General features: G+C 39.6%; 2 protein-coding genes across 17 annotated transcripts in view; one reads left to right on the top strand and one right to left on the bottom strand.

Moving 5' to 3' along the window:
- The first annotated feature begins 14,838 nt into the window (after positions 1-14,838).
- LOC123855587 (zinc finger protein 573) lies at positions 14,839-82,186 on the top strand. 16 transcript variants are annotated; one of them, XM_054511566.2, is made up of 7 exons: positions 14,839-15,047; positions 23,981-24,062; positions 32,975-33,063; positions 34,344-34,476; positions 35,581-35,679; positions 53,917-55,587; positions 80,587-82,186. In XM_054511566.2, the coding sequence occupies exons 1-7, from the start codon at positions 14,916-14,918 to the stop codon at positions 82,047-82,049; spliced, it is 3,669 nt and encodes a 1,222-aa protein (XP_054367541.2). In that variant the 5' UTR covers positions 14,839-14,915; the 3' UTR covers positions 82,050-82,186. The 16 variants fall into 16 exon arrangements, with proteins under 16 accessions (XP_054367541.2, XP_064437378.1, XP_064437383.1 ...); XM_064581313.1 differs by lacking the exon at positions 80,587-82,186 and adding an exon at positions 28,530-28,602 and having other exon boundaries at positions 14,996-15,047; positions 53,917-55,934; XM_064581314.1 differs by lacking the exon at positions 80,587-82,186 and adding an exon at positions 28,530-28,602 and having other exon boundaries at positions 15,044-15,070; positions 53,917-55,934.
- Positions 82,187-106,922: 24,736 nt separating this feature from the next.
- The window catches only part of LOC123856049 (WD repeat-containing protein 87-like), a 16,497-nt gene continuing 2,247 nt past the window's right edge, over positions 106,923-121,172 (bottom strand). Inside the window, exons 2-8 of the mRNA XM_064581612.1 lie at positions 117,615-117,782; positions 114,344-117,204; positions 113,581-113,840; positions 111,359-113,221; positions 109,178-111,307; positions 107,980-108,658; positions 106,923-107,694 (exon numbers count right to left, since the gene is read on the bottom strand). Coding sequence (XP_064437682.1) covers positions 106,923-107,694; positions 107,980-108,658; positions 109,178-111,307; positions 111,359-113,221; positions 113,581-113,840; positions 114,344-117,204; positions 117,615-117,782 — 8,733 coding nt within the window. The remainder of the gene's footprint in view (positions 107,695-107,979; positions 108,659-109,177; positions 111,308-111,358; positions 113,222-113,580; positions 113,841-114,343; positions 117,205-117,614; positions 117,783-121,172) is intronic.

Raw genomic sequence — 121,172 nt, forward strand, 5'->3', positions numbered from 1 at the left:
TGCTCCCAACATGCTCACCTGGACACCATCCTGCTTTTCACCCATCCGAGGTTCTCTCCCTTGTTCCAAAAGGGAAATCACTGCTGGCTTTGAAATAGCAAGTCCTGCTCAAAGATATGGGATATTAAAAATGAATATAGTAGGGGCATCTGGGTGGCTCAGTCATTAAGCGTCTGCCTTCAGCTCAGGTCATGATCCCAGGGTCCTGGGATCGATCCCCGCATCCGGCTCTGCTCTGCGGGAAGCCTGCTTCTCCTTCTCCCCCTGCTTGTGTTCCCTCTCTCGCTGTGTCTCTCTCTGTCAAATAAATAAATAAAATCTTTAAAAAAAAATGAATATAGTGTCAACTATACTTAAACTACAATGAATGAATGAATGAATGAATGAATTTTTATTTAGAGTTGGTTTAACCTAAGCAAATTCAGATCTAATTGTTCATCAGAAGAATGATGGAAACAGCAATTCACCATTTGGCAAATACCAGAGTAATAATTGCTGCATGCAGCAATCGTTGATGGAAGCTAAAATATAGGGGAAGGTATCATGAGAAAGAGGACAGATAGAGAGTCTTCACAACAAGCTTAATGACTGCAGTGGTAAACTAGTGGCTTTATAGTGCAGAAGCCTGGAGAACACTACTATAACCAACAGATCAAATTAGCATTAGTGGTAATAAGGGACGCCTGGGTGGCACAGTCAGTTGAGTAAATGACTCTTGGTTTCGGCACAGGTTGTGATCTCAGGGTCATGAGATCGAGCCCATGCCAGGCTCCACACTGAGTGCAGGGTGTGCTTGAGACTCTCCCTCTCCCTCTGCTCCTCCCCTCTGTGCTCTCTCTGTCTCAAATAAATAAGTAAATCTTTAAAAAAAATAGCATTAATAAGTATACAAACATCAACCAAATGGGACTAAAAAAAATAAATAGATGGTAGATCTATCAAGATGGTAGGCTTAAAGCCAACCATATCAATAATTCCATTGAACAATGACTTAAACATTCCAAGTGGAGGTGGCTGAATAATTACCCCAAAGATGTCAAGTCCTAATCCCTGGAATCTTTAACTATTACCTTATATGGTAACAGAGACTTTGCAATATGATTAAAGATGGTGAGATGGTGAGAATATATTGGATCATCTGGTAGGCTATAAATACAATCACAAGTATCCTTGGGTCTGTGATGGGAGAAAAGGGGTAGTGCAGAGAGAGATATGAGCTAGATCTACAGAAGAGAAGGCCATTTGAAGACTGAGCAGAGAGAGTTTTAAGATGCTAGCCTTGAAGATGGGAATGATGCAGCCACAAGCCAAGGAATTTGCAGCCATCAGAAGTTGGAAGAGGCATGGAATGGATTCTTCCTTACAGTCTGCAGAGGGAGTGCAGCCCTGCAAATATCTTGCTTTTGAGATTCTGGCCTAGAATTGTGAGAATAAAATCCCACTGTTTTAAGCCATTTTGTGGTAATTTGTTACAGCAGTCATAGGAAACTAACAGACCAAGAAAAAGGCAGAGATTGTCAGATTGGATTTTAAAAAGGCAAGATCCAACGATGTTCTGCCTACAGAAACAAATCTAAACATAAAGACACAAATAGGATAAAAGTACAAGTATGGAAAAGAACATATGTTGCTAAAACTAATCAAAAGATTGTTTCAGGGCGCCTGGGTGGCTCAGTCGGTTAAGCGACTGCCTTCGGCTCAGGTCATGATCCTGGAGTCCCGGGATCGAGTCCCGCATCGGGCTCCCTGCTCAGCGGAGAGTCTGCTTCTCCCTCTGACCCTCCTCCCTCTCATGCTCTCTGTCTCTCATTCTCTCTCGCGCAAAAAAAAAAAAAAAAAAAAAGATTGTTTCAAAACTCATAAAACCAAAGTTGGTAACAGTGCAACACCAAATCCAGTTAAGAGTTAGGGATTTCAACACTCCTTTCTCAAGGATTGATAGAACAAGTAGATAGAAAATAAGTAAAGATATCAAATGCCTGAATAGCATTATCAGTCAACTTGTCCTTGATGTTTGTAGCCCAGTCCACCCAAGAAGAAAATACAGTCTTTTCAAGTGTACACAAAACAATTACCAAGATAGATTACAATATGGGTCATAAACAAGGTTCACTAAATTTAAAAGGATTCAAGTCATATAAATTATATTCTCTGGCCACAAAAGGATTAAATTATAAATAAAAAATATAGAGATATCTAGAACACCCCCAAATATTTGGAAAAAAATAATACAATTCTAAATAGCTCATAGGTTAAAAAATTAAAATAAAGATATTAGGGGGCGCCTAGCTGGCACAATCGGTTAAGTGTCCGACTCTTGGTTTTGGCTCAGGTCATGATCTCAGGGTCGTGAGATCAAGCCCTGCATCAGGCCCTGCGCTCAGTGGGGAGTCTGCTTCAGACTCTCTCTCTCCGTCTCCTTCTGCCCCTTCTCCCCACACGTGCTCTCTCTCTAAAATAAATAATAAAACAAAAATCTTTAAAATAAGGATGTTAGAATTAGTAATTGAAAGAAAATGAATACAAAAATATTGAAATCTGTAGCTAAAGTTTTTAGAGGAAAATATGTAATTTCTTATAGATAGATATGTAATTCTAAATGTTTATATTAGAAAATGAGTAAGGCTCAGATAAGTGAACTCAGCTTTTACAGCAAGATACTAGATTTTAAAAAAGGACAAATAAAAAAATAATTTTAAAAAGGGGCATAGTAGGGGTACCTGACTGGCTCAGTTGCAAGCATGCAACTCTTTACCTCAGGGTTGTGGGTTCGAGCCCCACATTGGGTATAGAGACTACTTAAAAATAAAGTCTTAAAAAAAGGCACAGTAAGAAGAAGAAAAGAAATAATAATGATCAAAGCAGAAATCAATGACAGAGAAAAAATTAGAGAAAAAAACCCAAAGTTCATCTTTTGAAAAATTGATAAAGCTCTAACCCACTGGGGAAAAAGAGAAGACACAATAACCATCAGAAAGAAGAAAGATGGCATTACTGCTAATTCTACAGGTATTGAAAGGAGAAAAAAAGTATTTAGAACATACCTATGTTAATAAATTAAAAACTTAGATAAAATGGACAGATTCCTTGAAAAACACAAATTACTAAGGCTCACATACAAAGAAAATGAGGTGATGTCAGTAAGATATTGGAATAGGAGGTTCTAGCTCTTGACCCTCAACAGAAACACTAATTTAACAACTATCCATTCATGAAAATACCTTCATAAGAGCTCCTGAGTCCAGGTGAGAGGTCATAGCACACCAGTGGGACAAAGAAATAAGACAAGACATACTGAAAAGGGTAAGGAGTACAATTTAATTTTATCTACATCACTTCTTCCCGAAATTGGCACAGCACAGAACCAAGAGAAATACTCTTGGTCTACAAGTTCTGCATGGAGTAAACAAAAAATTAAATGAATGCCCAAATTGTCCCAGCCTTTCAGGGTGCTACTTGAGAGGTCTGTTTCTGTCTGTCACACCTCACACAAAACAGAAGAAACTGGCATGGCTAGATCACCTAGCGGGTAACTAGGAACACAGGGCCAGGGGCTCTCAACAACCAGCAGGCAGCCCTCAACAGATGGCCCATGGATGAGCCTGAAGGACATTATGCTCAGTGAATAAGGTAGACACAGGACAAATATTTCATGATACCACTTATGTGAGGAATCTAAAATAGACTTATAGCATAGAGTAGAATGGTGGTCGCCAGGGGCTTAGGGGATAGGGAAATGGGAAGTAATTAGTCAAAGAGTACAAAATTTCAATTATACAAGATAAGTCCTAGAGATCTACTGTACAGCATCATGCCTGTAGTGAAAAATACTATATTGTATATTTAAAAAGTTGCCAAGAGGGTAGATCTTAGGTTAAGTGCTTTTATCTCTCACACACACACATCATCATCATCATCATCGTCATCATCAAGAGGGCAGATCAAGGTGGCCAAGCGGATCGGTGGCAGTGGCCTTGCAGAGATGCAGATTTTTGTGAAGATCCTGACGGGCAAGACCATCACCCTTGGGCGCCTGGGTGGCTCAGTTGGTTAAGCAACTGCCTTCAGCTCAGGTCATGATCCTGGAGTCCCTGGATTGAGTCCCGCATCGGGCTCCCTGCTCTGCAGGGAGTCTGCTTCTCCCGCTGACCCTGCTCTCTCTCATTCTCTCTCTCAAATAAATAAATAAAATCTTAAAAAAAAAAAAAAAAAAGACCATCACCCTTGAGGTCAAGCCCAGTGACACCAGTAAGAATGTCAAAGCCAAAAGCAAGAGAAGGAGGGCATCCCACCTAACTGGCAGTATCTGATTTTTGCCAGCAAACAGCTGAGGATAGCTACACTCTCAGATTACAATATCCAGAAAGAGTCCACTCTGCACTTGGTGCTATACCTGCAGGCTGGCATCATTGAGCCTTCCCTCCACCAGCTTGCCCAGAAATACAACTGCAACAAAATGATCTGCCACAGATGTGTTACGCTTGCATGCACCCCGGCACTGTCATCTGCTGCAAGAAGTGCAGCCACACCAACCACCTACGCCCCCAAGAAGAAAGCTCAAATGAGGCCCCTCTGCTAGCTCCTCCTTTGCCTGCAGGGTGGCCTCCTGTCTGAGCCCCAAGGCCTTTGGGCCTCAATAAAATTTCTCTTTCATTGACTGGAGCAGTAAAAAAAATAAAGAGGGCAAGAGAAAACTTTTGGAAGTGATGGACATGTTCATGGCATAGACTGGTGTGATGGTTTCACAGGTATAAACTTATATACAAACTTATCAAGTTGCATACATTAAATATGCACAGCTTTGAGCCCTACGTGGGGCTTGAACTCAAGACCTGAGATCAGGACCTGAGCTGAGATCAAGAGTTGGATGCTCAACCAACTGAGCCACCCACGTGCCTCAAATATGCACAGCTTTTTGTATGTCACTCATACTTTAATAAAATGAGTATTAAAAAGGAAGAAAATGATCATCTGAGTAGCTTCATATCTATCAAATTGAATTTGCAATTAAAAAATCTTTCCTTTATTGAAAATCCAAGGACAAATGGCTGGGAAATTTTACTAAACATTTATAGAAGAAATAATACTAATTCTAAAACTAACTCTTCCAGAATGGGAATACATCACAGGTCATTCTTTGAGTCAGCATTATCACGATACTAAAATCAGATAAGGACATTATAGGAAAAGACTAGTATCTCTTACGAACATAGTTTCAAAAATTCTAAACAAAATTTTAGCAAATCAAATCCAACAATATATAAAAAGTATAAGAAATCATGATCAAGTGGGTTTTTATTCCAGAAATGTAATGTTAGTTTATAATTCAAAAATTAATAAAATTGTTCCTGGTAACAGAAAAATCAAATTCAATATATTAATTAAAAACGAAGTGCTGATTTCAAAAGATGTAGAAAAAGCACTTGAAAAAATCTAACATACTTCCCTCATATAACTCTAAATAATGAGATGAGGGCGCCTGGGTGGCTCAGTTGGTTAAGCGACTGCCTTCGGCTCAGGTCATGATCCTGGAGTCCCGGGATCGAGTCCCGCATCGGGCTCCCTGCTCAGCAGGGGGTCTGCTTCTCCCTCTGCCCTCTTCCCTCTCGTGCTCTCTGTCTCTCATTCTCTCTCTCTCAAATAAATAAATAAAATCTTTAAAAAAAATAATAATGAGATGAGGAATACAATGGGATATCCTCAATCTACAAAAAACCTGCAGCTAACATTGTTCATAATGGTGAGTAACTGAATGCTTTCTCCCTAAAATCAGGAACTAGACAAAGATGTCCATTCTCACCACTTCTAATCAATACTGTAAATACTAACCCATCCAACAGGGCAAAATTAAAAGAAAAAAAAAAAAAGCAACCAGAACAAAAAGGAAGAATCAGTCTCTCTTCAAAATGGCAAAATCTTCTACAGAGAAAATCCTATTGAATATACAAAAAACTTACTAGTAAGTGAGTTCAGCAAAGTCAATTTTATTTCCTTCCAAATCAATTGTATTCCTAAAACATAACAACAAACAACTGGAAATTAAAACTAAAAAAAAAAAAAATTTACAGTAGCATCAAATATATAAATTACTAGGTGTAAAAATCTGACCAAAAATGTATAAAATTTGTACAAGAAAACTACAGAACACTGGTTGAAAGAAATTAAATAACACCTAATGGAGATATATACATCATATTCATGGTTAGATGACATAAATGTTAAGATGTCAATTCTGCCCAAACTGATCTATAGCCAACACAATCCCAATCAAAATTCCAGCAGTCTTCTTGTAGAAATTGGTAAACTCACTCCAAAATTCATGGAAACAAAAAGACTTAGAACACTGAAAACAACTTTGAAAATGAACAAAGTTGGAAGGCTTATATTTCCTGACTTCAAAGTCTAAGTCACAGCAATCTAGACTGTGTTATTGCCTTTGAGACAAATTAATGGAACAAAATACAGAGTCCAGAAATAGGCCCACACATGTATGGTCAAGTCAATTTCTGCAAAGGTAATTCATTTGAGAAAGGGTAGTTGGGTCAACAAATAGTATTGGAACAACTGGATATCAATAATTAAAAACATTACTTTGAATCCATACCATTGAGTCATTTGAAGTTTATCCTAGAATGAATATGGATCCAACTTCCTTCCCCCATCCTTCTCTTCTTCCTCTCCCCCTCCTTCCTTTATTTCAAGAATGGATACCAGTTATCCCATAATTATCAATGAAACTGCTAATATCCTTAAGATGCCACATTCAAAGTATACCAAATTTTCTTATTTTTTGGATCTATTTCTAGATTATATATCTGGTTCATTCTGTTCCATTGGTCTGATTACGTATCAGTATGCTATTCTTTTAATTAGGGCTAGTACTCACTCATTGATCCTTCTTTTCCCCCAGACTTCACTTCTATTATTTTTTAAATTTTTAAAAAAGATTTTATTTATTTGAGAGGGAGAGAGAGCACAAGCAGGGGGAGTGGCAGAGGGAGAGGGAGAAGCAGACTCCTCGCTGAGCAAGGAGCCCGATGTGGGGCACAATCCCAGGACCCTGGGATCATGACCTGAGCTGAAGGCAGATGCTTAACCGACTGAGCCACCCACGTGTGCCTCACTTTCTATTCTTATATGTTTATTTTACTGTACAAATTTTAAGATAATCTAAACTAATTTTTAAAAGTTGCTGGTATTTTTTTTTAAAGATTTTATTTATTTATTTGAGAGAGACAGAGCACAAGAGGGGGGAGCGGGAGAGGGAGAAGCAGACTCCCTGCTGAGCAGGGAGCCCGATGCGGGACTCGATCCCGGGACTCCAGGATCATGACCTGAGCTGAAGGTAGTTGCTTAACCAGCTGAGCCACCCAGGCGCCCGCTGGTATTTTTTTTTTAAGATTTTACTTATTTATTTGACAGAGACACAGAGAGAGAGGGAATACAAGCAGGGGGAGTGGGAGAAGGAGAAGCACACTTCCCGCTGAGCAGGGAGCCCAATGTGGGGCTCGATCCCAGGACCCCAGGATGATGACCTGAGCCGAAGGCAGACGCTTAATGACTGAGCCACCCAGGTGCCCTAAAAATGTTGCTGGTATTTTTATGTGAATTTCACATAATTGATAAAATGACTTAGGGAGAATCGGTACCTTTATGAAAGATATTTTCCTTTCCAAGATTATGGCATGTCTTTCCATTTGCTGAAATCTTCTTTTATGACCTTCGGTGGTAATATCCCATGACTGTTTTGCATATTTCTTACATTGTTTTAAGATATTTTATCTTATTGGTTGCGTACTTAAATGATATTTCCTTTCATTAAATGTTTTAATTTAAATGTACGTATTTGTTTCTTAATTTTGCACGCAATTTGTTCCTTTTTAAGATTTTATTTTTAAATAATTTCTACCCAATGTGGGGCTCGAACTTACAATCCTGAGATCAAGAGTTGCATGCTCTACCAACTGAGCCAGCGAGGCACCCTTCACCCAATTTCTTAATAGCTTTATCATTTAAATTTAAATGCAAAGAAACTGTGGTGAAATAGTCACAGGAAGGATCTTTGAGAGATGCAGTATGCTTTATTACATCCCAAAGACACTGTGGCCTAGGGAAAACTGGAACAAATTAGCAGACTGAATCTGGTCTAGACTCACTGAGGAATGGCTTAATCCTCCTTAAACAGGATTTCTCTGGGGCACCTGGGTGGCTCAGTTGTTAAGCGTCTGCCTTCAGCTCAGGTCCTGAGCTCAGGTCCTGATCTCAGGGTTCTGGGATCAAGCCCCACATCGGGCTCCCTGCTCAGCAGGAAGCCTGCTTCTCCCTCTCCCTCTCCCACTCCCCCTGCTTGTGTTCCCTCTCTCTCTCTCTCTCTGTTAAATAAATAAATAAAATCTAAAAAAAAAAAAACAAACAGGATTTCTCTGAGCCAATGTTTTCTCTTCAGGAACTGCAGTTACAGTGCCTCACCTAGCATCTTGAACCCCAAATTCTAATCTATGGTAGTCAGTGTTGCCTCTTAATTATTCCTTAATCCAGGGCTTCTCAAATCAGCTACAAGAACATTCCCTAAACAACAGAGTAAATGCCTACTTTGAGAGTCTGATACAAAAATAGGAGTCCCATAAAAACAAGTTCCTTTAAAATATTTCTTCCTATCTACACTTAAAATCCACATGAATTTGGTATTCTATGCAATAATAAATTTATTTTTTATACTGTTTTACAGTATTTAATATATAATTATATAAAATTACTTCTATAATTACATAAAATTATATTAAAATCCTGTTTAATATTATTTATTATATTAATTAGATCAATTATTTAGCTTTATGTCTTCCAAATTTTCAAGTAAAATGGCATCCAAGAAGAAATGCCCTTATTGGGGCGCCTGGGTGTCTCAGTCAGTTAAGCCTCAGACTCTTGGTTTCCACTCAGGTCATGATCTCAGGATCCTGAGATCAAGCCCCAATGTGGGGCTCCCTACTCAGCACGTGGAGTCTGCTTGAGATTCTCTGCTTCTCACTCTCCCTCTGCCCCTCCGCACACTCCCACATGCTTGTGCTCTCTCTCTCTCAAATAAGTAAAAAAAATCTTAAAAAAAAAAAGACATCCTTATTTTCACCATTTTACAGTCGAAGAAATGAGGATCAGGGGTCACAAATCCCTCTCACCCACATTCAGAAAATGATCACGCATGTTCTCTCTGCACTCTCATACAATCACACCCTCCATGGAGCTTTTCACTCAAAATATGTCACACTTGCACTCTCATACAATCACACCCTCCATGGAGCTTTTCACTCAAAATATGTCACACTTGCAATCACACTTAAGGTCATACATAGCCAGAATCCCCTCTGGACAAACCTATGCACATCCCCAGCTATGACCTAGAATGCCAGTTCATCTCCTACATATACCAGGCCAGGCCTGCTTCTAATACACCCAGGCCTCTCCTTCTGCACTCCAAACTGTTTGAAACCAGACTCACCCCCACACAAAAGCATAAATCATGCATCTGTGCACTCCTAGGATGAGCAAGTGCTCTCCAAAGTCTCTGGCACAAGCTGGGTGACCCCCATTTAGGTCAGGCTGGGCACTGAGATGTTTCACAACAACCTCCCCCTCTCCAAGTAAGTTCGCTGTTTTTTTTTTTTCTCCCCCAAATAAATACAGCTTTTATTGTATCTTTAAAATATCACAAATACATCTGAAAAATCATCTGACATCTTGCTGTTTTTGTAGCTGGACAACTTAGATCTTATTCATCAGCCTGCTGAACTGTTCCTTTTTCAGAAACAGATACCATCCAAAAATATTTTGATATCCTTGTTTTTAACTGTTGTAGCTTGCTGAATCAAAGCAACAGTGCATCCCTTCAGAGTGATGTTGACTTTTCTGCAATGGCGACAGTGTGATTGCTGAGAATGGTCTTCATTCCCACAGTAGATGTGGCAGAAAGCATCTCAGTTCCACTGTTTTGGGACTCATAGCCTGGACATTTTCCAGAAGGCTATGCTGCTGCAACTAAACATTTCATGGAATATGTTCTTCTGAGCTTGAATAGGCAAGTTGCTGAAACCTATGAAGCATTTCACTTCAGGCTGGGTGGGAGTTCTTTGCTTCAGGCTCAGTCTTGTGGCAGAGAGGGACTGACGACCCAGCTCTGGTTGTCCCCTTATTCTTGGAGCACTGGACTACACTTCACGGAGGCCTTAGAGGTTCCATGCTTTCCACTGGAACTCAGCCATCTGCCGACCTGAGGAGCCTTTAGTGGAGCTCTGGAGGCATGATGTTCTGCTAGGCAAGGCCCAGGGCTGCCCAAAATGTGGGATCTCAGTGCCGGAGCAGACAGGGCTTAGGCCTGTGTGGGTAGAGGCGGCAGAACAAGGCAGTGGAAAGATCCTGTATGCAAGACTTTTATTTTTTTTTTAAAGATTTATTTATTTGACAGAGAGAGCGAGACAGCGAGAGAGGGAACACAAGCAGGGAGAGTAGGAGAAGAAGCAGGCTTCCCGCAGAGCAGGGAGCCGGATGCGGGGCTCAATCCCAGGACCCTGTGACCATGACCTGAGCCGAAGGCAGACACTTAACGACTGAGCCATCCAGGCGCCCCTATGCAAGACTTTTAAATCCACCTGTAACATCTGTCTCTTAAAAGCAGCATTTATACCATTTACACTTAATGTAGCTACTGAAATATTTTGATTTAAATATGCCATTTTATATTTCACTCTGTGTTGCATGTTTCCTTTTTCTCTCCTTTATGTTGGATTTTTAAAATTATTATTATTCCAATTTTTCCCTTTACTAGTTGGTAAGTTCTTTTAGTCACTGCTCCAGGAATTGTCATACTTACCAAAATACAAGGTTTTCAATACTCTTATTCTCCTCTCAAGTAACGCATTTAATTACATTTGTCCCCTTAGACTTAAAATACAAGATCAATAACCGCATATCTCTGTACGTATATAATTACTGAATTTAAATGACACCCTTACCCAAATTACAACAGTACAATTTTGTTTGGTTAGTGTTCATTTACATTTACTCATAACCCTGATACAAGTGGTGCTCAGAAAAAAGTTAGGTCTTGTCAAAGAAAAGCAAAGCAGGATGCTACTTACAGGTGGTAAAGAAAGATTTTATTCATTAATAACTACCATAGTAGGGAAGAAAGTCCAGTGTAAGTAGCTCAAATTTCCTGAAACAAAAGGCAGGAGACCTTTTTTTTCCCCAAGATTTTATTTAAATTCCAGTTAGTTAACATACAGTGTAATATGTTTCAGATGTAGAATTTAGTGATTCATCACTGACAACACCCAGTGCTCATCACAAGTGCCCTTCTTAATACACATCACCTATTTAACTCATCCCAACACCCACCTTCCCTTCAGTAACCTTCAGTTTGTTCTCTATAGTTAAGAGTCTGTTTCCTGATTTGCGTCTCCTTTTCCCCCCATGTTCATCTGTTTTGTTTCTTAAATTCCACATGAGTGAAATGATATGGTATTTGTCTTTCTCTGACTGACTTACTTCCCTTAGCATAATACTCTAGCTCCATCCGCGTCATTGCAAACAGCAAGACTTCATTCGTTATGGCTGAATAATATTCCATTATATACACACACACATATGTAAACCACATTTTCTTCTTTGAAAGATTTTATTTATTTGAGAGAGAGAGAGAGCATGAGCAGGGGGAGGGGCAGAGGGAGAGGCAGAAGCAGACTCTCCACTAAGCAGGGAGCCCGGGGCGGGGCTCGATCCCAGGTCCCCAGGATCACAACCCAAGCCGAAGGCAGACACCCAACTGACTGAGCCACCCAGGTGCCCCTATATATATAAGCCACATCTTCTTTATCCATTCATCAGTCGATGGACACGTGGGCTATTTCTATAATTTGGCTATTGTTGATAATGCTGTTACAAACATCAGGTGCATGTATTTCTTCAAATCAGCATTTTTGTATCCCTTGGGTAAATACCTAATAGTGCAATTGCTGGATCATAGGGTAATTCTATTTTTAACTTTCTGAGGAATCTCCATACTGTTTTCCAGAGCGGCTGCACCAGTTTGCATTCCCACCAACAGTGTAAGAGGGTTCCCCTTTCTCCACATTTTGCCAACACCTGTTGTTGATTTTAGCCATTCTGACTGGTGTCAGGTGATACCTCATTGTAGTTTTGATTTGTATTTCCTTGATGATGAATGATGTTGAGCCTCTTTTCATGTGTCTGTTAAGGGCAAGAGACTTTTTAAATGTTGCTAAAAAAGACACTGTGGGTTTTAAGTTGGTCCCTGTGACTAGGCCACCTGGGTTTGCTAATTTGCAACCTTATCCAGAGGAGAAACAAGTTTTTTTTTTTTTTACTGCCACTGACAAGACCTTGAAACAGGTAGAGTGATCTACCTCTAGGTGCTCAGCTGCCTCAATGTTGACACTTTGCTAAGGGCAAAAGGCAATCTTAGTCCAGTGCCTCAGGATCCAGTAAATCTTATTTAACATATAAAAATTCCTTTGGAAACTTCCTTTATCTCTACCCCCAAGATATATGTTGGCAATCATCTCTCAAGCATATGGCTCACTGACATACATCTGAAGGGTCTCATGACTAAGGTTTTATTAGACAATAATAAATGACCTTTTCCTAACAATAGCCAGCCTCCTCAAGGTTCTGGAAACCTTGCTTCCAAAATTCCTTAGAGACTTATGCTATCCCTGACCCCCTCCCAACTTGAAAGTATATAATCAGTCACTCCTCATAACCCCAGTGCAGCTCTTTCTGCCCATGGGTGCCTATGCTTTAATAAAACCACCTTTTTACACCAAAGATATCTCAAGAATTCTTTCTTGGCCATCAGCTCCAAACCCCAACATTTCCTACATCAATAAATAACCTAGAACTACATGTAACAACATGCAACTGGTGAATCACACAAACAATGTTGGGCAAGAGAAGTCAGATACAAGAATATATACTGTGTAATTCCATTGATATAAATTAAAAGATTGCCAGGGCACCTGGGTGGCTCAGTCTGTTAAGCGTCTGCCTTCGGCTCAGGTCATGATCCCAGGGTCCTGGGATCGAGCCCCACATCGGGCTCCTTGCTTCGCGGGAAGCCTGCTTCTCCCTCTCCCACTCACCCTGTTTGTGTTCCTGCTCTCGCTATCTCTGTCAAATAAATAAATAAAATAAAATAAAATAATAAAAAGATTGCCAAATCAATCTTTGCTCTTAGAAATTTGGATAGTGATCATTCTTGGAGAATGAGAAAGAAAACAGAAGAGAGCATGAAGACATACTTTGGGATGCTGGTAATGTCCTGTTTCTTGATCTGGATACTAGTTAAATAAATGGATGTGTTCAGTTTCTGAAAATCCATCCAGCAGTACTTAGGCTATATGTGCTCTTAGGTATGTATATTACACATCAAAGAAGTTACTATTACAAAATCAGAAGGGCTTCTGCTTTTTTGCTCCAAAATGGAAAAAGTTTGTAAGTGATCACTACTGTCCTCAAAGCAAGAAAAAAAGCTAATAAGCAAACTGAAAATTAATAATTCTTTTTATTGCCCTCAGAGAATTGAGGTCACAGGGCAAACAAATGGTCTGAGAACTGGAGAGAGAATCACAGATAACCTGAAGGAGAAGCTGCTAGAGTCAGGGACTGGTAGGAATTGATGAACTGCTGGAAACTGAGTGGGGACCAGCTTGAGAGTTAAAAACTCCTACAGGCCCCCACTTTCTTGAGTTTGACCTCTAAGAACATCACCACTTTCTCAGAATAAAGATAAGAAGAAATTCTCCTCATGCTTCTAGCAGGGGGAGGGGAAAATAACCATTTTGAAATATTTTAGATAGTCTGTTGTCCACCTGCCCTCAAGGGAAACTAATTTACCAGAGAATAACCAATGTGGAGGAAGGGAAATACCCAGCCCCCTCTAGCCCTCCTGTGTCACCTACCTGGTTGAGGGAGGAAAGGACCTGAGAAGAACTTGTGCAGGTCACAGCTCAGGGTCTCAGGCAAACTGAGAGACTAGGACCTAAAATTCTTCCCCACCCCTACACTTCCTCTATATCAACAGGATTCTTGTATAAAAACAGGGTTAGAGCTGAAAAAAGAAAAGCCCGCGATCATATCAATTGATCAGAAAATTATTTAACAAAACTCAACAGCCTTTCATCATAAAAACATTAAACAACAAAATCCTTGCTAGTTATTTTGTGGATATCGACAGAATGATACTAAAGTTTGTATGGAGAGGCAAAAGACGAGAATACCCAACACAATATTGAAGGAGAACTAAATCGGGGGTCTGACAAATAATTATCCAGTCAAATCTTAATATTTATATAACATTTCTCTCTTCGATTATGCTTGGAAAAGCTATTCCTATACCAATATTACCAAACATATACAAGAGTATCACCAGATCACTTTTACATTTAATTACTCAGTCAGCGTTGAATATATCCTAATGTAAAATATTAAATTAATATTACTTTCCTCCTACTCACCATTATTAAATGTAGCTAACACGGTGTCTTGAGAAAACCAGCCCATTCTTGGCAGTACCAAAAGTTACTTTCCTGTATGGTATCACCAGGCTGCAGCTACCTCAGGGAACACTGCACCAGAGTCCCCGCCATGGTCCAGGGGCCGCACCAGTGACCCTACCTTGCGGCTCTGCACCCACAGGCCTGAGGTTTCGGCTGCCGCCCTTCCGGACTGCCCTTCCCTGCCTTCTAGCCTGATCTGGACCACCAGGACGCGCGCACCGCGCCCTCTGTTTCCCCTCCAGCGTTACCAGTCCTCGCGTGCCGCACTCCTCAGAGCGACAACTCTCGGGGTGCCCGTGCAGGGACGTCCCGGCGACCAACTCGTGCTCTAGCGAGGCTTCTGGAATGCGGGCTCCTTTTCCCACAAGCCACCGCGGCCACGGACATTCAGGTTCGAACTACATTTCCCAGAGGGCAGCGGTCACAGCGGATGTTTGGCTTCCCTTCCATTTTCGCGCGGTTCTCGCGCTGCGCACGGTCAGTTGAACCCATCTCAGGATGTAAGCGGCGGGGGGTGCGGACAGGCTGGACTCCGAGGGACAACCAAGTTAATCCGGGGTGGGGGAGGAAGTCTTTAAAGCGTGGAAGCCGGTAGTAGGGGCGGCCGGTTGTTACCGTGATCTCAGGCCTGCGGTTCAAGCACCATAGAGGAGGGTGGTGTGTGTCTATAGGGACAGGTGGGGGGGGGGCGGTGGCGCGCGCGCGGCGAGATGTGCCCCCGTTACAGTGGGTACGCTTGTGGAGTGAGGGTGAGACAGGTGCGTAGCTGTGCGCGTGTGATGTGCATTTGGTTGCGTGTCTTTTACCTGTGCGGCGATTGTTGTGGCTCTGTTGTGTCATGGTCCCATGGCTCTAGGTTCCCTGCTGCTTCCTTCATCTTCTCTCCTCACAGCTACTTGAGGCTGCCACCGGGGAACGGTCGTAAGAACGAAGTTCGAGCTTGGGAACGCCTTGGAAATTCTTTACTTGGGAGCTCTGAGGGGCAGCCACGTGTCTCAGAACCATGGCGTTCCCAGAGATCTGACCGCAGGAATTTGCTGTAAACCTTGCACAGATTACACGCTGTCCCACTTCCGTCTGTTTGTGTGTGTGTGAGCAGGGCAGGGGTGGACCTAGAGAATGTTGTACAACGAAATCATTCTGTACTCCAAGGAAAACCTGGCGTCCTATGTATGACTCCCTACCTGGTCCTGCCATTCCCCCAAAGAAGGACCCTGATGAGGAGGAAAGAATTGTTATATCCAAAAAAATCAGTGTTTGGGCTAGTTTTTCTTTCATAAAATTACTGGTTTTAGGGCATGCTTTCCTTTGTCAGAAATGTCCTAATTGTGATCTGGTTTCTTCCCCGTGGATGTTGGGTACTACTGAGGTAAACCTCGTTAACATTCTCATGTTCATTTGGTTATCAATACATCCTCCTGTGTATTCTGTTATTGTAGACCAAAAAGATTCAGAGTTTTTGGTCTAGAATCTAGGACAATTTTCCTGTTTTTTTTTTTTTTTTTTAAAGATTTTATTTATTTACTTGAGACAGAGAGAATGAGAGAGAGAGAGCACATGAGAGGGAGGAGGGTCAGAGGGAGAAGCAGACTCCCTGCCGAGCAGGGAGCCCGATGCGGGACTCGATCCCGGGACTCCAGGATCATGACCTGAGCCGAAGGCAGTCGCTTAACCGACTGAGCCACCCAGGCGCCCAATTTTCCTGTTTTTGATGATGTGAAAAATTAATGTTCAGGGTTATGGAAATGTTTAATGATGAACCCATATGGTTGACTATTATGCAGCTGATAAGATTATGTTTATACAGGGGTATCTGGGTGGCTCAGTCGGTTAAGCGTCCCACTCTTGGTTTTGGCTCATTATCTGGGGGTGGTAAGATGGAGCCCCTAGTACAGCTCCCGACTCAGGGGGGAGTCAGTTTGGGATTCTTTTCTTCTCCCTCTGGCCCTCCCCCATTCATGCACATGCTCTTTCTCTCTAAAATAAATCTTTAAAAAAAAAAGATTATGTTTATAGAGTTAGACTTAAGAAGAAAATGTACACTCTATAATGTTAAGCAATATTCATATTTATCAACAGTAATACCCTGGAAAATTTTAAATTAAATATGAATCCCACTTAAGAAGGTATTACTGTGAGAAGTTTTCCAAGGAGTGCATCATAAATATTTTAACTGTTTATTGAGGAAGGGTAGTGGTGTAGCTACATTTATCAAGCATCTATTGTCTATCAAACACTCTTCTACCTTTATTACATTCTATGATGCAATCTGCAAGTGCCACTTACCTGTATTGTGTTCATTTTCAGTAGAATCTTAGTAATGAAAGTGTTGGGGAGATATAACCAAAGGATATCCAAGGACTAGGTGTAATTTGTTTCCCTTGTAATAATTGCCCATGTCATGCGTAGAGTTCAGGTTTCATAAATACAAGAATGAACAACCTGTTCCTGTTTTTTCTCTATGATTTTTTAAAAAGATTTTATTTATTTATTGAGAGAGTGCGTGCACGAGCATGAGTGAGGTAGGGGATGGGCAGAGGGCAAGGGAGAGAGAATCTCAAGCAGACTCCGAACTGAGGGCAGAGCCCTACCCAGGGCTTGATCTCACGACTTGAGATCACGACCTGAGCTGAAATCAAGACTCGGTTGCTCAACTGACTGAGCTGCTCTCTGTGACATTTTAACATTAGTCATATGTTGAAATGTCTTTGAAATATTTTGAAATACCTTATATTCTGGTGATGGCATTAATGAAGGCTTGTTGTAAAACATGCAGTATCCTAAGGAACTTCTGATAAAGAAATATAAACTACTCTCATTCCCATCACCCAGAGTTATGCTATTAATATTTTTTCCATTTAGTATATATGTATTGTTTTGTTTTGAAGAGTATGATCACATTAAGTGTAAGAGTCAAACCATAAAGAAATAAGAATCTGAGTTTACAAAAAGAGTCCATGAGTTTTATTATTTTTTTAAAAAAAGATTTTATTTATTTATTTGACAGAGAGAGAGAGCACAAGCAGGAGGAGTGGCAGGCAGAGGCAGAGGGAGAAGCAGGCTCCCGGCAGAGCAGGGAGCCCAACGTGGGACTCGATCCCAGGACCCTGGGATCATGACCTGAGCCAAAGGCAGTGGCTTAACCAACTGAGCCAACCAGGCGCCCAGTCCATGAGTTTTATTATATGTGCATGTGAGTGGAAGAGAGAAGTGACAATTTCTGGTTTGAAAAACTTTCCAGATACTTACATCTTTTAGATAATAGAAATAACCATTAAATTAATTACCAGGGCAGCGAGTATCAAACAGACGGTATTTCAGAGTTAGATTTTCTTTAGAGATTTTTTTTTATTTTTAAGAAATCCCCAACATGGGGCTCAAACTCACAACCCTGAGATCAAGAATTACATGCTTGGGGTCCCTGGGTGGCTCAGTTAAGCATCGGACTATTGATTTCAGCTCAGGTCATGATCTCAGGGTCGTGAGATTGAGCTCTCTGTAGGGCTCTGCGTTGAGCATGGAGTCTGCTTGGGATTCGCTCTCTCTCTCTCTTCGCCCCTCCCCCTGTTCCTGCTCTCTCTTCTCTCTCCTCTGTCTCTCTAAAAAAAAAAAAAAAAGTCCCATTCTCTACCAACTGAGCCAGCCAGGCACCCCCAGGGTTAAATTTTTAAAAAGAGATTTAAGATTGGTTTTACAAAATTTTGCAATAATAACTGATTTTTTAGGTGTCTTCCAAAAAACATTTCCAAGTATGGATTGTACTAAGAGAAAAGAACTAATAATTTTACTTATTCACATTTCTTTCTTTCACAGATTAAAGGTATTGAGCCTCTCATTAATGTTCTCGCTTTATGAGACACCTGATCAGATCAGATTCATTGAGCAAATTATGATTCAAAAAAGTGTCTTTTTTTGCTGCTGCAGTTAGGGGAAAGGCAAATTTCTTTCCTAGATACTCTTAATATTTTATTCAGAAGAAATGCATTCTTGGGGTGCCTGGGTGGCTCAGTTGGTTGGGCGACTGCCTTTGGCTCAGGTCATGATCCCAGAGTCCTGGGATCGAGTCCCGTGTCAGGCTCCCAGCTCAGCGGGGAGTCTGCTTCCCTCTCTGACACTCTCGCCTCTCATGCTCTCTCTCACTCTCTCTCTCTCAAATAAATAAATAAAATCTTTAAAAAAAAAATGCATTCTCAAGCCAAGGTCCTCAATTTTTTTGTGCGTGTTATAAGAGTAGAGCTGAGAAGCACAACTTTACTCTAGAAAGGAGATTTTAGAATTGCTTCTTTTGTAATCAATTAGAGAACATGAAATGTTCTTCAGTAAAATAGCTAACATTAATATAGTATTATAGCATACTCTTAAGTTTTTATAGATTATCTTTCTCTAAAATATTAATATTTAGTAGGTGAACTTCATACTCTGGATTTTACTGATGAAAAACCAAGGTAATCAAATCTCAGGGCCTCTAAGAACATTTCCACATTTAGAAAATCTGAATACAGATTTCGTCTTAAATTCAACAGAATGCCTGGGCGCCTGGGTAGCTCAGCCATTAAGGTCTGCCTTCGACCCAGGTCATGATCCCAGGGCCCTGGGATCGAGCCCCACATCGGGCTCCCTGCTCAGTGGGATTCCTGCTTCTCCCTCTCCCACTCCCCCTGCTTGTGTTCCCTCTCTCGCTGTCTCTCTTTCTGTCAAATAAATAAATAAAATCTTAAAAAAAAAATTCAACAGGATGCCATTCCTACGTTATGTATACTTATTAGCCCGGACCAGTATCATGATTAATAATGGTCTATATGCCATCATATAGTAGAACTGAATTAATTAACCTGTTACCTACTGGTAGATTTTTGTGTAGATATTTAATTAATATAAATTCCTAGGTGTAGAATTTGGGATAAAACAATCAGACTCTTACTAAGTGCTTATGATATGCCTAATCATGCAATCTTAGTATTTGGGTTGATAAAAAAGACTCAAATGACATGGTTGTTACTTTTATGTTTCTTTTAGTAAGTAAGGTAAACACTGAATGGGAATAAATGCATCAGAGGCCACTAGGGAGATTCAGATAATGCGACTTGTGATTTTATAAGGGAGTGATGTTATTCTTTTTTTTTTTTTTTAAAGATTTTATTTATTTATTTGAGACAGAGAGAATGAGAGACAGAGAGCGTGAGAGGGAGGAGGGTCAGAGGGAGAAGCAGACTCCCCGCCGAGCAGGGAGCCCGATGCGGGACTCGATCCCGGGACTCCAGGATCATGACCTGAGCCGAAGGCAGTCGCCTAACCAACTGAGCCACCCAGGCGCCCAGGAGTGATGTTATTCTGACAGTAGCTACCACTGTCACCTTACTGTCAAATTATGCTGACCTAAAAAAGCACTGTGATGGTAAGGAATTTAGGTATAAATTTTTACCTTTTTTTTTTTTTTTTAAGATTTTATTTATTTATTTGAGACAGAGAGAATGAGAGACAGAGAGCATGAGAGGAAGGAGGGTCAGAGGGAGAAGCAGACTCCCTGCCGAGCAGGGAGCCCGATGCGGGACTCGATCCCGGGACCCTGGGATCATGACCTGAGCTGAAGGCAGTCGCTTAACCAACTGAGCCACCCAGGCGCCCCAAATTTTTACCTTTTTTATTAATATAATTCTTTACTATAAAATATATCTTTTTAAAGTATATAATTTAGTAGTTTTTAATATAGTCACAGGGTTGTATAACCAGTACCACTATTAATGCACCACTATTAATTATGTGTAAGTACTGCATTTGTTTTTTTACGTGGTAAATTATACATAACAAAATTTCACAGTTTAACCTTTTTTTAGAGGGGGGAATGGGGAGAGAGAATCTTAAGCAGGCTCCACGCCCAGTGGAGCCTGATGTGGGGCTTCATCTCACAACCCTGAGATTGTGACCTGAGCTGAAATCAAGAGTCAGACACTTAGCCAACTGAGCCACCCAGGTGCCCCAACATTTAATCATTTTTAAGTGTACAGTTAACTAGCATTAAGTATATTCACATTGTTCTGCAACCATCACCACCAGTCATCTTCAGAACTTCTTCATCTTCCCCAACTGAAACTCTACCCATTAAACACTTGTCATCCCCCTTCTACCCTCCACCCCAGTCCCTGGCATCCACTTTCTGTCTCTATGAATTTGATTATTCTAAGAATCTCATATAAGAGGAATCATACAATATTTGTCCTTTTGTGACTAGCTTATTTCACTTAGCATGATGTCTTCAAGATTCATCCACGTTGTTGGGGCGCCTGGGTGGCTCAGATGGTTAAGCGTCTGCCTTCAGCTCAGGTCATGATCCCAGGGTCCTGGGATCGAGCCCCACATCGGGCTCCTGGCTTAGCAGGGAGTCTGCTTCTCCCTCTCCCTCTGCCTCTCCCACTGCTCATGCTCTCTCTCTCTCTCTATCTCTGTGTCTCAAATGAATAAATAAAATCTTTAGGAAAAAAAAAAGATTCATCCACGTTGTAACTTGTATAAAATAACCCTGATTTTTGTGGCTGCATAATATTCCCTTGCGTGCATATACCACATTTTATTTATCCGTTTATGGACATTTGGGTTTCTTCCCATTTTTTGTCTGTTATAAATACAAACACTTGTATACAAGTTGTTTTGGATTTTTTTTTTTTTTGAGTGAAGGTGTATTTTCTTTTCTTTTTTTTTTTTTTTAAAGATTTTATTTATTCATTTGAAACAGAGAGATACAGAGAGAGAGCGAGAGCATGAGCAGGGGAGAGGCAGAGGGCAAGGGAGAAGCAGGCTCCCCGCCGAGTCAGGAGCCAGACGTGGGGCTCGATCCCGGGACCCCGGGATCATGACCTGAGCCGAAGGCAGATGCTTAACAATCTGAGCCACCCAGGTGCCCCTGAAGGTGTATTTTCTATTCTTGGGTATATATGTAGGGGTGGAGTTGCTGGATCACATGGTAACTCCTACATTACCTGTTTTATTCTCATGATGTTGATGTAAGGTTAACTAATAGAATAATTCAGCAGCTTTCTGGAGGATGTGACTAACAGGGTGGGAAATAGATCTGTGAAGAAAACTCAACATCAATATATGTAAGACTGTTCTCAGAGACTTTACCCATCTTTTAGGCAGTAATCCAGTGGTGAGCATACATAAAAATCAGAGAGTGTTGTATTACTGGTAGCTGAAGAAAACAAGAACAATTTAGCAAAACAATCCAAATTTAATGTACTTCTCCAAGACCAAGTAAATACTTTTTAAAAGAATGAACTTTGCGCATTTTGGAAAACAACTTCCACTTAAAACATAACAAAGGTTCATATGCATATACATTTTAATTTAAGATATGGCCATTGAATCAGTAACTTCATATACTGAAATTCTCATCAAGATCAAAAGAAAAATATGTGCCATACATACAGAGGAATATTATACAGCCATTCAAAAGAAGATTTTGCCATTTGCAACAACATGGGTGGATGTTACCCTAAATGAAATAAGTTAGAGAAAGACAAGTAGCAATACTGTATGATCACACTTATATGAGGAATCTAATCCTCCACCCCCTCAAAAAAAAAAACAAAACCTGAACTCAGATACAGAGAAAAGTTTGGTGGTTGCCAGAGGTGGAGGGTGGGTAAAATGCATGAAGGTGGGCAAAAAGTTGAAGCTTTTAGTTTTAAATGAGTCATGGGTATGTAATGCCCAGCATGGTGACTATAGTTAATAATACTGTTATAATAATAATACTGTATTGTATATTTGAAAGTTGCTAAGAAAGTAGATCTTCAGAGTTCTCATCACAAGAAAAAAATGTAACTATATATGATGATGGATATTAACTAAACTGTGGTGATCATTTTGCAATATATACAAATACCGAATCATGCTATACCTGAAACTAATATAATGTTGTATGTCAATTATATCTCAAAGAAATATGTAAGTTTTGGGCGCCTGGGTGGCTCAGTTGGTTAAGCGACTGCCTTCGGCTCAGGTCATGATCCTGGAGTCCCGGGATCGAGTCCCGCATCGGGCTCCCTGCTCAGCAGGGGGTCTGCTTCTCCCTCTGCCCTCTTCCCTCTCGTGCTCTCTGTCTCTCATTCTCTCTCTCTCAAATAAATAAATAAATAAAATCTTTAAAAAAAAAAAGAAAAGAAATATGTAAGTTTTAGGGTCAAGTCTAATGCAACAGGATATTATCTCTAAAAACTGGTTATTGAGGCATGACCTTGAGGTTGCTTTAGGTATTTTCCATCAGCTTTGTTTTCTAAGTATCTAGTTACTTGATCCCTGGTGAAATTTTGAGATTTTATGACTCAGATTGCATAACAATATTCTGGAACACACACACACACAAATACACTTTGGCTAAGATTAGCCATGTGAGCTTCACCTTTCTTCATTCATCAGTACAATGAAATGCCTATGTCAAAGGAAATCTTCTCTTCAAATGTCTATGTAAAGAAACCTGTCTCTTGTGTGTAGGCAATTATTATTACTTTCCAAGAAAAAAAAAATGAAGAGAAAAAGAAAAGCACTGTATGAATGTATAGCTTTCTGGACTTTTTCTGTCTACTGGAGCCTGATGATTTGTCAGCCTTTCAATATTGAGATATGCATATATTTTACAAATAGTATGGTGTAGCTATGGTTTCATAATCTGATTTTTCTGACAGTATTTCTGGAGTATTTTCCATGTCTTCATTATTTTCCCTTCACATTTTGTATGTAATGTATTCAGCAGTCAGTTTTTCTGGAATCAGAATGTTGAACCCTGCCTGACCAATTCTATGGCTTTTCTAACCTGTACACCCTTTCTTTTCTTTTCTTTTTTAAACGACTTATCATTTGAGAGAGAGAGAGTAGGGGGAGGGGCAGGGGGAGAAGGAGACAAGCAAGACTCCCCACTGAGCAGGGAGCCCGCCGCGAGGCTCCATCCCAGGACCCTGAGATCATGACCTGAGCTGAAATCAAGAGCCTGACACTCAACTGACTGAGCCACGCAGGTGCCCCTAATCTGTACACCCTTTCTAACCTGTTCATCCTCACTGATCCCAAAGCCAGGAAGTAAGGTGTGGTTTGGCTGGTGTAGGTCCTTTTCAATCCTGAAAGCTGTGAATGAAGGGAGGAGAATGGGTTCAGGGCAGGACTGAGCAGCCCAGTCTCAGGTGCTGAACAGCTTCCCCAAAATGGAGGACTGGTCAGAAAGCTGTCTGCTGAAGTATCTGCATTTCTGGGGATTAGGGGAAGAGTTTCAATTTATCTAAAATCCTTCTTTTGTAATTGGGTGTGTTTGTATGGTGGGAGGTATTAAGTAAAATGGAATGGAGAAGCAAAACATTTAATTTCTTATATAGTAACACTAAAGCATGCTTGCTCTCACAGGGTCTCTTTTTCCTTCCCAGTTCTGGATTCTCTTGTTTTTCTCCAGTAGAGAAACCCCAAGGAAGACTGATCAGTTTTTGCAGATAGCAAACCATGACATATGTAAGTTGGTGTTCCCTTCTTGTTGAAATAAATGTTTTCATTACATTTCATTTTATTCTTGTGATATAAATGTTTTCATTAATTATCCTGGAAACTTACTACCAGGAAACACCCCAATCAATTATTGGTTCCCTATACCAGTGAACAATCGTTGCAGATAACCTCGTGTTCTCCTTCTGTGACCTAGGCTCTTCCAATCTGTGTTTATGTATATACTGGCTAGAATATGCATTATCTCTTATGTGCCCAACTTACTTTAAGAGCAGTGATGAAAGAATGAAAAAATAAAGTCTTGTAAAGAAATCATTTGAGCTTCCCATGTCAGGGTTATAGCTGATGAATTAGAGATGAGGATCCCATTTGGCCAAACATGGAAAGATTCTGACATTGTCATAGACAGGAGTTTTCTAGGTACAGGTGACAAAGCCTGGTAATAAATGGTCTCTGTCTTAGTGTGGATTGAGATTAATGCTTTGTGAGGCTTTTAAAATTGAATAGACATGTGATTTAGAACTTGCAAATATATGGATCATGGGTTTTAGTAAGGAATTTCTTTTTTAAAATATAATACTGTTTGGTTTTTTTTTACTTTTAAGATTTTATTTATTTGAGAGAAAGAGAGAGCTCAAGCGGGTGGGGGGTAGGGAGGGGTAGAGGGAAAGAGAGAGGGAGAAGCGACTCCCTGCTGAGCAGAGAGCCTGACTTGGGACTCCATCCCAGGACCCTGAGATCATGACCTGAGCCGAAATCCAGAGTCAGATGCTTAACACACTGAGCCACCCAGGCACCCTATATTTGATTTTTTTTTTTTTAAGATTTTTTATTTATTTATTTGAGACAGAGAGAATGAGAGAGAGAGAGCACATGAGAGGGGGGAGGGTCAGAGGGAGAAGCAGGCTCCTTGCTGAGCAGGGAGCCCGATGCGGGACTCGATCCAGGGACTCCAGGATCATGACCTGAGCCAAAGGCAGTCGCTTAACCAACTGAGCCACCCAGGCGCCCCCTATATTTGATTTTTTAAATTGAGATATAATTGACGTATAACATTACAAATGGTTCCCCACTTAATTTTTCAACTTTATGATGGCATGAAAGCAATCATTCTGTTTTTCAATTTCAGCATAGTATTCAATAAATTACATGAGATATTCAACACTTTATTATAATGTAGGCTTTGTGTTAGATAATTTTGCCCAAATGTAGGCTAATGTAAGTGTCCAGAGTATGATTAAGTTAGGCTAAGCTAACAGCGATGTTCAGTAGGTTAGGTGTATTAAATGCATTTTTGATTTATGAGATTTTCAGCTTATGATGGGTTTATTAGGATATAACGCCATCATAAGTCAAGGAACATCTGTATATTAGTTTCAGGTATACAGCATAATGATTTATTTGTATACATTGTGAAATGATCACTACAGTAAGTCTGGTTAACATCCACCACTGTACATAGGTACAAGTGGATTCATTGTGAAATGTGTATTTATCCATGAAACCATCACTACAACCCAAATAATGAACAGATCCATCACCCCCAAAAGCTTCGGTAATCCTTCCCTCCCAACCCCCCCCGTCCCCTCCCACTGTGCTTCCAGGCAGTTACTGATCTGCTGTCTGTTAACATAAATTAGTTTACCCTTTCTAGATTTGCATACAGATAGAATCAAACAGTATATGGTCTGTCTTGTTTCTTGTATTCAGCATAATTATTTTGAGATTCATCCATGTTGTTGCATATATCAATTCAATCCAAAATATAGTTGAATAGTATTCCATTATATGGATATATCATAATGTAGTCATCCTTTCTCCTGTTGACATTTTGGTTGTTCCAGTTTGCATTATTATAATTAAAGCTGCTAAGAACATTCCTGTGAAAGTCTTTGGGTGGGTCTAAGTTTTTATTTCTCTTAGGTAAATGCCAGAAAATCAAACTTCAGGTGAGTTTCCGTGTTCACAAAACTTTTATTTGGACATGAGAACATTTGATTTTCTTTGCCTGAAGTGTATACTAGGTAGAGACCGTCTTTACACCTTCCATCCCCAGTTAATGGATAGAAGTCATTGAGATAAATCCTTCACGTGGCTCTGATTTTCTCTGTCTTCTCCAGGTAATGGTCATATATTCAATTGGCAAATCATTTGAATTATACAGTTGGTCTTTATTTATTTTATTTTTATTTTTTATTTATGAGAGAGAGAGAGAGAGCACAAGAGTGGGGTGAGGGGCAGAGGGAGAAGCAGACTCCCCACTGAGCAGGGAGTCCGATGCAGAGCTCGATCCCAGAACTCCGGGATCATGACCTGAGCCGAAGGCAGACACTTCACTGGCTGAGCCAACCAGGTACCCCAGTTGGTCTTTATTTTAGATGGTGATTAAGCAAAGCAGCGTGGGTTTATGTGGAATTACATACCACATATTTCTGATATTCTGCAGAGGCCTAACAGTCAACAAATGACAAAGGCATCTGCTTTGTGAAGCTTTTGGAAGTGGGACTGTAACTGGGTATTTGAGGATAGAGATCTGTGTCAACAAGGGGAGGAATATGTTCAGGTGATCTCTAAGTTATGACCAGTAGTACTAGTCAGGTGTTATTTTTGGCCTGGCAGCCTGAGTTTTTTTCAGGTATATCATTGGGTGAATTGTGAGAGGCAGTGTGGTGTGATATTGAAGAGGATGGGCCCGGATATCCGATATTTGGTTTGAATCTTGGCTCTGCCACTTCCTAGCTGTATGAGCTTGGTGTATTCACACAGCCTCTGTGTTCCACAGTGCTCAGATGTACATTATAATAGTACATATTTCATAGGGATATAACAAGGATAAAAATGTAAAGCTCATGACAACAGAGCCTGGAACATAGGATTGTTCAATAAATATTAACTGTTGTGATTCTAGGTGATTCCCCTTCAGGGTCCAATAGTAATAATGGAAATAACGAAGGTAATTGATGGTTATTTGCAAGGTAAGAAAATTATCCACAGGCTCAACTGGTTAAAAACAGGGGTTCTTAATCTTCCGTTCTTTGATTGCTCTTGTGAGCTTCCAGGGGCCCATAGATCATTTGAAACAGTATTCAGAAGTGTGTATTTACTGATTATCAAAGGTGACTATGACCAAAAATACTCAGAAATGTTGGTTTGGAAACAAAATGGTAATAATGGATACAATCTTGTATAAAGTGTTCAAGATTACAGAAATAGTTGAGTAAATCCCACCACAAACTACATACATACATGAGATAAAATAACATGCAGCTAGTGAAATTATGCTTACAAAGATTCTTCATGGGGCGCCTGGGTGGCTCTTGGTTAAGCATCCGACTCTTGGTTTCAGCTCAGATCATGATCTCAGGGTCGTGGGATGGAGCTCCATGTCAGGCTCCGCACTCACTGGGGAGTCTGCTTGAGATTCTTTCTCTCTCCCCCTCCTTCTGCTCTTCCTCCCAACACACTCACATGTGCTCTCTCTCTCAAATAAATAAATCTTTAAAAGATTCTTCATAAGAAGGAAAAATACATAATGTAATGTGAAGCAATATTCACAAATATGAGAAGTATTATTCAAAAGCACTTTAAAATTAGATATGAATCTCATTTAATACTATAGGGTTATGTAAAATATTTTACAAGGTTTGTATCCAAAATGGTATTTTAATTACATATGTGTAAAGGAGACATCTATATCTACATTTATTGAGAATCTACTGTATAAAAACTGTTTTCTGTCTGCTTTTTACACATGTATTCAATCTGCTAATTCCACTTACCTGAATTATGTTCATTCACAGAAAAATCTTGATAATGAAACTTTTTTTTTATTATATTCAGTTAGCCACTGTATAGTACATCATTAGTTTTTGATGTAGTGTTCAGTGACTCATTATTTATGTATAACATCCAGTGCTGATCACAACACGTGCCCTCCTTAATACCCATCACCCTGTTACCCTCTCCCCCCACCCTCTCCTCTGAAACCCTCAGTTTGTTTCTTGGGGTCCATAGTCTCTCATGGTTCATCTCCCTCCCTGATTTCTACCCCTTCAGATTTCCCTCACTTCCCCTTTGGTCCTCCGTGCTATTGCTTATGTCCCACATATGAGTGAAACCATAGGATAATTGTCTTTCTCTGCTTGACTTACTTCACTTAGCATAATCCCCTCCAGTTCCATCCATGTTGATGCAGATGGTGGGTATTCATCCTTTCTGATGGCTGAATAATATTCCATTGTTTATATGGACCATTATATATATATAATCTTCTTTATCCATTCGTCTGTTGAAGGGCATGTTGGCTCCTTCCACAGTTTGGCTATTGTGGACATTGCTGCTATGAACATTGGGGTGGATGTGGCCCTTCTTTACACTACATCTGTATCTTTAGGGTAAATACCTACTAGTGCAATTGCTGGGTCGTAGGGTAGCTCTATTTTTAACATCTTGAGGAACCTCCATACTGTTTTCCAGAGTGACTGTGCCAGCTTGCATACCCACTTTTGAATTATACTGATGATATTACTCAAGGATTGTCCAAGAAATGGTAGGTGAAATTTATTTCAACAACATTGTCCTTTCAATTCAGAGTTAGAGTTTACAGTTTATGAGTGGAAAGATCTCCCTATAATTTTACTTTAAAAAATATTTTGTGTAATATTGGTGCCATATTTCCAGGTAGGAATTATATCTGACCATTGCAGGAAAATCTAGTAACCTAAAGAATTAATGAACAAGAAAGATAAAATTATCCATAGTCTCTTCCTCCCTGCCCCCCCCACTGCCATTAATCACCAATTATATTTTGATATAGATTTTTCCAGTTTTTATCTGTAAGCATATATTTTTGGTCTTGATTCTGTAATATAAAATAACCGTATTTGATCACATAAGGTGACAAAAGAATTTCCAACTCTTAATTTGTAAAAGAAATCCCGCGTTTCATTATTGTCTCTATGCATGTAAAGAGAAGGCCCTTAATCCCCTTACTCGAAAAACCTTTCTGAGTATTTTCACCTCTTAGGAACATAGATTTGTCAGTTAAAATCAATTACCAGAAAATGATAACATTTCTGCTAACATAGCATTTTTTCTAAAGATTTTATTTATTTATAAGAGAGAGAGAGAGAGCACAAGCAAGGGGAGCTGCAGGCAGAGGGAGAGGGAGAAGTGGGGAGAATAGACTCCCCACTGAATGTGGGATTAGATCCCAGGACCCTGGGATCATGACCTGAGCCAAAGGCAGGCACTTAACTGACTGAGGAACCTAGGCACCCCAACATAGCATTTTAAAATCAATTTTTTAGGGGCACCTGGGTGGCTCTTAGTTTTGGCTCAGTTCTTGATATCAGGGTCATGAGATTGAGCCCTGCATCAGGCTCTGCGCTCAGCTTAGAGTCGGCTTGAGATTTCCTCTTCCTCTCCGTCTGACCCTCCTGCTCGTGCTCTCTCTCTCTCTCTTTCAAATAAATAAATCTTTGAAAAAAAATAAAATCGATTTTTAAAAATTAGATTAAATGTCATTTCAGAGAATATAGAAAAGATCTGATGTCTGGGTTATTCCAAGTATCTGTTGTATAAACATTTCCAATGATAGATTTATGTAAACAGAAACATGGAATAGGTAGTAAAAGTTACGAATAATCAGATAAATCTCCACCTTGTTCCAAAAAACAGTATTTAGACACTCACTAAATTCTTAATTTGGTACCTGATCATCAGATTCTCTGAACTCCTCTAGGATGTTGAAATGATTTTTCTGAACTGCCTGGGGCAGGGGATGGGCATATTTTCTCCTAAAGTGTTGGAGAATCTTTTTTGTTAATATTTGTTTATTGAGGAGAATTACATGCTTAAAGCCAGGCTTTGACATTTTTAAATTAGCATTATAAGAATGTAGGCCTAAGGAACTTAAATTTTATTGTAAGAAAAATGGAATTAGCAGAATTGTGTTTCTTTTAAAACAGTAAATTAAGGAACTTGGAAGGTTCTCCACTTTATTTTTTTTAAGGTTTTATTTATTTATTTTAGAGAAAGAGAGAGAAGACAAGAAGGGGGAGGGTCAGAGGGAGAAGCAGACTCCCTGCTGAGCAGGGCTTGATCCTGGGACTCCAGGATCATGATCTGAGCCAAAAGCAGACAGATGCTTAACTCACTGAGCCACCTAGGTGCCACGAAGTTTCTCCACTTTAAATAATAATAAATAACTTAAGCAATTATTTTATTAAGTATTTTATATAGATTACTTAATCTTCAGACTATTTTATATGCTATTTGATATTCTTTCCCAGTTTACCAATGAGACTTCAAGGGACTGGCATGTTCGTAAACATCAGAGTTTCAATCTGAAATTCATGTCCTAAAGGTCTGACAACAGTCTGTATTCATTATAGCAAGAGACCACCTCCCAAATATTATTTTTAAAAGCTACCTGCCTCACTCAGTAATTCATCACAAGTATCTTTTCTTCACTTGTTTGTGTGAACCAATATCATAATTATTAATAATAGCATAGTATGCCAGAATGTATTACAACATAATTCTGTTTTTTTAAAGATTGATTGATTGATTTGAGAGAGAGAGCACCGGTGGTGGGGGGGAATGCAGAGGGAGAGGGAGAGAAATCTCAAAGAAACTCCCCACTGAATGCAGAGCCCATCTCTGGGGCTCAAGGCAGGGCTCGATCTCACGACCCTGAGATCATGACCTGAGTGGAAATCAAGAGTCTGCTGCTTAACAGACTGAGCCACCCAGGTGCCCCCAACATAATTCTTTTAACATGTTGCCTACTGTTAACATGTTTTCAGTTTTTTGTTATAGAAAAATTCTCTGAAAAATATTATGCATATAACTTTTATACCTCTTTTTATTTCCTTAATTTTTAATAGTGGACTTTCATATAAGAAATTAGACATTTTGGGGCGCCTGAGTGGCTCAGTCAGTTAAGCGTCTGCTTTCAGTTCAGGTCATGATCCCCAGAGTCCTGGGATCGAGCCCCGCATCAGGCTCCCTGCTCAGCGGGGAGTCTGCTTCTCCCTCTCCCTCTGCCTGCCGCTCTGCCTACTTGTGCTCTCTATCTCTCTGTCAAATAAATAAATAAAATCTTAAAAAAAAAAAAAGAAATTAGACATTTTAAGGGCCTACAATATTGTCTGACCCTGTGATACTAGCATTTGAGTTGATTAAATGACTATACATATGTAGCCCTTCCTTCCCCCCCTCCCTTTTTCTTTTAAAGAGAGCAAATGTACTGAATGGAGTGGGGGGAGGTGTGCGTAGGAAGAATCTTAAGCAGGCTCCACACTCAGCACAGAGCCTGTGACACAGGGCTCAATCTCACGACCTGGAGATCATGACCTGAGCTGAAGTCTAGAGTCAGACGCTTAACCTAATAAGCCACCTGGGTGCCCCTTTAGATGTTACATTTAAATGCCAATAATCCAGCGGCATATAAACTACGATTAAGAATAAGTATAGATCAGTGTATAGTAAAGACCACTAAAGAGAGTTAGATGACCTACCTTGGGAATTCATGGGAAAGTGACATTGGTTGGATTCTGGCCATTACTGTAAAGTATGAACAAGTTATACTGAGCCCATGGAATCTCTCTGGAGATAAGTGGGATTAATTGTGTAAACTTTTGCCTTCTAATTTCTTCCCTCAACTGATGTTTAGATGCAAAATGAGACTAATAGGATAAGTTGATCGGGCAGTTGTCTGGAAGACATTGTGGCTAAATGTCAAGAAAAAAACCTCCTTGGGGTCAAGAAGACTTTAGAGTACTCAGCTTTTTTCCAAGCTCAAGAAGAAGGTGTTTTAAAATTAAATGAAATCTCGGGTCGCCTGGGTGGCTCAGTTGGTTAAGCGTCTGCCTTTGGCTCAGGTCATAATCCCAGGGTCCTGGGATTGAGCCCCACATTGGGCTCTCTGCTCAGCGGAGAGCCTGCTTCTTCCTCCCACTCTGTCTACTGCTCTGCCTATTGCGCTCTTTCTCTGTCAAATAAATAAATAAAATCTTTAAAAATTTTAATTTAATTTAAATTAAATGAAGTCTGTACTTTTTGGAGAATAGCTTCTTCTAACACATACATTTGTGTATATATATATATTTTAAGTTAATGTATGGCCACTGTTAAAATAATGATGAAGTATATTTAAAACAAAAAGAAAACCAAGATTACGCCTATAAAAAAAGGGATGGTAACATAGGATTGTGTAATGTAATAAAATGGATAAATTACCAAACCTTTCCATCAGTTGATATCCTATTCCCTGTCCCCCAATGTCTGTCTCTTTTTTAATGATCTAATCATGTTGTACTCCTATTTTTTATCTTATTTTTCTATTGGTGTAATATCGTCCATGTCCTTAAATATATTTTCCTTTTTAGCATTTAATGGCTGCTTTATATTCTGTTGCCTGAATATTTAGTATGTAAGTAGTCAGCTTGGCTGGACTCAAAACACAGAATGTAGGCCTAAGCAATTCCTTCTTTGTGTTCATTTCCCATATATTGACCAACTTCAATGGACCATGAGGCCATAAAAGCACCTCTGGTTTGGATGGTGAGGCCTCTTTCAGCCTTGGAAGGTGGGAGTGAAGGCAGGTGGATCCACTCATGGAAAGACTGAGCAGCCCAATCTCAGGACTAGATCAGGCTTCCCAACATGGGAGCTTGTCCAGGAGATCTCCTGCTCCTGTGTTTGGATCTGGCTTCACTGCGAGAAGTGACTTATTCTACAACGACCTTTGTGTAGTCTGGTGTCCTGGGACTTGGGAGAGACCTTAGATCATTCTTCTATTTTTCCCTAAATTGTGTGTGCAGTAGTGGGGGCTAATTTTAGAAGAATGGAGGAACAAAAAGATTTTGTTAAATTAAGTCATATTGGGAACACTAAAACTTTTTTTCTTCTCTCAGCTCTGGATTCTCTGGAATTTGAATTGTTTTCAATGGAGGAACACCAAGGAGCACTGATCAGGTCTTATATTTCTAAAACCATGACCTGTGTAAGTTGGTTATTCCTGTCTTCTTGCAAATTATGATTTTAGTCTATGTGGGTTTTTTGATTAATTAACCCAAAGCTTCCTACTTAAGAGGGCCTCTTTCAGTTATCTGCTCTACAGTTTGTTCTAAAATAAAAAAAAGTGATAGAAAATAGCTCAGTTTCCTCCTAATGAGTGTTTGTTATCCAGTTTTTTATTTATCATCCAATTTACTCAATCCACTTCTATGCTTAGTCTTCAGTCAAAGGCTCTGATAGAGCAGTAAAGGAGTGAAGTCCCGTGAAGGAAATATTTGAGTTTCCTTTATAGGTCTCTGGTTTGATGAGTTAGAGGTGTTGGTCCCATTTAATTACCACAGGTAGACTTTCAAATTCTCCACAGACCTGAATTTTCTAGGCAGATGAGATGGATATTGGTATCAGTTGGTCTTAGTCTTAGTATATGATGGTATCTCATGTTCTTGAGCATTGTAGAATGATTGGAAACATTTGGGTCATGCATCTTTCTAAGGAATTATTGAGAGACAAATATATCTATTTTGTGGTTGAATGTGATCTGATGAATTTGGGTGACATCTATTTGATTATGGCTCCCATCCTTCATCAGTATACAGTTAGAAACAAAAATTTGAGTAACTGATGAAAGATGACAATGAATGAGAATTTGTCCTAAGGAGTGTAAATGTGTTAATTTCTAGAATTGATGAAGACCTTTGAAATTTTGTCCAACCAGGTATATAAATGTCAGGAATGGATTAAGTCTGAGATATCTATAATAAAATGGATTGTGACATCCAGAATTTATTTGTCAAAACAAAGAAAAATGTTTATGATGTGTTCTGACAAAGGATGAACTGAATGCCTATAGAAATGTCAACTTTTTTCAAAAGCTTTTACTTAATACAGAAATTTTTATATTCAATATGGGAGGCAAATCCCATCTTCGTTTAACTCTGAAGGAAAAATAATTTAGAACCTGGCGTTTTTTTTGAGAATTTATACATCATGCAGCTAGCTGACTACATGTCTGTGCATTATACTTTATTGAATAGGAAAAAAACTTTAATCTTATCCGTTCCCCAGTAGGTCTGAGTTTTTGTGATGGCCCACAACCTACAAAGACTTGTCTGTAGCAATAGGATTCTTCAGGAATATGTAGACATTTAGCTTTGATTTTCTAGTCCATTTGTACTATATCACTCCCTTTCTTTAATTCATTCCTGTAATCTCCTGTCTTTACCATCTTGAAAATGTTTTCCAATTTCATACTACATGGGTTTGCAGTTTCAGGAATTAGTGACATTCAGGGATGTGGCCATAGACTTCTCTCGGCAGGAGTGGGAATACCTGGACCCTATTCAGAGGGACTTGTACAGGGATGTGATGTTGGAGAACTATAGAAACTTGGTCTCATTGGGTAAGTTCATTTGCCACGAGAAATTTAGAATGTGCTCTGTGGTATGTTGACTTTCAACACAGGGAATTTCAAAGCTGTCTTTCAAGATGTAAGCTGAATTTCTTTTTCTTGTTCCCAGAGGGAGGTTTGAGGTCTGTCAGTTTGTGAGTGCCTCTGCCACCAACCATGGTCATTTCCTCTTTTGGCGATGTTCACATCTGCCTCTCACCCTTCCTGTCATTGCCTCCCTTCCTTACTTCCCATGGGGCTGGACAAAAATTCCTTATATTTATTCCATATATAGCTGTTGTCCAAGAAGCCTTGTTTCCCATTGTGTTCAGGCTGAATATTGCTGTGGATTTGCTGGGTCATCCTCTGATCCACCTGCAGGGCAATATTTAGATGAAGATTTGTGATTGGCTGTAGCTGTGAGAAGAGCTCTAGAACTTCTGTAGTGGTGGACTGGATAAACAATATTCATTTAAAACTGAAGGGTACACATTTCATTTCCTGCAACCAATTTTATATGATTTATGGTCAAAAGTTACAATTCATGAGCATGACATTTATAACTGAATGAATATTTTATAAGTGAATGAGGATGCTTCTTGTTTTCCTCTTAAGGAAATAAAATAATTTTAATTGGCATTCTGTCCCAATTATGATACTCTTCCTGGGAAGCAGGGGGGAGAGGAATATATATACATGCATACAAATTTAATCATCAAATAACCACGCAATAATAGTATTATCATACCGATTTTACTTGCCAACATTGGGGAGCAGTGTGTTGAAATGGTTTCCTCAAAGTCACAAGGTTGGTAAACATTAGAGGAGAAAGAATTTGTGCACACGCCCTTAGCTCCAATGAGTGTCCTCAAACATTGTTAACCTTTTCAGTCACTTTGTTCAATTTTCTCTTAAGAGGAAGAGTCTATATGAGTTTAAATTAGAATAAAATTTCATCATACCTGCCTGGTTCCTTAAATCATCTCATCCTTCTATTATCTGAAGTCTGTATCATTAACATTTAACCTTGATTTCATGACAAATTTAAGCAAAACTAAAGATTTTGTGAGTTCTGTTTTTATTTCTGTACCATGTGGCATTTTTTTTTCTTTTAAGCAGGACATTCCATTTCTAAGCCAGATGTGGTTGACTTATTGGAGCAAGGAAAAGAGCCCTGGATGATTTTGAGGGAAGAAACACAAAGACAGTACACAGGTAAGGAGGGCAAGGAAGGCAAAGAGAAGCCATCAGGGCTGGTAGCAGCCTATGTGGTAAGGGGAAGGAGTACATCTCTGTGGTATTTGTAAAGCCCTCCAAGGTACCAAGACTTGGTGATGCCAAGAGCATGGGCTTGTGACGTGGGGAGGAAATCAAGGTCTCAACATGAGCTGTAGAAGAAACTTCAACTTTACACCATTTGCCATTCATCTTCTTTCCTGATATTTCAAACCCATTTTCAGTGACCGGGAATCTCATTTTTCATTCGTGCAATATGTTATCTGTACATTGGATTCAACTGTTCTCTATCTCCCCTTTTGCACACACACACATATATCAATGCAGTGATAGTGAACAAGACTTATAAGGTCCCTGCTCTCGTGGAATTTACATTGTACTAGAGTGAGGATAACAGTAAACAGCTAAGGGCGCCTGGGTGGCTCAGTTGGTTAGGCGACTGCCTTCGGCTCGGGTCATGATCCTGGAGTCCCGGGATCAAGTCCCGCGTCGGGCTCCCTGCTCAGCGGGGGGTCTGCTCCCTCTGCCCTCTTCCCTCTCGTGCTCTCTGTCTCTCATTCTCTCTCTCTCAAATAAATAAATAAAATCTTTTTAAAAAAAAAACAGTAAACAGCTAAATAGATAAATAATATTGGGCAATGGAATGATGGAAAGTAAGCAGAAATGGGGCCATTTTAGATAAGGTAGTTGCGGATGACTTTTCTGAGGTGGTAACATTTGAGAGGGGACCTGACATAAGGGCCCAGGACATGTGTTTGTCTGGGAAGAATGTTCCAACCTAAATGAACAGCTTGGAAGGCTCAGGAGTGGCTGGGGCAGGGAGAAAGGGATGAGGAGACTGGAGGGAAGGGGGCCAGAGAGAGCTTTGTGAGTTTGAGGAGCACCATCGTAGACCAGAATAGAAGGCCTCAGGAGAGAGTAATAAGTAACGCAGCCACAACTGTTAGGAGGAATCAGCTCATATGAGGTTTTATTAGATTTGAATCATTAGGAATAATAAGTATTGGGGTGCCTGGGTGGCTCAGTCGTTAAGCATCTGCCTTTGGCTCAGGTCATGATCCCAAGGTCCTAGGATCGAGCCCTGTGTCGTGCTCCCTGCTCTGCGGGAAGCCTGCTTCTCCCTCTCCCACTCCCCCTGCTTGTGTTCCCTCTCTCGCTGTGTCTCTCTCTGTCAAATAAATAAAATCTTTAAAAAAAAAAAAAAGGAATAATAAGTATTAGAATCAATTATGTTATCTGTTTTTAAATTTTTAATTTTAAATCATTTTTAAAAAAATGTTAGTCAAATACAGAGAGCCGCATTAAGCACATGTCTAGCTCAATGAGTTAAATGCGTTAAACACCCACGTTAGGAATTAAACCTTTTTTTCTTAACTTCTTATTCTGAAATAATTTCAAGTCACAGAAAGGTTTTAATAATAATGCAAAAACTTATTTTATACGTTTCAGCCAGTCTTTCCAAATGAGGAAAGCTTTCTAGTCCACCCTGAAGCCCTTCACATGTCCACACCCAATCACAATCTTCTCCCCCTGCTAAGTGTAACCACTCTTCTGATTTTAATGAAAATCAGTTCCTTCCCTTTTTTCTCCCTCCAATGTCTTTATATGCTTTTTAAAAAATTTTTTATTGTTATGTTAATCACCATACATTACATCATTAGTTTTTGATGTAGTGTTCCATGATTCGTTGTTTATGTATAACACCCAGTGCTCCATGCAGAACGTGCCCTCTTTAATACCCATCACCAGGCTAACCCATCCTCCCACCCCCCTCCCCTCTAGAACCCTGTTTGTTTTTCAGAGTCCATCGTCTCTCATGGTTCGTCTCCCCCTCTGATTTCCCCCCCTTCATTCTTCCCCTCCTGCTACCTTCTTCTTCTTTTTTTTTTTAACATATAACGTATTATTTGTTTCAGAGGTACAGGTCTGTGATTCAACAGTCTTGCACAATTCACAGCACTCACCGTAGCACATTCCCTCCCCAATGTCTATCACCCAGCCGCCCCATCCCTCCACCCCCCCACCACTCCAGCAACCCTCAGTTTGTTTCCTGAGATTAGGAATTCCTCATATCAGTGAGGTCATATGATACATGTCTTTCTCTGATTGACGTATTTCTCTTTATATGCTTTTAAAATCTTCTTTAATCTCTAAGTTTCCTCTTCATCTCTTTTGTTCTTAACCATTTATTTGCTGAAGGAACATCCTCCATTCTGTTTTGCTGATGCCATTTTGAGATTTACTTAAACTTGTTTTCTGACTTCTCTGTATGCTCTAAAGATTTTATTTATTTATTTGACAGAGAGAGAGACAGCAAGAGAGGGAACACAAGCAGGGGGGAGTGGGAGAGGGAGAAGCAGGCATCCCGCGGAGCAGGGAGCCCGATTCGGGGCTCAATCCCAGGACCCTGGAATCATGACCTGAGCAGAAGGCAGTCGCTTAACGACTGAGCCACCCTGGCGCCCCTCTCTGTATCCTCTAAATAAGTAGTGGGATCAAGAAGCATAATGAGATTTAGATTATCTATATATAATGATATTATATCATATAATATATAAATATATACATAAATATTTACATATAATTTAAATATATTTACTATATAAAGTTTAAATATATAAATATATTTTAAGATTTAAACATATATTAAAATATATATTATATAATATATATTTTGGCAAGACAGCTTTCTGGACAGTCTTGTATACATAATCTGTTTTCAGTATCGAATGCTGGCTCCCTAAATATCAGACAGAACTGAGCTTATTGCTTACTGTGGTAAAGGAAAACACCACCTATAAAGAGCATTGGTAGTATTTCAAAGGAGGAAATGCAAGGATGGATGTTATTGACAATTGGAAGTTTGGTTTAAGGCCAGTCTTTCAATGTGATTAGGATTGGGTGAAGATCAAGATACAACAGTGGAAAATTCATGGAAATTAGGTAAGAATTTTGAGGCTTGGGGGCCACCTGGGTGGCTCAGTCGATTAAACATTTGCCTTCGGTTCAGGGTCCTGGAGTCAAGTCCCGCATTGGGTTCCTTGCTCAGTGGGGAGCCTGCTTCTCCCGCTGCCTGCCACTCCCCCTGCTTATGCTATCTCTTTCTCTGTCAAATAAATAAATATTTTTTTAAAAAGAGAAATACTCTTCAATAAAAACAACAGAATGTACTGTTATACTTTTAATTTTTTACAAACCTGATAGGTGAGAAATGGTATCTCGTTGTTTCAATTTGCATTTTCTCTGTGAGTGAAAATTTTTTTCATATGTTTAAGAGCCAATTCTCTCTATTTCATGAGTATTGGGGTTGTGTGTCTCCCCCATTTTTCTATCTGGCTTTTTGTCATTTGTCCCTCAATTTTTTTTTAAAGATTTTATTTATTTATTTGAGAGACAGTGAGCAAGTGAGAGAGAGCACAAGCAGGGTGAAGGGCAGAGGGAGAAGCAGACTCCCCACTGAGCAGGGAGCCTGATGGGGGGCTCGATCCCAGAACACTGGGATCATGACCTGAGCCGAAGGCAGCCGCTTAACCAACTGTGCCACCGAGGCGCCCCATCCCTCAATTTTTAAGTGTTTTTATATATTAGGAGTATTAGCCTTTTGTCTGAAGTGTATGTTGTAAATATTTTCTCCCAGTTTCTCAATTTTTTTTTGTTATTTTGATAGGGGGCAGTTTATTATTTTTTTTATTTTTTATTTTTTTTAAGATTTTATTTATTTGTCAGAGAGAAAGAGACAGCACAAGCAGGGAGAGCGACAGAGGCAGAGGGAGAAGCAGGCTTCCCGCTGAGCAGGGAGCCCAATGCGGGACTCGATCCCAGGACCCTGGGATCATGACCTGAGCTGAAGGCAGATGCTTAGCCGACTGAGCCACCCAGGCGTCCCATGGCAGTTTATTTTTTAATATAGTCAAATTCATCATTCTTATTATCTCTGAATTTTGTGTCTTGGTTAGAAGCTATCTCAAGGTTAAAGATAAATATACATCTTTTCTTCTATCACATGTATGATTTTATATTTTACATTTAAATCCCTAATCCATTTGGAGTTTATTCTTATGTATAAAGTAAGGTATGGATCTAATGAAATCTTTTCCCACATGGCTACCCCAGTTGTCCCAACACCATTCATTTAAACATCCATCTTTGCTCCCTTCATTTGAAATGCCACCTTTGGGACACCTGGGTGGCTCAATTGTTAGGTGTCTGCCTTCGGCTCAGGTCATGATCCCAGGGTCCTGGGATCAAGCCCCGCATTGGGCTCCCTGCTCAGCAGGAAGCCTGCTTCTCCCTCTCCCACTCCCCCTGCTTGTGTTTCTTCTCTCACTGTGTCTCTCTGTCAAATAAATAAAATCTTTAAAAGAATGAAATGTCACCTTCATCATATAATAAATTTCCATATATTCTTGGGTCTATTTCTGGGCTTTCTCTTCTATTTGTGGATCCATGCACCACTACCACATTGCTTTTATTACAGTTATATTGTAGCGCATTTTAGTGTTTGTTAAGGCTAGTCACCCCTTTTAGATTTTCAATGTTTTTCTGCCTATTTTTGAATGTTTTTCCATGTAAACTCTATTATTAACTTTTCTAACTCCATGGAAAGCTTATTGGTATTTTATTTGAATTGCACTAAATTTACAGATTAATTTAGGAAGAACTGAGATCTTTATACTGTTTATTAATTTTCCCTAAATACTTCATCATGTTCTTTACTGTTATAAATTACCTTTTTTCTACCGTTTTGTCCTTTACCTAGTTATGGTTTTCCAATAGGAAGACTTAATTTTTTCAACAGGTTTATTGATACATAATTTACATAACATAAAATCATTCTTTTTTTTTTAAAAGATTTTATTCATTTATTTGACACACACAGAGAGAGATGAGAGGCAGAACGCAAGTACAAGCAGGGGAAACAGCAGACAGAGGGAGAGGGAGAAGCCAGGCTCCCCACCAAGCAAGGAGCCCGACGTGGGGCTCGATCCCAGGACCCCAGGACCATGACCCTAGCTGAAGGCAGACACCCAACCGACTGAGCTACCCAGGCACCCCTAAAATCATTCTTTTAAATTGAACAAGTCAAGGGGGCACCTGGGTGGCTCAGTTGGTTGAGCATCCATCCAACTCTTGATATTGGCTCAAGTCATCACTTCTCAGCCTTTTGGCTAAGATCAAGTGATATTAGTTCAAGTCATGATTTCAGCATAGTGATATGGAGCCCTATATAGTGTAGGGCTCCACACTCAGCAGGGAGTCAGCTCGAGATTCTTTCCCTCTGCCCCTCTCCTGCTCGTGCACGCTCTCTCTCTCTCAAATAAATGAATGAATAAATCTGAAAAAATAAAGGGAACAAGTCAGTGTTTTTTAATATAATCACAATTTTGTGCAACCATCACCAGTATGTAATTCTATCACCCCAAAAAGAAATCTGAAAACTATTAGTAGTCACTCTCTATACCCTACTCTCAGCCTCTGGTAACCACTAGTCTACTTTCTATAGATTTGACTATCAGGAGTATTTTATATACATAGAATCATACAACATGTAGCCTTTTGTGAATGGCTTCTTTCATAGTGTTTTTGAGATTCATCAATATAATATCAACTTCATTCTTTTATTCTGGCTGAATAATATTCTATTACACTTTATGATTTCTTTTGTTGTTTTGATTTTGGTATCATACTTAGGAAATCATTGTGTAATCCAAGGTCTCAAGAATTTACTGTTATGTATTTTTCTAAGAAGTTACTAGTTTTAGCTCTGACATTTAGGCCTTTGATCACTTTGAGTTAATTTTCATGTGTGTTATAAAGTGTAAGGTTCCAACTTCATTCTTTTGTACATGAATATCCACTTATTCCTTCACTGCTGCTAAAAAGACTCCATTGAATTTTGTTGGCTCCCTTTCCAGGAATGAATTGATCATAAATGGAGATTTTATTTCTGGACTCTGAATTATATTCCATTGATGTATGTATCTGTCTTTATGCCAGCACCATACTGTCTTGATTTATTGTAGCATTGTAGTAAGTTCTGAAATCAGGAAGTGTGAGTACTGTACTTTGTTCTTCTCTTTTTTTTCCTTCAAGATTATTTTGGCTGTTTGGAGTCTCCTATATTTCCATATGATCATTTTCAGCAACAAAAGCAGTTGACATTTTGATATGGATCGCATTGCATCTGTTGATCAGTTTCCGGAACATCACAATCTTAAAAGCATTGTCTTTCATGAACCTGAGAGGTCTCTCCTTTTATTTAGGTATTTAATGTCTTTCCACAATATTTTGAAATTGTCAGTGTATAGATCTTAGCTTCTTTTTTCTTTTTTTTTTAAAGATTTTATTTATTTGAGACAGAGAGAATGAGAGAGCGAGAGAGAGAGAGCACATGAGGGGGGGGGTCAGAGGGAGAAGCAGACTCCCTGCCGAGCAGGGAGCCCGATGCGGGACTCGATCCTGGGACTCCAGGATCATGACCTGAGCCGAAGGCAGTCGCTTAACCAACTGAGCCACCCAGGCGCCCCGCTTCTTTTTTCAATTTATTCCTACATATTTTATTCTTTTTGGTATGATTGTAAATGGCATTTCTTTCTTAATTTTGGTTTTAGATTGGTACCCTTGATTTTAGTAAGTTGATTTTATATCCTGATATACTATTACACCATCTATGATATAGTGATAATCTTATTTTTTTTGATAATTTTATTTCTTCTTTACCTCCTTTTCTACCTCTGATTTATCTTGTCTAATTGAATGGCTAATATCTTTAGTACAGTCTTGAATAGTTGCAGAGACAGTCAGCTTCCTTGATTTGTTCTTGATCTTGGCAGAAATGCCTGTAGCGTTTCCCCACCTAACAAACCGGCTTTAGAACTAAGGATGTGTGTGTGTGTTTTATGTTGTGGAAGTATCCCTGAGCTCCTGTTTGCTTGGATTCTTCTTTGTTAATATTTTATATGTTTTCTCTTGATATTCGTAAGTTATTTTGGCCCATATTTTCTTTTAATGTCGTTTATCAGGTTTAGATATTAATATTTTTTTCATAAAAATTACAAGAGAATTAGAAAGTTTTCCTTCATTTTTAATGATCTGGAACAAGTTATGGAGCATTAGCTCTATGGGTAAAAGCAGTTATGGCCTTCTGTGACTTCTCTCCTAATATTTCCTTCAAAAAGGACAAAGGAATGAAAAAGTAGTAAATCTAGATAAAATCCACATCCTAGTTTATCTTAAAGTCAAGATACCAAAAGTTCCCAATATCTGTAAGAAAACCCCCACACTTGCCCAGGAAAGGCGGTTGGTTCTTCTTGCTCTTTAATAGTAAAATTAAGGTAGGGACGCCTGGGTGGCTCAGTCGGTTAAGTGTCTGCCTTCAGCCCAGGTCATGATCCCAGGGTTCTGGGATCGAGTCCCGCATTGGGCTCCTTGCTCAGCAGGGAGCCTGCTTCTCCCTCTGTCTGCAGCTTCCCCTGCTTGTGCTCTCTCTCTCTGACAAATAAATAAAATCTTTTAAAAAAATAGTAAAATTAGGGGTGCCTAGCTGGCTCAATTGGTAGAGCACACAACTCTTGATCTCAGGGTCATGAGTTCAAGCCCCATGTTGGGCATGGAGCCTGCTTAAAAAAAAAAAAAAAGTAAAATTCAACACTATTGAAAGAGCCTCACAATGAAAATGACATTTACATAGATCACCAACTGATAAGATTTTGCCATATCTTCTTTATTTCTCTCTATACCACATTTATTGAGGTATTTGAAGGCATGTCTTAGGTATCATGACTTGACCCATGAATCATTCACCAAACATCTCCTAAGAATGAGGGTGTGTTTTCTTATTTTTTTAAAAGTTTATGTATGGGGGCGCCTGGGTGGCTCAGTTGGTTAAGCAACTGCCTTCGGCTCAGGTCATGATCCTGGAGTCCCGGGATCGAGTCCCGCATCAGGCTCCCTGCTCAGCGGGGAGCCTGCTTCTCCCTCTGACCCTCCCCCCTCTCATGTGCTCTCTCATTCTCTCTCTCAAATAAATAAATAAAATCTTTAAAAAAAATAAAATAAAAAAATAAAAAATAAAAGTTTATGTATGTATGTATGTATGTATGTGTGTATGTAATCTCTACACCCAATGGGGCTCAAACTCACAACCCAGAATCAAGAGTTGCATGCTCTTTTGACTGAGCCAGCCAGGCTCCCCAAGGGTGCGTTTTTGGGGCACCTGGGTGGCGCAGTCCATTGAGTGTCAGACTCTTGATTTCAGCTCAGGTCATGGTCTCAGGGTCCTGAGATCAAGCTCCAAGTTGGGCTCTGCGCTCAGTGCAGAGTTTGATTATCCCACTCCCTCTCCCTGCTTGCTCTTGCTCTCTCTCAAATAAATAAAATCTTTTTTTTTTAAAGTGTGTTTTTAAAGGTTTATATAATATTTTTCACAGAGAAGAGGTTCTGCTTTACATAATTGCTAAGATTTTTCTCAGGAGTTATTCTTTCTACATTTATTGACATAATCATATGATTCTTTTTCTCCATTGTTCTCTTTCTATGTTGAATTCTATTTATTGACTGACTGAATTCTGAAGTCTAGTTCTGGTCATGGTGTGTTGATATATTATCCCTTTTCAATATTGTTAGATTGGAATTTTTAATATTTTATTTAGGTTTCGTGAATGAGATTAGCCTGTAACCTTCCTTTTTTATTATCCTTTTTAAGGTTGGATATAACAGTTACATTGGCTTTATGAATATGTTGAGGAGAATGTATGCTTTCTCCCCGCTTTCAGAGTTTTGAAGAAATATGCCAGAAAAACCATCTGGGCCTTCAGTTACCATTGTAGTTTTGGTTTTTTGGGGTTTTTTTTGAGACAGAGGTGGGGAAGGGAGGGGCAGAGGGAGAGGGAGAAAGAGAATCTCAAGCAGGCTCCATACCTAGCGTGTGAGCCCCACACAGAGCTCAGTCTCACAACCCTGAGGTCATGACCTGAGCCGAAATAAGAGTCACTTTTTTTTTTTTTTTTAAGATTTTATTTATTTGACAGAGAAAGACACAGCGAGAGAGGGAACACAAACGGAGAGTGGAAGAGGGAGAAGCAGACTCCCTGCAGAGCAGGGAGCCCGATGCGGGACTCGATCCAGGGACTCCAGGATCATGATCTGAGCCGAAGGCAGTCGCTTAACCAACTGAGCCACCCAGGCGCCCTCACTTTTTTTTTTTTTTTTAAGATTTTATTTATTTATTTGACAGAGACACAGCGAGAGAGGGAACACAAGCAGGGGGAGTGGGAGAGGGAGAAGCAGGCTTCCCGCGGAGCAGGGAGCCCGATGCGGGGCTTGATCCCAGGACCCTGGGATCATGACCTGAGCCGAAGGCAGACGCTTAATGACTAAGCCACCCAGTCACCCAGTCACTTTTTTTTTAAAGATTTTATTGATTTATTTCAGGGAGAGAAAGAGAGAGAACACGAGCAGGGGGAGGGGTGGAGGGACAACCGGACTCCCCACTGAGTGGGCAGCCCAAGTGGGGCTCAATCCCAGACCCCAAGATCGTGACCTGAGCTGAAGTCAGACACTTAACTGACTGAGCCACCCAGGCACCCCTGTAGTGTTTTTTTTAAACTTACTTGGTTTGGGCGCCTGGGTGGCTCAGTTGGTTAAGCAACTGCCTTCGGCTCAGGTCATGATCCTGGAGTCCCGGGATCGAGTCCCGCATCGGGCTCCCTGCTCGGCAGGGAGTCTGCTTCTCCCTCTGACCCTCCCCCCTCTCATGTGCTCTCTCTCTCATTCTCTCTGTCAAATAAATAAATAAAATCTTTAAAAAAAAAAAAAACAACTTACTTGGTTTGGGGCGCCTGGCTGGCTCAGTCAGTAGAGCATGTGACTCTTGACCTCAGGGTCATGGATTTGAGTCCCACGTTGGGGATAGAGATTACTTAAAAAACAAAATTTTTAAAATATTAAAACTCACTCAGATTATGTAATGCTAGATTTTGAAGTTTTCTGTCTGTTGATTTTGTAGAGGCTGTTTTGTAGAGATGTATGTGTTTCATCCAGGTTATTAACAAATGGCATTTTCTCATGCTGTCATTTTACTCCATTTGTGAGATGTAGATGGCCCAAAACTGAGGTCCCTGTTAGCTGGAATTCCTGCATTGAATATTGTTGCTGTCTCCTTTTACTTTTATTAGTTTTGAGAGAATCACATTAGGAACATTGCTTTAAAATACAATATTTGGCATTGTGGATCTTCTGTGTAATTTGTGGGCACTATCTTTTAAAAGTACTTTTATCTTTCTAATCTGTTTTCATTTTGTTGCTCTCTTTCTAGCTTCTTGCAATAAATGTTTAGATCGTCAATTTTCAGGTTTTCTTTTCTCATATGTATTTAAATCTGTTACATAAATTTTTTCTACTTTAACTATATTAGATATAAATGGATGCAGATGTTATAATTTGGTTCAAAATAATTTCTCTATGGAAATTTAGAAAATACTGTTAGATTCACTATTTTCTTTCTTTCTCCCAGCTTTTTGTCTTTAAAAATTACCAAGCCAAATGATAATATTAAAAATACATATGTAGTTAATTACCCTTCACATAGATTTAACTTTGGTTATTAACATTTTGCCTTTTTCTCTCTATATATGCACCTTCCTTCTTGGCTCACTTGATGGTAAGTAGCAGTTAATCATTAAATTTCACCTCTCAAACACTTCTGTGTGCCTCTCCTAAGAATAAAGGCTTTTTTCTATATAGTCACACTATTTTTTTTTTTTTAAGATTTTATTTATTTGACAGAGAGAGCACAAGCAGAGGGAGAGGGAGAAGCAGGCTCCCCACAGAGCAGGGAGCCTGATGCGGGACTCGATCCCAAGACCCTGAGATCATGACCTGAGCCGAAGGCAGCCGCTTAACCGACTGAGCCACCCAGGCGTCCCTATAGTCACACTATTATTATCATAGCAATTCAGCCTTACCATCTAATATAGAGTCCATATTTAAATTTTTGAACTTTTTCCAAAAAACACCATTTGTAAGATTTATTTCCAGGATTCATTCCAGATTCATACACTGCACTGCATTTGGGTGTTAGGATTTTTATCTTACTGTTATCCTGCCTTTTTTTTCACTTTGAGTTTGGTTATTTTGTAGTGTCCAGTTTCGTTTTTTTATGGAATGTCTGCGTTCTAGGTTTGAAGTTTTCTTCTTATAATTAGAATAAGGTTAAACATTTTTGCCCAGAATACTACAGAGGTTGTGTGTGGTTATTTTTTTTAGTAAACTTTATTTTAGATTGATTCTAGATTTATGGAAAATTACTAAGATAATAGACTTCCTGTCTATACCTCTCCTGATTTCTACCATTGTTAACATCTTACATCATTAAGATGCATTTGTCAAAACTAAGAAAATAACATTGGTATTAACTAAACTCTTGGCTTCATTTGTATATTTCACAGGTTTTTCCATTAATGTCATTTTTCTCTTCCAGGATCCTTCCAGTTAGGGTAGCACATTGCATTAATTTGTCATGTCTCCCAGTGTCTCCTGGTTTGTGACAGTTTTTCATTTTTCCTTGTCTTTCTGGAATTTCCCTGCCAGGTATCCTTCAGAATACCCCCTAATCTGGGTCTGTTGTTTTTCTCATGATTAGACTGGAGATAGGGGTTTTTTAGAAAGACTGCAACAGAAGTGAAATGTCCTTTTCATCACATCATATGAGGGGTACATGATATCCATGTGACGTCACTGGTGATGTTAACTTTTCTCCACTCCGAAGTTACTATTTTCCTTTTCCATACTCCACTCTCTATTTTTACTTTTTTAAGATTTTACTTATTTATTTGACAGAGAGAGACACAGTGAGAGAAGGAACACAAGCAGGGGGAGTGGGAGAGGGAGAAGCAGGCTTCCCGCTGAGCAGGGAGCCCAATGTGGGGCTTGATCCCAGGACCTTGGGATCATGACCTGAGCCGAAGGCAGACGCTTAATGACTGGGCTACCCAGGCGCCCCTCATACTCCATTCTTTAGAAGCAGCTCACTAAGTGTAGCTCATCCTGTGGGTAGGGGTGCAGGATTGGGGATTAAGCTTCTGTAGGGTAGAAAATCTATATATTTTATCTGGAATTCTGTATAAAAGATTTGTCTCCTCCCCCTTTATTTCAGTGTGGACTCATTCATATTTATTTTATACTTGGAGTTCTAATTACATGTTATGTTCTTTATTTTGCTTTGGACACTGATAGCTCTTTTGGATTGGTTTCTGTGTCCATTAATATCCCTATCCTTTTGGTTTTTGAGGATTTCTTTCCTGATACGATTTTCAGATTCATTTTGTTCTTTCCCCTTCCCTGGTCCTAGAATCAGCCATTTCTCCTAAGAGCCCTGGTTCCTTTTATTGGAAAATAGTATTTAGAAACCAACATCGGGGTGCTAGGTATACTCATTGCTGTTGGTATGCCCGTGCCTCTGGGCCCTCTACACCACCTAACCTAATAAATGCGTGTATACATGTATATGGACATGTAACTGTAATTGTTTTAGTATCTATCTGTCTATATCTACATGAAGCTAAACATGAGCTCATACTGACGTCTCCAACTCCCATCCCATATTTCAGGGTGCATTCTAGCCTTCTTGTCCTGTTTATCTGTTACTTTTTTTCTCAGACAGTGAGAAAACTGGCTTCCACCATCCATCATCCATCCCCACGAGAAACAAATTTACTAACTTGGTAGTGCTTACGTGCAGTTCCTTTTGTCTTTAACTTTCAGTCAAAACATTGTTTTTTAAGGTTTGTAATTATATCATAGGGTACAGTTTGTGTAGTGTATTGATCAACTACAAGCACTTTTTAATTTCCCAATATATGTTGATAATCTAGTTGGTTTTGTCATATTGATTTCTAGCATAACCTGTGATCGGGCAACATAATCTGTATGATTTTGATCCTTTGAAATTTGTTGAGACTTGCTTTGTAGCCCAGTTTCTGGTCTATTTTTTTTTTTTTAAGATTTTGTTTATTTATTTGAGAGAGAGAGAATGAGAGAGAGAGACCACATGAGAGGGGGGAGGGTCAGAGGGAGAAGCAGACTCTCTGCTGAGCAGGGAGCCCGATGCGGGACTCGATCCAGGGACTCCGGGATCATGACCTGAGCCGAAGGCAGTCACTTAACCAACTGAGCCACCCAGGCGCCCTATGGTCTATTTCTATAAGTAATTTGTCTGTGACTGAAAAGGAACTGAATTCTGCAATATTTGGCTTATAGCCACAAAGTTCTAGATCCTTTATTAAATGTTTATTATTAAACATTTAATTTTTTTATTAAATGTTCCACTCAGACTTTGGATTGTGTCGATATTTGGTTTATTTCATGCTGTGTTAATAGATTAACACAAAATTAATAACCCTTATTAAACAATCTTCCATGTGCTTTGTAGAAAATTAGAAAATAGAGACAGGTAAGATTTTTTTTAAATATTAAAATATCTTGGGGCGCCTGGGTGGCTCAGTTGTTAAGTGTCTGCCTTCGGTTCAGGTCATGATCCCAGGGTCCTGGGATCGGGTCCCACATCGGGCTCCCTCCTCGGCAAGAAGCCTGCTTCTCCCTCTCCCATTCCCCCTGCTTGTGTTCCCTCTCTTGCTGTCTCTCTCTCTCTCTGTCAAATAAATAAATAAATATTAAAATATCTTATTCCTACCACTATAACACCTTAGTGGATATAGTACACACACGCCTCTACATGTTTTTCTTTTTACCAAAGGGACACCATAGTCTTACTGTTTTATAACCTGATTTCTTTATCAGTGATTTTTCTACTTACTGTTTCTTTTCTTTTTTTTTTTTTTTTATTTATTTGAGACAGAGAGCATGAGAGACAGAGAGCATGAGAGGGAGGAGGGTCAGAGGGAGAAGCAGACTCCCTGCCGAGCAGGAAGCCCGATGCGGGACTCGATCCCGGGACTCCAGGATCATGACCTGAGCTGAAGGCAGTCGCTTAACCAACTGAGCCACCCAGGCGCCCCTACTTACTGTTTCTATGACATTTTTATTTTATTGCATCTTCAAAACCCAAATTCTATTCCTATTACTCCATTTGGCCCAATTTGATTTGTTCAAATCAGTATCCCAATGCAAGACTGTGCATTCCATCTGGTTATTATACACTGAAATCCCTCTTAATTTAACACATTCCCTTTATTTATGATACTAACACTTTGAAGAGACAAGGCCACTTAAATTGCAAAATTTGCCATCTTTTGAACTTATCTCAATACTGTCCATGATACAATTTGTTTATTCTCTACTCTTTGTATTTTTGTAGATTGGGAATTATTTTCTGCCCTGAGAGATTCACATTAAATATTTTTGGCTGAAGTACATCACATAGGTGATTATGTGTATTCTATCAAGAGACACATGTATTGAATTGCACTGTTAGTTTTGGAATGTTAAAACTCGATTAAGCTAACAGTTTGATTCCTCCATTATCTATCTTTCATTTACTTAATATGTTTAATCAACATAATCATTTTTTCTTTTTTTTCACAATATTGGCCAAACACAAGTTAATACTCAGAAGCATGTGTTTTTTAACTAAAACGTAAATCTTTTAAATTTTCCTTACGTGTTTGGCCCAAGATTTGTGAGAATTATCTTGTATCTTCCCTGTCCCGTTCTTGGAATTAAACATTTCTTTAAGGGTTCCCTGATCATAATAGTAGGTATTTAGAGATGACAATGTAAATGATCAGGGTGCTTATTGCTACTAGCCTTTTTGACATTTTTTCTTTTTCTTTTTCTTTTTTTTTTTTAAAGATTTTATTTATTTATCTGAGAGAGAGAATGGGAGACAGAGAGCATGAGCGGGGGAGGATCAGAGGGAGAAGCAGACCCCCCGCTGAGCAGGGAGCCCGATGCGGGACTCGATCCCGGGACTCCAGAATCATGACCTGAGCTGAAGGCAGTCGCTTAACCAACTGAGCCACCCAGGCGCCCTTGACATTTTTTCTATTTCCTGAAAATTAACCTGTTTCAGATTTTTGTCCTTTGTAGGATTGATTTTGATCAATATTTTCTTATGTTTGTCTTTCACTTTTATAATATCTTAATTTTTTGTTTGTTCTCCCCTCTTTTCTTGATTAGTTTAGCTAGTGTACATTCATTCATATGTTGATTTTTTTTTTTTCCCAAGAGATACCTTTTTGTTTTTCTGTTTTGTTTTTTGGGTTTTTTTGTTTTCTTAGAGAGTGGGGGTGGGGGGAAAGGGAGCGGGAGGGAGAATTTTAAGCAGGCTTCACGCCCAGCTCCGAGCCCAACACAGGGCTTGATCTTACAACCCTGAGATCATGACCTGAGCCAAAATCCAGAGTTGGACGCTAACCAGCTGAGCCACCCAGGCCACCCTCAAGAGATATCTTTTTTAATTTATGTGTTGATTTTCTTTTTCTAAACTCATTACATTCTGGGTTTTTTTGTGTTTTTTTAAGATTTTATTTATTTATTTGACAGAGAGACAGCGAGAGAGGGAACACAAGCAGGGGGAGTGGAGGAGGGAGAAGCAGGCCTCCCACCGAGCAGGGAGCCCAATGCGGGGCTCGATCCCAGGACCCCGGGATCATGACCTGAGCCGAAGGCAGACGCTTAACGACTGAGCCACCCAGGTGCCCCTACATTCTGGGTTTTTTATCTTTATACTTTCTGCTTTCCTTTGGCTTACTTTGATGTTTTTTCTAAACATTTTCATAAATTGTTTATTTAATTTGTGTTGAGGTGACAACTTTTCTCTGGGCACTATGGTTAAATATTGTACCTTCTGAAATGTAGTATTTTCATTTTTTGCCTGGTTATATTTCTCTAGTTTCACTGTTTATTTCCTCAGTATAATAAAGATACCGACTCTATTTTTGATTTTTGACTGCTGACAGCTTTCAAGCCCCATGTCTCTACCCGACTTTTGGGTAAGCAGATAAAAAGCCTGAGAGCTGCCTACTTTGGTGCCTGTGGAAAGTTTAAACCATGCAAACCTCATGCCCAGGAAACCTTAGCCCTGCCCCACACCCTAACTACCAAAAAAAAACCCCAAGTCATTCTCTTCCAAATCTCTAAAGTCCTCTTCAGACCTATTTGGGAACCACTCTGCTCTTTCTAGGAAGCCTTGTTATATAAGTAATAAATCTTTTCACATCTTCCTGATGTATATGGGTCATCATTAGTCTTGACGTCCAAGTCAAAGTTTGTGTGGGTATCCAATCTGCCTCTGCTGGTGCATTTAATTAGCAGAGAGCCTTTAATTTTTTAGATGAAGTGCTTTTTGTTTTCTAATGTTGCTGTTATTTTCAGTGTTATTTTTTGAGGTCAGAGAATGTATCATGTCACCTCTTACACACATCCCCCAATTGAGTCATATACTCTTTGCCCTTGACTCATACCTCCCCTCATTCTGCAGTGATACTCCTGAGTCTTTTCCTGAATCTGGATTGCCATCTTCCAGCTTATATCTGATATTTCCTTTTAACAGTCCCAGGCACTCTGGTATCCCAGGACTTTACCCCACATTTTAATTTCTTGATTCTCTCCAGCATCTCCAAATGGAAGGAATTTCTTATTTCATTCAAGTACATATCTGTGATTGTCTGAAAAGGCATCACAATACTGGGAAGTACAAGGATGGCTGGCCTTGAAAATAAAGAAAAGGAAGAAAGGATATGAAAAGGATATGAACCAACACAGAGTTAGCATATTTAGAATGGAGAAGGAATAATAAAACTCAACTGAAGATAAGTAAGAACAATTATTTAGCACCTTGATATATCAGAACCTTATAATTCAGTGATGAAAAAAAAGAGGGACTGGGTGCCTGGGTGACTCAGTCAGTTAAGCATCTGCCTTTGGCTTAGGTCATGATCCCAGGGTCCTGGGATTGAGTCCTGCGTCAGGCTCCCCGCTCAGCGGGGAGTCTGCTTCTCCCCCTGCCTCTGCCTGCCACTCTGCCTACTTGTGCTCTCTCTATCTCTCTGTCAAAGAAATAAATAAATTCTTAAAAAAAAAAAAAAGTAAAAAAGAAGGATTGTAGAGTCTGCTCTTGGGGAAGTTTAGGGAAATGTAAGTAGAATATCAAATAAGGAAACTAATGATACCATAATTGGAAACAAAGGGATGGTGGAAGTAATGAAGTGCTAGAACATAAAAAGAGAGACATGGATATGCTTAGAGTTAGCAGGTGCAGCCTTTCTAAGGGATAGGACATTTATCCTGAGACTAAAGGATGAGAAGGATCAGCTTACAAAGTGCCCAGGTCCAAGGAGTCTTGTCATATGAAACAGTCTTTGGAAAGCATCAAGTGAAAGAGAAGATTGTACCATATCCTAAGTGCTGAAAAGAGAGAATGTGAAAGGGGGCACCTCAGTGGCTCAGATGGTTAAGGGTCTGCCTTCGGCTCAGGTCGTGATCCGGGGTTCTGGGATGGAATCCCACATCAAGCTCCCTGCTCAGCGGGGAGCCTGCTTCTCCCTCTCCCTCTACTGTTCCCCCTGCTTGTGCTCTCGCTCTCTCTGTCAAATAAAATCTTTTTAAAAAAAAGACTGTGAAAGGAGATGGGGCAAAGGAGTCGGTGTTTGGACATTCCAAGAGTAAAGAGAAACACTAGAGAAACTTAGGATAAATTCTTAACCTTTGATCTGCATTTAAATCAGTGGTAGAAAGATTCAAAATAAAGATGCCAAGGTTTTTTCCCTCTTAATTCTAACTTAGTTGGTCTCTGACAGAACCAGGATATCAGATTTATAACAAGCTTGCCAAAGATTCTGGCCCACACCTAAATTTCAGTAACTTCACTATCTCACATAATTTCACATACATCTCTGAACTCTTGGCCTTTCAAAAATTTCATAACCGGGCGCCTGGGTGGCTCAGTTGGTTAAGCGACTGCCTTCGGCTCAGGTCATGATCCTGGAGTCCTTGGATCGAGTCCCGCATCGGGCTCCCTGCTCGGCGGGGAGTCTGGTTCTCCCTTTGACCCTCCCCTCTCTCATGTGCTCTCTCTCATTCTCTCTCTCTCAAATAAATAAATAAAATCTTTAAAAAAAAAAAATTTCATAACCATATTTTACAATTCAATAAGCCCTTCATTTATTATGATTATTGGTTCATATTTCTGTCGTAGAAGTTCCATGTTCTCTAGTATAAGAAATACAAATATTTTTTTGTTTTCTTCTTTTGTTTCAGATTTGGATTTACATTGTGAGGTAATCAGCTATGTAGAAATGCCCACTTATGAGAAAGATATATCTTCTACACAACATCAGAGCACATACAACAGCGAGAAACTCTATGAATGTAAGAAATGTCAGAAGAAATTTAGTAGTGGCTATCAATTTATTCTACATCACAGGTTTCATATTGGTGGAAGACCCTATGAATGCAAGGACTGTGGGAAGAACTTTCGTAGTGGCTATCAACTTACCCTACATCAGAGATTTCATACTGGTGAGAAACCCTATGAATGTACAGAATGCGGGAAGAACTTTAAAAGTGGTTATCAACTTACTGTACATCAGAGATTTCACACTGGTGAGAAAACCTATGAATGTAGGGAATGTGGGAAGGCCTTTATTTATGCCTCACACATTGTTCAGCATGAGAGAATCCACACTGGAGGGAGGCCTTATGAATGTCAGGAATGTGGGAAGGCCTTTAGTCAAGGTGGACACCTTAGAATTCATCAAAGAATTCATACCGGTGAGAAACCCTATAAATGTCAAGAATGTGGGAAGGCTTTTAGTAGGCGCTCAAACCTTGTTGAACATGGGCAAATCCATACCGATGAGAAACCTTATGTATGTGAGAAATGTGGGAAGGCCTTTAAAAGAGGTCATCAGCTTACTGTACATCAGAGTGTTCATACTGGTAAAAAACCATATGAATGTAAAGAATGTGGGAAGGGCTATACCACTGCCTCATACCTTATTCTACATCAGAGAATTCATAAAGGCGGGAAACCATATGAATGTAAGGAATGTAAGAAAACCTTTACCTTGTATAGAAATCTTACTCGACATCAGCGTATTCACACTGGTGAGAAACTTTTTGAATGTAGGCAGTGTGGGAAGGCCTATAGTACTGCCTCAAAACTTTTTCAACATCAGAAAACTCACACTGGTGAGAAGCCCCATGAATGTAAGGAATGTGGAAAGGCTTTTAGCTTATATGGATACCTTCATCAACATCAGAAAATTCATACTGGTGTGAAACACTTTGAATGTAAGGAGTGTAAAAAAACCTTTACTTTATATAGAAATCTTACTCGACATCAGAGTATTCATACTGGTAAGAAACTTTTTGAATGTCAAGAATGTGGGAAGGCCTATAGTACCGCCTCAAATCTTGTTCAACATCAGAAAACTCATAGTGGTGAGAAACCCTATGAATGTAAAGAGTGTGGAAAGACCTTTAGCTTGCATGGATATCTTAGTCAACATCAGAAAATCCATACTGGTGTGAAACCCTATGAGTGTAAGATATGTAGGAAAACCTTTACTTTCTATAGAAACCTTACCCTACACCAGAGTATTCATACTGACGAGAAACCTTTTAAATGTAAGGAATGTGGGAAGACCTTTAGACGTAGTTCACACCTTACCGCACATCAGAGTATTCATGCTGATAAGAAACCCTATGAATGTAAGAAATGTGGGAAGTCCTTTAAAATGTATGGATATCTTACACAACATCAGAAAATTCATACTGGTGGGAAACCCTATGACTGTAAGGAATGTGGGAAGGCCTTTAGTCGTGCTTCAAACCTTGTTCAACATGAGAGAATTCATACTGGTGAAAAACCCTATGTGTGTAAAAAGTGTGGGAAAGCCTTCAGATATGGTTCAGCCCTTAAAGTACATCAGGGAATGCATTCTAAGAACATAGGAATGTGACAATGCCTTTAGGCATGGCCCAGACTTTTTTAACATCAGGCAGTTCACACTGGTGAGAAATTGAATATTAGTCTTTATACGTATGTCTTCACCAGGTGAGAGAATTCATAATGTAGTTCTTATCACTTTATGAAGATGTCAGTGTCACTCCCCTTTTAATGGAATGTTTGACTTTAAACAATAGCAAATTAAACCCTGAATAGCCAAAGCAATCTTGAAAAAGAAGAATAAAACTGGAAGTATCATGATCCCAGACTTCAAGATATACTACAAAGCTGTAGTAATCAAAACAGTGTGGTACTGGCATAAAAATAGGCACACGGACCAATGTTACAGAATATAGAGCCCAGAAATAAACCCACAGCTATATGGTCAATTAATCTTCAACAGAGGAGCCAAAAACATGCAATGGGAAAAAGTCTCTTCAACAAATGATGCTGGGAAAACAGGACCACTTTCTTACACTAGACACTAAAAATAAACTCAAAATGGATTAAAGACTTAAATGTGAGACCCAAAACCGTAAAAATCCTAGAAGAAAGCACAGGCAGTAATTTCTCTGACATCGGCCATAGCAACATTTTTCTAGATAGGTCCCCTGAGGGAAGGGAAACAAAAGCAAAAATAAACTACTGGGACTACATCAAAATAAAAAGCTTCTGCACAGCAAAGGAAACAACCTACAGAATTGGAGAATATATTTGCAAATGACAAATCCAATAAAGGGTTAGCATCCAAAAAATACAAAAAACTTACACAACTCAACACCAAAAAAACAATCCAATTTAAAAATGGGCAGAAGACATGAACAAACATTTCTCCAAAGAAGACATAAGATGGCCAAAGATGCTCAACATCACTCATCATCAGGAAAATGCAAATCAAAACCACAGTGAGATATCACCTCACACCTGTCAGAATGGCTAAAATTAACAACACAAGAAACAGTGTTGGCAAGGATGTGGAGAAAAAGGAACCCTCTTGCACTGTTGGTGGGAATGCAAACTGGTGCAGCCACTGGAAAAACAAAACAAAACAGTATGGAGGTTCCTGAAAAAATTAAAAATAGAATTATCACAGGATCCAGTAATTCCACTACTGGATATTTACCAAAAGGATACAACAACACTAATTTGAAAAGGTGTATGCACCCTATATTTATTGTAGCATTATTTACAATAGCCGAATTATGGAAGCAGCCCAAGTGCCCATCAATAAATGAATGGATAAAGATGTGAAATATATATATATATATTTGCCATAAAAAAGAATGAAATCTTGCTGTTTGCAATGATGTGGATTGAGCTAGAGGGTATAATGCTAAGTGAAATAAGTCAGGCAGAGAAAGACAAATACCATATGATTTCACTCATACATGGAATTTAGGAAACAAAACAAATGAACAAAGAAAAAATAGACAAACCAAAAAAAAAAGACTCTTAACTATAGAAAACGAACTGATGGTTACCACTCTGGGGGCTGGGGGGATGAGGGAAATAGGTGAAGGGGATTAAGAGAACACTTATCATGATGAGCACTGAGTAATGTATAGAATTGTTGAATCACTATATTGTACACCTGAAGCTAATATAACACTGTATGTTGACTGTACTGGAATTAAACTTTTTAAAAAAATAATGACAAATTAAGACAAAAAAATGGGAACCTCAATTTTTTCATGCCAAAACATGCATGGAATTTTCAATTAAGTTTGTTAGTTTAGGGGTGCCTGGGTGGCTCAGTCAGTTAAGCATCTGCCTTCAGCTCCGGTCATGATCCCAGGGTCCTGGGATTGAGCCCCACGTCAGCCTCTCTGCTCAGCCGGAAGTCTCGAGACTTCCGGCTGAGCAGAGAGGACTTCTCCCTCTCCCTCTGTCGCTCTCCCTGCTTGTGCACTCTCACTCACTCTCTCTGTCAAATAAATAAAATAAAATCTTTTTAAAAATTTTGTTAATTTAATGAATGGCTAAAGCCTTCCATAATAATCAGTGGCTGTGTTACAAATTACCCCAAATCTTGATGGCTCATCACAACAGCTCTCACAGTTTCTGTGGGTCAGAAATTCAGGAGTGACTTGGCTGAGTACTTCTGGATTGGGTTTTTCATGAGATTTCAGTCATCTGAAGGATCGGGTCCAGGTGGCTCACTCACATTGGCTTCTGGCACAGAGAAAGAGTGTCAGGAGAAAGCCATCCTCATCCACAGTGGACCTGATTTACATGAGGAAATCCTGGTCTGCCTTCAGCTCAGGTCATGATCCCAGGGCCTTGGGATCGAGCTCCGCATCGGGCTCCCTGCTCCTCAGGAAGCCTGCTTCTCCCTCTCCCACTCCCCTGCTTGTGTTCCCTCTCTCTCTGTCAAATAAATAAATAAAATCTTTAAAAACAAAACAACCGACAAAAAAAAACCCCAATTTATACTCAGAGGACCAGTGGTTGTGTTTTAAGAAATATATCCACAAATTCTTTGAAACTGCACCCTTCAAAACTGAAGCCTCTCTCTTGCTGCATTCCAGGCCACCTGAAAATCTGAGTAAGTATGTCTGCTTCTCACAGTTTCTGTGGATCAGGAATTTAGGAGCAGATATGCGAAGGAGTTCTGGCACCAGGTATCTCATGGATTGAAGATCTCAAAGAGATAGATGGGGGTTGGAGGATCTGCTTTCGAAGATGGCTTCATTTTGTGGCTGATAAGTTCATCCCGGCAAGTTATTTCCTCTCCAGGGGGACCTCTCCATGTGCTGCTTGAGTGTCCTTGTGACAGGATAATTGGCTTTTTTCAGAAGTGATCCTATAATCTAGCCTTGGCAATCACTTCTGCCTCATCCTCCTGATTAGCAGTAAGTAGGTCAAGTCCAGCCCACATTCACCAGTCGTCCTTCCATATTAATCTTGTCTGCTCCAAAATTATGTTAACTTTCTTTTATAAGTATTTAACTGGTATATAATTTTTATCATCTTTTTCATTGCCACTCTCTCCTTAAGCTTTAGATGTGACCCTTTTTTTTTTTTAAAGCTTTTATTTATTTATTTGACAGAGAGACAACGAGAGAGAGAATACAAGCAGGGGGAGTGGGAGAGGGAGAAGCAGGCTTCCTGCAGAGCAGGGAGCCCGATGCGGGACTCGATCCCAGGACCGTGGGATCATGACCTGAGCCGAAGGCAGACGCTTAATGACTGAGCCACCCAGGCGCCCCTAGATGTGACCCTTTTAACACCTACACCCAGATTTTTATTTTTATTTATTTTTTTAAAGATTATATTTTTTAAGTAATCTCCACACCCAAAGTGGGGCTTAAACTCACAACCCCAAGATCAAGAGTAGCACGCTCCACCTACTGAGCCAGCGAGGTGCCCCTATTTTAATTTTTTTTAATTAATTTTTTTTTGATGCAGTGTTCCATGATTCACTGTTTGCGTATAACACCCAGTGCTCCATTCAATAGGTGCCCTCTTTAATACCCATCACCAGGCTAACCCATTCCCCAACCCTTAATTTTTTTTAACAGGAGGAAAAAAACCCAAAGTTTTATTTTGTGCAGTGGAGGCTCAATAATGAAATTGAGACCTTAATTTTTAAATTGATGTTTAATGGAATTAATCCATTTAATTTACCAATGATTATTGACAAACATGAATCATTTTTAGTTGCCTAATGTTCTTTCTGTTTTTCTCTTAATTTCTTGTTTTCTTTCACATTTACCTATTCTTTCTTGATCCATTTTTTTTCTTTTATCACTTCAAAAAATTTTTACTCTTGTTTGATTCTGCAGGCTGTTAATATAGAAATATAACAAGCATTTTAACTTAAGAAAGTCCAAATTTAATTAATACTTACAGTTTTCCACACACCTGACATTTGTTAGAATTCTTCAATTTCAGGGACACCTGGGTGGCCCAGGTGGTTAAGCTGGACTCTTGATTTTGGCTCAGGTCATGATCTCAGTGTCCTGAGATGAGCCCCAAGTGGGGCTCCTCACTGGGTGTGGAGCCTACTTAAGATTCTCTCTCCCTTACCCCCTGCCCCTCTTATCCTGTACCCGCGTGTGTATTCTCTCTCTCTAAAAAAAAAAAGCTTCAAATTCAACCTGGCACCTCCACCTACTGCCAGGTGGTGGCTGTCGGTGTAAAAGGCACCCTATCAATGGTTGTAAGGCCCTTTCGGCTCCCCAACCAGATGTCACCCCAACCCGGATCTGGGCAAGCCTGTGCAGGGGAGAGGAAAAGGCAAGGATGATGGCTTCAGGTAAGCAGTAGATGCTGCCATCAGCTTGGTGTTGGACCAGATCAGCTTGTGTCTGGACCTCCTGGAAGAGAACCTCTACCTCCATGTCTGTCTCCAGGAGCTGCCTGAGTCCAACTGGCAGACATGCCTTGAGTTCCAGCCCAGCTCGGGGAGGCCCCTAGGCTCTGCTAGCCCCCAGCCAGGCCCCAACCCTTCCTCTCTGGGCTAGGCTTTGGCCCTGGGCACTCAGCACCTGACTTAGATACCTTTTCAGGGTCAAACCTACAGGTCCTCTGGTAGGTCTGCCTGCCTGGGCCACCCTTCTGGTACTCCCCTTGGCATGCCTGGGCCAGCCCCCACCACATGGCGCCCCCTCCTGGGGCCAGGTGTGAGCCTGCAACCCACCCACCTTGCCTGCCTGTCTAATTCCTGGGCACTCCCCACTCTGCACAGGCCTTGAGTGTCTACATTAAGCAGATCTCAAACACCAGTGAATTAAAAAATAAAAAAAAGTTTCCACTTCAATCCTCCCTTAAAAGTTGCTATTATGTAGTTCCTTGATACTTTTTCCTTTAATTTTTTTTCAGGTTTTTTTTTTTTTAAGATTTTTATTTATTCATTTGAGAGAAAGAAAACATGAGTGGAGGGGAGAGGCAGAGGGAGAAGGAGAAACAGACTCCCCACTGAGCAGGGAGCCTGACTCAGGGCTCCATCCTAGATCTCCACCCTGAGATCATGACCTGAGCTGAAGGCAGACGCTTAACCGACTGAGCCACCCAGGTGCCCCCCTTTTATTTTTAATTGAACAAATTAGACATTATATTAGCAGTTCACACAGTAAATGGTAAGATATATACAGGTTATACAGTAGGAACAGTTTGCACATTTTATAAATATTTTATTTTTTATTTTCTGTTGAATTATTTTCTGCCTTCATCTTTATTTCCTTCTTTCTGCCTTTTTTTTTTTTTTAAATTAATCTCTATACCCAGCATGTGGCTCCAACTCACCACCCTCAGATCGAGTCACACACTCTACCTACCCAGCCAGTCAGGCACCTCTGCTTTATTTTTAGTTTGGCCTTCTTTTATTGAAATCTTTCTTTTTTCCCCTTTGTCCCCCCATTTTCAGAAGCAAGTCAATCTGTGTAGCCCATCCTTAAGAAAGAGTTACACATTCTGGAATTTTTAAGGTCAGTTATAACATTTTTTTAAAAATTGTGATTAAAGGGGTTGCATTGGGCTCCCTGCTCAGTAGGTAATGATATTTTTCTGATATATAAAGAGGAGTCCAATGATGCTAATGAAGAGAATGTGGTAGCCTATGAAAAAATATAAAGAAAATGAAGAGAAAGAGGCTGCTGAGAACGGTTTTAGAAATGGTAGATGTTTAGGATTACTCAGGAGATTCATGAGCAATAAATCTAAGAACTGATTTAACGGAGGAGAGAAGTGATTGAAGGAAACCAGAATATGTCACCTCCAAATAGGCCTCTTTGACATAAAAGTTACTTTGAGCTGAAGGCAATTAAGAAGCTACAAACCCAGAAAGAACCCCTTTTCTGCCTAAGGGCAAAAAAATTATTTTGCAGGAGACTTTTCTCACCCCAGAGAGGGCATCAGAGGAATCTGCAAACAAACCCTACTCCATTTGTTTCCTCTTGTATATTTACCTTCCCACAGTTTGCTGCTCTTGGAAGCCTAAAACTGCTTTCTTTGTCCTGTCATTTCTCTATAAACTTACTGTTCTTTGTTGAAGATGCTATATAATCTGGAATTCTAAGCCACCAATTTGAGTTATTTTTGTTTTAGGTTTCTCGCAGGTGATACCTGCTGCCCACCATGATAAGCTGTTTTTCTTTCTTTCTTTCTTTCTTTTTCTTTCTTTCTTTCTTTTAAAGATTTTATTTATTTATTTGACAGAGAGAGACACAGCGAGAGAGGGAACACAAGCAGGGGGAGTGGGAGAGGGAGAAGCAGGCTCCCCGCAGAGCAGGGAGCCCGATGCGGGACTCGATCCCAGGACCGTGGGATCATGACCTGAGCTGAAGGCAGTCGCTTAACCAACTGAGCCACCCAGGCGCCCGATAAGCTGTTTTTCTGCTGTTAATCTTGTCTTTTATTACGGGGGGTCTCAGCCAGCTGCTCAGAAAGGTAGAAGGAAAATTATTTTTCCTCCCCTACATGATCAAGAAGTTCTTAGGTTGTGGCTTCACTATCTTTTTTGACTACTTTATTGGTATTTGTGAATGATTAATTTTTTTTAAAGCGCTAATACTTTTTTTTTTTAATGTTTTATTTATTTATTCATGAGAGTCAGAGAGAGAGAGAGAGGTAGAGGCAGAGGAAGAAGCAGGCTCCCCGCCTAGCAGGGAGCCTGATGTGGGACTCGATCCCAGGACTCTGGGATCATGACCTGAGCCAAAGGCAGACGCTTAACCATCTGAGCCACCCAGGCGCCCCTGTGAATGATTAATCTTTTAGTCTTCCTTTTTCTTTTAGGGTATTGACCAATATTTTAAGTGAGAGAGACATTAAATTAATACCTGTTTGTCCATTTAATCTGTTATAAATATTTCCCCCAAATTCATAGATGTTGTTTTTATTTTTGCTTTATTTACTTATACTATTCAAATATTTTTGATATTTATACATAACCATTAAGATTTACAAATAACGATTATGTGAAGGTTCTCTCTCTCTGTCTCTTTGATTTCTCCCCTTGCTTATGTTTAGAAAACCTGTAGCCTAAACCAAAATAATAAAAATATTTACAAGATATTTCTTCAGATCGTTTTTTTTTTTTTGCCACTTCTAATTATTCAGTCCATCTTTAATGTTTCTAAGGATGAAGACCGCAATGGCAGGCGAGAATTCTACCACTGAACCACCCATGAACCCATTGAAGAACGCAATGGAATGAAGAATGTAACGTTAGTTAGTCATTTACTTAACACTTCGTTGGACACGCTAGACCTTTTCCTGTAGTATAAAAGTTAACATTTGCATACATTACTGAACAGGTTGTCTTTATTTCAGGGGACACAACAGACTCAGCATCCCACGTTCAGGGGCTCCACCCAAGCAGGCACACCATGGTCTTCGGGGCCACATCGCTGATTCTACAGGGCGGGCCCTCACACACACGCCTGAGGCCTCCGAAGAGAAGAGCTCCGCAGTCCCCTTCTCAGAACTCCCCGGTCCGGGACCAGCCGGACTCGCCTTCACGCGGCAAGGACAGCCGCCGCACGCGCCCTTCGCCTCAGGTCCCGGCCTGCAGCAGGTCGGTGATTTGCGCTTGCGCACGCCCAGGCCGCGCGGCCACTCCCAGAAGTCTCCGGGGCTCGGGAGCGGGGCTGGCCGCTTTACTTCGGGACTTTTACGACCCTGCGCTCCGGGTCCCACGGTGCGCGTGGTGACTGGGACCTCGGGCTCTTTTTGTGTGTCTCCTGTTGGGCGCCGCGCGTGAGTGGCCCCAGTGTGAGGAAGACGTCCTTGTGGGTCGCCGCGGAAAAGGCTGTGCGGACGTAGCGTGGAGCCCGCGTGGACGGCGAGTGGCGGTGAGAGTGGGAGCCGGGGGCGCGGGTGCCGGTCCCCTCAGGCCTGTGGGCGCTCGAGCCGCAGAGGAGGGTGCTTGCGTCCCTGTGAGAAAGACGGGAAGCGTGTGTGTTTGTGGGAGGCGGAGCTGGGGTGCAGAGGTAAGACTAGGAGGGGTGCGTGGTTGCCCTCGTATGACGGAGACGTAAGGTGCGTGTGCTTCGTCTGAGCTTCGGTTGTGGTGGCTCTGTGGTGAGTGGCTCTGGGACCGGTGGCTCTGGGTTCGCTGCCGCTTTCTCCACCTTCCTGTCAGCCACGTATGATTACCACCTGGCGGGAAACCATATACTGAGCCCTCCATGGAGGATTTTGGTAAGAAGGTATAGACCAGCTGTTAGGATGGGAGTTTTAGATCATGAATTACCCCTGAGACAGGCTTCTAGGAACGTGTGGATAGGGAGACTCCAAGAATGGTATTCCTTCCCGGGACTGTCCTTCTTGGGAGTTTTCTGGGATTCATTTACATACTTGAGAATGTCAGCATTCTCTTAGCCCCAAAGGAAGGAACCACATGTGAACAGTCTTTCTTCATTATGGTTAATATGTATGAGGTCACAGCGGATGTAGCCATGGAGGGTAGAACATAAATGCTCAGCACTGTAGTGACTGATTATTCCCCTTCAGGTTTCTGTAGTTAAGAAGAAATGAAAATATGAGGTTGTGACGTGTGTTTACAATTTAAGGGACTGAGCCAGAATTCAAGTGTTCAAGACCAGAATTTCTTAACAAGGGTCCTTTGTATTTATGGGTGTAGATAATTGCTGCATATATTTGGAAACTTTCATTTTCCAAGGGTGTATGTAATTCAAAAAATTTACACCTGGTTTTATCTAGCATCAAAAATTGTTATGCGTTGGTACAGTTTTGCACAAAATTAGTGATCAAGATAATGGGAATGGTTGACAAAGCCCATGACATCAATGAGAGATTATTATGCAGATGATACAATTTCTGTTTATAAAAATTAGTCATTAATGGGAAAGAGACTGTTATCTAATGAAACCATTAATATTTGTGGAGATAGTATTCAAGAAAATTTTAGGGGTGCCTGGGTGGCTCAGTTGGTTAAGTGGCAGCCCAGGTCATGATCTCAGGGTCCTGGGATTGAGTCCCATGTCAGGCTCCCTGCTCAGCAGAGGGTCAGCTTCTTCCTCTCCCTCTGCCCCACCCCCTGCTGTTATGCGTGCGTGCTCTCTCTCTCAAATAAATAAATAAAACCTAGAAAAAAGAAAAATTTAAATTATATATGAAGTTCATTTTTAAAAATAAAATTTTGTAAAACCCTTTTGGGAGGATTGTATCCAAAATGATATTTTAATTGGTTATTCAGAGAAGAATGGAAGGTATGTAGTCATATTTATTGGACAGCTTCTGTGTACTCAAAAAACTTTTCTGCCTATTTTACATACATATTCTCATTAACCTGCAAAGGCCATTTCCCTTCTGTTAATGGAAAAATCTTTATAGTAAAATGTATCTGATTATTTCTGTGTAGTACAACTAAAGGCTATTAAAGAACAGGTAAGTGGTAGTTGTTTCAATCACTGATTTCTCATGGTAGGCCTAGTATGTACAGATTTTTTAAATTTTTATTTTTTTTAAGATTTTATTTATTTGTCAGAGAGAGCACAAGCAGGGGGAGGGGCAGGCAGAGGGAGAAGCAGGCTTCCCACTGAGCAAGGAGCCCGGTGCAGGACTCAATCCCAGGACCCTGGAATCATGACCTGAGCCAAAGGCAGACGCTTAGCCAACTGAGCCATCCAGGCATCCCAGTACAGATTTTTTAAAATGATGAAAATATAGCCTCTGCCATAACAGTGACTTAAAACATTTTAAATACTTTTGAATATCTTTTTGTTGTATTTATTATAATGGAATTAATGCAGACTTATTGCAAAAGAAATTAATGTCCTAAGAAATTTAAGAACAATATCTCACTGCCTAAAAATAATCACTTTTAATGTTTGGTGTATGTGTTTCCAATTTATGTGTGAACATTTCTGTGTGGCTTTGTTTTGGCAAAACATAATTGGTGAAATAAAAGAGTCAGAGTTCTACTCTTAGTTTGAAAAAGAAATCTAACCCATTCATGGGTTTTCTTGTACCTCTGTTCGTTAGGGAGGAGGAAATGCCAGGGATCTCCTTCTTTGAAGAACATTCAATTTTCACCTTTTAGATATTAGGAATGTTGCTCAAAATCTTATTGTGGCACCAAATTACTAAATAATACATCCTTTCATAATTAATAATTTAGGCAGTGGCATGTGCCTGTAGTTCCTGCTACTTGGGAGGCTAAGGCAGGAGGATCACTTGAGCCCAGGAGTTCTGTGCTGTAGTGCACTGTGCCCATCGGGTGTCTGCAGTAAGCTTGGCATTGATACAGGAGACTACTGTGTTGCCTGTGAACTGGTCCAGGTCAGAATCAGAGCAAGTCAAAACTCCTGTGCTGATTATAATTAATAATTTACAGATTTAAGGTTACTTTCTGAGAAAATAGCACTAAATTCTAATTCTAGGTGTCTGCAAAGTACAAATAATATTCCCAAAGATAGTTTTTATAACAGAAAATAAAGAGTGTAATATAAATCCCCCTATTACGCAGAATAAGATTTACTCATTTGTTAAGATTGCATTTTATCACATCCTGATTATAGGTGTAGATATAGATAATATATATATATTTAATATATACCCTTTATCAGTCCTCAGCAGCCATAGAGAGCAAGAAGAACTCCATTCAGCATCATAAATACGCTTGTGTGTGTTTATATAGCTGCTGGGGAGTGAGGAAAGGGACATACTGTCTTTTCCTGTCTGGTAATCTCTCTGTCTCTCTCTCTCTCATTACTAATGATTTTATCAAGAAGAATTATATTTTTTCAAAGATAGGAACTGAAATTTTTAAAAGTAAAGAGAAAGCCCAAGTAGCACAAATTTTCTATGAGAAAAACATAATGCAGCAGAATTAATTTCCATGTATAATAATAGATTAAGGGTCATGTAATGACTTTCACTTTCAGTAGTGATAAATAATTTATATCAGCCATCTTATACTTTTTAGTGTTTATATAGATTGTCTTGTTTATTCTTCAAAACAGTCACATGTGGTAGGTAATACTCTTAACCTTTCTTTGCTGAGTTTGTAATAAACAGAGGCACTGAGGTAATATTAACCCTCACAGCTTAAAACTCATTTTCAATTCCTATAAGTCTGACAATAGAGCCTGTGTTCTTAATGTCAACAGAATATCACCTCCTACATTATGCATATCATTTAAAACCTGTCTTCTTCACTGAGTTAATATTGTTTTCCATCATTTCATATGGATTATTAATGAAGCCACAATACCATATTGCAGACCGTAATATGTTTAACCTGTTGGCTTCTGTGAGAAAGTTATGTTTTTAATTTTTGGTTATCAAAAATTATTGTCCGATGAACATCCTTGTGCACATGCCCTACAGATTTCTAGTTATTTCCTTTAAAAATTTCCCAGAAGTGGAATTTTGTGGTTAAAAAATATCAGACTTTTTTAAGTGCCTACAATATGCTAAACCTAGAAATTTTTGGCTTTGGAGTATTACAATCCTGGATAGCCATAGTTGGCTTCCTGGAAAACGCTTATTATCTAAAATGAGGTAAAATCTGAATAGAAATAATTGTAAGGCAGTGTGTGGTGAAGACCACTGGAGAGATTTAGGTGACCTATTTTGTGAATACAGGAAAGACACACCAGTATATCTACAGCAACAGTCAGGATATAAACAAAATATACCAATTTTATGGAATATCTATGGTAATAAGTGTATTTTGTGCTGTGACTTTTATACTCACAGTTTTCCTTCTAATTTTGTTAGATGTAAAACTAATAGGATATCAATTCAGTTGCTGTCTGGGGGACATGATGGCTTAGCTGACAGGTTTAGAAACCAAATAAACCCTTCTGTCAAGAAGACTTCAAATAAAGCTATATGAGAGCATCATCAGTTCATACAAGACATTATACAGAGACTGCTTCCTATTTCTTCTAGACAGAACTCCATCATACCTGAGAAGAAATGATAGCATGAGTTCAGATAGTGGGATCCAAAGGAAACAGAAGATAAGCTGTTCAGTAAAATAGACTAACTTTAGATAACAAAGGACTTTCTTGAATTCTCCTTTTTGGATATCTTCCTGTTAATAAATAAAGAAAAAACATATATTTCAAGTTAATCTATGGTCATTATAGTAATTATGAAGTACGCTTTAAAAAAAAAATCAAGAAAGGGGTGCCTTGGTGGCTCAGTCAATTAAGCATCTGACTCTTGATTTCAGCTCAGGTTATAATCTTAGGGTCCTGAGATGAAGCCCCGAGTCGGGCTCTGTGCTCAGCAGGGAGTCTGCTTGATTTTCTCCCTCTCCCCCTTCCCACTGTGTGCTTGCTCTTTCTTTCTCTCTCAAATAAATAAATCTTAATAAATTCATACATACATACATACATACATAACAAAAGAAAAATCAAGATCAAAATTAAAAAGAAAAACACTGTTGTTGGATGGTCCCATAACCTTCCAGGCTTTTTTATCTATTGATTTCAATTGTCCGTTTCTCTGCCAGTTTTTCTCTACACTGATTGATATATTCTTAGGGTGTTTTTTTTTTTTATTATATTGGTCAATCTAATTATTCTTGACAGTATATCTGGAATATTTCTCATATCCTTAAGTATTTTTCCCAACTTCACATTTGATATCTACTTTGTATTGTGGTACAATGATGGTTTGTCATATATTTAGTAAGATTTGCTAAAGACTTAACATACTGAACACTGATGTTCCATCTCCAGTGTCTTAACCAACTTCACTCAGTTCCAAAGCCACAAAAGAGTTTCTCACTAAAATCATGTAGGCTCTTTTCAGTCTCAGATGATGAGAAGGGAGAGGATCAAAATAAGACTGCACTGCCCATTCTTGGGTCTGCATCTGTCTCACCAAAGTGATGCAGTGGCCAGAGAACTTCTGCTGACATTTGTAGGTCTGATTTTAATGCAGATATGCTTCTGTTCTATGACTTTGTTCATCAGAGACCCCTGGGATTTGGGGAAGGAAATGGCCTTATCTAGAATCCTAATCTCCCCCAAATTATGTGTGATGGATAATAGGTTTGGAACCTGGAGTGGAAGATCCTAACATTAATTTATGTCCTGTTGGGAACACTAAAGCAAAATTGGTCTCAAGGTCTTTCTCTTCTCCCAGCTCTGGCTTTCTGGATCTGTGCTTTTCTGTTAGAGGAATCGTGAGGACTGATCCGCTCTTGCAGGTCTAAAACCATGGCCCATGTAAGTTGGTGTTTCTCTCCTTCTTGAAATATGTGTGGTTTTTTTAGATCATGTGAGTATTTTCATTAATTTTTTTGAAGTTTACTACCAGCAGAAGTCCTGTCCAATAACCTTCTTCCCATCTTTTGTTCCAGTGAAATGTGATACTAGATGACCCAGCATCCTCTCTGTGACCTGTTGTAAACTAACTAGTGTTTATGTTATTACTGTGAAATTATTCAACCTGTCTTAAGTGTGCATTCTTTTATCAAGGGCAGTGATGGAGTAGTGGAGGAGATATGTCCTTTAAAGATTTATGTTACGTGAGGTTGTTCTATAGTGTGGACAGATGGATACAATGGTTGTATTCGACCATCCATGAGAAGACTTTGAAATTTTCCAGACTTGAGATTTACAGGTAGATAGGATAGAAATTTGGTATTGAATGACTTAAGTCTCAGTGTAGAGTAAAATCTCATAATTTGTGTGAATTAGTATATAATTGTGATTTGCAAACTGAGTCATAGACTTTGGGAGGAAATCTCTGAGATAAATATGAAGACTCTTCTGTTGTTGGATGAGACATACTGAATTTAGGTGATATCTGTATAATTCATCATCCTTCTTCAGTATTCTTTAACTCAATGTATTAGTTATCTATTGTTGTATAACAGATTACCCCAACACTTAGCAGCTCAAAGCAGTAAACATTTATCTCACAGTTTCAGTGGTTTGGTAATCTGGGCATGGCTTAGCTTGCTCTCCTGTCTGGATTTCTTACAAGGCTATCAAGGTCTTGGTGAGGCCTGAAGTCATCTTAAGGCCAACATTGGGTGTATCTGCTTCCAAGCTCACTCACCTGGGCTTTGACAGGATCCAGTTGCTCATGGGCTGTTGACTGGAGGCCACTCTTGGTTAAGCAGGTGAGATATCAAAAGAGGGCAGGCAATGTGGAAATCATAGTCTTTCGTAATCTGTCAGAAGTAACATTTCATCGCTTTAGTCATATTCTATTTATTAAAAGCAAATCAGTCAGTTCAGCTCATACACATGTGAAGGAGAGTACACAAAGGCATAAATACCAGAAGATGATCATTGGTAACCTAAGTAGAAGCTACCTACCATACTCAGCATAAGCTAGGTGTTCAATGACAGATGGTAGATGGCAACAAGAAAATTATATGTTATCATAAGTAGTAGGTGAACACAGAATCACAGAATTGGGGAAGACCTCATAAATATGATACATCCTACCTGTATAAATGATTAAATCCAACATATCCATAAATTATGTCATGTGCCAGAAAGTACATGGGTTTGTCAAAACGAGAAAAAATATTTATGGTAAGATTCCACATAATGAAGTATTTAATGCTTGAGGGAATTCTTAATTTTATATAAACCTTATTTTCTAAAATTGAGACTTCCTACTACATTTTGAAAATTATTTGATTAAATTTTCTCTTCTCTAAAAAGCAAAAATTTTCTTCAGCAACCCATGTTTACTGAGAGTTTATGTTACAGATAACAGTCAAACATGGTTGAATTCACTATTTAATAGTCAGTGGTTATTATTTTATCTAGTCTCAAGTAATTCAAATATTTAGGAATATTTTGTCTATTCTGGCAGGCTTCCTCAAAAATATGTACATATTCTGCTTCAGTCCCCTCCTGTGTTACAGATTTTTAGCCTACATACTTGCTATATTGCTTTCTTCATGCAATGCAGTCTTTATCTCCTCTCCTTCCATCTTCAACAAAATATTGCTCTAATTTCTCTAGTAATACATGGGTTTGCCATTTCAGAGATCTATGACATTCAGGGATGTGGCCATAGACTTCTCTCAGCAGGAGTGGGAATATCTTGACTCTCTTCAGAAGAACTTGTACCGGGATGTGATGATGGAGAACTATGATAACTTGGTTTCATTGGGTATGTTTATCAGCGTCTAATGATTTAGGATAATTTAGAGTCTGTTCTTTAAGATATGTATTTTTTTTCCACTGTGATTTTTAGGGCTGCTTTTAGGGAACTAGTTATATTTTTTTGTTATTTTTTCCCAAAGAAATGGTTTGAGCTTTGTCAGTTTGGAAATTGCCCCTCCATTAAATATTGTTGGGAAAGAAGGATTTTTCTTTACCTTTCAGGATTCTTCTAGCTGGTCTAAGAATTAAACTGACATGAGACAGAGTAACAGGAGGAAAAAAAGTTTATGTGTACACAGAGTCCTCAAATGAAGAAATCAGGCAGTTTTTATACTTTTTAAGACAAGGAGACAACAAATCTATGAAGAATTGACAGGACAAAGAAAACTTATGTTCAGAATTTCAATTAGTAAGTAATCTTTTTTTTTTTTTTAAAAGATTTTATTTATTATTTGACAGAGAGAGACATAGTGAGAGAGGGAACACAAGCAGGGTGAGTAGGAGAGGGAGAAGCAGGCTTCCCCGCGGTGCGGGGAGCCCGATGTGGAGCTCAATCCCAGGACTCTGGGATCACGACCTGAGCCGAAGGCAGACGCTTAATGACTGAGCCACCCAGGCACCCCAATTAGTAAGTAATCTTAACTGGAATTTGGGCTGTGGTAGTAAATTAGTAAAAAGTAACAAGGGTAGTTAACACAGCCTTCTCAGCTTTAAGTTCTCTATATTTGTTATAAGGATGTCTCTTTATCTCCTGATACAGGGAGGGTACCTTCCATTAGGAGATTTATTTCCTGCTTTCTGAAGACAAAGTGGAGATCATAGTGTTCTTCTTGCATTTAACTTTTTATTTTTTTAAGTAGGTTCCATGCCCAGTGTGGGACTTGAACTCATGGCCATGAGATTGAGTTTCGTGCTCTACCAACTGAGCTAGCCAGTCGCCCCTGCATTGAACTTTTAATTTAAAATAATCAATAAAGGGGGGGGGGGTGGCTCAGTCTGTTAAGTGTCTGTCTTCGGCTCAGATCATGATCTCAGAGTCCTGGGATTGAGCCCCACGTTGGGCTCCCTGCTCAGCAGAGAGCCTGCTTCTCCCTCTCCTGCTCCCCCTGCTTGTGCGCTCACTCTCTCTCTGTCAAATAAATAAATCTTAAAAAAAATAAAATAAAATAGTCAATATGCTGGAGTGCTGGGTGGCTCAGTCAGTTGAGCACCTGACTCTTGGATTTGGCTCAGGTCATGATCTCAGTGTCATGAGATCGAGCCCCATGTCAGGCTCCGTGCTCAATGGGGAGTCTGCTTGAGTTTCTCTCCCTCTCCTTCTGCCCCTCCCCAACTTGCACGTGCTCACTCTCTCTCTCAAATAAATCTTAAAAAAAAAAAAAAAAGGGCGCCTGGGTGGCTCAGTCATTAAGCGTCTGCCTTTGGCTCAGGTCATGATCCCAGGGTCCTGGGATCGAGTCCCACATTGGGCTCCCTGCTCGGCAGGAAGCCTGCTTCTCGCTCTCCCACTCCCCCTGCTTGTGTTCCTGCTCTCTATCTCTCTCTCTGTCAAATAAATAAATAAAATCTTAAAAAAAAAAAAAAAAAAAAGCCGGAGCGCCTGGGTGGCTCAGTCATTAAGTGTCTGCCTTTGGTTCAGGTCATGATCTCAGGGTCCTGGGATCGAGCCCTGCATCAGACTCCCTGCTCAGCAGGAAGCCTGCTCTCCCTCTCCCACTCCCCCTGCTTGTGTTCCCTCTCTCGCTGTCTCTCTCTCTGTCAAAAAAATAAAATAAAATCTTTAAAAAAAAAAAAAAAAGCCAAAGTAGCACATTTTGGGATGGTCTGCCCTTGGCCCCTACAACATCTTTATCTTCCCTGTCCTTCAGTGATATTCATACCCCCTCTGGTCTTAAGTTGCCTCCCTTCCTTTATGAATAAGGTCTTGTTTAGAATTCTCTAGTGCTTATTATATAACCATTGTTAAAGGATTCACGTTTCCTATTTCTTTATGCTCAGAATGTCTATAGATACTCAATTTTATTATCTACTTGAAGGTTAATCAGCTTGACACAGGGTCCTGAATTGCTCTTATTGCCCTAAAAGAGCCTCTATAGTTTAAATAGCAGTGGATTAGATAAATGGAACTCATTGAAAACTGAGACATACACATTTCATTTCATAAGAAATTCTGTTTTGTGATTGGAAGTTGTAATCTATGAACATTACATTAAAATGGAATGAATATCTTATAGCTAGCTCTTCTTGTGTACTCTTCGTAAAACAACAATATCAGTAAAAATGTTACTGTTCTTAGTAATAGACAATACTCTGAGCACTTTACATATATATATATATATATATATATCAACTTGTTTGATCCTCCTAACAGCCCTGTTCACATTTTTCAAGTGAGAATACTGAAGCACTGGGTTTAAATGACTTTCCCAAGGTCAGACATAGCTGGAAGGTCAAAGACAAGAATTGAACCAAGGCTCCACATTTTGTATTTTAAACTATGGTATTATGCATACTCTCAAGAAAAAGAGGATTTATGAGGGTATTTTAAAAAACAAAAAAACCCTTATTATATTTGATTTCTTGTTCTTTATTTCCTTTACCCTCTCTTCTCAAAAATCTTATTCAATATCATTTTGACCTTTAGTTTATTATTATAATTTTAACCAAGCAACATTTTGTTCTACATCATGTGGCATTTTTTTTTTCTTTGTAAGCAGGACATTCCATTTCTAAGCCAGATGTGATTACATTATTGGAGCAAGGAAAAGATCCCTGGATGGTTGTGAGGGAAGACACAAGAAGATGGTGTACAGGTAAGTATGAGCAAGTCAAGCTATGGGAATATATCTGGGTAGGTAAAAGCTAAGTGGTCAAGGAGGAGACACACACTTGAAATGTTGGTTGGAAAACTCCATTAACATTAGAGAAAATACCTGTGATCTAGAGGGGAAATATATGCTGTACATGAGCTACCCAGTGAATTTCATCTTCACCTCATTAACTACTCCCTTTTGTTACTCTTCTCATATTTCCCTCCCAGTTCGGTAATGGGCACTTTCGTTCTTCCTCATGCACCATTTTATATGTATTTTGGACTCAGCTGCTCTCCAGATCCTCTTGTGCACTTAGATTTGTATATGTGGTTTCACTGTCTAAAAATAAATACATTTCTAAATCTGGCTAATAAAATGGAGTTTATAGTATATTAGGGAAAACATAAAATAAACATATAAACAAATAAGTAGGTAAATAACCTCACATGATGAAATATAAAGGAAACTAAGGACAGGACAAATTTCGGTAAGGTAAGATGGTCAGGAACATTTTCCTGAGGAGGTAGGATGTGCAGGGTAAGGTCCCAGGCCATTTGAGTGTAAGAGGAAGAACATTCCAAGAAGAGCAAACAACAAATGCAAAGGCCTGAAGGGGAACATGAGTGTTGTGTGTTCAGGAGCAGCAGGTAGATCAGAGCAGAGTTATTGAAGAGTGACTAACAAAGCAAAGTCATTATGTTATGGGGGATCAAATGTAAGGTGTCATGATTCATTAAGAGTTGTAATTGTTGGGGTGCCTGGGTGGCTCAGTCGTTAAGCGTCTGCCTTTGGCTCAGGTCATGATCCCAGGGTTCTGGGATCGAGCCCCGCATCGGGCTCCCTGCTCCGCGGGAGGCCCGCTTCTCCCTCTCCCACTCCCCCTGCTTGTGTTCCCTCTCTTACTATCTCTCTCTCTGTCAAATAAATAAATAAAACCTTAAAAAAAAAAAAAAGAGTTGTAATTGTTGGGGCGCCTGGGTGGCTCAGTTGGTTAAGCGACTGCCTTTGGCTCAGGTCATGATCCTGGAGTCCCTGGATCGAGTCCCGCATCGGGCTCTCTGCTCAGCAGGGAGTCTGCTTCTCCCTCTGACCCTCCCCCCTCTCATGTGCTCTCTCTCATTCTCTCTCTCTCAAATAAATAAATAAAATCTTAAAAAAAAAAAAGTTGTAATTGTTTTCCAAGATTATTTGTAGAGCTATGATTTGGTTAAATTTTTTATATCCTTTATTTTCAAAAATTAAACTTTTTTATTAATTATGAGACTTATACAGAAATCTAGATAAAATAACTATTAAGTGATTAGTTATTCACTTCCTCTCATATACTTTTTATATATTTCTTAATTTTTATTTAAAAAAATTTTATCCTAATATTAATCTATTGGGAGTTTTTTTCTTTATAGGTTAGTATTCTGAGATCATTTTTTCTTTATCTCTATTCCTGAACTCTATCACTTCATTTGTCAGTTTTTCTAACTCTGATTTATGTTGTTTTTTCATTTCACATAGCATTTTCTTAAAATCAGAACACTTAATATTGTTAAGATGGCAGTACTACCCCAAATCCCATCAGCTTATTTGTAGAAATTCACATTCTGATCATAAAATTCATATGGGTATGCAAGGGATTTGGAATAGTAAAAAAAAATATTGAAAAAGAAAAAAGTGGGATTCATATTTTCCAATTTCAAAACTTACTACATACCAAAACTTAAGGGATGCTTTGAAAACACTACTAAGAAGGAGGTTTATAGCTGTAAATGCATATATTAGAAAGAAAATTCTCAAATCAACAACCTAACTTCATTACTTCAAGGAACTAGGTAAAAAAAAAGAATGAACTAACCTAAGAGATAGTAGAAGAAAGAAAATAATAAAGAATAGAGCAGAGATAAACACAGTAGAGAATAGAAAAACAATAGGAAAAAAATCAATGAAACCAAGAGTTGCCTTTAGAAAGATCAACCAAAGTGAGAAAACGTTAGCTAGATTGACTAAGAAAAGGGAGAAAAGACTCAGCTGAAATCAGAAATGAAAGAAGAGACTGTAAACAATTGTATGCCAACAAGCTGGGGAATCCAATGAGATCCTGACTTAATAGAAAATCTAAACAGACACACTAGTACAGAGATTGAATCAGTAATCAAAAATGAATAGACACATGCAGAGATGCTCAACATCACTCATCATCAGGGAAATACAGAACTACACCTGTCAGTTGGCTACAATTAACACAGGAAATAGCAGGTGTTGACGAGGATGTGGAGAAAGGAGAACCCTCTTACACTGTTGGTGGGAATGCAAACTGGTGAAGCCACTGTGGAAAACAGTATGGAGGTTCCTCAAAAAGTTAAAAATAGCACTACCCTGCAATCCAGCAATTGCACTACTAGGTATTTACCCAGGGGATACAAACATACTAATTCGAAGGTATACATGCAACGTGATGTTTATAGCAGCATTATCAGCAGTAGCCAAATTATGGAAAGAGCTCAAATGTCCATCGACTGATGAATGAATAAAGAAGATGTGGGGTGGCACAAACAATGAATCATGGAACACTACATCTAAAACTAATGATGTAATGTATGGGGATTAACATAACAATAAAAAATTTTTTTAAAAAAGATGGGTGTGTGTGTGTGTGTCTACAATGGAATATTACTCAGCCATCAAAAAGAACGAAATCTTGCCATTTGCAACGACATAGATGGAGCTAGAGAGTATTACGCTAAGTGAAATAAGTCAGAGAAAGACATACCATATGATTTCACTCATATGTGAAATTTAAACAAAACAAACGAACATAGAGGAGAAAGGAAAGGAAAACCAAAAAATAGACTCTTAACTATGGAGAACAAACTGATGGTTACTGGAGGGGAGTAGTTGGGGGGGATGGGTTAAATAGGTGATGGGTATTAAGAAGGGCACTTGTGATGAGCACTGGGTGTTGTATATAAGTGTTGAATCACTAAAGTCTACACCTGAAACTAATATTACACTGTATGTTAAATAAGTGGAATTTAAATAAAAACTTGGAAAGAAAAAAAAACTAACAAAAAACCCTGCTAAACAAAGAATTAACACCAATTCCCCTCAAACTTTTCCAAAACATTGAAGAGGAAGGAACACTCGCAGACTTACTCTGAGGCCAGCATTACCCTGATACCAAAGCCCGGCAAATCCAGTACAAGAAGAAAACCACAGGTCAGTGTTCCTGATGCATATTGAGGCAAAAGTTCTCAACAAAAATACTAGCAAACAATTCAGCAGCACATGAAAAGGGTTATATTTATTTCTGGAATGCAAAGATGATGCAATGTATAAAAAGCAATGCAATACACATTAACAGAATGAAGGGGAGGAAAGCCACACGATTATCTCAATGTAGAAAAACCATTTAACAAAATGTAATACTTTTTACGATAAAACACTCAAGAAACCAGGAATAGAAGGAAACTGCCTCACCATAATGAAGGCCATTTTTGTTATTCCACAGCTAACCTCATACTCAGTGGTAAAAGACTGAAAGCACTGGTTTTGCTGCATCCATAAGTTTGGTATGTTCTGTTTTCATTTTTATTTATCAAGATACTTTCTAATTTCCCTGTAATTTCTTTGTTGTCCCATTGGTTATTTAAATGTATGTATTTAATTCCCACATGTTTGTGTATTTTCTAGTTTTCCTTCTTCTGATTTCTAATTTTGTTCCTTTGTGATTGGAAAAGACACTCATTTCAGTCTTAAATCTTATTGATAGTTGACTTGGGTCTATGTGGTCTATCTTGGAGAATGTTCCATGTGTACTTGAGAAGAACATGTATTCTGTTGTATGTTGAATACACATGTATGTCTCTTAGGTCCAGTTTGTTTAGACTGTTTAAATCCTTTGTTTCCTTATTGATCTTCTGTCTGGTTTTTCTTTCCATTATTGAAAGTAGAGTATTGCTATTATATTTTAGCAAGTAATCAAAGCAGTAAAACTTAGACTGTACATTCTGTCCTGCTGTTTGTGGGCAGTAGTTTAATTCTCAGTTTAGTTCTCTAACGTTTTGCTTACAATGCTTTGTGTCCTCCTCATGCACATATGATTCAGGTTTAGGCTAAGCTTTGAACTGGTTTGTATCTGAAACTAGGGAATCTCTTTTTCAGAATGTTCCCCCTCGAGAGTTCCTCCCTTTCTTTCCAATTTGGTAGTGTTCTTTGCCATGATTCTTGCAGTAAGAAATATGTCCAGGCTTTTACAGCCCATTTTTTGCCCCAATTTAACTGGGCCCCTCCCTTGTGGCAAGATTGTGAGTGATAGAGAAAATAGCAAGAAACTCACCCTAGTGTAGTTTACTTTTTTTTTTTTTTTAAGATTTTATTTATTGGGGCGCCTGGGTGGCTCAGTTGGTTAAGCGACTGCTTTCGGCTCAGGTCATGATCCCGGAGTCCCTGGATCGAGTCCCGCATCGGGCTCTCTGCTCGGCGGGGAGCCTGCTTCTCCCTCTGCCCCTCCCCCCTCTCATGTGCTCTCTCTCTCTCATTTTCTGTCAAATAATAAATAAAATCTTAAAAAAAAAAGATTTTATTTATTTATTTGACACAGAGAGAGAGAGCACAAGCAGGCAGGGGGAGAGGGAGAAGCAGGCTTCCTGCGGAGCTGGGAGCCCGACGTGGGGCTCGATCCCAGGACCCCAGGACCATGACCTGAGCCGAAAGCAGCCGCTTAACCGACTGAGCCACCCAGGCGCCCCTAGTGTAGTTTACTTTTTAAAGTTTTCACTCCTCTCCACAGTCCTCTGCTCTGCTCTTTTTTTAACTTAATTTTTTTTTAAGTAGGCTCCACATCCAACGTGGGGCTTGAACTCACAACCCTGAGATTAAGAGTCGCTTGCTCTATCTACTGAGCCAGCAAGTCACCCTTCCAGAGATACCTTCTTTGGTTTAGTCTAATTACTGACCTCAGGTGTTTGGGTTTTTTTATTTTGCCAAGCATTTTTAGTTGATATCAGTCAGTGAGGGAGACGACTATAAGGGACTTAAACCATTATGATAGAACTAGAACTTCTTCAATTAAAGAGTTATTTAATGGTGAAATTATCTTTCATTTATTTTCTCGTATCATTGTGGACTCATTTTTTTATTATATTTATATTTATTACAGTCATTTTTATACTACTATTTTCACAGTGTTGGTCAGTCACACTTCTGTAAGTCTGACATTTTCATTTCTTTCATTCTTTTTGGCATAAGATTTCTAAGCTTACCTTTTTTGCCCTGTTCCAAACTGTTTAACCATGCTGGATCTATATAAATGACATTGATATTTAGAAATGATAATTTAGGAGTTAAAGAATACTCATTATAACTTTTTTTTTTTTTTACAACATTTTCTATTCTATTGCACTTGGTCTGTTTAAGCTTTCTCAGTGATTTTTTTGAGGAATTTTGATGAATTTTTCTAGAAGTATTAGTGATGTATTCAAAGTATTCATAATATCAATAAAATTCATTTTAGTTTTGCATTTCCCCCTTAATCGTTTCTTTTTTTTTAAGATTTTATTTATTTGACAGAGAGAGACAGCGAGAGAGGGAACACAAGCAGGGGGAGTGGGAGAGGGAGAAGCAGGCTTCCCGCTGAGCAGGGAGCCCGATGTGGGGCTCGATCCCAGCACCCTGAGATCATGACCTGAGCCGAAGGCAGGCACTTAACGACTGAGCCACCCAGGCGCCCCTCCCCTTAATCATTTCTTTCTTATTTTTTTATTTTTACCACTCTTTGTTGGTTTGGCTAATGTTGACTTCTTGATTTTTAAAGCACCAGCTCTTTAGTTTACTTGTTAAGACTACACTTTTCAACTCATTACATTGTGCTCTTAATTTGTTTTGTTTTTTTTTCTTTACTTTTTTTTTTTAAGTTTTGGAATTGGCTCCTTTGAACTCATTTATTTCTTCCCTTTTAATGGAAATAATTACTAAAGTCTTTGAATTCTCTGAATGCTCAAACTGAATGCCCCAAATTCAGGTATGTACTTATTTTCTCTGTTGTACCCTTTCAGTTTTTTATTTCCATACTTGCCCAGTATTTATTCTGGAGAGGATATTTCCATTTCCTATCAAATGTATTTTGGTTTTCTGATATTGTTACTAATTCCTATTGTTACTTGTTTTTGGAGAGAAAGTGTTTGTATTATCTCAGAGTTTAGCACATACCATACTCTACTCACAAGGTAGTATTTCTTGCCCCCAAGTGTCTTCCCACTTGTTCAGCACATATAAATTTAATCAAGATACTCCTTCATATTGGTTGTTATTCTGCAGGCTACATCTGTTCATTCTTTTTCACATATTTCCTGAAACTCTTTTTCCAGATTCCTTTACTGTATAGTTCAATTTCACTTTTCCTCAAAGTACCCAAATGCTCAGAATTCCCTGTGATTTTCATTAGGGTGTATACCTAGTCCCTGTCTGAAAATTCATTGACAGACTTATAGGAGTTAATAGAATGGTCAATCTTGGTTAAAAGGGAAAGTGAGAGAGGACCTGAGAAAAGATATGAAGGAATAAAACAGATGGAACATTTGTAGAATGTGTACTTAATAAGAAAAAGCTCAGTGAAGATAAATAAACAAGAACTCTCATTATTTTATTTAAAATGAGATCAAAGAAATGCACACATGGCTATGCATTGGAGGGAATGACCACAATATTTATATTTTAGGGGGAAATTTTAATTGCAGATTAAAAGATTTAATTGCAGATTAAAAGATCCAGTATAAAAAATAGTTTTTAATATATTTATATTTTATATGGAAACTGATACTGGAGAGAATACATTAAATTATAGTAACATGTAATGAGTTATGGAGACACTATCCGTAACTATGGCAAACTGTACAGCTGATTTTAGAGTTCTCTAAAATATTCATCTCTAATGGGTCATGTTTTTTATTTTTTTAATGTTTTTTAATTTTTAAAGAAATGTACTATAAAACAGTCACTTATTTTGTCCAGGAAAACAAAATGTTTTTCTCCTTTCTTTTAGATTTGGAGTCAAGATATGAAATAATCAGCTGTGACAAAGTACACATTTATAAAAAACATTCATCTTTTACTCTACATCAGAAAATTCATACTAGAGAGAAACCCTATGAATGTGACAAATGTGGGAAGGCCTTTAGTCGACATACAGACCTTACAGTACATCAGAGAATTCATACTGGTGAGAAACCCTATGAATGTGAGCAATGTGGAAAATCCTTTAATCGTGCATCCAACCTTCTGCAACATCAGAGAATTCATACTGGTGAAAAACCTTATAAATGTGAGGAATGTGGAACGACATTTAGTCGTAGGATAGACCTTAGAGTTCATCAGAGAATTCATACTGGTGAGAAACCCTATGAATGTGAAGAATGTGGGAAGGCCTTTAGTCGTGCCTCACATCTTACTCAACATGGGAGAGTTCATACTGGTGAGAAATCCTATGTATGTAATGAATGTGGGAAGGCCTTTAGTCAGGGTGGAAGACTTAGAATACATCATAGAATTCATACTGGTGAGAAACCCTATGAATGTAAGGAATGTGGGAAGGCTTTTAGTCAAGCCTCTCATCTTGTGCAACATGACAGAATTCATACAGGTGAAAAACCTTATGAATGCCATGAGTGTGGGATGACCTTTAGCCGTGGTATAGATCTTAGAGTACATCATAGAATTCATACTGGGGAGAAACCCTACAAATGTAAGGAATGTGGGAAGGCCTTTAGTCGTGCCTCAAATCTTGTTCAACATGAGAGAATTCATACTGGGGAGAAGCCCTATGAATGTAAGGAATGTGGAATGACATTTAGTTGTGGTTATCAGCTCATTCCACATCAGAGATTGCATATTGGCATAAAACCCTATGAATGTAATGAATGTGGGAAGGCCTTTAGTCATGCTTCATCACTTATTCAACATGAGAGAATTCATACTGGTGAGAAACCCTATAAATGTAAAGAATGTGGGAAGGCCTTTATCCATGGTGGAAGCCTAAGAATGCATCACAGAATTCATACTGGTGAGAAACCCTATGAATGTAAAGAATGTGGGAAGGCCTTTAGTCGCACCTCAAACCTTGTTAGGCATGAGAGAATTCATACAGGTGAGAAACCATATGAATGTAAGGAATGTTGGAAGGCCTTTAGTCATATTGAAAGCCTTAGAGTGCATCATAGAATTCATACTGGTGAGAAACCCCATGAATGTAAAGAGTGTGGGAAGGCTTTTAGTAGCGGCCATCAACTAATTGTACATCATAGATTTCATACTGGTGAGAAGCCCTATGAATGTAAGGAATGTGGGAAGGCTTTTAGTGTGTATGGACGACTTACTCGACACCAGAGTATTCACAGTGGTGAGAAGCCTTTTGAATGTAACACATGTGAGAAGTCTTTTAGGCTTAGTTCAAGTCTTAAAGTACATCAGAGAATTCATACTGGAGAGAAGGCTTATGAATATAAGGACTGTGGAAAGGCATATATATGCAGTAGAGAATGCATAGTACATCAACTTTATAACACTGAGAAACAGTGTGAATGAAAGGGATGTGGGAATGATTTTAGATATGATTCAGTTCTTATAAGGCATTAAATTTATACTAGTGAGAACTCAAAATGTAAATAATGTTTGGAATTTTTTCATTATGATTCAAATGTTCATATTAAGAAATTTATAATGTATTTTTATATAATATAGAGAAGCCTTTATTAGCATTTCTCTACTTATGGATTGTCAGAATATTAATAATGGAGAAAAATTTAGAGAATGTGGAAATGCCCTTGTTTTTTATGCTTTATTTATAAAAGCTCTCCAGCCCTAGTTATTGTTAAATTTGAGGAAATTCATACCACAGAAAACCCCTGTTGACCTAACGAGTATGCAAGAACCATAGTGATTGCCATTTGATTCTTTACAGCCTGTATGACATCGGGCAAGATATTATATCCCTATGGGAGTCATTTGTAAATGGTGATAATAGTACTTGCATTATAGTGCTGTTTTTGGAATGTAGAAAACTTGGAAAGCCACCTTAAACATAGTCTCTGTTCAGTAAGTATTAGATACTATTTTTTAGATACTATTTTAAATATTATTATTTGTATTATTAGTGAACTATTAAGAGATCAAGTCAATATGAGTGTAATGAACTTAGAAAAGCTTTATTACTTATGTAATTATTTATGCCTTTTTGAATTTTAAGTAATTTTTTTTCTGGGCAAAATCTAGTAGAATATGAAAGTCATGAGGATTTAAAACATGAGTTTTATTGGAGGACTAACATTCGTTTACATACTGTGGATGCTTTCATACTTCTCTGGCAGAGCTTAATAGTTGCAATGGATGCTGTATGGCTCACAAAGCCTAAAATATTTACTGTCTGGTTCTTTTTCTTTTTTAATGTTCAGTTAACCACTGTATAGTACATAATTAGTTTTTGATGTAGTGTTCAGTGATTCATTACTTAAGTATACCACCAAGTGCTCATAAGAGCACATGCCCTCCTCAATACCCATCACCCTATTACCCCCTCCCCCCACTCTCCTCCCCTCTGAATCCCTCAGATTGTTTCCCGGGGTCCATGGTCTCTCATGGTTCATCTCCTTCTCTGATTCTCCCCCTTTGGCTTTCCCTCCCTTCCCCTATGGTCCTCCGTGCTATTGCTTATGTTCCACATATGAGTGAAACCATATGATAATTGTCTTTCTCTGCTTGACTTACTTAACTTAGCATAATCCCCTCTGGTTCTTTACAAAAAAATTTGCCAGTTCCTGTTTTAGAGTAACATCCCCACCATTTTTTCAGTACTTTGGATTTTTGTAGAGTACAAGAAAGTTGTCTTACTGAATGGCCCCACCTTCTGGGTTTTTAAAATTATTTCCTTGTGGGTCATTTATCCTTTCTTCTATCTGTAATAGTTTAAATTCAAAGTTAAAATAAGAGGTTTCATTGAGTCAGTGTTGTGAACATTAAAAAGCATACAATGTTGAGTTTTCCCACAACTAATGATGCTGGATGTTAACACTGGTTATAGTGGTGACTGCTAGATCTCTCCATTGTAGAGATCCATTTTATAGTTATTAATTTGTATGGTAATATTTTATCACCTCCTTTTACAAATTGATCATCTCATGTACAAGTTCTGAATTAAATAGAAAATTGAATCAGGTCCTATTCAGAAAGGAATGATAATGAAATGCTTATACACCAGAACTTCGGTATGTTATCAGTGTTATACTCATTGGAAATTTAATACTCTTCAATACATGGAGAAAACTAAAAATGAAGACTAGAACTTTCTGTTCTCAGCTTTATCTCCAGATTGTATCAATTGTCTGCTACTTAGTAGGCATTGATAAAATAATGAATAAGAATTCTACAAAGCTAGAAATTAAAAATGACATAAATTCTAAGCCAATATAAAAAAGCAATTACTAAAACTAAAATTACTAGAGCTTATTGATTATTAATCAAATTCTAACAGCTTTGGGTTTTTTCTGGGAAAAGCAATGAATACATCTAGAAGTAGAGTTTAGTGATTTAGAAATGAAACTGAAGTCTTGAAACAATGTTTTTTAACTTTAAATTTTTTTTCTGTTAGAAGTATCTTTTTTTTTTTGAAATGTGGATATTTCTTTTTTTTTTTTTTAAGATACTATTTATTTATTTGACAGAGAGAGAGCACAAGCAGGGGGAGTAGTAGGCAGAAGAAGCAGGCTCCCCGCTGAGCAGGGAGCCTGATACGGGGCTTGATCCCAGAGCCCTGGGACCATGACCCGAGCTGAAGGCAGACGCTTAACTGACTGAGCCACCCAGGCATCCCTGTTAGAAGTATATTAACATCAAATAGGCTTTGGTAAATCTGCTCAAGGTAAAAATAAGAATGATTATATTATAGTATCATTAGTAAGAAAGGGGATATAATCATAAATATGGAAGAAGAATTTTAAATTATAAGAAAATACTTCAATTTATTCCAGCATATTTAGAAATCTAGAGAGAATGTATTATATTCCTAGGAAAAATGTAATTTCTCAAAATCAACCTAAGTTGATATCAGACACTTTTTAATTAATTTAAAGATTTTATTTATTTGACAGCGGACAGCGAGAGAGGGAACACAAGCAGGGGGAGTAGGAGAGGGAGAAGCAGGCCTCCTGCTGAGCAGGGAGCCTGATGCGGGGCTCAATCCCAGGACTCTGGGATCATGACCTGAGCCAAAGGCAGACGCTTAACGACTGAGCTACCCAGGCACCCCTAATTTAAATTTTTGAAAATGAAAAGAAAATAACCTTTTTCTTTTAAAAACAGCACTATGGGGGCACCTGGGTGGCTCAGTCAGTTAAGCATCTGCCTTCAGCTCAGATCATAATCCCGGGATCGAGCCCCACGTCTGGCTCTCTGCTCAGCAGGGAGCCTGCTTCTCCCTCTCCCTCTGCCACTATGCCTACTTGTGTGTGCATGCACTCTCTCTGTCAAATAAATAAATAATCTAAAAATAAAAATAAAAACAGCACTATGGCACATATTCAGGTAAGAGTTAAGGAATTATTTCTAACAGAGTCTTTCTAGCTCATTGCTACATGGATTATATAATTATAACAAATCTCTAATAGGTCCTAAAAATCAAAAGCAAAATGAGTTTTCCATGTGAAATTAAGCATAGAAAATCTAAATACATTACATACCAATTGAAACAAAGGATCTACCAAAAGAAATATGAAACTAAAAAGCATTAATTTAGAATATCTAAGAGTTAATTTGTGGTTTCATTATAAATCTTGATGAATGACAAAACAATTGATCTGGTACTTTCAAGATTAGAAAAAAGCAACAAATGACAGGTTGTGGGCCAACCACCTATTTTTCTAAATAAAGTTTTATTCAAACAGCCATACTTGTTCATTTACATATTATCTAAAGGTGCTTTCTCATTTCAAAAGCAGAATTGACTAGTTGTAACATAGACCGTATGCCCCATAAGCTGAAAATATTTACTATTTGCTCTTAACTACTGGCCTTTTAAGAAACAGTTGGCCAACCTGTGATCTAGGTTCATTAGTTTTTCTAATCTTTATTTAACTTTAGGAATGAGTTGAATTATAGATAACTGATTTCTTCAGTACTAAATGGAAACTTGCCCCCACTGCCACATTTTACCATTTTCTAAATCAGGATGCTATTTACAATTGATAACTACTTTCATTTCCTTCCAGGCAGATAAATGTCTTAAGTTAGTCATTTAAAATAACTTCCTCTGTATTTTCTGACATTGTCAAGAAAGTGCCAGCATCAAATCATACTAGTTTTGATGAAATACTCTCTTTTTCCACAATTAGTGTTCAATCCTATAAAAGAATCAGTACCTTCCAAATAAGAATGATTGTGGAAAATCACACCCAGTGTCAACTAATCATCTATGATGTCACTGTGATTGTCCCTTATAATGAACACTTCTATGTCTATTTATTGCAGATGGGGAATCCAGTATCCTATTCAGTCATTCATCATCTGACAGTTAACACCATTGTCCCATACAAGTTTAGGTTTGAGAATTAAATATAACACAAGACAGTAATTTGAGTTGTATAGTAAAATATGTCATTGCGATAGGGCAGCATGTTACTTCTCCAGGTTACTGTATATGCATGTTGAATATAGAGACATATCTCTACCCAGCGTTTTGAAAATTATGCCCCCAGGCACACCATTAGTACTTAATAGTACTTCTTAAAAAGTTACTATGCTTAAATAAGTTAATGAAATACTGAATACTAAATCTCTACCTTTGAACAATGAAAAGCTTATTATCAACCAAACACGATTAGAGATCTGTGGTAAAGAACATTTTAAAATGTTACCGGGGGGTGCCTCGGTGGTGCAGTCGGTTAATTTTCTGACTCTTGGGTCCTGAGACCAAGCCCTGCATCCGCTGGCTGTCTCTCTCCCTCTGTCCCTCCCCCACACTTGCGCTCGAGTGTGCCCTCTCTCTCTCTCTCAAATAAATAAATAAATCTTAAATAAGTAAAATGTTACCAGGGAATCCCCATTCCTAATGCCTATGAACATTTCCAGGAAATGTTGCCAAATCCAAGGGGAGTGACTCTAAGGTTGGAATTATCAGTCATTATTTCATGTTATTAGTGATGATTGGATGGCAGACAGCTCACATTATGTACCACAATTATCTTTGTTTTTCTGAATGTACAGCTCTATTTTTCTACAAACTGAAATATCTTTTAGCCCAATCTTTATGTACATATACCTCAATGAATTTAAATCTTGCCTTTTGACCATGATACAATTGTTGACATTTTTTTTTTTTTAAAGATTTTGTTTATTTGACAAAGAGAGAGACAGCCAGAGAGAAAACACAAGCAGGGAGAGCAGGAGAGGGAGAAGCAGGCTTCCTGCAGAGCAGGGAGCCTGATGTGGGGCTCGAACCCAGGACCCTGGGATCATGACCCGAGCTGAAGGCAGATGCTTAACCATCTGAGCCACCCAGGCGCCCCGACAATTTTTCATCGTGGAAAAAAAAAGTGAATAGCTTTGCTCCTATATACTAGTGTTACTAGTTTTACCAAGGCATAGGTTGCATACATTTTCAGCCTTGGTATGTATTGCTAACTTCTTTATTTTTGATGTCTGACATCTGACAACTCAAGTCAAAGGTGAAGTATGTCTTACGTTTCTCCTTCTAGTATGTGGTTTAGTTTTTAGGGTTCTTTTTAAGATTATTTATTTTAGAGAGGGAGAGAGAACATGGGGGAATGGGAGGAGCAGAAGTAGAGGGAGAGGATCTTAAGCAGAATCCCCACTGAGCGCAGAGCCTGAGGCCAGGCTCAATCACAGGACCCTGAAGTCATGACCTGAGGTGATATCCAGAGTCTGACGCTTACCAGCTGAGCCACCCAGGTACCCCAGTTTTTAGTTTTTCTAATTACTAGTGAGTTGAATATTTTCCACATATTTTTATTAGCCAGCCATGCTACTTATTGTGATTTTTCTAGTTCTTTTACCCATTTATTTATTTTTTTCTCCTGATGCCTTAAAAAATACTCAGTATCCAAACCCTTTGCTTTTTTCCCAGACTTATGTTGATTAATGATGTTTTTTACTGTGTTCAGTACCCCTCATACAAATATTTTAAATTTTGATATAGTAAGTTTTTTTTTTTTTTTTTTAAGATTTTATTTATTTATTTGACAGAGAGAGACACAGCGAGAGAGGGAACACAAGCAGGGGGAGTAGGAGAGGGAGAAGCAGGCTCCCCGCAGAGCAGGGAGCCCGATGCGGGACTCGATCCCAGGACCCTGGGATCATGACCTGAGCTGAAGGCAGTCGCTCAACCAACTGAGCCACCCAGGCACCCCGATATAGTAAGTTTTTGGTCCTACCAAATATTCTTTTTTTTTTTTAAGATTTTATTTATTTGCGAGAGAGAGAATGAGAGACAGAGAGCATGAGAGGGAGGAGGGTCAGAGGGAGAAGCAGACTCCCTGCTGAGCAGGGAGCCCGATGCGGGACTCGATCCTGGGACTCCAGGATCATGACCTGAGCCGAAGGCAGTCGCTTAACCAACTGAGCCACCCAGGCGCCCCTACCAAATATTCTTATTTCTATTCATAATTTTATTAGACTATTTACTTTTCTAAATAATCAGTTATCTGAAAGTCAAAATGAAAATTCCTTTTCTTAATATTTATATGGATTATTTACTTTCATTGAAATAGCTTTGCCTTTGCTTAAAGCCAGTTTCCACTCTTTTAATCTATCAGCATTTCATTAAACATTATTCAGCATTTCTCTAAATAATTGCTCTATTTATATTGCTAATAAAGCAAATCTTAGATTTAACAAATGAAGTGTCTTTAATTATATAGTGATCAGTTGCAAATGTAAGTTCTCTTAACATCTGCTGAAAATCAGAAATTTAATGTTTTTAAAAATCACCCCAAATCTGTAAATGTTGAGACAACATTCACAAAAGATTGAAACATTCATAAAACTTAGTGAATTTACAGTAATTTGTTTTCAAACATACTGTAATCAAACAATAGATTTGATTATTTTTTCTCTATTCTTATGTATTTTTATTTATATTCTAATACCTTCCCAGTTTTTTTTCCTTGGTCTTTTTTCCCATTGGGAAAAGTTTTTTTTGTTTTTTTTTAAAGATTTTATTTATTTGACAGAGAGAGACACAGCGAGAGAGGGAACACAAGCAGGGGGAGTGGGAGAGGGAGAAGTAGAGTCCCCGCTGAGCAGGGAGCCCGATGCGGGGCTCGATCCCAGGACCCTGGGATCATGACCTGAGCCGAAGGCAGGCGCTTAACGACTGAGCCACCCAGGCGCCCCAGGGAAAAGTTTTATAGTTTATAGTTTCAGCATTCTTACCTGACAGACAAGGTAGCAGGATCTAAATGATCACCTAGTTGTTTCTTGGTCAGATTATTGGGACTGGTCAGAGTCCATGTGATCCTGAACTCCTTTAGGTCTTTTTTCTTTTTTCATCTGATAATACATTTTCAAACCATGGTAAAGTACACATAATATAAAATTTATGTTAAGACAATAAAACTTACTGTCTTAACATAAATTTTTAAGTGTACAGTTAGTGGTATTAAGTACATTCATATTGTTGTACAGTCATCACACCATCTATCTCTAGAACTCACCATCCTGCAAAACTGAAATTCTGTAACCATTAAACAATAACTCCTTATTCCCATCTCCCCCTAATCCATGGCAGCCATCATTCTACTTTCTGTCTCTAAGATTTGAACAGTTCTTGGTAAATAGAATCATACACTACTTGTATTTTTGTGACTAGTTTATTTCTAGCATCCCTGCTTTCTTTCGGTTACTGTTTGCATGGAATACTTTTTTCCAGCCTTTCACTTTCAACTTGTTTGTGTCTCTGGTAAGTCTAAAGTAAGTCTCTTGTTCAATAATCTTTTTATTCATTCTGCCAAACCGTCTTTGATTGTAGCTTTTACTCCATTTATATTTAAAGTAATAACTAATAAAAGACTTATTTATATCATTTTGCTATTTGTTTTCTATTTGCCTTATAGTTTGTCCCTCATTTTCTGCATTATTGTCTTCTTTTGTGTTTAATTGCTATTTTGCAATAAGTATTTTAATTTCCTTGTCACTTATTTTTTTTGTATTCTAAAGCTATTTTCTCTGTGATTACCATGGAGGATAGCACTTAACATAATAACATTATAACATTCCAATTTGAACTTATACCAGCTTAAAGTTTGGGTCTCTTTTAATAATAAAGATTGATTAACTTGTAGGATATTTAAGGCATAATCAGTTCTTTTTTTTTTTTAAGGTATTATTTATTTATTTGACCGAGAGAGAGACAGTGAGAGAGGGAACACAAGCAGGGGGAGTGGGAGAGGGAGAAGCAGGCTACCCGCTGAGCAGGGAGCCCAATGCAGGGCTCGATCCCAGGACCCGGGGATCATGACCTGAGCCGAAGGCAGACGCTTAACGGCTGAGCCACCTAGGCGCCCCAGCATAATCAGTTCTTATTAACTAAAATTTTGTGTGATTTTTCCCCACTATTATATTAAATGTGCCAGTTTGCTTTTTTAAATGTTTTGCTTCTTATTAAAAGTAATAGTTCTTTTAAAATAATTGATAGATATTTCAACTCCTGAGAGATGAATGATTTAGCCTGTTGTTATATATTCTCTTAAGGATGTTGGCAGTTTTTTTTTTTTTTTGGAATGCTATTGAATCCTATATCTATTTAGTTATTGTTTGTGACGTGCCTCATAATGATGACCTTTTGGACTTCCTTCTGTGTGGTTATTCTGAATGGTCATCAGTGTTGATCCATTTTTCCTTTTCTTAGTATAATTCTTTTTTTTTTTTCTTTTTTTTTCTTAGTACAATTCTTACTGCTTTCATGCCTGCTTGGAATTCCTCTATTTCCCTCCCTATTTACACAGATTAACACAATTAGAAATGGTTATCTTGGGGCGCCTGGGTGGCTCAGTTGGTTAAGCGACTGCCTTCAGCTCAGGTCATGATCCCAGGGTCCTGGGATCGAGTCCCGCATCGGGCTCCCTGCTCTGCGGGGAGCCTGCTTCTCCCTCTCCCACTCCCCCTGCTTGTGTTCCCTCTCTCGCTGTGTCTCTCTCTGTCAAATAAATAAATAAAATCTTTAAAAAAAAAAAAAAGAAAAGAAATGGTTATCTTCACTTTCTTAACAGACAACTGATGATAGGGCACCTGGCTGGCTCAGTCAGTAGAGCATGCAACTCTTGATCTCAGGGTCATGAGTTCAAGTCCCATATGGGGCATAGAGTCTACTTTAAAAAAAAGTAATCAAGAGGCGCCACAGGATGGCTCAGTCAGTTAAGCATCCAACTCTTGGTTTCAGCTCAGGTCGTGATCTCAGGGTTGTGGGATCAAGCCCCATCTTGGGCTCCGCACTCAGCGGGGACTCTGCTCAAGATTCTCTCTCTCCCTCTGCTATGCCCCCCACTTGCTCACATGCTCTCTCTCTCTCTCAAATAAATAAATCTTTTTTTTAAAGATTTTATTCATTTATTAGAGAGAGAGACAGAGAAGGAACACAAGCAGGGGGAGTGGGAAAGGGAGAAGCAGGCTTCCCGCAGAGCAGGGAGCCCGATGCGGGGCTCGTTCCCAGGACCCTGAGATCATGACCCGAGCCGAAGGCATTTGCTTAACCAACTGAGCCACCCAGGTGCCCTAAATAAATAAATCTTTAAAAAAATTAATCAAGTCTCTTGGCTAAACAAAACCAAATTAAACTTGCAGTCTGGGGCATTCACTCCTCAGATATTAACTAATTAATAGACAACTGATGAGAACAAAAAAGTACCTGTTTGTATTAACACTCTAACTTATTGATGTGAACAGTACAATACATGTAACTTACTATACATGTTTATATCATAACTATTTTATACATTTTTATATTAACTTTTCTCTAACCCTCTCATTTTAATGTTATCATTTTATGCCTGATTATTAAAATATTGTTGAGGTGCCTGGGTGGCTCAGTTGGTTAAAAGGAAACCTCTGCCTTCGCCTCAGGTCATAATCCCAGGGTTCTGGGTTCAAGCTCCGCATGGGGCTCCCTGCTTGGCAGGGAGTCCGCTTCTCCCTCTCCCTCTGCTCCGCCCCACTCGTTCTCTCTCTCTTTCAAATAAATAAAATCTTATAAAATAAAATAATAAAATATTGTCATTTTGTACTAAAATGGAACTTCACCTGAAGCGGTCCCATTACATTGACTCCTTTTTCTTTAGCACTGTCCATGACTTCCTTGAAAGCATTACGTTTTTTGAAAATGTATTTAGACCTGTCCTTTTGCCTGTTTGCTTTCAATTTTGCCCTGAAACAGGGAATCAACCTCTCTCCTTATATAAGCTAGAGAACAACATTAGAAACCAAAGTTTGGGTGTTGTGTGATGAGATGTGAAACTGGGGAGGGAAATGGAAGAAGATGACTAGGTTTTTTTCAGATGCTCTGGAAGTGAACCTGTATGTCCTCAATTCCAGGATCTTGGTTGAATTCAGTAAGTCTTTCTACCAGTAATAGTCTCCAGGAAATCACTGAGTCCCACTGTGCTTAGTTGCATTTAGCCAAACTTAAAACTGTATCTTTGGGGTGCCTGGGTGGCTCAGTTGGTTAAGCGACTGCCTTCAGCTCAGGTCATGATTCTGGAGTCCCGGGATCGAGTCCCACAACAGGCTCCCTGCTCAGCAGGGAGTCTGCTTCTCCCTCTGACCCTCCTCCCTCTCATGCTCTCTGTCTCTCATTCTCTCTCTCGCAAATAAATAAAATCTTAAAAAAAAAAAAACAAAAAAAACCAAAACTGTATCTTTGGCTCCCATAGTAAGCAGTCTTACTTATAACCTGTGTGGAATTCATTATATTCCTCTTTTGAGGTAATATTCCAGTTGTTATTTGGTGTAATGACCATTCAGATGAGGGACTTCATTTATTGCTGCTGGGTGTAGCCACAGAACAAATTATAATCAACAGGCTGACACTGGAATTTTCTAGCAGTTTCTGGGTAACTTTCTTGAAAGCATTTGCTCAGATCCTTTACTCCTTTTCTTCCCTTTCTCTATGCTATTGCCTGCATATGGACATCACATATTTGTCATATTCATATAGTTTCTCCAGACTTTTATGTGATAGGGAAATACACTACCTGTCTGGCTGGAGCCGCTAGTTACTTTGTGGAACAAGGCTAGATAGGAAGTCTCATGAAAGAAAATAAATGTTCCTAATTGTGTTAATCTGCTTAGGCTACTATAACAAAATACTGTGGACTGGCTTGAAACAACAAATTCATTTTCTCAGTTTTGGAGGCTAGAAGTCCATGATCAAGGTGCCAGTCAATCTGGTTTCAGGCTAAGTACTTTCTCCTTAGGTTGCAGACGGCCACCTTCTTGCTATGTTCTCACATGGCAGAGCAAGCTCTCTGGTATCTCTTATGAGGGCACTAGTCTCATTATGAGGACCCCACCCTCATGACCCCCATCTAATTCTAATTACCTCTCAAAGGCCCCATCTCCAGATACCATCACATTGCAGTAAGGGCTTCAACATATGAATTTGGGGCTGGGGGCACAAAACATTCCATCCATAACACCAGTCCTTGAAAAATACAAATATAGCAGATTTGCAAAAGTAAAATCAGTAATTCACCTGATATTTTTTCAGAATCAGGTTTCAGAATCATGATACCTGATCATTCCTTAAGGTTCCTTTTTTGTGCAGATCTTTGAGGCAGGCAGACATGAGTTGCAGAAGTCCATGAAAGCATACATATATTTATCAAAGGTGATATACTAGAATATTCATAGTAGCCCCTTATATTAGAGTCTAAAGTTGGAAAGTACCTGAATGCGCATCAACCGTAGAATGGATTGGGGCACCTGGGTGGCTCAGTCGTTAAGCGTCTGCCTTCGGCTCAGGTCATGGGCCCAGGGTCCTGGGATAGAGCCCCGCATCGGGTTCCCTGCTCAGCGGGAAGCCTGCTTCTCCCTCTCCCACTCCCCCTGCTTGTGTTCCCTCTCTGGCTGTCTTTCTCTCTGTCAAATAAATAAAATCTTTATAAAAAAAACCCAACAAACCGTAGAATGGATAAATTCTGGTATATTTACACAATAGAATAATATACAGCAATGACAATCATCTAAAACTAGTCAGCATTGTATATGAATCCCCCAAAGAAGAATGTTGTTGAGAAAAAGAAACCAGATACCAGACTATGTAATATATAATTTCAATTATGTTTTCTAACAGTACAGATTGGGAAACTAATTTATGCTCTAATAAATTAGGACAGAGGTTTCCTTCAAAGGTAGTGACTGGAGGAAATCATGAAAGGGAACCTTGAAGGTGCTGGTAATGATGTTACTCTTAATCTGGGTGCTGGTTACAAAAGATTGTTTAGCTTAGAAAAATTCATTGCACTGTTCCCATGCATGTGCATGTTGGGTGAGAATCTGTCTTGGACCCTGAACAACTCTGCATATTATTGCTGAGTGTTTTGGGCTGAACTGTGCTCCCCCTCTGCCAAAAAAATTTTTTAAAATCACGAAGCCCTAACCCTCACTACCTTAGAATGTGACTGTATTTGGAGATAAGGCCTTTAAAGAGGACTTTAAGGGGTGCCTGGGTGGCTCAGCTGGTTAAGTGTCTGCCTTCAGCTCAGGTCATGATCCCAGGGTCCTGGGATTGAGCCCCACGTCAGGCTCCCTGCTGCCTGCTTCTCCCCCTCCCTTTGCCTCTCTCTCTCTCTTCTTTAAAAAAAAATAGGTGATTAAGTTAAAATAAGGACCCTTGGGGTGAGCTCTAACCCAATCTCTGTGATGTTTTTATAACAAGACATTTGGACACAGAAATGACCATGTGAACACACAGCAAGAAGGCAGCCATCTGCAAGCCAGAGAGAGAGTGTCATCAGAACGAATCAACTCTGGCACCTTGATCTTGGACTTCTAGTTTTCAGAACTGTGAGAAAATTAATTTCTGTTGTTTAAGCCACCCAGTCAGTGATATTTTGTTACAGCGGTGCTAGCAAACTTACACTGTGTATACGAAAACCACAGATCTCTAACTACCTTTTATCAGGACATTCTCAGGGGTGTGCTTGCAGCAAGTAAGTTTGAGACATAAGGAAATGTCTCACTCTAGACAAAGAGGCTTGCTCATAGGCTGTTAGAAAGTAGCGTGCTCTTTAGGATCAGTGTTCCTCACCTGTAACATAACCCACCACCTTGTGGGTAGGCATCTGTCTAGAGCCACCTGCTTCCTGCCTCTGGGACTTTGGGGGCATGGAGAACTGACACAAACAAGAAGCTCAAGTTTCTTGGTGTGCCATGAGTAAAATCCTTTGTTTTCAACCAGAAATCTCGTGTCTTCTGCCAGCTTCCATGGAACAGTAATAGGCTAGCTCAATAGCCATCACATAGGGTAAAATCTCAGCCTCTTCAGAAACCTTGACAGTGCATACTGTAAAAAATATATACATTTTTAGGTTCATGAGAGAATAGTCTTGACTTCTATCTCACAAACTGACTTATTTGAAAAAGCCCCTCTCCAGTCCAAATATGTTGAGCAAGTCTGGATAACAGCCCTTCCTTCAGCACCAGGGACTGCAGTCTCTTTCTGGAGTGGAGACAGAAATTAGCCATGTTCTCTCCTTCATGCATATGCCATATTCATTCTCCCTCAAAGTTTTCACAGAGGAGACTCACAGCTTCCCTTATAACAAGGAAATATTCTGGGGATCCACATCAGGACCAAGAATTTCTTGAGTATAGCTTAATCTGACTGAGTAAGAGACTGAATTTACTTTCTTGGTATTCCAAGTATAATAATTTTTTTTAAAGATTTTATTTATTTATTTAAACAAACAAAAATCAATTGTGTTTGTATACATGAATAATGAACTGAAAGAAATTAAGAAAACAATCCCATTTGCAATTGCATGAAAAAGAAAATACCTAGGAATAAATTTAACCAAGACTTAACAACTGAGCCACCCAGGTGCCCCCAAATATAATAATTTTTGCTCTTAACCTCTCTACATATAATGTTGGTGGCACTCCCTCTTGGGCCTGAGGGGGCAAAAATCCACTCGCTTTTTCTACAGCTTTGTTATCCATTCATTTCCCAACACTTCCAGGCCATTCTTACTTCTGTCAGGAAATAGAACTACTGCTTGGAGATTATACTGTAACTGTTGTTAAAATGATAATTGAAATCGATTAAAAAAAAAAAAAAAACAGGGAAAGCAAATACTATTAAAAACACTAGACCGTGGAGCACCTGGGTGGTTCAGTCGGTTGAGCGTCTGCCTTCGGCTCAGGTCATGATCTCAGGATCCTGGGATTGAGCCCTGTGTTGGGCTCTCTGCTCAGTGGGGAGTCTGCTTCTCCCTTTCCCTCTGTCCCTCCCCCAGCTTGTGCTCTCTCTCTCAAATAAATAAATAAAATCTTAAAACACACACACACACACACACACACACACACACACTAGACACGTTTGAAAAATGACAGACCTTAAAGCAGTTAACTGGTTTGATAGACCTGGGCAGGGAGGGAGGATGAGTAATTTAACAATTAGAGGAAGTTAAAGAGAAGAAAATTTAGATGTATAGAGATAGAAACTATGAGAGGCCATGAGGCAATATCATTGAATGAGAAGTGCCAACTTACTTGTAATCAGAATTCCAGAGAATCCATAGAGTGAAGGAGGAGAGGAGGTAAGAAGAATGTTAACAATTGAGAATTTCCCAGTACTGAAGAAACACATGAATCCTCAGATGACACAATAAAAAAAAAAAAAAGATTGTTGCCAAACATTTAAAGAACTAACACCTTCTCAAACTCCTCCAAAACATAGAAGAGGAGGGAGTACTTCCAAGCTTATTTTACAAGGCCAGTGTTACCCTGATACCAAAACCAGACAAGGATACTACAAGAAAAGAAAATTATAGGCAAATATCCCTAATGAACACGGACGCAAAAATCCTCAATACAATATTAGCAAATCAAATTCAGCAATACGTTAAAAGGATCATACCTGGTGATCAAATGGGATTTATTCCAGATTGAAAGGATGGTTCACCATCTACAAATCAATGTGATACACCACACTAACAAAATGAAGAATAAAAATCATATGATCACCTCAGTAGATTCAGAAAAAGCATTTGATGAAAGTCAATATTCATTCATGATAAAAATTCTGAACAAAGTGGGCATATAGGGAAAGTACCTCAACTTAATAAAAGCCATATATGACAAACCCACAGGTAACATTGTACCGAACAGTGAAAAACTGAAAGCTTTTTCTCTAAGATCAGAAACAAGACAAAGGCGCCCACACTCACCACTTTTATTCAACATAGTATTGGAAGTCCTAGGTTAGAATCAGTAAGCAAGAAAAAGAAATAAAAGTCATCAAATTGGGAAGGAGGAAGTAAAACTGTCTCTATTTGCAAATGACATGTAAACCCTAAAGATCCCACCAAAAATCTGTTAGAATAAATGAAATTAGTAAAGTTGCAGGATACAAAATCAATATACAAAAATCAATTGTGTTTGTATATGTGAATAATGAACTGAAAGAAATTAAGAAAACAATCCCATTTGCAATTGCATGAAAAAGAAAACACCTAGGAATAAATTTAACCAAGGAGGTGAAAGACCTGTATATTGTAAAGTATAAAACAGTGATGAAAGAATTGAAGACACAAATGAAAGATATTCTGTGCTCATTTATTAAAAGAATTAATATTGTTTAAATGTCCATACTACCCAAGGTAATCTACAAATTCAGTGCAATCCCTTTAAAAATTCTAATGGCATCTCTCAAAGAAATAGAACAAAGAATCCTAAAATGTGTATTGAATCACAAGAGACTGAATAGCCAAAGCAATCTTAAGAAAGAACAAAGTTTGAGGCTTCACACTTCCTGATTTCAAACTATTACAAAGCTACAGCCATCAAAACAGTATGGTATTGGTATTAAAATAGACACATAGATGACTGGAATGGAGCCCAGAAATAATCCCATGCTCTATGTTCAATTTATGACAAAGGAGCCAAGAATATCCAATGGGGAAAGGATGGTTTCTTTAATGATGCTGGGGAAACTGGACAGCCAAATGCAAAAGAATGAAGCTGAATCATGATCCTATACTCTACCCAGAATCAACTCAAAATGGATGAAAGACTTGACATAAGACTTGAAACCATAAAACTCCTAGAAGAAAACATAGGAGATACGCTTCTTGGCATTAGTCTTGGCGATTTTTTGGATTTGACACAAAAGCAAAGGCAACAAATGCAAAACTAAACAAGTGGGATGTATCAAACAAAAAAGCTGCACAGCAAAGGAAACCAACAAAATGAAAACGCAATCTACAGAATGGGAGAAAACATTTGCAAATTATATATTTCTAAGGGTGTAATATCCAAATTATGCAAAGAACTCACAACTCAATAGGAAAAAATTCAATTTAAAAAGTGGACCGAGGAACTGAATAGACATTTTTTTCCAAAAAAGATATATAATTGGCCAATAAATGCATGGAAAGGTGCTCAACATCATTAATCATCAGGGTCATGCAAATCAAAACTATAATGAGATATCCTGTCACACCTGTTAGTATGGCTATTATCAAGACAAGAAATAACAAGTGTTGGGGAAATAACCCTATGAGTGTGGACTGTGCACTGTTGTTGGAAATGTAAATTGGTGAAGCCCCTATGGAAAACAGTAAAGAGTTCCTCAAAAAGTTAAAAACTACCATAAGATCCAGCAATTCCATTTCTGGGTATTTAACCAAAGGAAACAAAGTCATTATCTTGAAAAGATAACTGCACTCCCATGGTCACTGCAGTATTATTGTAGTAGCCAAGGCATGGAAACAACCTATGTCCATCCACAGATGAATGGATAAAGAAAATGTTTACACACACACATACATATACACACAGAGGGATATTATTCAGCCACAAAGAAGGAAATACTGCCATGTGCAACAACATGGATAGACTTTGAGGGCACTATGCTAAATGAAAGAAGTTGGAGAAAGACAAATACTGTGTGTTTTCACTTATATGTGGAATCTAAAAAAAAAAACAAACTCAGAATAAATTGGTGGATGTCAAAGGCAAGGAGTCAGGAGTGGGTGAAATGGATGAAGGTGGTCAAAAGGTACAAACTTCCAGTTATAAGTAAGCTGTGGGGAAGTAATGTGCAGCATGGTAACTATAGTTGACATTATTGTATATTTGAAAGTTGCTAAGAGAATAAATCTTTAAAGTTCTCATCACTGGAAGAAATTTTGTAATTATGTGTGGTGATGGATATTAATTACACCGATTTGGTAATCATTTCACAATATATACATAAATCATTGTACACCTAAAACTAATACAATGTTATATGTCAATTACACCTCAAATTTTATGTATTTTAGAGCACATGCACAAATGGGGGGAGGGGCAGAGGGAGAGAATCTTCAAGCAGACTCCCCGCTGAACATGGAGCCCAATGTGGGGCTTTATCTCACGACCTATGAGATCACAACCTGAGCTGAAACCAAGAGTTGGAAGCCCAACTGACTGAGTCACCCGGGGCCCCAACATCTCAATTTTTAAAAAGCCCACAGTGATGGGGGTGAGTCAAAAGGATACAGGAGCCAACTGAAAAATCTCCTAATAGTTAGCACTGAACAATTTAAGCAACAAAATACATAACATCATGTTGGATTATAACCCAGCATATAAAGTAAATATCCAGAAATACATGATATAAATAAACGATTTAATAAATAAATGGGGGAGAATAAACAAATCTCCTATGCAGTAGAAGTCCAAATAATGTATGTAGATTCTCCACCCTTAAGGAGGTGCATTATAACTCTCCAATCCTTGCATGTGGGTTGTGCATAATGACTTCATTCCAAAGAACACAGTATGGAAAGGGGAAAAAAGAGTAACTTTTTTTTTTTTAAAGATTCTTTTATTTATTTATTTGTGAGAGAGAGAATGAGAGAGAGCACATGAGAGGGGGGAGGGTCAGAGGGAGAAGCAGACTCCCTGCCGAGCAGGGAGCCCGATGCGGGACTCGATCCAGGGACTCCGGGATCATGACCTGAGCCAAAGGCAGTCGCTTAACCAACTGAGCCACCCAGGTGCCCTACAACGGAGAAATCTGACATGCTACCTCAGCTAGGTGATCAAGTTAACTTCATCAGTGAAAATTTATGTTTGTAGTATTATACTTGATATGATTTGGTGAAAATGGTGCTTTGCTTCCATGGTCTTCCTCCCAAAAACCCATTAACCCATGATTATGAGAAAAAGATCAGTCTCATTTGAGGGACATTCTACAAAATTCCTAACTAGTATTCCTCAAAACTTCCAATGTCATGAGAAGCAAGGAAAGTTTGATAAACTGTCACAGCCAGAAGAACCTATGGGAATATGACAACTAAATGTAACATGGTGTACTAGATGGGATCCTAGAACAGAAAAAAGGACATTAAGTAAAAAACTAAATCTGAATAAAGTTATCAGATTAATACTTTATAATGTGTCAGCATTGGTTCATTAATTGTGACAAGTGTACCATAATAATGTAAGATAACAGTAGGGGAAACCTGGTGTGGGATTTATGGCAACAATCTATGCGATCTTCACAACTTTTCTGTTAAAGTTTACCAACAAAAATTCAGCATGCTCATAATAGAAGTTTTCAGCACACTAAAAATAGCATGCATTTCCTCAGCTTGATAAAAAGAATGTAGGAAAAACATACAGCTAACATCATATTTAATGGTGAACTTTGGAACACTTCCCCTTAAGGTTGGGAATAAGGTAAGGATGCCTGTTCTCACCACTTGTATTCAGCATTGTATTAAAGGTCCTAATCAGTGTGACACTGTAATAAAAAGAATAAATACGAGAAAAGATGAAGTAGAATGTTTTTAAAGCAATTACAAATTGAAGGATTTAGATCTTAAAAAGCTAAATAGCTAAGTAAACAAAACTGATAGGACAAGGGTATAAGACAAATCTCCAAATTGGTCTCTCTGCCTTGACTGATAGCAGGTATTCTCTGCTTATGGATATAAAACTTTTATTTGCAAATAACATGTTTGCATTTGAAGAGAACTCTATGGAATATTTTTAGAATATTAGTGAGTTTATCAACTTCACAGGATATAAGGTTAGTATACAAAATTCTATTGAATTTCTGTATTCTCCCAACAAACAATTGGCAAATGAAATGAACAATACCATTTACCATGACATCAGAATCATCAAATTCTTGGGCTTAAACCTGCCTAAAAGGTGTGCATGATCCCTATTTTGAAAACTAACTGACTATTGTTAGGATAAATTAAGGGAGACCTAAACAAGTGGAGAGATGCCATGTTCATTGGTAGGTTTGATATTCTTAAAATGTCCATTCTTTCTAAATAGATCCATAAAATTAATGCAGCCCCTTTCAAAACTTCGAGCAGCCTTCCTTGAAGAAATTACTAGTTGATTTGAAAATTTATATGGAAATGCAAAGGATCTAGAAGAGACAAAATATTATTTAAATGAAAAGCAAAATTGGAGGACATTACTGGATCTTACCACTCTCTACAGTAATCAAGGTAATGTGCCACTGATGTAAGGACAGACAAATATATATCAATGGGACAGAATACAGAGCCCTGAAATAAATAGTCAATTAATTTTTGACAGAACCAGTGCAATTCAATGAGAAAGGAAAGTTTTAGCAAATGTTATTTGGAACAATTTAGCTATTTCTATGGAAAAAAGATTGAAACTTGGTGTCTACTTCCACCATACACAAAAATTAATTTGAGATAGATCAAAGACCTAAATGTTAAACCCTGAACCATAAAGTGTCTAGAAGAAAACATAGATGGACATCACTTTGGTTGGAGAAAGGAAAGTTTTCTTGAACAGGACACACTAACCATATGCACTAACCATAAAAGGAGAAATGAGGGTGCCTGTGTGGCTCAGTCATTAAGAATCTGCCTTCAGCTCAGGTCATGATCCCAGAGTCCCAGGATGGAGTCCCACATCCGGCTTCTTGCTCAGCGGGGAGTCTGCTTCTCCCTCTACCAGCCCCCCTGCTTGTGTTCCCTCTCTTGCTATGTCTCTCTCTATCAAATAAATAAAATCTTTAAAAAAAAAAAGTGGAAAAAATGATATGTTGAACTTCATCAAAATATAAAATATCTGCTCATCAAAAAACACTGGCAATAGACAAGAACATCTTTAAATAAAAATAAACCCAATTTAAAGGGAGTGGGGGACAAATGACTTGGACACTTCATAAATGATACATAAATGGTCAATAAGCACTAGAAAAAGGGGTCAACACAATTTATCAGCATTAAGTCACAATGAAATACCTGTGCCCACTAAAATTATCTATGCCCACTAGAAATAAAAGAATGTGACCACATGAAATGTTGGCAAGTATATAGCCCAACTGGAATGCTCATATATGGCCTGTGGGAGTATAAAGTGATACAACCTCTTTGGGAAAATATTCCTTTTTTTTTTTTTTAAGATTTATTTGTTTATTTGAGAGAAAGAGCGAGGGGAAGAGCAGAGGGAGAGGGAGAGAAGCAGATTCCACACTGAGTGCAGAACCCGACTCAGGGCTCGATCCCAAGACCCTGAGATCATGACCTGAGCCGCAATCAAGAGTCTGATGCTTAATCAACTGAACCACCCAGGTGCCCTTTGGGAAAATATTCTTAAGAACCTAAATTCCTTGGGGTGCATGGGTGGCTCAGTCGGTTAAGTGGCTGCCTTTGGCTCAGGTCATGATCCTGGAGTTCCGGGATTGAGCCCCACATTGGGCTCCCTGCTCAGTGGGAGTTTGCTTCTCCCTCTGACCCTCCCCCCTCTCATGCTCTCACTCTCAAATAAATGAATAAAATCTTAAAAAAAAAAAAAAAAAACAACCTAAATTCCATCCTGAAGTGTGTACCCAAGAGAAATGAAAACATATCCACAGTATTGTCCAAGAATGTTCATAACAGCCTCACTCATATAATACCTCTACCTGGAGATAATTCAAATATCCATCAACATGAGAATAAACAAATCATGGTATGTTCATACAATAATTAAAGAACAAACTACTGATATGCACAATATAGATGCATCTCAAACGTATTGAGCAAAATAAGCCCCAAACAGGAGTCTACATACTTTATGAATCCATTTATATGAAGTGTAAGAACAGGAAAAACTAAAGGCAATAAGAGTGGTTACCTTGAAGGAGGGAGTTGGAGAAATGACTGGAAATGGACACAAAACTGGAAAGGGCTATGTGGAAATACTTTACCTTAGCCTGGGTGGTTGTTATAGGGGTGTATACAATTGTCAAAACTTGGTGAACTGAAAGTTTAATATCTGTACCTTTTATTGCATGTTAATTACACCTCAATGAAACAATAAAAACAAAATACACATAAGGAGCCTTATACTTTATTTCAAAGTTTGTGAAATACATTTAGATTACTGCATAAAGTCAGAAAACGATCACTAGAATGAACCCTAATGGTATTTTTAAGATTATACCAATTGACAATTCCTTTAAATAAATAAAAGTAGAGGGGCGCCTGGGTGGCTCAGATGGTTGAGCGTCTGCCTTCGGCTCAGGTCATGATCTCAGGGTCCTGGGATCGAGTCCCGCATCGGGCTCCCTGCTCCTTGGGAGCCTGCTTCTCCCTCTGCCTCTCTCTCTCTCTCTCTCTCTCTCTCTCTCTCTCTGTCTCTCATGAATAAATAAATAAAAAAAAAATTAAAAAAAAAAAATAAATAAATAAATAAATAAAAGTAGAAGTACCATATGAGCCAGCAATTCCACTTCTGAGCATATACCAAAAAAAAAAAAAATAAGATTTTGAAGAGATATTTATACACCCATGTTCATAGCAGCATTACTCATAAAAGCCAAAAGGTGGAAGCAACCCAAGTGCCCATCAACAGATAAATGGATAGATAAGATGTGGTATATACATACAATGGAATATTATTCCATCTTAAAAAGGAAGTACATTCTGACACATGCTACAACAGATGAACCCTGAAGACATAGACACTATGCTAAGTGAAATAAGCCACAAAAGGACAAATACTTTAAGTTTCCACTCATATGAGGTACTTAGATTCATAGAGACAAAAAGTAGAATGGTAGGTGCCAGGAGTTGGGGAGTAGAGAAAATGGGAAGTTATTATATAATGGGAACAGAGTTTTAGTTTTGCGAGATGAAAAATCTTCTCTGGACAGATGCTGTTGATGGTTGCACAACAATGTGAATGTACTTAATGCACTAAACTGTACACTTAAAAATGGCCAAAATAGCAAATTTTGTTATGTATCATTTACCACATTTTAAAATAATTTTTTAAATTGTATCTGTTGATAAAAATAAGTCAAGCTCAGTTTCTTCACCAAATTTTAACAATTGTATACACCCCTGTAACAACCACCCAGGCTAAGGTAAAGTATTTCCATATGGCCCTTTCCAGCTCTTTAAACTAAACATTTAATACCTTTCATCTTGTTTTTCCCTCTTCTGGAAATAGAATATTTGAGGAGATATTTTATGGGGGGGGTGTTGTATAGGAAAAACTCAATATGTTTTTCTTTACTCACACTGACAACATGTTTGACATTAGATGTGTGGGGTTTTTTTCCCCACACAGACCAATTCTCAAATATGAATTTGGTGTCCTGTAATTCAATTCAATTATGACACTAACTAGAGTCAGCACAGATCCCACAGGTTAAGGGCTCAGTCCCAGAAGACTGCCCTCCACTTCAGACCCTAATCAGAGGTAGTTGGTACCCAGGTTACCCAGAACTGTCTGACTTCGATAGAATTTGCAGGCTCCCACAATCCCCTCCTCAGATTCAGTAATTTGCTAGAACAGCTCACACAACAAAAGAAAACAGTTTACTTACTATTGCTGGTTTATTACAAAGGATATTTTAAAGCATTCATATGAACAGTCAGATAAAGAGATACATAGGGTGAGGTGTGGAAGGGTCCTAAGTGCAGGAGCTTCTGTCCCATGGAGTTGGGGTGCACCAGCCTCTGGCATATAAATGTGTTCACCAACCTGGTAATCTCCCTGAGCCCCATACTTTTGGGAATTTTTTTATGGAGGCTTCATCATGTAGGCATGATGGATCATTAACTCTTTCTCCAGCCCTTATTTAGAGGATGGGAGACGTGGCTGAATGTTCCAAGCTTTTATACATGGCTTGGTCTTTCTAGTGACCAGCCCTTTCTAGGAGTCCACCAACAGTCACCATATTAGAACAAAAGACACTCCTATCTCCCAGGAGATTCCAAGGGATTTAGGAGTTCTGTGTCACAAACAGGTCTAAGACCAAATATTAGCAGGAACCAGAGGCAAAGACTTTATATGTGTATGTGTATGTGTATATATTTTTTCTTATTATTTTACATGAGGGAATTAACTCATATAGGTGTATGTTTTAAATCTTTAGACTTACTCAACTTATTCTGACCTTGCAGACTGCTTCTCTGTGTTCTTGCTCCTTCCCTGGAAGCTTGCAGCTTCTCAAAGTTATGGTTCTTCCCTTTTCTCCTAAACCCTTCTGCCTTGCACTTTGGCTTTTCTCTTAAGCTTCCAGGCATCTCGCCTAAGCTCTGGCTCCTCCTTTCAAGGGCTCCCTGGCTCCTCTAACCACAAAATCTGCTTCTTCTGCTCTTCTGTCTTATGCCTTTGCTGAGCATGGGGTCTCTCCCAGAACTTATTAGCTTCTGTACATTGTCAACTCCATCTATTCCCTTTGGCTCTCAGACCTCTCCCCTGAAATCTGTCTCCTGCTCCAGAGTTTCTTCTCCATATTCCCAAGCTTCTGATCTCCTGGGCTACCAAAACTTTTTCCTCAGAATTTGTCACCTCCCTCAGGAGTCTGATTTCTGATGCCCAAGATCTTCTCTTGGGCTTCCAAACACCTCCTTCAAGCTCTAGCTTCTCCCTTGCTCTTGCAGACTCTCTCCTTGAGCTCTGTTCCCTCTCCCAAGGTACCCTCAAACTCCCTTGAGGTCCCAGGCCCCTCCTCTAGCCTTCAGTTCCTTTCCTATGTTCCCAGTACACTAAAATAGGCATACTCAGAATCTCATTTGGGCCTCTCAATGAGCCTCATTTGCACATGATAAAACTGAGAATTAGAATAAAGTAAACAATTGAAAAATTAAAAAAAACCAAAAACAAAAAAACAAAACCTGAGGCTTAGAGAGGTGAAATCACTGGCTCAAGATTACATGTCAAATTGAAAGGCAGGGATTCGGGGCGCTTGGGTGGCTCAGTCGGTCAAGTGTCTGCCTTTGGCTCAGGTCCTGGGATTGAGCCCCATGTTGGGCTCCCTGCTCAGTAGGGAGCTTGCTTCTCCCTCTCCTCCCCACTCACTCTTGATCTCTGTTACTATCTCTGTCTGTCTCTGTCTCTGAAATAAACAAATTAAAAAAAAATTTTTTTTAAAGGCAGGGATTCAAATCCTATTTGAATCCTAGACCTCCTATTTTCATCTACACACTTAAGATAGCTACATCTCCCATTAAAATAGCTACCCATTAGAAAAAGAGAACTATATTCCAGGAATTGTGTTAAGTGTTTCACTGAGGTAGGCATCATTATCACCATTTTACTTTGAGGAAACCAAAAGCTAAGATTAAAGAGCTAATAAATGGCAGAAAAAAGAACTGGAATGAGAGTTCTTCCAAATTCAAAATTGGCATTCCATCATTATTTCATTCTATTTTCGCATTATGTAGATGAGAACACTGAGGTTTAGAGACGTCCAGGAATTTTAGATCAAAGTTTGTGAAGGGGCAAAATTATGGGTCTTCTCTGCTTCCTCTCAGATTAATGCTAAATAAATAAAAGCCCCACTGTACCATTCTCCCCCTAGGAACCTTTGAGGAAGGAAATACAAACCAAAGAAAAGAGCCCATGGACAGACTTATCTATCAAAAGTTGATCAAAAAAAAAAAGATCAAATGCTGGCCCCTACCATCCAAAGGACGTACCCCACTGACTGAAAAAGCAATTGGCCCTGTTAGGACAAAGGTTATCTGTCTTCTCATGGGGATTCTAGGCTTGGGGAGGAAGAGAAATAAGCCAAAATATTGTTACAAATGAGAAATGTCATTTTATTCAGCACAAGGTAGCAAGTTTCTGGAACTAAATGAGTACAAGTCCTTGTCTAGCCGCACCTTGAAGTGGGGAAAAGGGAAGGAGGCTTAAAATCCATTGCCAGGCTTATTTCCCACCAAGACCCCAAAGTCCTAATGTTAGGCCAAATCATAGAGTAGGAGTAGGGATGTTGGGCGGCTTGTCAATAAAGTAAGAATTGACTTGTGGTAGGTTTTTCCAGGCAAGTTCTAGGAATCCATACTGGGCGATACCCACAGGTTGGATAGTATGCACCCTGCTCTTCCCAGGCAAAGGTACAATGTTATGGAACTTGAGAGGAATTGCAGGGGCATGGGAATGACCCCAAAACAAGCCACAGAACAACCGTTCACCAGGTACCAGCTCCTGAGTTTTCAGGGCCTTTTTGTACATGATCTCTTGGGGTTGGAGTTCCTCTTTCTGCAGCAACTCTAGTAGAAGCCTCTGGATTTGAGGGGACTTAAATTTGTACAGATCCATGAGTTGGTAAAACTGTTCCATCCAAGCAGTGCTGTCTTTTGCATATTGTTGTTGCATCATCTGCAAAACATGGTACAGTGCCACAAATGTCTCCCATTGAGGCACCTCTTCCTTTTTTTTAGAGATGGGCTGTGCCTTCTTCAACTTGGGCAATGTGAGGGGTCTGTCTTTTCCCTTAAAAGCCCTCAGATCCTTCTGAAACATCAGTGCTAGAGTTTGTTTGTCCACAGAGGCATGGGCACCTGTGAAAATCTCTCTTGCAGCAGGATAGAAATGTTTCATTTCCATCTCTTTGAGAGCATTGGATAGTTGCCTTACCCGTGCACTCCTGTAAGGTTCTCCTAAAAGATGCCAATTTATAGCCTTTGGGACTCGAATCCTCTTGGTGGTTGATGGTAACACCGGTGAAGGTATGGACAGTGTGTCCCTCTTTGCCTTGTGAAATTTGAGGAGCTCTCCCTTATCCCTCAAGGCCTGGAAGTCCTTCTGGAATATTAAGTCCAGGGATTTTTTATCAACAGAGGGATAGACAGTTGGAGGAGCATCTTTTCCGATTGGATAAAGGTGCGGTATCTCCTTAACAGCAGAGGATAATTGTTGTGCCTGCTTCTTCCTGTAGGACTCAGCTAAGAGATGCCAATTGAGAGCTTCTGGGGTTTGAGACCTCCTGGTAGCTGATGGTAACACTGGTTCAACAATAGGGAATGGCTCTAGCCGGCTCTCTTTTTCTTTTCTTCTAATTGGAGGGATCACTTTTAAGTGCACTGGACTCAAAGCATTCTTATGTTGTTGCGATATGTCTGTGTGACTTACCTCGAGGTTCTGCCTTAGGTGTTTAGCAATGGCTTTAAGATTGCACAGATGCATCCATTTCATGTATCCCTTTGAAGTGAAGTCTCTGAGGAGCTGGTGCAGTCTATGGAAACTGTCCCTGGAAAGCTGCTCTCCTGCTTCCAGTCTTATTAAGGCATTGTTAATCCAGTCCTCATCTGAGAAGCTTGCTTCTGAGTAGCATGGCCTTTCAGCTGGTATAGGAGTAAGGGATGGGGCTGGGGCTGGGGCTGGCCCTGGGACCTGGCCTTCAGTTTTTCTCACTGGAGAATCATGGTACTTAAAGAACCACTTCCACCTGTCACCTTTGGGCCAACGTTCAGGTTTCTGTGATTTCATGATAATATCTGAGAAGTGGGACTCTGGCCTGTGGAGGCCTTCTGGAATCTGGGTCTCTAAGCCTATTCTCAAACCCCTCGCTTTCTCCAAGAGCATATCCTCTTGTCTTCCCCAAGAACTTGTCATAGGGTATGCTCCAAGAAGTTGATTTTCCTGTCCTTCCAAATCCAGATGAACTCTCAACACTTCCAGGGGCATTCTCTCTTTTTCCAAGGCTACTGGGAGTGGTGTTTTGAAAGGGCTCTTCAGAACTGTTGGCCACATGACCTTATCCGTACGTGTGGGATCTCGCTTTCCATCAAGCAATCTTTCTTTCTTAAAAGGAATTTCCCTTCTAATTGTACCTTCCCTTTTCTCAGCAAGAGCCTCATCTTCTATTGCTAGCTTCGATAAGCTCACTTCTTCCTTGGAGAGCTCTGTTTTCAACTCTCTCTCTTCTGAGCATATCACCTCCATAAGTCTGCTCTCCTCGTCCTTCTGCCTTTCCTCCTTTTCCTCCTCCTCCTCCTCTCTTTTCTCTATCTTCTCCATTTCCTCCTCTTCCTCCTCACTCAGGCTCTTCTCCTCCTCCTCAGTTAGGCTCTCCTCCTCCTCACTCAGGCTCTTCTCCTCCTCCTCTCTCAGGCTCTCCTCCTCCTCACTCAGGCTCTCCTCCTTCTCCTCACTCAGGCTCTCCTCCTCCTCCTCAGTCAAGCTCTCCTCCTCCTCATGTGGGCTCTCCTTTTTCTTCTTACTCAGCCTCTCTTTCTCTTGAGTCAACCTCTTTTCCTTTTTCCTTCTTTGGGTTGAACTCTCTTTCTTATGCTTCTTATCCAAGTTCTCCTCCAATTCCTCTTCACTCAGGCTTGCCTTCTTTTTCTTCTTCCTAATCAAATATTTCCCTTTCTCTCTCCTGGGCAAAATTTCTTCCTCTTCTCCTTCCTCAGTGATGCCCTCCTCCTCTTTCCCCTTCGTTGTTGGACCTTCTTTTATTTCCTCCTCAATCAAACTCTCAGATAAGCCTTCAAACAGGATATCTCTGATATTCTCTAATAAGTACTTTAGCTGAGTTTTTTCTGATTTATTCTTCTCAATTCTCCTTAGAAGTTTCTTTAGCTGCTTTTTTCCTAACAGATTTTGTTCCTGGACTTCCTTTAATATACTTTCTACCTGGACTTTATCTAATAGTATCTTTCCCTGGACCTTCTCTAATAACCTTTGGTTCTCCTCCAAGCTGTCTCTATCAGTCAGTGTTTTCTCTTTGGTGGCCAGTCTGTCATCTTCTACTTTTCTCTCTTCCTGATCCAGCTCCTTCTCTTGTTTCATTATTTCTCTCTCTTCCTTAAAAACTTCCCACCTCTGGCCATCCATTCCACTCTTCCCCATCATAGATGATCTTTCTTCCTCAGGTATTTCTGTTTCTTCCAGTGGTACTATACTTCTTTCTCTAACTATTTTAGGTAGGATCCTCAACAAGTAACTCTCTCTCTTCCTTATATCTTTTAACCTGGAACTAGCCTCTTTTTCTTTGGAACGAATCCCTTTCTCCATATTCAGTTTCCTCATTGCCTGTATTCTCTCCTCTTTGGTTCGTTTCCTTTTTTTCTTGGCAACACCCATCTCCTTGGTCCTAATGTCATAGGCCAGTTCCCTCTCTTCCTGGGACAATTCCTCTTCTTTCATAATTTCTTTCTCTTCCTCAGTTTTTTTCTTTGTCTTAGTTATGCCAATTCCCTCCCTGGCTATTGCCTTTTCTTTCTTATCAATACGCCTCTCTTCCTTGGCCAGTTTACTGTCTTTCTGGGTCAGTCTTTTTGTCAGTGCTTTCTCCTGGGACGTTTTCTGCATTTCACCAGCGTGTTCCTCCTCTTCTACAGACAACTTCTCTTTTTCCCAGGCCCATTGTTTTCTTTGATCGCTCTCTTTTTCCTCTTTCTGATGCCATATTCTCTCTTCCTGGGCCTGTTTCTGCTCTTTTAGGGCTAGTTGCTCTTTTTCATGGATCTGTTCTTTTTCATCAATGGATTTCTTATCTTTCCCAACCCATTTCTCCTCTTTCTTAGCTTGTTTCTCTTTTGGGGGGAACACTGTCTCAATTTCCTCTATCTTTTTTTCCTCTTCTGGGATCAGTTTCATTTTTTCTCTGGCCCGTTTTTTTTCCCCCTCAGTCTGTTTCTCCACTTTTTGAGCCATTTTCTCCTCTTTCTGATCCTGTCTCTTTTCTTTCCAGGCCTGTTTCTTTTCTTCCTGTGACCACTTCTCCATTTCCCTAGCCTGTTCCTCCTCTCCTAAGTCAGCTTTCTTTTTTTCCCAGGCCCATTGCCTCTTTTTCTTGGTTGTTTCCTCCTCTTTCTGGGCCCTTCTCTCCTTTTCCACAAGCTTTTCCTCTTCTTCTAGGCCCAGTTTCTTTCTTTTCCAGGCTAACCATCTGTCCTTGGCTTCTTTCTCTTCTTTCTTAGTCTGGTGTTCTTTCTCCTGTTTCCCAATTTGTTTTTTCTTTTCTTGGATTTGTTTCTTTTTATAGGCCTCTTTTATCTCCTTTCCTAACCATTTCTTCTTTTCTGGAGTCAATTTAATTTCTTGCTCTACCAAGCTGCCCCTTTCTGATGCCTGTTTTCCTTCTTCCACAGACAGTCCTTCCTCTTCACTAGACAAATGTTCCTCTTCCTGGGCCAATTTCCCCCTTTCCTGGATCTCTTCCTCAACATGTTTCTCTATACCCTGGATGTGTTTCTTCTTTTTGTGGGACTTTTTCTTCCTCCCTTTAACTTGTTTCTTTAAGTGCAGGATTAGTTCCTCTGCATCCCAGGCCAGTTTCTCTTCTTCCACACCTGGCTTCTTCTCTTCCTCAACCGGCTCCTCCTCTTCCACTCTCAGCTCCTCCTCTTTCTCACCCAGTTCCTCCTCTTCCTCACAAGGTTCCTCCTCTTTCTCACCCAGCTCCTCCTCTTCCTCTCCCAGCTGCTTCTCTTTCTCACCCAGCTCCTCCTCTTCCTCACCCAGCTGCTCCTCTTTCTCACCCAGCTCCTCCTCTTCCTCTCCCAGCTGCTTCTCTTTCTCACCCAGCTCCTTCTCTTCCTCACCCAGCTCCTTCTCTTCCTCACCCAGCTCCTCTTCTTTCTCACCCAGTTCCTCCTCTTCCTCACCCAGCTCTTCCTCTTCCTGGGACAATTGCCTCTCTCCCCAGAGAGGCAACCCCTCTTCCTGGGGCCACATGCCTTCTCCATGGGCCATCATAATCTTCTCCAAGTCCCACTTACCCCTTCTCCAAGTCCCACTTACCCCTGCTCTCCTCCCCTCCTTCCAGGTCACTCTTTTTCTTTCCTTTAGTTTCCCCCCTTTTCTGGTCTCTTTCTTTTCTCCTAAGACTAACTTCCACTCTTCCTGGGTTAATTTCTCTTGTGGGGAAGCCACTATTTTTTCTTCCCAAGCTATTTTTTCTTCCTGATGGGTCAGTTTCTCCTTTCCCTGCATTAATTTCTTCTTTGGCATACTCAGTTTCCTTTCTTCCTCAGATGTTTTCCCTTCTTGCTTGGCCAGTTTCCTTTCTTCTTTTTTAAATTTCCTTTTCTCTAAGGCTAGTTTATCTAAGAAAGCAACTTTCGTTTTCTTCATTTGAGAAAATGCCTTGTCCTTCTTTAATGCTTTTTTGCCCCTTTGTCCTCTCAATTCTGTCCCTTCTTCCTCCACAACCTCTATATCCACCTTTTCAGTTATAATGGATGGTTCTTCTACCACTTGTTCATCCAATTCTGATGAGTCCTTTAGAAGAGGGCAGATCTCTTGGAAGAGTTCCCAGTTGGGCTCTTGGGGACCAAGCATCACCTGAGCCAAGTCCACCAATTCTTGACCCAGATCTCTTAACATTCCTGGATGGGAATTTGCTATCCTTGAGGTGACAAGATAGCAAATGTCATCCCGCCAAGACCTGGTATCTGATCTACCCACGCGTCCAGGCATACCAGCCAAACCTCGGTCCCTCTTTCCATGTTTCTTCCTTGTATATTTTTCTTGCTCAGTAATCTGCATGACTTTTTTCTCGGGCTCTTCTGCAGTTGTCTTTGAAATATCCTTCAAGTCTTTTTCCTGTTTCAACTTCGCAGCTACTTTTTCATGGCTTTTTTCCAGTGCCCTTTTCCAAAGCCTACTCATAAGTTCTTGTCTTTCCACCTGAGGGAACACCTCTCCATAATCTTTCATGCCACGTTGATCTATGGCCTTCATAACCTCTATGACCTCCATGTGGCTTCCTCCTTCTCCTTCGTGTCTTTCCACCTGAGGGAACACCTCTCCATAATCTTTCATGCCACGTTGACCTATGGCCTTCATAACCTCTGTGACCTCCATGTGGCCTCCTCCTTCTCCTTCGTGTCTTTCCACCTGAGGGGACACCTCTCCATAATCTTTCATGCCACATTGATCTATGGCCTTCATAACCTCTGTGACCTCCATGTGGCCTCCTCCTTCTCCTTCGTGTCTTTCCACCTGAGGGGACACCTCTCCATAATCTTTCATGCCACATTGATCTATGGCCTTCATAACCTCTGTCACCTCCATGTGGCCTCTCCCTTCTGTGGCTTCCATCACAACCTCCTCTGACTCAGCATCCTCTTGAGATTTGGCTGGGCTGAAAGTACTTAATCGCAGTTTAGGCTCTAAGGTAACATCCCTGGTGTCAATCTGCTCTGATTGCCTGGCCTCTCTTTGTTCATCTTCATCCTTTGAAGGCACCAACATAGAGCTAAATTTTATAAACTCTGTCTGTCTTAGCTTTCTGGAAACTCTCAGGTCCTTTTTAACTGCAGAGATATTGGGAGAAAAATAGTAAAGAAAAAAAAGAAGTTCTGAGTGATATCCTTTGTAATATCTAGTCCAATGAACAGCCATAAAAGGTACAAAGGCAAAGGGGACTGAGGCTTTATGGTACAGAAATGCTTGCCATTTTATCCCAGCTTTCATATCCTAAAGAAATAAGACATTGGTATTTGTTGTGGTATACGTGTTTCTTTCCCAGGAAGGTTATTTTCTGTGGAAAAGAATCTCTTTATGTAATTATGTTCCCACTGGTATCATTTTGGATACCCTGGCCTTACTGACCCTGTCTTTTGGTACCCTGAGGTGGGACCCAAATATACCCCATATATTACCCCATACATACTAAACTCTCTTCTTTTTGCTTGAACATATGTCTTTCTTTTCTTTGGTTTGGTGATCTCTTCAGGTATGACTATTTGTTTGACAAGGGTCTCAGGTTTACCAGCCATTGATATGTCTAAAAAAAAAGTAGGTTGTTGGTCTCTATATGACAAAGTCAGGTTTTCATTTAGCTGCTGCTCCACCTGAGTAAGCAGGCACTGGATATCTTTAGCTTGGATCCCCAGCAGCTGGTCCAGAGAGGTTTCTCCAATAAATTCCTGCCTACAAAAGTCAAGAGGAAAGAAGGATGACACCAAGCCAGTGATAAAACAAGATTTGATGAAGGAGGAGAAGGAGGAGTGAAGGAAAGGAGAGAGACAGGGAGGAGGAGAAGGAGAAATTACAATTGAAGAGACAGGGATAAAGTAGCCATTAGGACAGAGTAGTCTGAAGTAAAGGATGGGTAAAAAGAAATAATCAAATATAGCAAGGAATAGAATTGCCAGATACAAGATGCTTTTTTGGTTGGAAGATTTGTGGACTTGAGTCTTGAGGAGTCTTAAGGAAGTGAAGAAGTGACGGAAGGGCAGGCTAATCAATGGTTAGAAGAAGAGGGGTAGGTACCGGAGAAAAAAAGCAAATAGAAAAAAAAGAACATAGTGTGTGGGGGGGGAAGAATAGAAAGACAGTTGTGTAAAAAGGGAATAAGTTGTATAAAAAGAGAATAAGAGAAAAAGGTTAGGAACTAGAAGAAACAGAAGGGGGAAAGCCACTACCCAACTTACTGCATTTCTTGAAACGTGTCTCGTTTCTTCAGCAGGCCTACCAGCATAGTCTTAGTTTGGATGCCTGTGACTCTTATCATAAGGTATAAGGCCTTAGCCCTCACATTTTCATCACTGTCCATCAATCCCATAGCCAGTGGCACAGCAAAGAGATGGCTCAGGACACCTAGCCTCTCCAACCCCTCCCAGGCTAGCTCACGGATGCATGGATTGGGATGAACTGTATCTTCCATTAGGCGACAGGCAGCCTCAGAGCACAATCTTGGAGATACCTGGTAAGTGGCAAAAATTTGTGCCAGGACACTAATATATGTCTTGTATTGATCTATAGAACAGTAAATTGTGAGGTTGAGGATGGCCTCGATTAAATTATTTATAATTCCTTCATCAAATGTTCTTCCTGTCCAATTTCGGTTCATTATGCTTACTAGAACATCATAGAAAGTTCGTTTCCACTTCTTGGATTTATCCCTCTCTCTTCTCATTGAGATGTTCTCTTCTAGTACAGGCATAGGTGACAGTGTCTGGCATCTGATGAGTTTGGTCATGTCCCAGTCTTTATCTTGGTACAGATCATAGCGTAAGAAGATTGGGGTGCCATCAGGCCAAAGGCGGGCACGGATAACTGAGTTGGGGATGTAGCCATCAGGAGCAAAGGGCCATTGCCGCCCTTTACCAAAGGAGCAACATAATATATGGTAGGGGTTCAATCCATCCCAGCCAGCAAGCTGTAACTGAGCAGGAACCAAGTGTTGGGGATGATTATGCTTGGGGTCAAAAGCAATATTCTTATCCTCCCAAAAGTGTGATTTGGGTTCCACATGAATCAGAGTGGACATATGTCTCTCTTCCTCTACAACATGCGGCACAGTATTGTCAAAGGCAATGACCCGTTTGTTAACAAGGGCCTCTAGTCCCTGTAATTCCTGCAGCCCTTGTCCAAGGTAGACAAATTTGGGTACAAATACTCTTTCAAAAGAAAAGAAGAAGCTAGGCAGGAAGGGTTTAGGGACTTCTTGTATATCGTCTGCACTGCTTAGGATAGCTAGGTGAATCAGCTGAGCCGGAGGGAGCAATTTTAAGCAGGATACCAGGTAAAGACTCTGGTTGAAAGTCAAAAGCAGGTCACCCCGATTATTGGCAAAGCAGAGTGGGCCAAAATGCAATGCTGAATCCAACTCAGTTATGAGTCTACCATGGAAATCCCAGATCCGGACTGAGCCATCAGTGCCCCCTGTGACAAAAAGTTTCAGGGAAGAGCAGACATCAAATGAAGTGATGTCACACTGGTGCAGGCATTTTGTCTCTTTGTCTCTAACAGACCTTTGTTTTGATTCTGAAGATTTCAGAAAATCTTGGTAGTGCCAGAGACGCCAGCAGTGGTTCTCAGTGATGGCACCCACAGAACCTGGCAAGAGGATCACGTGTGTTAGGGGGCAAGCACAGAGAATTTTGCTTATGGGCTGCAGGATTACCTTGTTTTTCTGAATCACAGCTTCTGTCAGGTGTATAGTATTATCCATGCCATAGGAACAGAGTAAGGAGATTTCCTGAGGACCTTCTAGGGTAGACAGTGCCAACACTGCCCCAGAGTGAACAGTCTTTTCTATTCGAGCACAGCTATAGTGGGAGAGGATTCTCACAATGCCACTGTCATGCCCACAGAACATCAATCCTACTAGGCCCATACCCAAATGGGACTGCCCATAGGCCAGGCACCTTACTTTATCCCCAGAGTTTACTGAAGTGCATACCAGATACTTGGCCATGCAAGGAGAGCGCGTTGCATCAAACACCAGCACCTCTGAACTGCCTGTTGCCACAAAGAGCTCTTCTTTGTCTGAGTCATAGGCCCAAGCTACGGCCTTATCCATGACAAGTAGAGGCCAGGTGATAACCAGGAGATCTCCTGTTACTGGAGACAAGAAGCGCAATAAACCATCCTTAGTAGCACACAGGATCCGAGTCCAATTACGGCCACAGCAGACCCGCTGCACCTGCTCAGGAGCAGAACCACAGACATTGAAGAGGCTATAAAAATATGGTAGGTGGTGCAATGAGAAAGTGTGGGTAGTCTGGCAGAAAAAAGTGGTGTTATCAATAAACTGCAGTTGCTGCAAATCCTCATCAATATCCAGCTGCCGCAGCAAGTTCCCAAAGGCAAGATTCCATTCCCTTATAATGCCTTCTCGGCCTGCTGTTAGTAAGGTGTAGGTCTCTGGCCGGCTGTAAACACATATCACTGATGAAGAATGGGCTTGGAAGCTGTGGAGGAAGTTACCCTGGTCTAGACCCCAAGCATGGATCTCTCCATCCTTGTTTCCAGCATAGAAATAGCCCTGAGAGACACAAGTGAAGGAACAGGTGATAGAAGAGCCACTGGCTGTGGGAGTGAACTTTTTTACCTCTTTCAGCTGGCCCTGACCCTGGTGGGTGAAGACCCTTACCTTATTCTCACAAAGAGCCAGGAGGGAGCCCTGGGGGCCGTTCAGGGAAAAGCCCTGTACAAACTCATGATCAGACATGAGCACTGTTTGTGCCATCTGGAGGCCCCTGCCGTTTGGTAAGATAAGCCAGGTAACCACAGCCCCCGGGGTACCAGAGAGCAGTATCTCAGCTTCTGAGTCATAGCAGAGGCAGCTGATGGAGAAACGACAGGGCACTGTGCCCAGAGATATGAATGCTTGATGGTGATCTCCGAAGAGCCGCAGGCGCATGTCACCACAGTAAGCAATTAACATGTGGTAGGAACCTGTGTGGACCATTGCTTCAATGGGTGGCACTTGATCCATCACAGGAAACTTCATCTTCTCTATCATTCCTCCCATTTCTGTATCTTTCTTCTGTACCCAAAGTACTGCCTGGAAGAGGATGAGAAATGAAAACCTGACCATGGAGGCAGATTATCTCCCAAGAGTGAGGGGTAGGAAGGGTTGAATGTTTAGATACCTGTTCCCTCCTGTAAGACTAAGGAAAGACTGAACAGCTTGATTTGGGGAGTTTCCTGGTACTGGGATTCGGGTATGTAATAGAAACACAAGGATTAAGGCTCTTTCTTTGGCCTTCAGTCTGCTTTCTGGGGAATATGAATTCTCTGGACCTGATGACTAGAGGTGAAAAAAGATCACTGCATCCAGGTCAGACTGGGTTATGGAGATGGATATTAAAATGAGCTAACTCAGAATCAATCTCATCATCCTGATATGAGGGCAGTTGAGGTATGATGCTTGTAAAGTGAATTAAGAAGGAAAAAAAAATGAGGTTGCTTTACCTGTATTTGTTTTGAATGTGGTTCCACCCAGTTTAAGGACACAAAATAGTTGACATCGATGGCATAGAAAGAGATGAAAGGCTTGCTCTGGGGATGGTGAGGCTCCTGGTATAGAGTCTTAGGCCAGTCACTCAATACAATCACATCATTCTTTGGTTTTTCATCAGCCTGAGAGAGAAGAGTGGCCTGAGCTAAAAGGCCTGAGTACCCACTCACTCATTCATTTGGTAAATATTTATTGAGGATTAGTGGACATCTGTTGTTTTTTAGCTAACCAACATTTATTCACCCTACTACTGGAAAGTACTATTTGGGGGAGTCATCTCTCCCTCACCCTCACCCACATCTTAATTCAAAGTACCTCCCAGCCTTTCTCAACCAAGTTTCCATAAGAAGTAAGCCCTAATATCCTAAAGTATCAATTTTACATAAGGCATTAATTTCTCCCCTATGCATCTAGAATGCTACTAGTTATGTACCATCCTTAAGAGAAGTAAGAAAATAGCCCCTCAAATAATTTTGTTTTCCATGGTTTAGATGAGGAAAATTTGAGAAAGGCTGATATGTTCTATGGGAACATAGGGATATGATGCTGAGTAAAAGAGACATGGCCTTAGTTTTCAGAAGATAAGAGTCCAGTGGGGGAAACAGGCATTATATAAACAACTAACAAATGTCTGTCTGTACAAAACAAATAAGTACTTCAAAAGAAAGGAATACAATCCTATATGAGTATGACAGAGGAATCCAACCTTGGCAAATATCTCCCACCTGTCACAGTTGGAACAACTCTTCAAAGCTCCTGCCTATAGACAAAGGACCAGTCCTGTCACCATCACACTTCATGATACACTGCCTATGACTGCCTATGGGAAACTCATACTTCACAGACATAGAATGCCCACCATGTGGGCATTAGAGCTAGACCCTTTGGCATGCACCTTTCACTATTCTTATTTGCATCCAAGGAAAATGTGTGCTATTCACAACATGGAGTTAACTGTGCTTCAGCTCTAACATTCTGTGTTCTGACCCAGTGGGGGTGTGTGTGTGTGTGTGTGTGTGTGTGTGTTGTATTAAGGGAGATATATGCCTTTTAACATGATACACAGTAGGATATGTACAACACACACTATCTTCTTGTGACATAGTATATATCTAGGATGTAAATACATGAACTTCCTCATACTAATTAGCCAAAACTGAGGCTCGTAAAATCTACTTTTGAGGTCCCTCATCTCAGCAGATGCTTGTGCTACACTGTGTCTTGAACAGTGCTCCATGACTCTAACTCTCCGAGTTTCTCTGCATCCACAAAGGATTTGAGACTATACTGAGGCCATTATCTGCAAGTTACAATCTCTCTTCTCTTTCTATTTCTCATATTCAGATCTTTGTGTATACTGAGAGAATACAGAATACAGAGAACTTCCACTGTCATTGCTGGTTCAGTGACGGCAGCAGAGTTGAGAGAAAGGACACTGGTATCTGAGCTCTTAATCTCCCATCCCTCTTCATTGAATCTGAAAAGTCATTTACATACCCTTTATTCCATTAATCACCATTCCTCTTCTCCTTTCCAGACTTTATGCACACACAGTTCGCTCACTTACTCAACAGTATCAATGCTTTTCTCAGGAAGACTCTAAAAGACTAAGACTAGGGCGCCTGGGTGGCTCAGTTGGTTAAGCGACTGTCTTCGGCTCAGGTCATGATCCTGGAGTCCCTGGATCGAGTCCCGCATCGGGCTCCCTGCTCGGCAGGGAGTCTGCTTCTCCCTCTGACCCTCCCCACTCTCATGTGCTCTCTCTCATTCTCTCTCTCAAATAAATAAATAAAATCTCTAAAAATAAAAAAATAATAAAAAAATAAAAAATAAAAAATAAAATAAAAGACTAAGACCATCTTAAACCCAAGCCATGTATCTGTGCCTGGAAGTACTATTGCCAACTCTATATCAATCCCCCTCCTTCCTCATCCCCCTCCTTCCATCCCAATAAAACTCAGATCTTGTTTAGGATGATCATGGACCGAGAGATTCTGGCAATATAGAGTGGCACTGTGGTACTCCAAGGCTGGCACAGCTCTGTACTTTCTGGCCTTTTCCTCTCTTCTACCTACTTGCAATAAAGCTGGTACCTGGAAGTGCAGGAACTATCTTGTAACCTTAAGATGATAAACTAAAATATTTTTAAAAAATTTTTTTAAAGATTTTTTTTTTTTTTTTGACAGAGAGAGAGACAGCGAGAGAGGGAACACAAGCAGGGGGAGCGGGAGAGGGAGAAGCAGGCTTCCCGCAGAGCAAGGAGCCCGATGCGGGGCTCGATCCCAGGACCCTGAGATCATGACCTGAGCCAAAGGCAGACGCTCAACGACTGAGCCACCCAGGCACCCTGATAAACTAAAATATTAAGGATGGTGTGAAAAGAAAGAAAAAGAACATGGGTCCTTGACAACATGTAAGACAAAGGCACCTCCTGCTTGTTTAATCCATGTGAGTCCGTTTTCTGTTTTGGTTTTTTTGTTTTGTTTTGTTTTTTGGGGTTTTTTGCAGCAGAATGTCTTTTAATTATAATTGTTACCATCTGAATCTAGAAGGAAGAGTTGTTTATGGGTATGGGAGGGCTCTTCCAAAGAACATGCTCACATGTTACCCATGCCACAGGCTGCCTTGGCAGGGATATTTAGTACAAGCCCACTATGTGCATATCTCTTATACACATCACCTTTATATCCTTCAGGGTATTATTTATGAGGAATTTCAAGTCCTTCCACTGAGGAATAAGTCTTGGTGAAGGTGACATCTTTGTAATGTTCCAGTTCTTTATAGACATCATGGATTACAGAACCTGTGGAAGGTAAAAATGACTTAATCACAACATCTGATGTTAGACTGGAAATCAAGGGAATTGAGAGAGGGAACAACAGGAAAAGAGAGCGTATTAGAAACAGAAGAAACTCTCTTATTTCAGAAAGATCGGAGTGACAATGAACTACTGACACTTGCAAAAACATGGATGAATCTCAAAAACATTATAGTGAGGAGAAGCCAGACACCAAAGAGCACATACTATATGATTCCAATTTTATAAAATTCTAGAAAAGAGTCATCTAACCCATAGGGACAGAGCAAATCAGTCATTACCTGGGGCTGAGAGATTGGGAGATTCCTGAGAAGGAGTAAAAGGGAACTTCTTTTTTTTTTTTAAGATTTTTTATTTATTGGGGTGGGGGGAGAGAGAGAAGGAAAAGGAGCAAGAGGGAAGGAGATACACCACAGAGCATACCAATTCTCTCTAAAGAAATCATCATATAAAATCTAGACCTGAGAGGCCAATGAGCTAAGGGTCACAAAAATCTCTTCCACACTCTTAGCATGCTCTGCATAATTTATCTGACATTTGTTGTTCTCTAATGAAATTCCCAGCATACTGAAATTCACATTTAATATCCTGTTATATGTGTATATTAAAAATTCTAGGGGTTGGGTCACTTGGATGGCTCAGTCAGTTAAATGCCTGACTTCATTTTGGCTCAGGTCATGATCTCAGGGCCATG

The sequence above is a fragment of the Mirounga angustirostris genome, unplaced genomic scaffold (assembly GCF_029215605.1).
Source record: "Mirounga angustirostris isolate CCGP_5_RB_7025 unplaced genomic scaffold, mMirAng1.0.hap1 SCAF_16, whole genome shotgun sequence".
Taxonomy (NCBI): domain Eukaryota; kingdom Metazoa; phylum Chordata; class Mammalia; order Carnivora; family Phocidae; genus Mirounga; species Mirounga angustirostris.

Bases quoted from the DNA above. Each gene is read 5' to 3' on its own strand.
- LOC123855587 (XM_054511566.2), top strand. From the start codon at position 14,916: ATGCGGGCTCCTTTTCCCACAAGCCACCGCGGCCACGGACATTCAGGT. The intron at 24,063-32,974 runs GTAAGTTGGTGT...TTCTTCTCTCAG, and splicing joins GATAGCAAACCATGACATAT to CTCTGGATTCTCTGGAATTT. The intron at 33,064-34,343 runs GTAAGTTGGTTA...ATGGGTTTGCAG, and splicing joins TTTCTAAAACCATGACCTGT to TTTCAGGAATTAGTGACATT.